Source organism: Sceloporus undulatus, chromosome 8 (genome assembly GCF_019175285.1).
Source record: "Sceloporus undulatus isolate JIND9_A2432 ecotype Alabama chromosome 8, SceUnd_v1.1, whole genome shotgun sequence".
In the NCBI taxonomy this organism is placed as follows: Eukaryota; Metazoa; Chordata; class Lepidosauria; order Squamata; family Phrynosomatidae; genus Sceloporus; species Sceloporus undulatus.
The window spans coordinates 36,638,960-36,743,804 of record NC_056529.1 but is presented as its reverse complement, the minus strand read 5'-3'; the positions used below and the strand labels follow the sequence as shown (position 1 = coordinate 36,743,804).

At 43.0% G+C, this 104,845-nt stretch overlaps 5 protein-coding genes across 10 annotated transcripts; 3 read left to right on the top strand and 2 right to left on the bottom strand.

Moving 5' to 3' along the window:
- Nucleotides 1–9,797: 9,797 nt before the first annotated feature.
- TMEM114 (transmembrane protein 114) lies at nucleotides 9,798–18,438 on the bottom strand. Its single transcript, XM_042438299.1, has 4 exons — nucleotides 17,824–18,438; nucleotides 17,174–17,254; nucleotides 13,306–13,443; nucleotides 9,798–11,482 (listed from the first exon to the last, which is right to left on the bottom strand). The coding sequence occupies exons 1-4, from the start codon at nucleotides 18,005–18,007 to the stop codon at nucleotides 11,250–11,252; spliced, it is 636 nt and encodes a 211-aa protein (XP_042294233.1). The 5' UTR covers nucleotides 18,008–18,438; the 3' UTR covers nucleotides 9,798–11,249.
- A 7,240-nt stretch (nucleotides 18,439–25,678) lies between these two features.
- Nucleotides 25,679–51,715, top strand: METTL22 (methyltransferase 22, Kin17 lysine). Of its 3 annotated transcripts, XR_006100560.1 has the most exons (14): nucleotides 25,680–25,968; nucleotides 27,723–27,772; nucleotides 31,774–31,928; nucleotides 32,697–33,062; nucleotides 34,146–34,186; nucleotides 34,272–34,416; nucleotides 34,599–34,670; nucleotides 36,963–37,016; nucleotides 40,679–40,759; nucleotides 41,968–42,070; nucleotides 44,045–44,213; nucleotides 47,124–47,276; nucleotides 47,387–47,563; nucleotides 51,571–51,715. XR_006100560.1 is itself a non-coding variant. In XM_042438297.1 (13 exons), the coding sequence occupies exons 4-13, from the start codon at nucleotides 31,823–31,825 to the stop codon at nucleotides 47,172–47,174; spliced, it is 1,188 nt and encodes a 395-aa protein (XP_042294231.1). In that variant the 5' UTR covers nucleotides 25,679–25,968; nucleotides 27,723–27,772; nucleotides 28,641–28,657; nucleotides 31,774–31,822; the 3' UTR covers nucleotides 47,175–47,318. The 3 variants fall into 3 exon arrangements, 2 of the variants coding, with proteins under 2 accessions (XP_042294231.1, XP_042294230.1); XM_042438297.1 differs by lacking the exons at nucleotides 47,387–47,563; nucleotides 51,571–51,715 and adding an exon at nucleotides 28,641–28,657 and having other exon boundaries at nucleotides 25,679–25,968; nucleotides 47,124–47,318; XM_042438296.1 differs by lacking the exons at nucleotides 47,387–47,563; nucleotides 51,571–51,715 and having other exon boundaries at nucleotides 47,124–47,318.
- A 1,314-nt stretch (nucleotides 51,716–53,029) lies between these two features.
- Nucleotides 53,030–94,351, top strand: ABAT (4-aminobutyrate aminotransferase). Of its 3 annotated transcripts, XM_042438293.1 has the most exons (17): nucleotides 53,033–53,168; nucleotides 64,648–64,805; nucleotides 71,825–71,960; nucleotides 75,117–75,214; nucleotides 76,811–76,840; nucleotides 78,617–78,734; nucleotides 81,807–81,856; nucleotides 83,330–83,410; nucleotides 84,048–84,140; nucleotides 84,473–84,535; nucleotides 85,440–85,503; nucleotides 85,664–85,812; nucleotides 87,353–87,490; nucleotides 88,602–88,769; nucleotides 89,700–89,846; nucleotides 90,643–90,754; nucleotides 91,717–94,351. In XM_042438293.1, the coding sequence occupies exons 3-17, from the start codon at nucleotides 71,891–71,893 to the stop codon at nucleotides 91,836–91,838; spliced, it is 1,503 nt and encodes a 500-aa protein (XP_042294227.1). In that variant the 5' UTR covers nucleotides 53,033–53,168; nucleotides 64,648–64,805; nucleotides 71,825–71,890; the 3' UTR covers nucleotides 91,839–94,351. The 3 variants fall into 3 exon arrangements, with proteins under 3 accessions (XP_042294226.1, XP_042294227.1, XP_042294228.1); XM_042438292.1 differs by lacking the exon at nucleotides 64,648–64,805 and having other exon boundaries at nucleotides 53,030–53,168; XM_042438294.1 differs by lacking the exons at nucleotides 53,033–53,168; nucleotides 64,648–64,805 and adding an exon at nucleotides 67,910–68,043.
- A 1,455-nt stretch (nucleotides 94,352–95,806) lies between these two features.
- Nucleotides 95,807–98,425, bottom strand: TMEM186 (transmembrane protein 186). The gene is made up of 2 exons (XM_042438298.1): nucleotides 98,251–98,425; nucleotides 95,807–96,899 (listed from the first exon to the last, which is right to left on the bottom strand). The coding sequence occupies exon 2, from the start codon at nucleotides 96,891–96,893 to the stop codon at nucleotides 96,189–96,191; it is 705 nt and encodes a 234-aa protein (XP_042294232.1). The 5' UTR covers nucleotides 96,894–96,899; nucleotides 98,251–98,425; the 3' UTR covers nucleotides 95,807–96,188.
- Nucleotides 98,426–100,345: 1,920 nt separating this feature from the next.
- PMM2 (phosphomannomutase 2) lies at nucleotides 100,346–104,118 on the top strand. Of its 2 annotated transcripts, none has more exons than XM_042438301.1 (4): nucleotides 100,346–100,448; nucleotides 101,193–101,304; nucleotides 102,396–102,472; nucleotides 103,858–104,118. In XM_042438301.1, exons 2-4 carry the CDS (start codon nucleotides 101,208–101,210, stop codon nucleotides 104,101–104,103), a joined length of 420 nt encoding a protein of 139 aa, XP_042294235.1. In that variant the 5' UTR covers nucleotides 100,346–100,448; nucleotides 101,193–101,207; the 3' UTR covers nucleotides 104,104–104,118. The 2 variants fall into 2 exon arrangements, with proteins under 2 accessions (XP_042294235.1, XP_042294234.1); XM_042438300.1 differs by having other exon boundaries at nucleotides 100,346–100,500.
- The last annotated feature ends 727 nt before the right edge of the window (nucleotides 104,119–104,845 follow it).

The following is a 104,845-nucleotide window of genomic DNA, read 5'->3' as shown; positions in this document are numbered from 1 at the left end:
CTATCAGAGCAGCTTACAAATTGTTAGACATTTACCTGCCCTCTCTCTCTGCACCTCTCCCATGGTGATGCTAAGGTCATGCAATAATAATAATAATAATAATTGGCAAGGAGAGTGCACATTCTCTCAGCCTCAGAGGCAGGGCATGACAAACCTCTCTCTCCCGCTCTCTCAAGGTGATGCTAAGGCAAAATATATATTTTGCTATATATATATATATATATAGAGAGAGAGAGAGAGAGAGAGGGAGAGAGCAAGGAGAGTTCAAAATATCCATGCATAAGAGAATGTGATGTATCCAAAAATGGGGTTGGATGAGATGATCCAATGCTAAAATTTCACCCTTTTTCTCTTCTGTGAGAATTTGAATGGCAGAGCAAGGCATAAAGGGCAGAAGGCCTCCCCTTTTGTTCTCTTTTGTTTTTCAAAGCAAAGCTGTAAGTGAGCAAAGTTATGGGGGGAATCACCCTAACAAAGGAAATAGCCTCTGGTAAAACCCAGGATGGATGGTAGCTTTTTTTACGCAAAACACCCAAATCCTGGCCATCCGATTGTCAGCTGAAAGTTTCGTCTCTTCCCTTCATTTCGAAATGATTAAAAATCAAAATTCTTACTCATGATCGAGAAGTGATCAGAATTTCTTCTCTATAAAATGCTTTTGAAATTTTCGAATTAGACATATTTCTCTAATTTTTGAATTTTGGAGAATATTCTTTACATCCCTACATGCGAGCAACAGATTAATGTCACATCCTAATCCCACAACTGTGTTGCCGTCGCAGATGTCCCCACCAGTGGACTCCAGAGGTCTCCCAAGCCCTTTCCTCCAACAATATCCTTATCAGCTCTTTGCCACAAGAAGGACTTTCAACCCCCTCTGCTGCTGCTGCTGCCTCCACCGCTGCTTCCTTTCCAAATCCAGCTCGTCGCTTTGCAAAGATCCTAAAATGCAAAGGTATACAAATGAACACAAAATTTAATATCACACAAGGCATGGTATTCCCTGTTAGCATACTGTATATGGATGTGAAAGCTGGACATTTAAGAAAGAAAATAGGAAAAAATTAATTCATTGGAGATGTGGTGCTGGAGAAAAGTATTGAGGATCCCATGGATGGCCAAAAGGACAAACAAATGGGTCCTAGAACAGATCGAGCCAGACATCTCCCAGGAAGCCAAGATAAAAAAAAGTGAGGATGTATATATATGTGTGTGTGTTTATATGTATATATGTAATTTCAAGTTATGCCATTATCTTTATCCAAAAGACTTAATTGTCTTTCCCGAGCCCAAACGGACCTTAAATCCTCTCAATTTTGAGAGGTATGATCCCATCTTGCAAAAGCCACCCTCATGAAAACATGTAAGAAAGTAGTACTTAATGAGCATCTTTACTGATGTTCCAAGGATGAAATTTTAGCTTTTCCAAATACGCGCTCTAGTGTTACTGTGGTGGAATCGCATGTGAATATAGTCAATAAACATGCGCATCCTACAGCAACTTGTCTTTCAACCGCACTTGAACTTGTTGAAAGTAACTTATTTAAATTAAAAAGGACCGCCCATATATATTTATTAAATATCAGTAGACTGTATTCTTGAAAGACTCCATATCAAAGGTTCTCAAGTTGGGACCAGGATAAACCTTATCTGTCATGTCATTCATTTGGAACAATGCAAACACAGCACACAGGCTGATTTACACACAGAGAGACTTAACATACCGAAATTTGTGCAACATGTTTCCAATTAACATTTAACAAGATAACCTTATACTACGTTAATGGGTTCCACTAATTTAAAAAAGAAAAACATGCCCAAATTAATATGGGCACTTTTTCAAAGTCAGTTGCATTCCTGCATAAGGAAAAACCAGGAGCGCTGGAAATTATAATTTTCTCATTGTTATTGGGTGTTTTATTTGGGTAAAATTTAGCCTAGTACTTACATTGATTCATGAATAAGTCAACTCAGGTTTTTTGGGGTCAATTTTTTAACCTAAATTTCTAGACTTACGTATATATGAGTATATATAGTATTTAAAATGTGTCGACAAGCCCATAGTTAGCATGTATAGTGTGCCCTTCTATGTAATATCTCATTTGATTCATTAATTTATATTCTCCCTTTCTCCTGGTATGGGACCCATGGTGGTTTACAAAGCTATTATCATTATTATTATTATTATTATTATTATTAATAATTACCTGCCTCTCCCTACTACAGAGCAACAACAAATAACCCCACACACACAAAACAATACACACGATTTGGTAAATTTAAACATATCCAAAATCATATAAAACCAATATGCGTTAACATCCATCAATAAATATTTTAAAAATGTAATTTAAAAATAATCTGGGTAAGCCTTCCAGGAGAAATTGGTCTTTACTGCCAATTGAAACTCAGACTGTCTTCCGGCGGGTCATTCCACAATCTGCGGGTGGCTGCAGAAAATGTCCTCTGGGTTAGTCTACAGATAAAATCTTGTGATACAAATTTTAAAAGGAAACAACTATGGAGATTATCGCACTGCGTTCTGAGAACGTTCTGATCACGTGATGAGAACGGAACGCATTTGAGTATACCGCACGTATGTGTTCCAATCGGGTTCTCAGAACGCTTAAATGTGTTCCAAATGTGTTCCAGGAGGGAACGGATTTGAATGTGTTCTGAATGTGTTCCCAGAGAGCTGAAACGTGATGAAAACGTTCCAAGAGAAGTGTGTGCGGTATTCTTATCCGTTCTCAAATCCGTTCCCTCATTCCTCCGTCTCCTGATTGGCTGAAAGAATGACAGGCAGGGAGGCAGGGAGACAGGGAGGCGAGCGACTGCAGTGAGGGAAGGTGTGTGTGTGTGAGGGGGGAAAGAAGGAGGGAGGGAAGGGAGGAAAAAGGGAGGAAAGGTGGGACAAGGAAGAGAAGAGGAAAGCAGGGAAAGAGAGGGAAAGAAGAGACCAGAGCAGAGAGCAAAAGAGAGAGGGTCTGGCTGCTTCTCCGGGGGTCTCTAGTGTCATGTCCAGTGGGTCTCCTGTGCTGTCACAATGCAGGAGGCAGGGATGCCCAGGACCTTCTCCTCCTTCCCTCCAGGAGGGAACCCACAAAAGCTCCTCTGTTTGGAGCACCACACAAAAGCAAGCAAAAAACTCCCAGAATTCCATAGCAAAGAGCCAGACAAGAGTTAAAGCGGGGAGGGGAGCTCACAACCTGAAGGCACACATTACATGCACACACACAGGAGCAAAAGGGTGTCAAGCTGCCAAAAAGGGGAAATGGGATGACAGCAGAGGACTCTTCTTTTCTAACCGGTTTAAAGAGCTGCTATGGCTGCCGGGGCTCTGCCCTTGGCCCAGTCCCCTCCCTGGCAACTTGCTTTCCTTCGGCTTGAAGGGACCTCCATGGAGCTCCTCCTTCCCTCAAGGAAGAGGGGACCAGGGCAGAGAGCAAGAGGGAGAGGGTCTGGCTGCTTCTGCGGGGGGCCTCTGGTGTCATATCCAGCGGGGCTCCTGTGCTTGCAGCCTGCAGGAGGCAGGGATGGCAGGGATGCCCAGGACCTTCTCCTCCTTCCCTCAAAGAGGGAACCCACAAAAGCTCCTCTGTTTGGAGCACCACAGAAAAGCAAGCAAACAACTCCCAGAATTCCATAGCAAAGAGCCAGACAAGAGTTAAAGCGGGGAGGGAAGCTCACAACCTGAAGGCACACATTACATGCACACACACAGGAGCAAAAGGGTGTCAAGCTGCCAAAAAGGGGAAATGGGATGACAGCAGAGGACTCTTCTTTTCTAACCGGTTTAAAGAGCTGCTACGGCTGCTGGGGCTCTGCCCTTGGCCCAGTCCCCTCCCTTTCCCTCCGCTTGAAGGGACCTCCGTGGAGCTCCCTTAATGCCCAGGCTACCAAGGAGGGGACTCTGCCCTTGGCCCATCAAGTTACATAGGTTTTATCCTATTTTCTTCAAACATATGCCAGCATATGAAGCCCCAGCGTTTTATAGGGGCTTGCCTTCTTTCCCTCCCAAGAGAATCTTCGGAGGGAAGACTTCTCAGTGAGGCTGAGAAGCACTCTCCCGGCCAGAGTCCCTAGGCTTACTGAAATCCCCCACCTCCCTTCCCCATAGAAATCAATCCAAAAACTGAGTTTAAAAGGAGCAGAGGAGAGCCCTTTGGGTCTGCATCTGGGAGAGATTTTAACCTCCGTTTTTGGATTCTTTCCTATGGGGAAAGAGGAGAGAGGGAGAGATGGCAGGACAACCCCATAGCAAGCATCCTCTGCTCCCCCCAGATGAAGACCCATAGGGCTCACTGCTTTTTTAAAACTCCGTTTTTGGGTTGATTCCTATGGGGAAGGGAGGTGAGGGATTTCAGTAAGCCAAGGGACTCAGGAGAGGCGAGCTCCATGGCCCAAGCCTCCCTTTCCCCTCTTTCCTGGGGGCAGCGCCTCTCCCGAGCCGTCCAACCACTGAGTGGCGACGTCATCAGAAGACAGCCCACAAAACTTAATACAGCAAACCGTTCTGAGAACGGTTTCAAGAAAAAGGAATCGCAGTGCGGTAAACTGCCGTTCTGATCACGTTTTGATTTCTAATGCGGTAAAATCCGTTCCAGGAACGTTCTCATCACATGATGAGATGGAACGTTCTCAGAACGCAGTGCGATAATCTCCTATATAAACAATTCTGTTTAAAGCATGGTTAAAACAACCTAAGCGATAATTCTACCAGCCTGACCCCAGTCTTGTGTGCCCATGATCTAATCATTATACCTAACTAGTCCTCTGTATTCAACTTAGTAAATTACTCTCTCTTTTTGCCAGCAAAATAAATGCAAGAAGCACAGATTCGACCTAATAGGTGCAATGCAAAAAAAGCACAAACTTGCAACAACTCTTGATGATACCGGGCAAAATGCACACTCTCTATGGAGGATGAATGCATTTTTATTGCAAATGCATCATTCCTTCACAAACCTGCCTGGACTGTGAGAACTCGGGCTTCCTCTTTATTGGAAACTGCTGACAATGGTTGTGCAGAGAATAAATAATAATTTTTCTCCCCTCCAGAGCCCCTGTCATTTTCTTCACAGCCTGCCACGTCACCTCCTGCCTTTCCTAAGGGCCCTGTCACACTTCATCACACTTTCTTCCGTGATGTGAACCCAGAAGTACAGCAGTGCAAGGCAGGGAGAAGAGAGGACAAGACAGATTCCAGATTGCCCACCCCAGAGTCCCCATCACCTCCTTCTCCCCAGAGGATAAGGCAGCAGAGCAGAGGATAAACGCAGGTGACCTGAACATGACAACAGTGTCTAGGAGTGACAACTGGGAGCAAATCTGCTGTCAGATCTGGTATGGCGCGATTTGTGTCTCAATGGTGATGGGACGCAATAGATAGAAAATGAAGTCAGTGTTGGAAATTAAAGCATCAGCACTAGCCTCAGCCATTTGGGATTGGATGGGGGGCAGGAATAAACAGATAAATGCCCACTGATATTTTCCCCATTTTGTTGACTAGGGCTCACTCCCTTCCTCTTTTCTGCGAGGTCTAGTCCTGTTTCTTCTTCTCCCGCCTGAAGAGTGGTCAGCATCACAGGGAGGGTGCACCAACACTGTGGAAATAATGCGACATCACTTTGGCTGCATCCGCACTGCAGACTTAATCCAGTTTGACACCACTTTGCCATGGCTGAATGGTATGGAATTCCAGATGGCATCATTTGTTGTGTCACCAGAGCTCTCTGACAAAGAAGGCTAAGGCTGGGTCTCACAAAACCACAATGCCTAGAATTCCATGACTCAGCCGTGGCAGTTAAAATGGGGTCAGGCAGTACGGATGCAGCCCATAAGTGCAGTAATTCCATTTTATGGGATTTGTAGTTTCGTGAGGTACCAGCCGTCTTTGGCAGAGAAGGCTATAATGTGAGGATGGCTGCTCTCAAACTGGCATGTTTCCTGACAGATGTGATCTGATTAAAATATGAGGAAATAAACCGCCCATATAGTATACGCAAGACATTGGAGAACTGAAATTATACCAACTATAGATGAATGGATAGCAAAATTAAATTAATTAGTAGTTATAGATAGTCTATCCATGTATGTTAATGGAAAGACAATCCAATAATATGAGGAGAAATGGAAGGAAGTGACAACCCTGTGAATGAGAGACCTCTAAGTCTCTTTTCATCAAGAGTCCTGCCCAGGTTTTACAGACTCAGGGCCACTGTGGCTTCCTTGAATGAGTCCATCCATCCACTACCTTCTGCTTACAATGACATCACTAGGGCCCACCTTCAGAGATATCACAACGAATCATCCCAAAGTCTCAGGTTTTCACCCTGAAAATCTCAGCTCAGCCATGAAACTCCCTGGATGGCGTAGGGCACGTCACATGCTCTCAGCTGCAGGGAAAGGCAATGGCAAACCTTTCCAAACAAATCTTACCAAGAAAACTCCATGATAGGTTTGCCTTAGGGTCACCATATGTCACAAACTACTTGAAGGCACATAACAACTACTGCCTTTTTGAATGCTTGGACAGGAAAATAGAACCATTCTTTGGCATCATTTTTCTTTTCCTTCATTCTTTATATCTTTTGTTGCATGCCCTTAAGTTTTACCCTCGACTTATACATGAGTCATATCAAAATTTGTAATTTTGGCTCCAAAACCTGCTCTCGACTTATACATGAGGTCGACTTATATATAGTCCAAGAAGATAGTTTGGACTTGGCAACCATGGCCCCAAAAGCCAGTTTTGCTGGGCTTCCAAGGCATAAGAAGCCTGTCCTATTAGTTGCACAGCTTTTCCATCTTTTCCTGCTGCAGAACTGGAGTTTTCAAATCCGCCCGTGAGATGCGTGCATAGCATACACAACAAGCATTGTTGCCTTACAACTTTGGCTGCCTCTCTCCGCTTCCTCCTCCTCCTCCACGCAGGCCTAAAATATTATTGTGATGCCTTTCTCTTCTCATAATTAAGTTTCCTCTTAGCACGACACAAGCCGAGCCGCGGAGCGTGGCAATAAAAAGACCATTATGCAAACGCTTTCCCACCATGATGCTGCAGCTGATTCCAAGGTGCTCAGGAAGATGTAACGGCTCTGCAGTGCAGTGCCATTTATTTGCTCTGCACCCTGCTTGCGTGCGAGACAATATTACCTTTTAAATATTTGAGGAGGCCAGGTTGCCTGGGGAAAGGAAAGCAATCCTTCACCAACCAGATGTGGGTGTCCCAGGGTTGCTGTCGTTGGCAGAGTTATGCCATGCTTCTGGGAGCTGCTACTGATGCTCAAAAATCATTACTGAAAGTCAAGTGTGGCATCTTTTTCCTATATGTACACCTATGCTGCAGTAAAAGAAGAAGAATTTTCTTTAAAAGAAGCAGACAAACACAGAGATATTTCCTATCATTAATTGCATGTGTACCATTTAAAATTCAAAATGCACATTCATTGTTCTTTTTATTAGGCCAACCAGGACACATATAAAAATTACACTAGTGCAGAAATTGTCAAAATGCAGCACCTGGACCACCTGGAAGCCACTGTTGTGGTCCCTGAAGGTCCTCATCGGTCCCCAAAAGCCCCCAACCTCACCCCCAAAAATATTTAAACATTTCACCAAACTTTTAGGCCCCTTCTTGCCCCTAAAATATATAGAAAGCCCCCTTGAGATGTGAAACAAGCCCAACCCACCTCAAAAAGCACCACAAAAACCCTGTAATACTCCCTGGACCTCAATGTCCCTCTGCATTCCTTCTCAAAATGGTGACAGAAAGTGACAGGACATCATTTCATGTTGCCATTTTGAGAGGGGCTGCAGGGGGAAATGGTAATATTTGTGTTTGCTGGGGAGGACTGGGGGAAACTGGCTACCCTTGAAGAGTGCCCAGGAGCATCATTTGGAGCAAAAGGTAGTTGCTAAACTTCTAACGCTGTGTAAACTTACAGCGCTTTATAAATAAAGGTTAATAATAATAATAATAATAACTGGTATCAAGATCTTATTATTTCAAAACTGAAAGATCTGCCCTGGTTGCCACCGTTGGTTTTAACTTTCACAGCCCTAAACAGTTCAGGGTCCGGCTATGTAAGAGACCACCTGTCTCTTTAGAAACTTATCCAGATATTAAGCTTTTCAGGAAAGGCAAAGTTTGGGAAGAAGCAACGATCAGGGAAAAGTAAATGACAGAGAACTAAATACAGTATGACTCCCGCTATCAGTGGGACTGGCACTCACAGTTTCACTTACCCATGTCAAAAAAATCTATGGTCTGCCTAGGCTTCTGGAGGTCCTTCAGCATGACTCTATGGTCAACTCCAGTGGAATAGGTTTTGCTGTTATTTACGATTTTCACTATCTGCAAAAGGTCTGAGAATGGATCCCTCACAGATATGGGGTTGTATTGCACAGGCCACTAATCACATTCAAGTACAGTATATAAAGCTTATATAGAATCAAACCGCTCACTGACCTTCCCCAAAAATGTCTACTCTATGAAGACTGCTGGTCTCAGGTTGATATCTTTATTAGCCAGGGATCGAACCTGAGACCTTATGTAATGCATGGTATATGTTCTACAAACCGAACCAAGGACCTGGAAATGACCCTAGGAACAAGCACAGTTGCTGCAATAAAAAAGCCCTGCTTTCACACTACACTGTTACAGCATATTGACGCTACTTTAACTGTCATGGTTCTGTCTTATTTGCATTTTAGGGGGAGATATTTAAGAATTGCCTCCAGAGTGAGGTATGTGTAAGAAGCAGTCATGGCAGTTAAAATGGTATCAAAGGTGCTATAACTGTGGGGAGTGAATGCAACCAAAGGCTCCACTGTGTCTTTATATGAGCCATCTCCATCTCAGGACACCATTGTGAGAATTGTGTATTCTAACCAGACCTTAACAACAACTATTGTAAGAAACAAAAAAATTATTATAAGGAAAGTAGAAATACACTGGATCACGTTTTTGCTAAATCTGAAGAACTCCCAATAGAAACCACATTTTAAAAACCCAGACCCCCTCCCCTTTCCTCCTGTTACGCCCAAATAGCCAACCCCCCTTTCCCCCCTTCATCCCAGAGAAAGGAATTCTACATCAAAGCTGCCCTAGTGAACGCGCCATTTGAAGGTAGATTCTGACAACCACTGGGCATTTAGTCCAAAAACATTGTTGGACTAAACCTCCATCACCTCTCATCCATGTTGTCTCGGGACTGAGATTTGTAATAAAAGATGTCTGGACAAGGAAGCTGGCTTTATACCATAGTGATTGTCATAGCTCTATCCCACCACAAAGCACAGCAAAAGCACTTGCAGGAACAATATTTCAAATTGAAGCTACAAGTGGACTCAAACCATGCACCTTCTCTTTCCCAGAAGGAAGGACCTTGAGGAGAATGAATTCTCTTTCATCATTGATATTCTGATTCACACACCTTTTTCAGGAATAGGTAAAGTGTGGTGGTCCTCAGTCCCTCCAGACACCCAGAGATATTTTTCCCTCCTTAAAATGGATGAATTCCCTGTCCTTCAAGCCCCCAGAAGATATGATGCACCTTTCAAAGAGGTTACAGAGCTTCTGTCCTGGTTAACATCAAAAGGAACTCCACTTACCAAAACCAAAAAAAAAAAAAAAGGTCTTCCAGCACCTAGGATCCCATAGGATGGACAAAGCGGTGTCAAACTGCATTAATTCTGCAGTGTGGTAGCAGCCCTAGGTTACTTAATAAAATGATTTGAAAGAGAAGGTGGGGAAGAAACCCACTAGACAGAAAGAGTACTTAACAATTGAAATCAATTTTATTTAAGGGAATTACAGTTGACAGACTATCAAAAATGTTGCTCTTGGGGAAGAAAACTTCCCTGCAACTGGAAATGAAATGAAAACACGTAACACAGAATTCCTTAGGCATTTCTTTCACTCTCTAAAGAAGTGTTCCTCTAGGATCCCTTAAATGCAGTTGATTCCAGAAACTTTCCCCCAACGCTTTCCTGCTAATTCCCTGGCTTTATGATTCTTCTTACCCAACATTCCCTGTTCTCTGTTCCAAATTGTTGGCTTTCTCACTCCTACCACGAGATGCCAGCAAAGACCACAGATCTTCTTTCGGGACGCTTCCTGGTGCTGCAACTGCGTAAAAATATTTTCCCACCATTTCTCAACACTGCGCACAATGTGTTTCATATAATTTCTTCATAACAAACACTAGGACTTGAATGAATGAACACACACACCTCTTTCGAAAGAACAAGCACTTTTGTCAAGCTGAGCTGTTAACATCTTATTATATAACTCTTTACTCTTTGCACAAGTAGGACGTTTAGGAATGTTCAATGAGTTCTCATTCCAAAGATAGTTGTAAATATCAGGATGCTGTGGTTCCTGGACATGTTCGTTGGGAGAGTTGTCAACAGTTTGGGGTTGTTGGGTTGTGTTATTTTTCATGTGCATACAACTTCAGGCCTTAGGGGTTTCTGAAAATGTGCTGATAACTTTGCTTATATTTTCCCATGGCTGCTAGTGTGGCTAGGAAACCTTTGTAATTTCATTTTTTTAAAAAGCAACCTGTATGTTGGCTGTTGAGTGTTCTGCATAGACATTTGTGCCCTGTTTTCCTGCTCTGGGACTAACATTGCCAAAATAAAATCATGCAGAACAGCAAAAATGGGACGATATAAAGTCAGCCCTCTGCATCCATGGATGCTTTATCCATGTATTCAGCCATCCATGGCCTGAAAATATTGTTTAAATTCCATAAAGCAAAGCTTGATTTTTCCATGTTATATAAGAGATACTATTTTCCTGTGCCATTGTATTTAGTGGTACTTGAGCATCCGTGGATTTTGGTATCCATGGGAGGTCCTAGAACCAGACCCCAGCAGATACCAAGGGCCCACAATATTATGCAAAAGGAGAGACATTATGCAAGTCTGCTCAACCTACATGCTTTTCTCTTTAGGATGTAGAATCCAATTTTCCTAGTGGAGAATTTTGATCTGTTTATCTTGTCGCCCCGCAGAGCTTCAAACCAAACCTCTTTACCAGAAGGCCTCTCAGGTCAAAAGTTTCAGCAAACCTAAGCAGTAAAAGAAAATTACATCAGGCAAGGGAGATTATATGGCTATCTCAAATGACTTAGTTTTCTCTATCAGTCATTAGCTCACACCATAAGGTTGGAAAAGATGGATGGGTCTACATGGACCAAATCTGTTGAACCAGGAGATCCCTGTTGTGAAAGAGATTGTCATATCGAGTAATTCCGTCTTTGTTCCATGCCAACTATTCTGGACATCAGGAGAAAGGCTAGCCCAGTAAGAACCTCAGCAGCAAAGGAGAACCAGGCAAAGGCTAGCGACCAGCTAAACTGGATATCGATATGTTCAAGGAGCTTCCTCTCTTCCAGAAGATAGCTGACTTCCTTGAAAGCTGCGGCGGAGTAAGCAATGTAGACACTAAGCCCAGCCAGAGTGATGATGGCTAAAGAAGACACAAACGGAAAACACATATATTGGCTCCACAGAGGGTACCCCTATATTGTAGAAATAATGCAGTTTGGCACCACTTAAGCTGCCATGGCTCCGGCCTACAGAATCATGGGATTTGTAGTTTGGGGAGGCACCATTACTCATTGGCAAGGAAGGTTAAACTCCATGTAAAACTACCCATGCCAGGATTCCATAGGGTGGCACTACAGCACTTAAAGTGGTGTCAAAATTGCATTCTTTCTACAGTGTTGATGTACCCAGAATTATGGTTGGCAACAGTTTTCCATGTTTTTTCCCATCAACAAAGAAAGGCGGATGCTGTGTTCTGTTTCGCTACTATTGTTAAACATTAACTCTGCCACTGAATGAAAACTTGTAATCTTTAATTGTACTTTTTACCCAAGTGGAAAATGTAAAACGGCAATTAATGGCTAGCATCCTGTTGGTTACTAAAATTAGACCCATTCATTCTGTGGTTGAATGGTGAGTCAACAGGTAGACAATGGGTCTATTCTCACTAAGCCTAACTAAAGGAGTTAGACCAATGAGTGAAACTGGTATCCTCCCAACATAAACAGGTTAAACTTGCTTTTGATGGAGCTTTTCTGATCCTTGAATGTGTTTTCCTGTCAGACAGACAATAGGGAGAAGGGTAGTCCAACCTCCCCTGAAATGAAGCTCCATAATCTTGGAGTAGCCATTAAGAAGACCGTCTCTCACATCTGCACCAGACATATCTCTGTAGTATCAAGAAAAGGCCTTCTCCCGTAAGCCATGGCATATAAGCGAGAATACAGCCTTCTAGATAGCCTGGAACCAAGCCACATCGGGCTTTATACAAGGTGACCAGATGTCATAACCACAAAGGGGGGCAAGGCACTGCAAAATGTAAGCCATTCAAGATGAATGTAGGACATTACCAAATACAAGCAGAAAATATTCATATAGATTCATCTTGGTCAGGCTCAAAATGGAGAAGATTTTGGAATTGCTCCAGGACAGAAGGCTGAAATGCAGGACATGTCCTGGAAAAGGAAGACATCTGGTCACCCTGGATTTATACGGCATAAGAAGCACTTTGAACTGAGTCCAGAAAGAGGCCAGCAAAGCTGTTGTAACAGAGGACTTATATGTTCCATGTAAGAAGCCCTGGTCAAACATCTGGCCACACCTTTTTGGACCTACTGAAGTGTCCAAACATTTTCCAAAGGCAGTCCCACATAGAGCACATTACAGCAGTCTAACTGGGATCTGACTAAAGTACAGGTTGAGTCTTCCTTATCCAAAATGCTTGGGACCAGAAGTGTTTGGGATTTCAGATTTTGGGGGGATTTCAGAATACCTATATTTGCATATACGTACACAATGAGATATCTTGGAGATAGGACCCAAGTCTAAACACAAAATTCACGTATGTTTTGAATACATCTTTTACACATAGCTTGAAAGTAATTTTATAAGACGTTCGTAATAATTTTGTGCACGAACCATCAGAAAGCAAAGGTCTTACTATCTCAGGCACTCACAACAGAAGTTTAGGATTTTGGAATATTTTGAATTTTGGAATTCCGAATAAGGGAAACTCAATCTGTATCTGTCACAATGGCCAGACTGGACATTTCCAGGAATGGACACAGTACACTAGCTTAAATTGTGCAAATGTGCCATAGCCCTTAACCAAACCCTGGTCATCCAAGTTGAGGATTGCATCCAATACAGTATACTCAAACTGTGAGCCTGCCTGTTCAGGGGGAATGTAACAAACATCAGCGGATAACCAGATGTTATTATTAAAGCATCAGATCAATAACGAACCTCCAAAGAGAAAGAGCAGGCCGGTGAAGATCAGGAGAAAATAAGCCTGTGAGAGGGTAGCGATGAAGCCTGTCATTCCTCCAAAGGTCATCAAGACGAGGCTGAGAGGCAGCAGAATCACAAAAGTGCCATGCATATCTGGAAGTAAAGAAAAGCCATCCTTTGAATTTCATGAGCCAAGCATGCCTCTGCTCTGGCAACTAAGGTTGCATCTACACTGAAGTAATCATGCAGTTTGACACTACTTTGGAATAGCTCAATGCTATAGGACTCTGGGGTTTGTCATTTGAGTGACACCAAATGGAGAAGGCATACGACCTTATCACACATGGTCCAAATGTCATCCAAACATGGCAGAAACATTGCAGAAACACCAAGAATGTGATCATCCATGGCGCTTCTAAAGTGTAATTGAGGCTTCCCACTATGTTCCTGTCATGGAATCGTTCGTGGAGAAGCCATAATGGATCCTCCTGGCTTCCCCGCAAACGATTCCATGACGGGAACATAGTAGGAAGCCTCAATTACACTTTGGAAGTGCCACAGATGATCACATTCCTGGCGCTTCCACGACATTTCTGCCACGTTTGAATAATGTTTGCATGACGTTTCACCCTGCGTGTGATAAGGTCCTTTCTCACAAAACTACAGAGCCGAGAATTCCATACCAAGGCCATTCAAGCTGTGTCAAACTGCATACATTCTGCAGAGCAGATGAGGGTTAGGATTCAATGGATTCAAACTACAGGAAAAGAGATTCCACCCAAAAGCTCTTTGACCATGGAATACACTTCCTTGGAGTCTGGTGGAGTCTTCTCCATTGGAGATTTTTAAACAGAGCTGGATGGCCATCTGTCAGGAGTGCTTTTATTGTGTATTCCTGCATGACAGAAGAGGATTAGACTGGATAGCCCTTGGGAAGGGTCTCTTCCAGCTATCAGATCGATTATGGCAAAGAGGATTCATATGGAAGAGCCCAACTTCAATAGATTCAGCCAAGGCTCTAGAAGTTCATCATCATTCATGCAACAAATATTCCATCATCAAAGTAGCTAGGACAAAATAACTTTTAATGGACTGCAGCATGTCTGGATGAGAGATTCTGGGCATTGCAGTCCCAAAAAGATAACTTGGCCAAGCTCTGCAATGAGATTACATGTTATGATAAGTAACACAGCAGCCGCAGGTCTTGCCTCCCACTGCTTTTCCTTCAGGATAAACATGTTGTTGCTGTTGTTATTTATTTATATCCCACTTTCTCCCCCAAAGTTGGAGATGTTGGGCATCTCACAACCCAGTTATGCTGGTTTGCGCTTTCTCCTTGTTTGGAAAAAAAAAGAAGAACAAAAGATCTAATGGGTAACTTGAAATTCCTTGCAGCTCCCTGGTGCTTCCCAGAAGCCTTGAAGCAGAACCAGATGTTACTGCTAGGTTTTGTTCCTCTAAGCAACTGCTTTGCCATTTGTCTTTGCTGACCCTTCCCAGAAGGGTTATCTTCAACAGCCAGCTGCACAAACAGGGTTGCCAGGTGCCTTTGTGGTTTCTTTTTTCTTCGCTTCCATGGTGGGCAACCTGGGCCTGGACCTCAACAGGCTTTCATTCCTTCTGCACCCATGGCCATGAATCACCCAGATGTGACCATGAATCCCCGTTCCCATCTGCCTCTGAACAGCTGGGGGGAAGTGTTGGTAGGTTTCCCTTTTGCATCTGTTTACCAAGAACCACCATGTGACAACCGGCAAGCAAAGGAAAGGCGCAATCCCTTTTGTGCACCTGCAGATATATAGTATATAGCAAATCTGCCTTTTTCCTCTTAAATTGCAAAATTAATTCTGCAAGTGCTATTATTTCTCACAGTGCTTTTGTGGGCAGAAGGACTAGACGTTTCCAGTTTTTTTGCTTCTTTTTAAAAACTGGACCCTGGTGTGTGTGTGTATATGTGTGTGTGTGTGTATTTCTGAGCAAATGGCTGGATTTGGGGCTACGTAACAAATATGCTTGATAGCCACTTCAGTCCAATTCAATGCAAATTGCTATGGCTTGGGAAAGTTGGCTGCCTTCTGATCCTTTTCATGCTACTATGGGAACCGATCAGTGATCCAAACTCCGGTCTTAACAACCCATGCTATTGTGTCATTATCTTCATTTGCCAAGCTGCCAGAAACATTTTGCTTTATATATTGACATATGCTGCCAAAACAAGAGGTTCTGCCGCGATTCCTTCCTTTTCCACAGCAAATGAAAACCATTACACATTCCATGAGGACGGGGAGATGTGGAGATTGAAAATAGAAAGAGACAGCATTGGAAAATTTAATCTTGAATAATTTCCATCTTATTGAGCCAGTGTACTGAGCCGTTGGAAGTGTAGGTGGGATGTTGCACATCTTCTCAGATGTGAATTTGAAACTTCACAGCCAACCTACAAACCTGGAATACTGTTGTTGTCTTTCACAAATGTTAATTCCATCACAGAAGTGGGTGGACATTTTTCTCCAGAGTAGAACAACTGCATTCGGTTCAAGGTTGCAGAAGCAGAATTGTGTATTCAGTGCCGCTGTCCATATAGATGAGGAGCATGTTTGCATTATATATTATTTTACTGTATATACTCGACTATAAGTCGACTTCACGTATAAGTCGAGGGCAAGTTTTGGGGCCAAAATTATGCCTTTTGCTATGACCCGAGGATAAGTCAAGGATAAAACTTAGGGCAATATAGCAAAGGATCTAATGGATGAAGCAAAGCAAAACAATGTCAAAGAACTTACAAAATTCCAGCAGACATAACTCTTTGTGCTCATTCTTAAGGCTGGATGGATAGGAGAGTAGAGAGGGTTGGTGCTTCCAGGACAGATTATACTCGTGCTTTTCACCAGGGGATGGTTCCTTCTTTAACATAAGAGTTAAGATACAGTACTTACATTCACCTGTGGATAAGTTGACTCAGGATTTGTTGGTCAATTTTTAACCTAAAGTCCTAGACTTATACATGAGTGTGTATACACACACACACACACACACACAATGGTTGCAGATTAAGGACTTTATCACACCAGCTTTTCTCTGTCTTGCAACAATCACATTAGTGATGCAAAGAGGAACATACCGGTTCGAAAACATTCAGTATCACACTTCTTCCCAATTGTGTGATTGTGCTGCTTTGACAATCCACGGTCCCTTCTACACCGGCTTTGTAACCATGCTTTTCGGCACTTGCTTGCCTTTGCAGAGGTTATTTTTACTCTGTTCCTTTCAGTTTTTAAAATTATTTTATTTTTGCTGCAATTGCAGGAAAATCACAGCAAAAATAAAAATAAAGAAAACTGAAAGGCGTAGAGTAAAAACCACCTCGGTCTGCTTGGGAATAGTGAGGGGGAATGGAGAGAAGGGGAAAATCTTGTCCCTTCAAGCCACATGGTTGCCGTCAATCATTACTGCCACAGTAATGGCAGTATTGCACCAGGGAGCAATATTAGGAACCTATTGAGGAGTTTTCCCCATCAATGAAAAGGCGCAGTACCGAAACAAAGGAAATGCAAACCAGCAACTGATATGACGTTGTGTGGTAAGCACTGGCCAAATATGCTAACATCTTGCTTTAATTCTCAATTACTGCCTTTTGAGAGAAGGCCCCAAGACGTGCATTTGGTTGGGAAACATTGCCATTCAGGATAAAGTCTGCATAGCATGATCAATGCGTAAATACACATGCGGAGATTTACACTATGCAACTCCACTGCGGGAGTCATAGCATATGTGCATTTGTGTGTGTATCTCTGTATTCAATGCCGCTGAATGCAAAGCTGAAAAAAAGAATATCTCCCAATTAATGGGTAGTAGAAATACAACCTCAAAAGCTACTTACTTAATAGTTGCTGATGGGATGTGGTGATGTTTTTTGTTTCAGGCTTAAAGGGATTCACGAAAGGGAGGCAGGTGGTTTTAACTGGAAGGAAAAGGGGAAAAACTCATAAGCTGGAGGAAACGTCTATTATAAATAGATCAGAGTCTTATGTTTGGGAATTTAACTGAAGGGCACAAAGGTTGGATCCCACATGCCTTTGGCCCAGTACAGACCACTGGTTTGCGGCGGCCTGGGACCGATTTTAGGGCTTGGGATTGCAAAGCAATTGCACACTCCCAAGCCCTAGTGCAGGGCAGCGGCACCATCATGGTGCAGCCCCATCCACATGGGGGCCGCCATGAAGACGCAGGTGCGGCACAGCATCCGCATGTTACAGCACCACACTTGCATTATCGACACACAACAATGTGCCAATGGCGCACTCATGGCATCCGCCGTGTGCAACAAAAAGAACCCAGAGGGAGGCCGCACAGTTTGGCTGCTGCGGCGTCCCTCACGAGGAAAAAGAACCTGCTAAAAGTGGGTCCTTTTTGCTGTGCACGGCAGATGCCATGAGTGCGCCATTGACTCCCTTTCCAAAGGCTACTTGCCAAGATCTCCGATAGTTGCCCACCAACACTAGGATCTTGGGGAAATGTCAAGTTACTTACACTGGCAGGTCCTCCAGAGTCCTGAATGAGAGCTGAGGTTGTTTGTGCTGTTGGTCAACTTCTCCAGCTTCGAAGCATCAATGAGATACCAAAAGTCAGTGCCGATGGCTGCCACCAGGAAGATGAAACTCAAAATGCCAACCAAGGCCGCAAAGAAGGAAACCATGTTCAGAGTCAACTTCATAATGGTGTCCTCCTTCTCGGTTGCTCAAGCCTTCACAGTGAGAAAGCTCTTACTCTTCTCACCTCATCTTTTAAGCCACTCTTCTGTCCGGAGTTCTTTTCTTTTCTTAAGATTTCCGAAGTTCCTATATCTTTTGTTTCCTGAATGCCATGGATTTGTAATCCTGAATTGGAAACAGACAGTGGAAGCAACCCAGAGATCACAAAATTAAATTCTGGATTCAGTCAGCTCTAGTCTCTTTATATTTGCGTCTCCCTCTGTTCTCCTTGTTGGAAAGCCATGGTATAACCTCTTGGGAACAAAATATGTAATTGACATAGTCCTCTGTTTCACACTTCACCCAGTCGCCCTCCGAATAAGTAAACATGTGTGACGCTTACGGGATAAGTCTGATTCCACTTCATCAGAGAGCCAAACAGTTTCTTCTCCAGCAATGAGAGGAAAAGGAGGAGGAGAAGAACATTCAAATCTTAGAGAAACAATTGCTTGAGAGGGATGAGTCCACCTCTTTTAAGCTCTCAGGAGGTGGGAGGAAAGAATTTGCAAGAGGATGAGTGATCTGCAAAACACTGGTCAGGGTGCTTTCACATGATAATAAAATAATTCCTCTTTTCTTTTCTCTTTTGGCATTTCCTATACAATCAAATGTTTCAAACTGGCATAGCATACAAAGCACTTTTCATTCAATGAGGTTGCTCTTCTCATAGAAACCTTAGAGTTGGAAGAGGCCGCAAAGGCCATCCAATCCGACCCTGTAGCATTCAGGAACACACAACTAAACTATTCCTGAAAAATGCTCATCCAATCTCTGTTTAAAGACCTCCAGCGAAGGAGAGTTCATCCCCATCCGCTGTGGCAGACTAATCCACTCTCAAGCAGCTCTTACAGTAAAGAGGTTCTTCCTAATGTTTAAGTTGAATATCTTTTCTTGTCGTTTGAATCCATCAGTTCATGTTCTAGTCTCTGGAGCAGAAGGAAACAAGTTGATTCCATCTTTGTATGACATCTCTTTAGATATTTAAAGATGGCTTTCGTGTTACCTCCCTTGTTACTCCACCACTGCGGCTTGAGTAGAACCCGCTTTTTGGGGGTACTTCTTCCACCAGCGGGAAACCGCACGGTTTGGCAGCTGCAGCTTCCCTCCAGTGTTAAAAAGGCCACCGCCAGGCCGGACCAGAAGAGAAGGTATGTACTAGGCCTTAGATAGCTTTTGTTCAAAGCATGTGCACCTAATAATAGAGAGCAGCGTGGCATAGTGGTTTGAGTGTCGGACTACAACTCTGGAGATGAGGGTTCGATTCCCGGCTCAGCCATGAAACCCACTCGTGACCTTAGGTAACTCACACTCTCTCAGCCTCAGAGGATGGCAATGACAAGCCCTTTCTGATCAAATCTTGCCAAAACAAAACAAAACCCTATGATAGGTTTGCCTTAGGGTTGACCTAGGTTGATAATGATTTGAAGGCACACAGCAACAAAACAAGCACCTAATAACAGAGAAGCAGCTTGGTGTAGTAGTTTGAGCTGTGGTTCCACAACAAACCATTATGCCAAGCTGTTTCTCTATTATTAGATGTTTGTTTTGTTGCTGTGTGACTTCAAATCATTTCCAATTGAGGTCAACCCTAAGGCGAAGCTATCATAGGAGTTTATCACACTAGGGCTAATTTTGGCATTAAAGAGAGATTAAACACATTTAAAACATCATGCAAATAAAGCAAAAATGGCAAGTAAATGCATGAATGTTTATCGCATGCAATTGCACAGATAAAGTGATATCGGAAATGCATTGTCGCTGAAATCCCAAAAGTACAAAGATGCGCGTTAATGCTTCTTTGTGACCACTTTAATGGTGGGTTTTGTGCAACGTCATGTGAAATTGTTTCGCATACTTATGCAATTTTTCCAGGATATTCACGGGATAATCTCCCAATCTCCCTCATGTGATAAACTCAATGGGCTTCATGGCCGGGCCGGGAATCGAACCCTCATCTCCAGAGTTTGTATGCCATAGAAGCCATGACACCTAAAGCTGTGTCAAACTGCATCAATTCTGCAATGGGGTAGCAGCCTGCAACGGTTTGAGGAAGTGCAAAAAGGTTCATGAAATTAAACTGTATTTTTCCCCAGCTCCTTCAATAACATTAGTCACAGAAAAATGACATCCATCTTGACCTTAAAGCGCCTCCCAACCCTATTATTTCCAGCAATTAGGGTGACAAATAAAACTTTTGGTAAGTCCTTTGAAACACGCTTTCTTTTTGTGACGGCTACAATATTACAGGAAGTTTGCTGCAATTATTGGCATCATTTTATTTAAGTTATTATTGCGACTTTATTTAAAGTTGCCTTTTACACTACTGTTACACCACCACACAAGGGCAAATAATAAAAGCAAACGTGGTGATTTCTCCAAAGAATTTTGAAGGAGCCCATTGAAAGAGAAAGAAGAAGAAGAAAGAAAGAGACAAACAGTAAAAGAGGGAGATATGAGTGGAGAAGGGCAGAAGTCTAAAATCACTTACTGATTTAAAACAGTTAGATAGCTGTTCTACAATAATGCATTTTGACACGACTTTAATAATAATAATAATAATAATTAAGAACCGCTATTTCCAAATGATCAACAGCCGGCGGTGTAACATAAAATTACAATACAATACAAAAATTTGCAAGGCCCTCATCCCCCTCAAAATGGTGGTCGGGGGAGGGCTCTTATCTTTCCAGGCCAGGCCTCGTCTCTCCCCCTCAGATGGTGGTCGGGGGAGGGCGTCTTGTCCTTCCAGGCAGGCCTCGGTCATTAAATAATTTCTTAAGTGCCAAGTGCTATAGTATATCCTGGGATGTGTTTGTAAATGTATGCAATGGCACAGGTGTTTGAGTGCTGGATTATGACTCTGGGACCAGAGTTTGATTCTCTGCGAACGCCATCAGAATGAATGCAGTTTGACAAGCTTGAAGCTGGCCATGGCTCCTATGGCATCCAATCTGGAGATGAGGGTTTCGATTCGCTGCTGGGCCATGAAACCCACGGGTGACCTTGGGCAAGGCACACGCTCTCAATGGCAAACTTACTCTGAATAAATCTTGCCAGAAAACGTCAGATATGAGTAATATTCGGTCTCCATAAGTCAGAAAGGTACCTGATGGCTCACAATGACAACAATGTAGTGGCACTTCCCACGCTTCCCTTTCCTGGTATCCCTTGTAGGCATACATTTGGTCCTACAGGAAAGGGAACAGCAATTATTGTGTGTGGATAATTCAATAATTATACAGAGACATGTCTCATATATTAAAACAATACACATCTGTATTAACAATATTGAATTGTCATACCAAACATTAGAACAATTGTATATACATCTATGACATGGTTAAACTGCTCAATAAATCTTGCCAAGAAAACGCAGATAGAGTAATATCGAGCTCCATAAGTCACAAAGTACCTGACGGCTCACAATGAAACAATGTAGTGGCACTTCCCCACTCGCTTCCTTCTCTCTCTGGTACCCTTGTAGGCATACATTTGGTCCTGCCATTAGGTAGAATGAGGCAACTGCTCCAAGGACAGACACCTGGGGTAGAGCACTAAGGTGCAGAGTTGCTTTGTACCTGCAACTTGAGCTATACTCTCTATGGAGTTTATCTCGGGACTATCCTGGAAAAATTGCATCATTACGCGTAACGATTCCCTGGCGTTTCCCACAAACCCCACTATAAAGTGGTCACAAAGAAACATTAATGTGCATCTTTTACTTCGGGATTTCAGCGACAGTGCATTTCCGACATCACTTTTCTTGCACAATTGAGTGTGGAAAACATTTGCGCAATTCCTCACCATTTCCACTTCATTGCAGGATGCTTTAAATGCGCTTTAATCTCTCTTTAATACCAAAATCAGCACTAGTGTGATAAACTCCTAAGGCTTCAAGGGTTCCACAGTCTCCTTGATATTTTAACAAGGCATCTCTTTGTATCTAAACATGGGGATGAAATAAAGTCAGTCTATATGCCACTTGTATTTTAGCTGATTTTACTAGGTGTGCCAGCATATTTGTAAGTTTGTTTTTTAACTGGTTAATGCTAATATTTTTTGCGATACTTTGGTCCAAGACCATAAAAATTGATCGAACTAAAGTCAGGTGCAAGAAAACTAACTTTCCCTGGCAAACAGGACTTCCGAAGTGTTAGCATAACTTGGGGAAGAAGAGTCCGAATTTCAAATTGCCACGCTCTCTGAAACACTAATAAAATATATTTTTAATAAATAATAAATGAGGATGATAATAATAATAATAATATAAAAAACTTTATTTATACCCGCTTTCTGTTGCCCAACAATCAAAGCGGCTTACATCTAAAAATCATTCCAATATACAATACATTCTACATATAATATTAAAAGATATCCTAAAAAACGTGTAGGTAGAGAAGATAGAAAAAAGGGGGTCTGTCTCGGAAATTGGAACAACGGGATCATCTGCAGGGAGCCACATAAACAGAGGCAGAGAATAAGGCACTAGAGCCATGAAAAGCATTTTAACTATAATTGCCCCAATCTTGTCGGGTTTTTTCTTTCTGAACGGATAATGGACAGTAATATCAAAAGCAATTGCAAGCAGTATTTATAAGGCTGCCTTGTAATAGCTGAGAAGCAGAATCTAGCAGGACAAGTGATGCAGAGAGATAAATTTTTTATAGGAAGGGGAATGAGCATATTTCTTTGGGACAATGAGGAAATTAAAGCAATGGTCGGAGAATGGATCTGTCTGCTAACCAAATGCAGACAGGCAGAGTAACAATCTAAAGCCCAAGTAAGAAAAAAGGAGCTCTCTGTGAACAATTGAAAAACAGGGATATGAGAACATGCATTCAGTTCATGATAAGCAGCATTCTGTTCTCAGAAGATGCGGGTGCCTGTCGATCAAGTACTTCTTCCGACAGCTATAATAATTTAATAGCAATTCAGCGCATCACACCAAAGCCCCACTAAGTACAGCATCTTGATCCAAACCCGCAAACCGAATTATCATGCAAGAGAGAAAGCAGCCATTTTGTGTCTATTATATTATATTTATATAGTGGGAAGGGATCTATTCATTACTTAGATATGTTTGTTTTTTATAATCAATGTAGGATGCCAAACCCGTGGCCCCCGTGACAAACCCGTTTTGGGGGGGCCGTCACAGTCACGGTCCGGTTTGGCCCCCTGCCCCCGGCTTGGGGCCCACGCGGCGCCAACCCACCTTCCCCTGCCTCCCCGCGTGTCGCGCCACCCACCTCCTCCTCCTCCTCCTTGGGAAGCACGAGGAGGCGTGCGTGGGGGGAGAGTGGCGGGAGGTGGGGAGGGGGAGCGGGTGTGCGCAGGATGCGCACCTCCTTCTCCTCCTCCTCCGTTCCAACCCCTCCCTTCCTCCCTCCCTCCTTCCTCCTCTCCTCGCCTCCCAGCCAGGCCAAGCGGAGGAGGAGGCAGAGGTGCCTGCCTGGCTTGGTGCTCCCTCGCACGTGCGCGCGCCAAGGCAGCAGGCACTGGCAGGCAGCCACCCACGCCCTCCGCCTGGCGCGCCCTCCGCCTGGGCACTTCCTTGGGCCTGGGAGGCGGAGGCAGAGAGGAGGCTGAGCGGAGGTGGCTGGCTGCCTGCTTCCTGCCTTGGCGCGGGGGGGGGAGCGCGCCAAGGCAGCCACCCACCTCCTCCTCCATTGGGCCTGGCTGGGGCAAGGAGGAGGAAAGGGAAGAAGAAGGGAGGAGGGGAGGAGGGAGGGAGGAGAAGAAGGAGAAAGGGAGGAAGGAGGGAGGAGGAGGAAGAAGGGAGAGGGATGAGGGAGGGAGGGAAGTGGGGAAAAGGAGGAGGAGGAAGGAAGGAGATGAGGAATAGAGGAAGAGGGATGAGAAAGGGAAGGATGAGTAGAATAGTTAATTGCGAGACTAGTGGGACTACAATGAGTATAAACTAGATAGTAAGAGACATTATTTTGATGAAGTAGACCGCTTCTTATGCAAACCATATTACTCTTTTTACAAATCATCATCACGTTAAAAAACCCAAAGTCCCTACCAGTACACACCTTCGAGAGTACATGAATCCGAGGGCAACCCACTTCTTGTTAAATCACCTTGACATATTCAGTTGTGAAACCCAAAGAGTTTGGTTAGGAAATAAGCCTCTGAAATATGCAAGAGATTGCCATGTTAAGTAAAGCCATGTTCAATGCCCAATGTGCTGTTTGGAAGGGGGGGGGGGGGGGGTTGGCCAGAAAGGTAAAGTCCATTTCTGTCATCTGTCTAGGAATAAGCCCAAATGTCCCCTTTGATAATGCCTAGAAACAGGTATTTATATTAACATTTTTTTTAAAACCATCAAATTTTTTCGTGTGTCCTCCATTTTTTAAAAAAAGTGCCCTCCAATTTGAAAATTTTGTCCTACAGTTGTCCTACATTTGTCCCGGTTTGGAGGTCCAGACTTATGGCAACCCTAAGGCTATGAAATGATGAAACAAATGTGTTCATTTATTCTAATATATTATATATTTTCATTTGCATTTGTGTGTGCGTGTGTATGATTTAGTATATGTGTTTATTTATATAATATCAGTGCTATGGAAATGAAGCAAATGTGTTCATTTGTTTATCTATATATATTTATAATTTCATTGTACGTGTAATGTGTGTATTTAGATATATATGTGTGTGTGTGTGTCTATATATATAATATTATACACATATGAATGTGGTGTGTATATATATATATAGATTAATATCAATACATCATATATTGGGGGAATGTGTTCATTTGTTTATATATCATTGTTGATCTATATGATCAATGCATGCAAATGAAACAATTTCTATATATATTTATATATTTCATCTGTGTGTGTATAATATATATGTATATATATATATATATATTAAACTATATGTGTGTGTGTGTAATTGTGTGTGTCTGTATATATATATATATACCACACCACATATATATTGGGGTTGTGTTCATGTTTTTATAATCTATTTGTGATCTAATGTATCAATGCTATGGAATGAACAAATTTCTATATGAATTTTTATTTCGTCTGTGTGGTGTGTGTGTGTGCGTATAGGGATCCGTTCATTTGTTTATTTATATTTATATTTATTTATTTATTTATATCAATGCTAATGAAAGGAACAAATGTTTATGTATTTTTATATATTTCATTTGTATATGTGTATGTGTATGTATATATGTATGTATATGTATATATTCGTGTGCATACACACACACACACACATATATAGGGGGGATCCGTTCATTTGTTTATATATTATGATTGTTGATCTATATGTATCAATGCAATTGAATTAAACAAATGTATATATATTTATATATTTCATTTCTCTCTCTCTCTCTGTGTGTGTGTGTGTGTGTGTGTGTATATATATATATATTGGGGATCCGTTCATTTGTTTATTTATATACATTTATTTGTAAACCGCTCTGATAGCCTTTTTGGCTGAAGAGCGGGGTATAAATAAATAATAATAATTATTATTATTATAAATATATCATTGCTAAGGAATGAAACCAATGTGTTCATTTGTTTATTTATATCTTTATATATTTCATTTGTACGTGTGTATATATGTATATAATTATTTATATAATTTATATGTGTGTGTGTTAATCTAAATCTAAACCAGGCTTTGCCTTGAGGCTTAGGCCTCAGTACGTCGCCATGGCAACCGGTGGAACGCGGAAGTCGGTTTGCGCCGCCCTGATTGGCAGTGAGTCAAGAGAGGGCGGGGCGCTACTGGCAACCGGTGGAATGCGGAAGTGGGTTTGCGCCGCCCTGATTGGCCAGAGAGCCAAGGGAGGACGGGGCGCCGCTGGCAAGCGACGGTCCGAAGCCTAAAGAGGGCGGACACCGGAAGTCGGGGAAGGAAAATGCAAAATGGTGGCGCCAGCATCAGGCGCGGGAAGGTGAGGGTTGCTATTGCCTTCCTGCCTCTGTCTTAGAAAAAGCCTGAAAGGGACCCTCTCCTATCTTTTAGCATCATTTTCCAGCATCATGATCCAGTTTTAACTGCCCTGGCTCAGTACTAGGGGATTCTGGGAACTGTAGTTTATTGCATTCTGCAGATGGATAGCAATACTTGACGTTTGATGGTAGACATCAATTCTAGTTCTTGTTTTAGCAATAATTGTATTCTTATCTTTATACTGGTCAGTGGCCGAAAGGAATTGTTGCTTGCTGGTTTAACTGTGGCAACACCAGAGCTCTGTTTGACAGAGAAGGCGAAATGTCTCCCAAAACTACAGTTCCCAGAATCCCCTAGCATTGAGCCAGGAAAGTTAAAGCAGTCTCAAAGTGGATTATCTCTGGAGTGTGTGTTTTGGACCCCAGCGGGTTTCATGGCTGAGCTGGGAATCAAACCCTAGTCTCCAGAGTCATAGGTCCAAAATGCACTGCAGAAATAATCCATTTTGGACCATTTTAGCTGCCCTGGCTCAGTACTAGGGCATTCGAGGAACTACAGTATTGTGAGACATTTAGCCTTCTCTGTGAGAGAGCTCTGATGCCACAACAAAATACAGTTCCCAGGATTCCCCGGCACTGAACCAGGGCAGTTCTCAAAATGGTCTTGAACTGGATTATCAGTCATGGAAACCCCCAGGTGACCTTGATCCAGTCACTCTTTCTCAGCCTCAGGGGAACACAATGACAAATCTGAATGAATGGCCCAGAAAACCCTAGGAATGGAGTTGGTATAAGTCAGAACCAACCTGAAGGCACATAACAGCATCTTTACAGACAACAGAATGATGTGGGAGCATAGCTAAAACCGTAAAATAGAGTAGTTAACTTTGCCAGAACATGTCACTGAAACAAACAAAAAGCACATGACAAATAACGCACGCCAGATCAATAAAAAGCTTTGGCAAAAGAAGTTGGTTTTGAACCTGCCCAAAGGGATGCAATGCTGGCCTTGCAGGAAACATTCCATGATGAGGCGCCACTTTTAAAATGGTTTTCTCTAGTAGTGATAGAAGTGTCCAGGTTTATTGGAGAAGAGTACTGTATATACCCACCTATAAGTTTAGAAATGTTAGTCAAAAAATGGACCCCAAAAACCCAGGGTCAATGTAAGTGATGTACCTTAACTCATATATATGGACCCATTCCCTGGTGAAAGACAAGAGACAAAAGACATAATCTGTCCTAGAAGCACCAGCCTTTAGGGTGAGCAAAAACAGTTACTCCTGCTGGAATTTGGCTCTGTTTTCCTTTGCTTCATCCTTTACCTCCTTTGTTACATGCTCCTATGTTTTACCCTCGACTGATCCATGGGTCATATTGTATCATATCATTTTGCCCCCAAAACCTGCCCTTGACTTATACATGAGGTCAACTTATAGTCGAGTATATATGGTAATAAGAAAATGGCTTGTTGAGATGAGGAGAAAATGTATGCTGTTGTGTGTTAGGCTGACCCTGAAAGAATGAGTCTTGCACCTGGGAACTTGAAGGACAAATTTCAGTAGTACTCCTGTGTGTAGCAAAAGAGTTTTACATGTACTCTTGTCCATTGAGAGCTAAGAAACATTAGTCGCAATTTGGAAATGAATGGCTGCCTTAATTCAGTCAAGCTAAAACCTGCTTCAAGACAAATCTCTTTTGATGAGCACTCACCTTTTCCCCCTTCTTCAGTAAATTGGTTTCATTTCAATTACAGATCCATTGAAAGCCTGCTTATGAATTAGGGCTAAACAGAAGAATTGAAAGGTAGGTGGAATAAATTTTTCCATGACGATTCCACTGGAAAACACAAAAGAAACATCTCATCTTTGTATAGTGTGCAACAAAGAGATTTTAATTGTACATTTAGAAATGGGAACAGTATTCTGTACCATTCTGCTCTTCCTGTAATAAATTTAACAAGCAATTAGATCTTTGTGAAGTCGAAGTCTTTCATGGCCGGCATCCATAGTTTTTGTGGGTTTTTCAGGCTATGTGGCCATGTTCTAGAAGAGTTTATTCCTGACGTTTCGCCAGCATCTGCGGCTGGCATCTTCAGAGAATATCCAGAGAATATATCCAGCTCCCTTCCATGCCAGCATTCTCTGAAGACGCCAGCCACAGATGCTGGTGAAACATCAGGAATAAACTCTTCTAGAACATGGCCACAGAGCCTGAAAAACCTACAAAAATCTACGATTAGATCTTTGCCCTCATTTTTCAATCATTCAAACATAACCTTAGAACTGTCCGCTCAAAGTAAATCCCACTGAATTCCATGCGCTTCACTTCCAGGTAAGTATGTATAGGGTTAATGTGATTAAAATGTATTTTGTTCCAAAGTATTTTCCCAGTTTCAAAGCAACTTTTATGCAGGATGTCTTCCTTACTTTTATTATTGATAAACATGCTCCAAACGGATTGTGTTTATACAGCATATGTCCATTTCTTTAAGCAATATAATTAATAAAAGGAAATAGTTCAGAGTAGAAACAGTGAAGAGTGAATCAATATCTATATACAAATTGTTAAGGAAAGGGTTCTGTTATATGACTTGGCCCAATACTGGGCAAAGTAGTTTTTGTTGTTTTAAGTTGAAGAGAAATGTTGCCAATTTTGCTTGTTTTCCTTTCAGAATTACAGATACCTTATGTAAGTGGCAAAAAAGTTTCACATTTTCAACTGCATTTTTCTAAAATCCCTTCACCTACCAGTGTTTTGCTTGCTGCTAAGAAATATATCTTAACCCTTAATGCGTATGAAATAATGGCATTTGAAAAGGAGTCTTACTAGTGAGTACCTTTTAGAACACAAAGGCAATCAGATCCTTTTTCCCCAATGTTCTCCTTCTGTTCTTTAAAAACAGACTGACACAGAAATTGAGCAGCTGATCCTTTTCCCACTAGTTTATCTCCTTGTCATTAAGATTACCTGCTTCTGTGCATCAGGCTGCTATCAAAGATAAGGGAACAAGGACATTTTTTAAAAAACTACAAAATCTAGCCACAGATCATTTCCAGAAGGCACATGTCCTTCTGCATACTGACATGGATTACAGTAACCGCACAGTGTTGCGCTACACCAGATACCAAGAATCAACCATATGTTAGTGGCTACAACAGAAAGAGTTCTGGGGAAGAAGAAACAAATGACAGTTGCTCCCAGCCAAGGTGGAGTCAGCATCAGTATCTACAGAAAATACATTTCTGTTGGCTGTTGGCTACATCTCCACCTCTCTAGAGTGTTTTTTCAGTGTGTAAGAAAAAGCAGCCCAAGACAACCAGCAGAAAAACTGGTTGTAAAAATTAATGTGTAAGTCAGTACATATTCTGCAGCAGCATGCAACCAAGGTCTTAGAGCAGGGAAGGGGAATCATGCTGTTCTCCAGATAGAATCATAGAGTTGGAAGAGACTGCAACCCCTGCCATGCAGGAACTCTCAGTCAAAACATCCCTGACAGATGGCCATTCAGCCTCTAAGTTAAAGACCTGTAAGGAAGGAGAGCCCTTACTGTCAGGAAGTTCCTCCTAATGTTGAGGTGGAATCTCTTTTCCTGCAGTTTGCATCCATGGTTCTGGGGCCTGTTCTCTGGAGCAGCAGAAAACAAGCTTGCTCCCTCCTCAATATGACATCCCTTCAAGTATTTAAACAGGGCTATCATATCACCTCTTAACCTTCTCTTCTCCAGGCTAAATATCCCCAGCTCCCTAAGTCATTCCTCATAGGGATTCATAATTTACAGACCTGTCACCATTTTAGTCGCCCTCCTTTGGACATGCTCCAGTTTCTCAATGTCCTTTTTGAATTGTGGTGCCCAAAACTGGACACAGTATTACAGAGGATGTTGGACTCCAACTCCCAGCAGCCCTTGTCCATGTGGCTGATGGTGAGGAATATTGAGAATTGCAGTGCAGCAACATACAGCGGGCTGTACTTTGTCCATTCTTGTCTCACTACTGTATCTGACAGGAGACATTTAAAATTGTCCGTCTCTGTGTACTCAAAGAATCTATCAAACTCAGATTTCTGGTCCAGGGATTTAAAGAAAAAAAGGCAATTGATTTTCCACAGTGATGCTTATTAAAAAGCTGTGAGTTTTAACTATATGTAGATCAGAATTTCCCCATGCCATTACAGAATATATGTTGCTGTGTCACTAATGAAGAAGCCTCTCTCATAGTTGCATTCATTGATTGCATGGGCAGAGGCTGTATGGATGTGGAGTTCATGTGAAAAGAAAAATCTGCTTTGCATTGCCAGGCACATTACATTTTATATGCATTCCTTGCAAGGTGATAGTCTGATAGAATATTTCATGTGTCTCTGTCCTGAGATTGCTCACCTGCGCTATATGTAGCATGTGTGTAATATATCTTGAAATGGTTGGCTGTGTTGGCTATGAAAACACCCTTTGTCACCAGCTGATCTTGTGGTGTGATAGAAATAAATATTCTAACATCTGAGAGGGAGGGGGGAAATGGTTCCATAATGTTGAAATGGAAAGGAAAGAGTATCTGGACAAAGTCAGAGGAAGCCTTTCATAGCAAGGATGAAGTGGATCATGAAGGCAGAGGGCTGGGAAGCTGCATCTAAGGAAGCTGTGTGTCTTAGGCGCGTTACAGACCGCCCAGAAGGGGCAGTCTCACGTCGCTGCTGGTTGCTGCGTCCGGGAACCGCAGCATCCAAACTGCGCGGTTCCTGGATGCAGCAAAGAAGAAGCGCCAAAATGGCACTGCTTCTTCCGCCCCGGATGAGATGCCGCGAGGCGCTACTCGCGCACTTGCGGCATCACATCCGGTGCACAACGTGCGTATGCTATGCATCCAGCACGTAAAGATGGCGGTGCCCATGTGTATAGGGCACCGCCATCTTTACGCCCTCATCACATGCTAGGGGTGAGGCCGGTGTGGACGCTAGGTCCTTGGCCAACCCCTAGCACGTGACGGGGGCGCCGGAAGAGCCCGTCTGTAACGGGCCTTAATTTACAGAAAATGGTGTCTGCTTGAAGGGATGTCAGAGAATAGTTTTTTCCCCATGGCATCTTGAACTTTAAGGTCTGTCCAGTCAAAGCCTGATTTAATAAAAATCATGCCAGAAGGGATTGACGGGGAGCTTGAACAAGCAGCAACTGGATAGCAGACAGTTGGCACACCAGTCAATGAGTCACAGTCTCTTATTAGGAATGTAAGTTTAAACAGCTTTTCCTAATAGGGAGAGGTGTACTGTACTATATTTCAGTTTCAATTCTAGGAAGTAATTCTGAATGTGTACAATGCATGTCCTGGAAAAGGAAGATGTCTGGTCACCCTGGTCAGAGAGAATCTTTCATAAATAAATTCAATAAATAAATTGGTGTGTGTGTGTGTGTGTGTGTGTGTGTGTGTGATTAACTGCATCTGACCAGGATCCAAAAGAAACTTCTAAGAAGTGCTGTTTGTTTGCTTAGAAATCACCTACTTATAAAATAATACATACATAATGAACTTCATCCCCCTGCCAATAAGAGGTTACACTCTTAGATTTCTACCTATTGTGCAGCTGATACAAGCACAGGAGTGTTGCCATTTCACAAGGTTAGCAGCCGTTTGTGGAAGAAGTAGAAAGGGTTCTGTTACGCCAAAGAGGCAAGTGGCAGAGGGTAGGCAGTGGCTGAGGAGATACAGGAGGAAAGGAAAGCCATCCTAGTGTGTTGGATTTTGCATAGAGAGATGAAATGATTCCATCTTTGTAAAGTATGAATAGCAACATTTTGTGCCTTGTAATTGCAGATGCTTCCACCAAGAGTGCACCCTACTAGGTACAGGGGAGAGAGAGACTATGGATGACGTGATGTTTCAAAGTGATACTGTACTGTCTGATGTCCATCTGCACACACCAAGGAAAAGGCAGCTTATGATCAGATTGAATGCTGTTGGCCAGCCAGGTAATTTAACATGGAGTTAGGCAGTGTGAGTAGAACTTGCCAGGATCTTGTGTCACCTCCTGCATATGACATCAGTCCATCATCACAAATGGTGATAACTTTCTGCTAGTCTCTGGCATACAGTATAATGTAGTAAAATGCAAATATCAGAACACAATTGAAATATAGAGTGTACACTGGATTGTGGAATAAAAAGAAAAATAGTGTCCATAACAGGACATTTTTTTTTCTTAGTCAAGGCTCAAATCCTAATGGTGGCTGGTGTTATATGACTTTTGTTTAGTGCCACATGTGGATACTGTGTTTTGCACAGGGTGTACAAATGACAACATCACTTCCCAAAGGGCACATAATATGATAAAATTTGAAACTGAAGACTCAAGGGCCAAGTCTGTTTCTTGTGCAGAAGCAAGGGAAGGGGGTGAAGGAAGCAGATGTTCTAGCAGCAGGGCAATGGCAACTCGCTTCTGAAGAAACTTGCCAAGAACCCCCCCGTGATAGGTTTGCCTTAGGGCTGCCATAAATTGAAAATGACTTGAAGGCACACAACAACTACAACCAAGAATAGGTACACTAAAATCAGTGGGAACTACATGAGCGATGACTTACAAGACTAATTCATTTCAATGGGGCTGCTCTAATTGGATTAAAGTAGGACTTAGACCTCAGAAAGCGTTCATGTGTACTGTTGAGAAGTTTGAGGATTCGCAATGACTGGTCTCACTGCAGGGTTTTTTGTTTTTTTAACCTCTAATTCTTCTCTTTCAGTATTTCTCTCACAGTTCAAACTCCTTTTGAATGAAAGCAACAGGAACTCTGAGAAGGGAAAGAGAAACCTTAAGGAAAAAACTCTCAGATGCCAGAACAGCAACGCAGAGGAAGAAAATGTGCAGGAGAGTACCAGTGATCCAAGTTCCCCAAGCAGCACTGAAAAGGAAGGAAGCTCTTTAAAAGGAATTGAAGCTTTATTGGATGAAGATGGGGATCTGGAGGTTGTCCGAAAGCCCTGTTTTTCTTATGCAGAAGATGAGAATCTTTCAAGGGACAAGGTGTGTCCCATCATTTTGACGAAAGGTGGAGTTGTCTTGGAAGAGCATGAGCAAGAAGACAGTTCCTGTGACATTATTAAAATAGGTCGGTAATGTAACACCCGGATATGGCATAACACAAAACTCATAGCTTGAGCTAGAGATATTTGTGAGCATAGAGGTGGAAACCTGACTATAGAGAGTTACTGCCACATGTCTTCCCCCAGTCTAGTTATATGTGTAATAGCCTGTAGTGTTAGCTGGAACGTGCATGACCCATTTACTTAGCACCATGCCATTGCTTGCTAGCCTTTCTGACACTAAATTCCTACTTTCATTCTTTATCCATTGCAGCAGACCATATGATGAGGCATTGCTGTGCTCTGTTATTGGAGCACAAACTATTTCTCCTTCTGATGTGTAAGTCAGTCATGCATCTGTTTTCACAATCAAATCATTGTAACTGGGCAAGGGCTGAGCACAACCTATTCTTGAGCATGTACCGATCAATGTACTGCCTCAGTCGCAGACTTTCCTGCCACATCTTGGTTAGCTCCTCCTGAGCTTCTGGTGAAGAATTTCCAGTCATTGGACTGAATGTGGACTTCCTGTCCTCTCAGTCTAGGTCACATCATTGCATTCACTCTGCTCTAGTGTATTCTGTCCCTCAACTATAAAGTGGATTGGGAGAACTTTGCACAAACTGAGAAAGGAGAATGGTGTTGTGTGCTGCTTGAAGTGTCGAACTGAGACTGAGGTGATCCAGATTCAAATCCAGATGCCTAAAGCTCAGTGAGTAACCTTGGGCCAAATCATTATGCTTAATTCACCTCATTCTGTTCCTGTAAAGATACAGTAGGAAATATGCTGCTTTAAAATGCTTGGAAGAAAGGTGGAACGCAAAGGCAAATATATGATCCTTTTCAAAAATGTTGAGGGGTATGTGTACTAAACAGAGCAAGTAAGTTACAGCAAAGCATTAAAACTAGATATATTTTTGACTCCAGCTCTGATCAACCCCAAGCCTTCATGGCCAGAGATTATGGGGCTAGTAATCACCAGATTTCTTACCCTGGGTTTCAGTTCCTCTGCTTGGTTTTGCACAGAAGAAATATATAGTTAAGAAAAAATTAAGAAAAAAATTACTACTGTGGTGGAAATGCTTCACTAATTTGTTTTACTGTTCCAGAGCACACCATGGCAACTCCATTAGAAGATGTTGGCAAACAGGTGGGTAGCTTTTTTGCCACCTTGTCTTTTTATTTCCTGTCCTGTATAAAGCATCCTATGGTATCTTTTGCCTCTGGTTTTGAAGGTCTGGCGTGGAGCCTTACTCCTTGGTGACTTCATCCTCTGCAACCAAGATTTGTTCAAAGATCACACCGTTCTGGAACTTGGGGGAGGCACTGGGATTGTCAGCATTATCATGGCTAAGGCTGCCAAAACCATTTATTGTACAGGTATCTATTTAGACCAATTATCTTTGATATGTGCTTTTAAAGATCTCAGCTGAGCTGACTCAAGCTGACATTTTAAACGCGGAGGACATTTTAGAGAAAAGTGCTTTCTTTTCTTTTTTGTTCTTACATTTTCTTCATTCCTCCTCAATTATTGCTGTATTTGTTTCTCAAATATTTTAAAGATATTGGTGGAGATCTTCTGGACATGTGTGAACGAAATATTGCATTAAACAAACGCTTCACTGAGCCAGCAGGTAAAGTTCTATTTGTGTTTATTAAAATTATTTTTGTAATGTACCATTAACATCCAAAATACTGCCTTGTTTGCTCCATGGAGTGGAGACCTTATATTGTGTCAGACTAGTACTAGCCCACTACTTGCAGCACTGACTGACAGCATCTTTCTAGAGTTTCAGACAGGAGCAGAGATTCTGGGGATTTTACCTGGGACCATTTGCCTGCTAAACAAGTTCTCCAGCACTGAGCTATGTTCCGCTGTAAAGTCATATCCCAAAGCAGCTTCTGTTTTGAGCATTTCCTTCAGCCATTTCTCTGCTCTGAGCCTCAGGCTGCAATCCTAAGCACACTGGGTAAGGAATAACCACCACTGAACTCAGCAGGGCCTACTTCTGAATAAATACATAGAGTTGCACTGCAAACCATTTCAGATGGTACCTGCTTTCTCCTTTTCTTTCCATTCACACATGCTCAGTGAACTGGAGGCAGCTGCTGTTTATTTTGCTTGTGTAGGCAGGCACACACAGCAAGGGTACAATTGGGTAGAGCAGAATCTCATTCTTTTCAGCTCATGCATTTCATTGTTTACTGCAAACACACTCGTGCAAACTGACACAGAAAGTGTGCTTCTCCAGCTTTACTTTATCATCCTCTCAGTACTGATACTGCTAAAAAAACCTTCCAGCTAGACACAGGACAAGAAGGAAAACAGAGCCTGAGGCCCTTGTGAATGAAAAGGGATGAATGGGGGACAGGGCAGCCATGGGTTGAAGGAATTACTGTGCGGTCAGTATCGCTAAAGCCACTTCCATCCCAGTGTTCCCATGGTTTAAAAACAGCATGCAGTAATGTCCTGAAAGTTTGTTCTGTCTTTGTATTGGATTCTTGGAGGAATTTCCTTGCCTGTCTGCCATCCTTTTTTTTTAATAATAATAAGTTTTATTTATATACCGCCCAATCACTGGGAATCCGAGCGGTTTACAACAGAGGGGATAATAGACGGTTCCCTGCCCTCAGGCTTACAATCTAAAAGACACGACACAAAAGGAGAAGGGAATGGTGAGGGGGGGAGGGAATCAGGTCCAGTATTCTTCTCTCCCTCTGAGGCCTGGACCAAAGCAGATGGACCGGAGGGAGGGCTCTTCTTCTTCAGGCTAGCCCTGATGGAGCTGGGCCAGCCTACTCTCTCCCTCAGAGGCCAAAAGATGATAGTTATGGAGGGAGGGGCCTCTATCTTCAGGCTAGCCCCGATGGAACTGGGCCAGCCAATTTTCTCCCTTACAGGCCGAAAGATGACAGTTAGGGAGGGAGGAGCCTCTTTCTTCAGGCTAGCCCCTGATGGAACTGGGCCAGCCTTCTCTCTCCCTCAGAGGCCGAACGATGACAGTTAGGGAGGGAGGAGCCTCCTTCTTCAGGCTAGCCCCTGATGGTACTGGGCCAGCCTTCTCTCTCCCTCAGAGGCCGAACGATGACAGTTAGGGAGGGAGGAGGATCTTTTTAAGGCTAGCCCCTGATGGTACTGGGCCAGCCTTCTCTCTCCCTAGAGGCGAACGATGACAGTTAGGGAGGGAGGAGCCTCTTTCTTCAGGCTAGCCCTGATGGTACTGGGCCAGCCTTCTCTCTCCTCAGAGGCCGAACGATGCACAGTTAGGGGGGGAGGGCCTTTTCTTCAGGCTAGCCCCTGATGGTCTGGGCCAGCCTTCTCTCTCCCTCAGAGGCCGAACGATGACCGTTAGGGAGGGAGGAGCCTCTTTCTTCAGGCTGCCCCTGATGTTACTGGGCCAGCCTTCTCTCTCCCTCAGAGGCCGAACGATGACCGTTAGGGAGGGAGGAGCCTCTTTCTTCAGGCTAGCCCTGATGGAACTGGGCCAGCCTTCTCTCTCCCTCGAGGCCAAACGATGACAGTTACGGGGGGGAGGAGCCTCTTTCTTCAGGCTAGCCCCTGATGGTACTGGGCCCGCTTCTCTCTCCCTCAGGGCCGAAACGATGACAGTTAGCGGGGAGGAGCCTCTTTCTTCTAGGCTAGCCCCTGATGGAACTGGGCAGCCTTCCTCTCTCCCCAGAGGCCGAACGCTGACGTTAGCGGATGCTCTTTCTTCAGGCAAGCCCCTGATGGAACTGGGCCAGCATTCTCTCTCCCCCAGAGGCCGAAAGATGACAATTATAAACACTCATAACAGATGTTTTAAAACTGGGTTTAGTCTGGGATGTAGTGCTAATTTACAGTATTTCTTTATTTTTCTTTATCTGTTGCCTGGCCTTGAAATAATGTTTTCCACTTATTCATTTATCATCTTACTGATTTACAGAAAGTAAAGTAACGGTCAGAGTACTGGACTGGTTGCAAAATGATTTCTGTACAGGTAAGTATCAGCTGCTTAACAGATGAATTTGACAGGTTTTCTCTCCAACTTACTAAGCTACTGCTTTCATTTTATATCCAAGTTACAATTTAAGCCTTGTCTAATATGTGAATTTGTTAAGGAACTTAGCTCTGAGTGTGGGAAAAGTATATAAATGAGAAAGGATATTATTTCTCATTTTCCACATCATATTGAGTTATAGATAATGAAATAGAGATCATAGAATCATAGAGTTGGAAGAGACCCCAAGGGCTATCCCAGGGGTCGGCAAACTACGGCCCACCTTGGGACCGGCCCCTGCCTGGTCCTGCCGCTGCCCCCGCCGCAACTGCGTGGCCTGGGGGGGAGGGGGTGGAAAAGGAGGCCGTGTGCCGCCCTCTCCGCCCTTCCCCGCCCTCTCAGTGCAGCCCCGCGCTGCCTCCTCCTCCTCCCCCTCGTGGAGGAGGAAGAGGAGGCAGCGCTTGGGCCGCTCTGAGGGCGGAGGAGGAAGAGCAGGGCGCTGGGGCCTGGGGCGGAGAGAGGAAAGGGCAGGCCACGCGTGGCCTCCCCTTTCCCCGCCCTCAGAGCGTGGCCCTGCCTCCTCTGCCTTCTCCGCCCCGCCCCCAGGGGGGAGGAGGAGGAGGAGGGAAAAGGAAGAAGAGGAGGGAACAGGAGAAGGAGGAGGAGGTGAGTGGCCAGAGAGGCCTCAAGGGTTTTTTTGGGGGGGTGCTTTTAATGCTAACAAGTCTCCCTTGTTTTGATGATGATGATGATGATGATATGAGTCAGCTTGAGAGGCATTCAGGCCGAGAGAGTGTGACTTTCCAAAGTGCCTTTTCTGTGTGTTTTTGGTTCTGAGGCATGGCCAGTGTAAATTGCTGTGATTTTTACAAACTCATGCGCAGTGAAGAAAAACCAAAGTCCCTTGACCAAGTACACACTTCTGAGAAGTATAGTTGGTGCAAGAAACCTGAAACAGCAAATCCGCTTCTTGTGAAACCACCTGGACATGTTCAATATATGCATAGCCATGTTAACCCATGTTCAGTGTGAAACCCAGAGTTTGGTTCTGCAATAAGCCTCTGATTAAATATGCAAGAAATTGCCTTGTTAAGTAAAGCCATGTGAAATGCCCAAATGTGCTTAGTGTGTGTTTTGAAATTGTGTGTGTGTGTGTATGGGGGGGGGGTGTTTGGCCAGAAAGGGAAGTCCATTTCTGCCATCTGTCTAGGAATAATGCCCAAATGTCCTCCATTTTGATCATGCCTAAGAAATATGCATTTATATTAACATTTTTAAAAAATCATCAAATTTTTCACATGTCCTCCATTTTGTTAAAAATTGTCCTACATTTGAAAATGTTGTCCTATATTATTTAATTATTTATTTCTTCCCCCCCCCCCCCATTGTCTGGGGGACACCAACCTGGCCCCCGGCTCAAAAAGGTTGCCTACCCCTGGGCTATCCAATCCAGCTCCCTGCCATATAGGAATACACAATCAAAGCACACCTGGCAGATAGCTGTCCAGCCTCTGTTTAAAATCCTCCAAAGAATGAGATTCCAGAGACAGCACATTCCACTGTTGAACAGCTCTTCCCATCAGGACGAATCTTTACATGAAATTTTAGGTGGGGATTTTTCAAGTCTGAAGATTAATCTTATTATTTAGTGCCATCAACATACCTGACACTTGAGAAGCACCTTTAATTGAGGCTGAGAGTGGGATGAATCGTTGTTCTCTGCCTATAATTTTGAAATGTCGACAATGTGTGAGAACAGAAGGAGAGGAGAGGCATGTAAAGCAGATTAATGCAAACAAATATAACTGGGAATAAGCCAAAGCTAAAGTGGCTGAAAGTAAACTGGGATCTATTGGGTTATTTGCAACAGAGTCTTCAACTCAAAGTTTTGAAGTCTAATAAACTCTTAGTAACTCTGACATAGATTTGTATATGAAGGCCATCCCAGTATATAGCTGCAGCATTCAGTAAATACCAGGCTCTGCCATCTGAGATACCAGTTCTCATCCAGCCCCAGTTTATAGATGCCCTATGAGGAACGACTGAGGGAGCTGGGGATGTTTAGCCTGGGGAAGAGGAGGTTAAGAGATGATATGATAGCCCTGTTTAAATATTTGAAGGGGTGTCATATTGAGGAGGGAGCAAGCTTGTTTTCTGCTGCTCCAGAGAACAGGACCTGGAACAATAGAGGAAAAGAGATTCCAGCTGAACATTAGAAGGAACTTCCTGAGAGTAAGGGCTGTTCGACAGTGGAACAAACTCCCTCGGAGTGTGGTGGAGTCTGTCTTTGGAGGTCTTTAAGCAGAGGCTGGATAGCCATCTGTCGGGGATGCTTTGATTTGGATTTCCTGCATGGCAGAATGGGGTTGGACTGGATGGCCCTTGTGGTCTCTTCCAACTCTATGATTCTAAGGTTCTGTTGAATCTATGAGGTAGATTCTGTAATTCTGAAGTCTGCTTGTTAAGCCAGAAGTTTCACATAATAGACGACTTATTGCTGCATATCAAACGCAGTACATGCCATGTGAAAATACTCAAAAATACAGATTTGGAAAAGTTCAGACTCTCTCCATTGGCCAGACCTTGTGCTTTAAAGGCAAAATTGTAAAATAAGCATCAGCTGCCCTTTTGGAACAATAGGGAAGATTGGGACCCAGCTGCCATTTTGCTTCCCTCAGAACTGTTTCTTCTTTTGATGCTTTGATTGGGAGTTCTTGCATGGCAGGGGGTTGGACTGGATGGTCCTTGTGGTTTCTTCCAACTCTATGATTCTATGATTGTTGGCAAGTTTTCTATCTGCCTGCAGCAAAGACAGCAGTGCCCACCCCATCGAAACCAGGGTTGCCACTACAGGACCATCTCATATCCTGAGGTTTCCATGCCAAAACTGGAGAGCTAGGGATGGCTCCTGGTGAAGTCATTAAGCCTTTTGCATTAAGTACCAACCATGGTTGCTCACTGCTTGTTATTCAAACATGTACACACAATAGAGGTGGTGGTGGTCATATTTTCCTGTTTGGAAGTTAAGATAAAAATCTTAGTAAAGGGTGGATTATTCCTTCTCATTTAGGGAGACAGGATAAGGATAATTTAATCTAGTTTATTTGCTTCTAGCCAAAAGGTGGATGCAGAACAGTGTGAAGAGTAAGCTCTAGGTTACACAAGGACTAGGAGAAAAGGAAGAAGTTAACCTAGTAAATACACAGACCTCCTTGGAGAGTCTGTGCAAATTGCAGCAACCTGCTGGAGATTTACATACAGCTTTTTTGTCTTGCCTGGAGTTGAGCCCACCAAAACTGGAGAATTTACACCCTTGTCTCCTACCTGGAGATGACCTCTGAAAACTGGAGACTCAGGGTCAGGCCCTGATATCTAGCAACCCTAATGAGAAAGGGCTAGAGCCAACTGCTATGTCCCAGAACTGTCTCTTTCACCATTATTTCTTTCAACCATAACACACAGTTATTTACATACAAAGTGTTGCTATCTGAGCTTGTTTTCCTCTTGCCTTTTTTTATTTTGTATCTTGTCTTTTATCTTTTAGAATTGTGGGTAGGACCTGCATATTTTTTAAAAAACAAAAACAAAATAATCTTAGTGCAGCATTTGGAAGCAATTAGGTTGCTTTATTAATAAATGCATTTATTTTTATTTTGTTGTAGACCCTGATAATGCCTACAGCTGGTCTGAAAAAGAGATTGCTGAACTGCACAATCTCACCACTGTGATAGTAGCAGCTGATGGTAAGATACCACTGGACAGCTTACAGAAGAATGAAGGATTGGGTAGCCTTTGTTAAAGCCCGTTCTCTCTGTGTGTGATTCAATATTCTGAGTAACCTGTCCAAGCCATTGTTTCAAGAATTCAGTGAATTATCTTGTGGTCCTGAAAGTGTAATGAGAAAATTCATTCAAAACATGCCGCCTATTCTAAAAGATGAAAATTAGCTATCACTGGAGAACAATTACAGACGTGGTTGTTGAAGTGAAACAAAGGAGCCTTTCTCTGGGTTTAACATGATGGCTGGAAAGCTTCATTGCTATCACAGCCAGGAAGAATCATGTAGAGAGAAACACAATGCATTTTTCCTTTACAAACCCCCTTAAAATAAACAAGAGTTATGGAAGAGGCTGTTCTTTCCATGTACAATATATAAGTGAAGACTTCAGCATTTCACAGATGAATATCAGGACATATGTGGCCAGACAACATCAGAATGTGGTCAAGGTGGCAAAAATTATTTAGAGAGAAAGGTCAAGCTAAGAGAGGCTGCATTAGTTTGCTTTTGCCAGAGCCTACTAGGGAAAGAAAGATCCCACACCTTGCTGCCCCCCCCCCCCCCCGTTAAGTTAATTCAGTGCAAACTACTTTTGCATTTTGAACACATTTTGCAGCAGTTGAAGTAAGCTGAGGACAAACAGGCAAAATGGGAGGAGAAAGAAAGTGGGACATTTTAAAAGCAACTGAAAAAGTGGGATGGCAGAGGATTAATTGGGGCTGTCCCTAGGGTATGTAACAAGCCTCCAGTGAATTTTGCAATGTTTCAAAAGCTAAGAATATTTACAGATAGAAGTCAGTTTCATTGGGCAAAAAAAAATAATAAAGTTTGAGCTGTTCAGTGCAAACCAGCATGTGAAATAAAACTTCCCCACCAACTTCACAGTTTCAAACTCCCGTTCCTTTAAAAACTTTTCTGTCAACTGCAAAGAAAGACTATTCTGTTGCTTTAGCTGCAAGAAATTGAGATATAGTTGACTGAGGACTTGCCCAAGGTAACAAAGGCATAGATTGAAGTCCACAAAGGTTTGTATTAAAATTAATCAGTCTTAAAGGTGCTGCTAGATTCCTTCCCTCCCTCTTTTTCTTCTTATCGAAAAGGCTTGTTAAAAATCATTAAGGCAGAATTATGTGCAGGCTCAAAATCATCCACTTTCTTTTCTTCTTATTGCAGTGTTCTATGATGATGATCTAACAGATGCCTTTTTTAAAATGCTTTATCGAATCACTAGCGACTTGAAACACCCTTGCAGCGTCTACTTGTCAATAGAGAAAAGGTGAATGATGCCTTTTGTTCTTTAGTGGAAAATACACAGAAATATGGTTTGTTCGTTTTGAATGTGGTGAATGTAGGAATTCTTTATAGTTCATGAGTGGATAGGGGGTTTTGATTCTCAAAAAGTTTCTGGAATATCTTTCAAGGACGCAGATTACAATATTAATGAAAGAAAACCATTCTAAAGAGAATGCAGTAAATAATAATGCTCACCAATTAATGTTTAGTGAGTCTTATAGATCATGACACATCTGAAAGGCTCCAGGATACTGAAGTTCTGTTGAAAACCACTCAGAATGCACAGAGAAATGAGAATGCACATAACTATGCATCTTCTTAAGGCTTACCTTTGGAAATTTTCCCTTGACCCATCAGAAGAGACAGTTGTATACTGACGAGTAGCACTTTGTAGGCGAACACTTCTCCTGTTCTAATAGATTGATCTCAAGCACTTTGATTCAAGAGTAAGTCCTGTTGAATTTGATGGCTCTTCGTTCTCAGGGAATTGTTTAAGCCTGGGGACAAAGAAGAGCTGTAGCACACTGGTATCGGATAGACTTTGCAGTGTACTGTTGTCTCCCTTTCATGTCAGTAGGGTCAAGGGTAGCAGGAAGGAAATGTCTTTGAATTGTTTTTTCCCACTGATTTCTGAGGTTTTCTGAGGTAGAGTACCATTGAGATCAATATTCATGAGAGAAACCCATTCTGAGGAGGATGCAGTAAATGGTCACGTTCACCAGTTAACATTTGGGGATTGTCATTAACGTTTGGTCATGAAGTGAACAAAGGGGGGTTAGTTCACAAAAGATTGAGGCTGTGTGTGCATTACAGCAATAATCCAGGTTGACACCACTTTTAACTACCATGGCTCAATGCAGTGGGATTCTGGAATTTGTAATTCATTGTGGCACCAATGCTATGGAGTTCTGAAATTGTTGTGGCACCACAGCTCTGTCAGAGAAGGCTAAATATCTCACAAAACTACAGTTCCATAGCATTGAGCCATGATACTTAAACTGGTGTCAACCTAGATCATTTCTACAGTGTGGATTCAGCCTTACAAATAAAGCCTTCTCTAAATAGTGGCAATACCTTCCCATGACAGCCTACAGCCAAAACGGCCATGCTCCAGAGCCAAGAGGAAGCACCAGCTATGTTTTTGCTCCATGAGAGGGCTGCCTTCACTCTGTTGCAGAAGCCATTTTGGAACCAGAAAAGGCTGTGCTACTTTGTGTTGTCTTTTCAGCAATGGGTTTTCCCCCATATTTCACAGTGGGGGACTCCCCAAAACAGTGTATTTGGTTTTTCATAACACTTTAAAGAATGGTTTCAACTAAAGAAAATTTCAAAGGAGGTTGGGAAAAGTGACTAGTTATTGGGGATCCCAGAGGCTACACTAGACTACCCGCTCTAGGTTTCATGCAGCCTATAGGCAACGTGATTCTCAACCCTGACCCACAGATTGTTCTACCACTGGCATCACTGCTCCTAAGCACCAGATTACTTGTTAAGTCTTCTTTAAAATGGTTATCATCTTATAGGCCAGCTTGTACTATCAAGATGATGTTTGCTATCATCTTGGGAAGTGCCTTAGGTCTTAATAATAGAGCTAGAAGGCACTCCAAAGATATCATCTATTTCAACTCCCAACAAATGTAAGGCTCCACAGCTGAAGCACTCCTGAGAGGTGGCTGTTGAGTCTCTGTTTAAAAAACCTGAAAACAAAGACAATTTAGTACCTACAGAGGTAGTCTGTTCTACTGTCAAACAGTTTTTACTGTCAGGACATTTTTTTCCTAATACTTGGGCAGAATCTCCATTCTTGTAATCTGAATTAACTGTTTGGGCCTTGCCCTTTTGAATGGCAGAAAACAAGCACACTATTTTCCATAGTCTATTTGTTGTTGTTGTTTTAAGTTAAAAATAAATATTATAAAATGTTTCAAGATGTTTCCAACTGATCTCCTTTCACCAGGCTTAACTTCACCTTGAGACACATGGATGTTGTGTGTGAAGCATACAGTCACTTTCGAAGTGCCTTGAACGACCTGCAGAAAATCAGAGATGACAAAATGAGATACACCATTGAGCTAGTTCAGCTCTCCTTTCCACAATGTATTGTTTATGAACGAGTAGAGCAGTTGGTGGGTACCACTTTCTGACAAACTAAATAACAACAGACAAAACCTCTGAGTAGTTCTCAATTTAATCATCGCGGAGAGACAAAATCGAAGAATTGATATTGCCTTGTAATTCTCCGCTTGGCTGAATTCAGCCACAGTAAATGGTGCACATCGTTTTTAACTCCACAGGCTGCTAATTTCCTATGCGTATAAGTGGGGAATGGAGGCTGAGGGTGAAAACTGGCCTTGGAGTTCAAGATGGGGACACACTGAAGGGAGATGCCAAGACTACTGGAAGATCTCTGCATGACTTGAAGTAGATTGGCAAGGATTTCTGACTCCCAATTGTTTAATGATAGTCATTGAAGATATAGCAAATTTAGTAGAAAAGGACTAATAAGCCAAAAAGAGTCTAATTCACTTATATCTGCAAAGTGGTGGAAAGTTAACTGTTACGTTTATGTTTAATTGCCGTTGAAGTTAAAATCCTTACTAGTTCCCTTTTGTTATTTTTGTGGTAGTGGTAGTGGTGTGCCTTCAAATAATTATGGCGACCCTGGCAAACCTACTATGGGATTTTCTTGGCATGATTTGTTCAGAAGAGGTTTGCCATTGCTTTCCCCTGAGGCTGAGAGAGTGTGACTTGCTCAAAGTCACCCAACGGCTTTCATGGCCAAGTAGGAAATTGAACCCAGGTCTCCAGAATCGTAGTCCAACGCTCAAACCATTTTACCATACTGGCTGTCTAGTTTCTTTCTGTGCTAGAAGGAAACGGCTACATCAATTTTTGCAAACCTCATTTCTCATTCACCCCACCAAAAATTCCTCTCTCTCTCTCCTTTTTCTCTGAATCCTTCCCCATGTGGATCTCACAAAAAGTCCCAGGAGTAAGAGCTTCAGAATTCAGTTTCCAGGGACAGATAAGGAGTCTCTATGCCAGGGGTAGGCAACCTTTTGGAGCCGGGGGCCGGGTTGGTGTCCCCCAGACAAGTCGGGGGGCCGAAGCTGGGGGGTGGAGCTTCCACCCTCCGGGGCGGGGCTGTATGCTGGGGGTGGAGCTTCCACCCTCCGGGGCGGAGCCACCCTCCAGGGCGGAGCCACCCTCCAGGGCGGAGCCTCCACCAAATCCCTCCAAGGAGGAGGAGGCGTGTGCCCGCCCTCTCCTCCTCGGTCCCTTTCTGGACAAACACCCCCAACCTGCATTCCAAAACACACACAACAGCACAGTTGTGCATTTCACATGGCTTTACTTAACATGGCCTCTTGCATATTTCAGAGGCTTATTCCATAATCAAACCCCTTGGGTTTAATACTTAGCATGGTTTAACATGGCTATGCATATTGAACATGTCAAGGTGGTTTCACCGTTCTTGGACCAAGTGTACTTCTCAGAAATATGTACTTGGTCAAGGGACTTTGGTTTTTCTTCACTGCGCATGGGTTTGTAAAAATCACAGCAATTTACATTGGCCTTGCCTCAGAGGCTTTCTGATATAAATATCACCATTAAAGAACCAAAAACACACAGAAAAGGCACTTTGGAAAGTCACACTCTCTCAGCTTCTGAAACAGTAGTTGCATGCTTCTCAAGCTGACTCATCATCATCACCACCACACTATCATTGTCAAAGCAAGGGAGACTTGTTAGCATTAAAAGCACACAAAACACACTTTGCAAGGTCACACTCTCTTGGCTTCAGAAACAGTGCCTCCATGCTGGCTTATATCATCATTGTCATCATCATCATCACACTATCATTGTCAAGGCAGGGAGACTTGTTAGCAATTAAAAAGAATGCAAAATAAAACAATGCAAAATAAAACAAAAAAACCCATGTGGCCTCTGGCCACTCACCACCTTCTCCTCTTCCTCCTCCTGCTGCCCCCATCTCCTCTTCCTCTCTCCTCTTCCTCCTCCTGCTCTTCCTCCTCTTCCTCCTCCTGCTGCCCCATCTCCTCTTCCTCCTGCTGCTGCCTCCTCCTGCTCTTCCTCTCTCCTCTTCCTCCTCCTCCTCTTCTTTCTTCTCCTACCCCTCCTCCATGTGCCGCGCGGCCTGGGGACAGGACGGAGGAGACAGAGGAGGAGATGGGCAGCGCGGCGTCGCGCGGAGCCCCGTGGGGAGACGGGGATGGCCGCGCGGAGCCCCGCGGGGAGGCGGGGAGGGCTGCGCGGAGCCCCGCGGAGCCCCGCGGGGAGGGCCGCACAGAGCCCGGTGGGGAGGCAGGGGAGGGCCGCGCCGGTCTTCAGCCTTTGCCTCCTCCACCCCAGGCCGTGCAGCCCTCCTCTTCCTCCTCTGCCGCTATTTTGTTTTTCAAAGTGGCGGTGAAGTCTCGTGCGACCTTTCCCATCCTGGGAAAGGTCGCGCGAGACTTTGGCCGCCATTTTGGAAAATAAAATGGCGCCCGGAGTGGCGCGGAAACGGCGGCAATCGGTGGCAGGACTGCGCGGGGGCCGGCAGAAAAGCCTCGACGGGCCGGATCCGGCCCACGGGCCGTAGGTTGCCGACCCCTGCTCTATGCCATATGCAGCATAGAACATAGGAGCACTGCCTCTTTCAAAACTGCCATTACTAATAGGTTTTTGTGGGTTTTTCGGGTTGTATGGCGATATTCTAGAAAAGTTTATTCCTGATGTTTCACCAGCATCTGTGGCTGGCATGGAAGAGAATGCTGGCATGGAAGAGAGTTGGATATATACGTATGTACTGTGTGACCCTGGGTAGGAAGGAGTGATTTCCATGTTCCATGTCTTTGAACAATAATAATAATAACAATCACACCAATAACATTGCTTTGGTCATTACTATAATATAATGCAGTCCTAAATTGTAATGATCAAGGAGGGAGATCCCCTCTTTTAAAAAATAGTGCGTTCTGATGAAAAGTCTTCTAACATTAGTCATTTTTGATTACTTTCTCTTTGCTTAACAGGAATTATGGAAAATTACTGCTGACAAGACCTCTGAAAGAAGCACCCAGTGAGAGACTGGAAGAGGAAATGCTGACTTTTGCACAGAAACATCTCCCTATCAACTTCTGTCCAAAATAAACATCTGAAAGGAAGGGGAAGGAAATTATTCTCTGGTGTGTGTTTTAAAAAGCAGATTAAAGATATACGTTGCAACAGTTGCACCTTCAGCGTGATTTGTGAGCAGCAACAGCCACTAAATGCTTTGATTTGTGTTCCAACGCAGCATATGCTTGCTCCAGGAGACGGCTGTTTGGCATACGCGGCTTTAATGACGGCCAGGAAAATGGGTTCCTAGGGAGCATCACAGATTACTGAATGTTTCACACCCATTATGTCAATCACATTATTATAAAGAGGCTCACGACACCTTAGAAGCTGGGATACATTTTCTGCCGCCCAGGTAAGTTTCCATGGACTGGAGCCCAATGGAACAAGGGTTATCGTCTGCATTCATAGAATCATAGAGTTGGAAGAGACTGAAAGGGCCATCCAGTCCAACCCCTGCCAGGCAGAAAATCTAAATCAAAGCATCCCTGACAGATGTCCATTCAGTCTCTGAAGACCTCTAAGGAGTCTTGGGAAGTGAGATTTGGCCCAAACATTTTGACATAATCAGTTGGCATCTCCTACTTGAACTGGCTGTCATTTCAGGCCTCTCCAAGGGGTCTTTTAATGCCAAGCACTGACAAGCGTTACTGCTCTAAGATAGGTTTTATTGGTTGTAAATAATGTTGTAGATGGTGTGCAGCAAGGAAGTGTTTCAGACCTTTTGCCATAAGGGTCCAGCATCCTTTCAAAGCAAATGGCAGGATTGGACCCCCAGACAAATTTTACCCAGACTATCCTTCAGCTAGTGAGTAAATTTCTCACTGTTGGATATATGTGGAGCTTGATATCCTGAATGTCTCTGTGGTACCCTCTTCAGGGAAATCATGCTGAATTTCCCTGCCTTTTGTTGAGAGAGTGGGCCTGGGAATGTGAGCTGGGCCTCTGCCGCCAGGGTTTTGGAGTCCTTGTTAGCATCATGATCAAACACTACAACGTCGTGAAAGGGATAATTTGTATTAATGACTTGGTTGAATATTTTTTGCATTCGCTTTGTGCTGAGAACAGACTAGTGGGTCTGTGAATTTTTCTGTTGCTAACCTGCTTTCACAATTCCCATTGCTGTTAACAGGAGATGGGTCAGGCTTGTGAACTGTTACTGATGGATTGATTGTTTGCTTCTGTACTATGTATCCCTTGGAAACCCATCTTATATTGGCCTCGCCTTGTGGGGGTGCAAACACTGTCCCAACCCTAAAGTTAGAATCGCCCAAGCCATTGTATTCCCCATCACTGTGTACAGATATGCGAGAGCTGGACAGTGAAGAAAGCAGACAGGAAGAAAATGTATTCATTCAGGATGGAGAAGAGTGCTGGGGATACCATGGACAGCCAAAAGGACAAACAAATGGGTCATTTGATCAAGACTGAAATCTCTCTGGAAGCCAAGATGACTAAACCGAGGCTATCGTACTTTGACCACATCATGAGAAGGTACCACTCATTAGAAAAGAATGATGCTGAGGAAAGTGGAGGGCAGTAAGAGAAGAAGACAGCATGCCAAATGGATAGTCTCTAATCGGGGAGAACCTGGGCCTGAGCCTAGAGGATCTGAGCAGAGAGGTAGAGAATACTGGCCTTGGAGACGTCTCATTCACACGGTCACCATAAGTCAAGGTTGACTTGAAGGCAGCTAACAACAACCACAACTATAGGGCTCCCTATAGATTCCAGAATTGCAGAATTTGATCACCCGCCAAGGGATAATCTGGGAAGAATTTGGAAGCCCAGTACTAGTATTCTCTGCAAGGGTATGCTAGACCCTATCAGTGCAAGAGCTGGGATGTTTCTCTGCTGTGTGCCATCTGCTGCTTCACTGACCACCAATAAAGTTTATGCGAAACAGTAACGTTCAGTGTTTGGCACTGAAATAACTTTAGGGGAGGCCTATACCCAGTTCTGGAGAAAGACAGGTAGCTTTGAAGGTCCCCCAGGCAGCCCTGTTACCTTTCCCACAAACAGGCTTGCATAGCCACGCCACTGAAAATCATTTATTATATGTTCTCTCCTCTATCTGCAAAGGTATCTCCTTGGCATTGTTGATACAGCATGAGTCTCCCTTATCCAAAATGCTTGGAACTAGAAGTGTTTTGGATTTCAAGAGTTTTTCAGATTTTGGAATATCTGAGATATCTTGGAAATGGAACCTGAGTCTAAATATGAAATTTATTTGTTTCATTTGTGCCTTATATATTTAACCTGAAGGTAATTTTATACACAATATTTTTTGACAATTTTGTACCTGAAACAAAATCTGTATACAACTAACCATCAGAAAGCAAAGGTGTCACTATCTCAGCCACAAATATGGATGATTTCGGATTTCAGATAAAGGAGACTCAACCTGTACGAATATTTAAGCTCTGGGTCTGTTATTTTTTACCACATTCTAGTTTCAGAATGTTTCTACTATGGAAACTTGCTGCTCTTTGTCACAGTGACCTGACTGAAGACTAAACAGTAACATGAAATAAGTAACTAATTTTGTTATAGAACTTAGGTCTTCACAACAAAAAAGGTTATATAAGTATGCAAAATCTTTGCATAAAATACATCAGTTTTAACCAGTCAGTCAATAGCTGGTAAAATCTCCATAACTAGTGATCTCCACAAGCCACTGCAGATACCTTTTTACAGTTAGATCAGATCTTTCTGGACTTCCAAGGCATTGGCAGTGGCTGTATTTGTGACCAATTTGATCTAATCTGCCAGTTCACAAATAATGTCAGTAAAATGCAGGTGTCTTGTTTTTGAATAGGTTTCCAGCCAGGCTTCTCTCAGAAGAGATTTGATTCCATGGCCATTTTCAAAGAACAAAGCATAGTTGTTCGATCCAACCCTATAAGAATTTCGAATACAAAAGAGAGATTGTTAAGGCGTAGAGAATTACAGAAAAGCAGGGAAAAACTACATAGCAGTGTAGCCTATATGCGAAAACAAAAGGAGCAATCCAAATCCCTTTAGGATTAGACTTGAAAAACAGGATTAAATGTTACTTTTTTTGCTAGGCTCTGCCAGCATCTTTTGTTTTCTGGAGTGTATCCATTAAGTTCCAATTCTCTTCCCATTTGCCTTAATTTATTAAAGTAATAGGTATTTTGCTGAGGGTGAAACTCACAAAGGTCTGTGGAGTCTCATACTGGGAACAAGGTGGGATGCTAATGAAATTGTTCTTTCGGCAACACATCCATAGCCTGTTGGTCGTGAAGTATGATCACATCCACAATCCATAAAACATTGATACCTTTATTGGCCAACCAAAGTGTGCAAAATACATGTTGCAAGCTTCGAAAGCCAACCAAAACGCACAAAATACATATTGCAAGCTTCGGAAGCCAACCGAAATGCACAAAATGGACTTTATTGCTTGGACAATAATGATATCACTGTTTTGTGGATTTGGGATGCTATTATTCTTTAGGCAGACTTAGCTGAAAGACTTGGAAGTACTGTAGAAGAATAATGGGATATTCCAATGCAAATCAGGTTTCATTTTTCAAGGCCCTGCCTGTCATTACCAAACAGTGACAGTAAGAAACAGTAGTGACAGTCTTTACTTTCTGATAGTTTGACAATCTGATAAAGCTAGTTTGCTACATGCAGGGAAAACACTGGCGGGTTACAAACCGCCATAAAGTACGCGCTCTGCGCGTACTAGGGTTAGGAAGGGCCGTATTAGGGTTAGGAAGGTTCTTACCTTCCTGACAGCCCTTCTTCCCAGTACGCGCGGAGCGCGTACTTTTTTGCGGTGCCCATCCACATGGGCGCCACCATGTTGACGTACTGGACGCTGTGCGTCCAGACGTGTCGCGGCGGAAGTGATGTCGCGAGGACGCACTCCACCCCTCGCGGCGCCACTTCCGCATTCCAAAAAGGAGCAGCATTTCGCCGCTCCTTTTTTGCTGCGCAGGGAAGCCTCGCAGTCTGGCAGCTGGGGCTTCCCTACGCAGCGAATGGCGGCGGCGGGAAAACGGCCCCTTGAGGGCCATTTGTAACCCGCCACTGTATAAAAACCTCAATCTGCACTGCAGAAACGATGCAGTTTGACACCGCTTTAACTGTCATATTTCCATCCCAGGATTCTGGGATCTGCAGTTTGTTGCCGCACCAGAGCTCTCCCGACAGAGAAGGCCAAATATCTCACAAAACTATAAACCCTATAATTCGATAGCATTGAGCTGTGGCAGTTAAAGCAATGTCACATTCCAATGTTAAATTCCCGAAGCTTTAATCTCATGCCGTCGATGCACCTGAAGAAGAGGATTCTGTATTAACAGAGGTGATTTCTTCTTTAAAATGTAGAACAGAGTCAAATTTGGGAATATCCTGATACAAGACGACAAGGCAGCCTCCTTTTCCAGGACCAGTCCTCCATTTCCACCTGCCATCCAGGAGGAATTTCAAGATGTCCTCCGTTTTGAACATGGCTAAGAAGCACAAATTGACATTTATTTCTGTGAGTGTTTTTAGCTTTTGCTTGGCCACGTCCTCCATTTTGAGCATGGCTAAGGAGCGCGTATTTACATTTCTGTGAATGTTGTTAGCTTTTACTTGGTTGCATCTTTCCTTTTTCTGCAATGCCCTACATATCTGCGGTGCCTTGTCCTCCTTTGGACTTGGGACCTGCAAGTGTCACTCAGTCCTGATGCAACTTTCTTTGACCATGACCCTAGAAGAAAATGCCCTCTTTTATAAAAAGCATTGTCTGAATAATGCAGAAGTGGGGCATGCCTTCTTGAATAAACCCTGCAGGGTTTCCATTTTGGACAGAGTCACATTGGCCAAGAGGGACCCTGTCTCCACTGCAAGGGCTATGGCTTTCTAGGTCACTCTTTGTTTCTCAAGCTGACTAGCCAGGCAGCTCCTGCTGGGCCTTTCTCAGGCCCTGTCAGCCTCCCTGGCTGCGTCCGCACTGCAGGAGCAATCTGGTGTGACACCACTTCAACCGCCAGGGCTATCGAATCCTGGGATTTGTAGTTTGTTACGGCACCAGAGTATTGTTTCCTTGGGCTGACAAGCCAAAAAAGCTCCTTCTGCTTCACATCACCCTCTGCATCTATTACTATTAATATTATTGATTTTAGTACTGATTTTAATATGACTATTATTACTATTATTATTATTATCATTATTATTGTTGTTGTTGATTATATTATTGATTTTAGTATTACTACTATTTAGTACTGGTCATCTGTTACTATTACTGTTGTTATTGCAGTTGATTTTAGTATTGATTTTAGTCTTACTATTATTCTCATTCTCATTATTTGTTATTGTTTGATTTTATTGATTTTTAGTATTAATACTATTGATTTTAGTATTTAGTCTTACTATTATTATGATCATTATCATTATCTGTTATTGTTTGATTTTATTATTGATTTTAGTACTGGTTTTAGTACTACTGTTATTGATATCATCATCTGTTACTATTATTATTATTATCGATTTTGGTATTGATTTTAGTATTGATTTAGTATTACTACTATAGGAGCTACTACTATTGGTAGTATCATGTTTATTATTATTATTATTATTATTATTATTGATATTTAAATCCTCCTCTGAGAGCCAACACTGCTATAGAAAAAGAGGGGCTTCCCATTATTTACTCCCAATGTCCCCTTTTTAGAAGATCGCCTCCTCCTCCTCCTCCTCCTGGCTCTCTTGCTGAGCTGAAGGGGTGTGTCTTCCCCGGTCGCTCCCATTGGCCAGCGCCATAGCGGAGCGGCCAGAGCGCCCCTCTGATTGGCTACGGCGCATTCGGAGAACCAGCCAGCTGTGCTCGTCCTCCTGGGCGCCCCAGTCACAGCTCAGCGGGAAGACTCCGGCGGCGAAGGCGGTGGAAGCCTTTGGGGGCCCCTCGGAGGCGAACGGGGCTCGGTTCCGCGGAGGAAGCGGTGAGTGGAGCCGGAGGGAGCCCTGGTGGTTCCCCTCCCTGCCAGGCTGAGCCGCAGCCACCTTCTTGCTGCCTCTGGAATGAGGGCAAACATCGCATGTAATTCATATTCTAGCTCGGAATCTCTCATTTCTCCTCCCCATTTATTATTATTATCATTCCTGCTTTCATCATCTTTTTTTAGGAAAGGTTGGATCCATCTGTCCTCGTAACCCGTTGGTGCCCTAAAAAGCCCATTGGTATCCTTAGAAACCCAGTGGTACCCTAAAAAACACAATGGTACCCTAAAAGCTCATTGGTATCCTAAAAAACCCAATGGTATCCTAGAAAGACCATTGGTACCCTAAAGAGCTCATTGATAGCCAGAAAGCCCATTGGTACCTTTAAAAAAAACCAATGGCACGCTAAAAAGCCCATCGGTACCCTAAAGAGCCCATTGGTACCATTGGGTCACCAGGGAGGCCAAGTAACCAGGGTTGGTGGTCCACTTGAGGAGGCCAGGAGAGGGTCACCTGTGGAGTCAGCGTACCTGGAGAGGCTAGGACAAGGAGTGCCTGTTTGGAGGTTGATCTGGGAAAGCCAGGAGAGGGATGCTTGGTTGATGGTTTACCTGAGGAGACCAGGACACAAGCAGCAGTTTGGTGGTTCACTTGGGGAGGTCAAGAAAGACCACTGAGCATAGTCAGAAGAATGGAGAATCATAGAATCCTAGAGTTGGAAAAGACTGCAAGGGCCATCCAGTCCAATCCTATTCTGCCATGCAGGAATTCTCAATCAAAGCATCCCGACAGATAACCATCCAGCCTCTGTTTAAAGACCTCCAAGGAGGGACACTCCACTACACTCCAAGGGAGTTTGTTCCACTGTCGAACAGCCTTTACTGTCAGGAAGTTCCTCCTAATGTTGAGGTGGAATCTCTTTTCCTGGAGCTTGCATCCATTGCTCCGGGTCCTAGTCTCTGTAGCAGCAGAAAACAAGCTTGCTCCCTCCTCAATATGACATCCCTTCAAGTATTTAAACAGGGCTATCATATCACCTCTTAACCTTCTCTTCTCCAGGCTAAACATCCCCAGCTCCCTAAGTCTTTCCTCATAGGGCTTCATGGTTTCCAGACCCTTCACCATTTTAGTCGCCCTCATTTGGACACGCTCCAGTTTCTCAGTGTCCTTTTTGAATTGTGATGCCCAGAACTGGACACTGTATTCTAGGTGGTGCCTGACCAGAGCAGAATATAGTGGCACTATTACTTCCCTTGATCTAGACCTGGGGTCAGCAACCCCCGGCCCACAGTCCGAATCTGGCCCCGTGAGGCCTTGGGACTGGCCCGAGCCCAGTCCTGCCACCGATTGCCGCCAGTGCGGGGCCCTCAGCTGGCGGACAGGCAGGGCCAAGGATCCTAGCTTCAGCGAGGCTTCTTCGCCCTGCCTGGCCCCCTCCGAGCAGGAAGGAGGAGGAGGAGGAAGAAGAAGAAGACTCTTTCTGAAGGTGAGACAGTGGCCTGTTACAGACAGCCAAAATAAAGCTGCTTCGAGTCACAGTGGAGGTATGGTGTTTCAATGATGCATGCGTCCTAAGAGTCCAGAAGTCGCACCAAAGCCACACTCCATCTCTAAGGACTGGAGCGTGGCTTTGGTATGGCTTCTGGACTCTTGACGATGCATCCTTGAAACACCCTACCTCCACTGTGACTCGAAGCGCTTTTTTGGCTGTCTGTAACGGCCAGTGTGACTTTCCAAAGTGCATTTCTGTGTATTTTCGGTACTTTTAATGCTAAAAGGTCTGCTTTAACAATGATAGTGATGATGATGGTGGTGATGGTGATGGTGATATTGATATCAGCCAGCTTCTGAGGCCCAAATGTCCTCCATTTTGATCATGCCTAAGAAACATGCATTTATATTAACATTTTTTAAAAATCATCAAATTTTTTGCATGTCCTCCATTTTTAAAAAATGTGTCCTACATTTGAAAATGTTGCCCTATATTATTTATTTACTTATTTATTTTTTGGCTTCGGCCACCCAGTTGTCTGAGGGACAGCAACCCGGCCCCCGGCTCAAAAAGGTTGCCTACCCCTGATCTAGACACTATACTTTTATTGATGCAGCCTAAAATAGTATTGGCCTTTTTAGCTGCTGCATCACACTGTTGACTCATGTTCAACTTGTGGTCTACTTGGATTCCCAGATCCCTTTCATATGTAGTTTCATTCAGCCAGGTGTCACCCATCCTATATCTGTGCATTTCATTTTTCTGCCCTAAGTGCAGTACCTTAGATTTCTCCATGTTCAATTTCATTTTGTTAGCTTTGGCCCAGCTTTCTAGTCTATTTAGGTCATTTTGAATTTTGATCCTGTCCTCTGGGGTATTAGCTATTCCTCCTAATTTGAGATCATCTGCAAATTTGATAAGTATGCCCCCGATTCTGTCATCTAAGTCATTGATAAAGATGTTGAATAGCACTGGGCCCAGGAAAGACCCCTGTGGGACTAGGGTTGCCATAAGTGAGGACCTCCAAACCGGGACAAATGTAGGGCAACATTTTCAAATGTAGGACACATTTTTATAAAAATGGAGGACGCGCAAAAAATTGAGGCTTTTTTTAAAATGTTAATATAAATGCATGTTTTTAGGCATGATCAAAATGGAGGACATTTTGGCATTATTCCTAGACAGAGGGCAGAAATGGACTTGCCCTCGGGTTCAACTTTACTTCTCAGAAGTGTGTACTTGGGCAAGGGACTGTGGTTTTTCTTCACTGCGCATGAGTTTGTAAAAATCACAGCAAGTTACATTGGCCGTGCCTCAGAGGCTTGTTGATATCAATATCATCATCATCATCATCATCACTATAATTGGCCAAGAAAGGCAGACTTGTTAGCATTCAAAGCACCATAAATACACAAAAAATGCATTTGCATATATTTAATAATAAAAAATAATGAAAAAATAAATAAAAAACAAGGCAGGGGTGTATATATTTGATAATAAAAATTAATGTAATAAAATAAAAACAAGCAATAATAAAAATTAATGAAATAAAATAAAATAAAACAAGCAATAATAAAAATTAATTACATAAAATAAGTATTATATTTTAAAATAAATTTAAAGCCCCCAAATAGCAAGGCAGACCTAATGGCCACTGACTCAGCTTTCCTCTGCCTCCTCCTCCTCCTTCTGTGGCCCAATTCTGCCCTGGCCTTCAGGCACCCTTCCTCTGGCTCCTTCCTCCTCCTCCTCCTCCTCTCCCCCTTCCTCCTCCTTAGGATAGCTGGCACGGGAGGAAGGGAAGCGGAGTGAGCAGGCGCGCGCGCAGAGGGAATGGAGCAGGCGCGCGTGCGGAGGGAATGGGGAAGGCGCGCACACTGCCACTGGCCCCTACTGAGGCCTGGGCAGCGCGCAAGCCCTCCCAGTGGGGGCGCGGTGGCAGCGGCGCTTCTGCCGCCGGCCCGCCGAGGAAGAGGAGGAAGGTGGAGCCGGAGGAGGAGGTGGGTCGGCGCCGCAGCAGCCGCATTAGCAGCAGCGGCAATGGCCGGAGCGGGCCCCCCAAACCGGGAACAAGGCACGGGTGGGGGCCCAAACCGGACCGTGACCGGGAGGGGCCCCCCGAAACCGTGAATGGCACGGGGTCTGCCGGGTTATGGCAAGCCTATGTGGGACCCCACTGGTCACTTCTCTCCAGGATGAAAAGGAGCCATTGCTGAGCACCCTTTGGCTTTGGTCAGTCAACCAATGACAAATCCATGTAACAGTTTCCTTGTCTAGCCCACATTTTACAAGCTTGTTTGCAAGAATGTAATGGGGAACTTTGTCAAAGGCCTTACTGAAATCAAGATATACTATATTCACAGCATTCCCTTCATCTAACAAGCTGGTAATTTTATCAAAGAAAGAGATTAGATTTGTCTGGCATGACTTCTTTCTCTGAAACACATGTTGACTTTTTGTGATTATGACTTTGCTTTCTAGATGTTCACAGACTCTCTGTTTAATTATCTGCTCTAGAATCTTTCCTGGTATTGATGTCAGACTAACTGGGCAGTAATTGTTTGGATCTTCTTTTTCCCCCGTTTTGAAGATGGGGACAACATTTGCCCTCCTACAGTCTACTGGGACTTCTCCTGTTCTCCAGGAGTTTTCAAAGTTTTCAGAGAGCCAATGGCTCTGATATTACATTTGCCAGTTCTTTTAATACCCTTGGATGTAGTTCATTTGGTCCGGGAGACTTAAATTCATTTAGATTAACCAGGTAATCCTGTACATATTCTGGGCTGAAATTCTCCTATTCTGTCCTCTGTTCATTTTCTTCAGGCTGAGCACTCTTTGCCTTTTCTGAGAAGACTGATGCAAAGAAGGTGTTGAGTAATTCTGCCTTTTCTCTGTCTTCTGTTAGCATTTTGCCATCTTCTCCACGCAGTGGTCCTACCATTTCCTCCTTCTTCCTTTTGCTGCGAACATATCCCAAAATTCATCTTTTATTGTTCTTAACCTCTCTAGCAAGCCTGAGTTCATTTTGCACTTTAGCTTTTCTGACTTTACCCCTACATGTGCTTGCTATTTGTTTGAATTTCTCTTTGGTGATTTCCCCATTTTTCCATTTCTTATACATGTTCCATTTAAAACTTAGCTCTGTTGAAAGTTCCTTAGTCATCCATCCTGGTTTCATGAAACATCTCCCATTTTTCTTCCTCATTGGAACTGTTTTGACATTGTGCCTTCAGTATCTCCCTTTTGAGAAACTCCCATCTTTCCTGAACTCCCTTCTCTTTTAGTATTGTTGACCATGGGATCACACTCAGTATTTCTTTAAGTTTACTAAAATCGGCTTTCCTAAAGTCTAGAATGCGTGTTTGACTATGCCTGGCTTCTCCTTTCCATTGTATAACAAACTGTATGAGAACATGGTCACTTCCACCTAAGGATCCCACCACTTGCACTCCATTAACTAGGTCATCCCTGTTGGTTAGGATCAGATCTAAAACAGCTGATCCCCTTGTTGCCTCTTCCACCTTTTGGACAATGAAATTGTCTTCAAGGCAAGTGAGGAATTTGCTAGACCTTGAGGATTTGGCTGAGTTTGAATTTCAGCAAATATCAGGATAGTTGAAGTCCCCCATCACTACTACATCTCTCCTTTCTGAGTGTGTGGTCATCTGTTCTAGAAAGATATCATCCAATTCCTCCGTCTGACTTGGGGGTCTGTAGTAGACTCCCACCATAACATCAGGCACAGATTCCTCTGTAGATCACCCTCTTTGAACCCCTTTGCCACCTTTCAGAGGACCTCACTCCCAGAAGCCTTAAAGTTCAGGTACATGGCAAACCTGCTACGCACCCCAACAGGTATACACTGAAGCATGAGCACTGGGTTTTAGTCAGCTTTAGTAGTAAACAAAAGGGTTGGATTGAACAGCCAGTGCTCAAGTTGACCCCCTGGCAGAGACCAGATTCAACATGTGAAGACAAATCATAATTGAGGGTTAAAGGTTGCCTTGTGCTGCAGGCATTTCTGGTTCTATTTTATTCTCCTTTGGAACAGAATAAAATTAAACTCATTCCTCTATCCTATTCATTAAAAAAGAAACTTCTCTTGAATGGTGGAGTCAACATGGGTCTTCTCTCATTAGGACTGACCATAGGATTTGGGCCATAAACCAGGGCTGGGTGTCATGTGGTCCTCCAGATATTATCGGAGTGTAAAACTCAGCAGCCCTAGCCAGTATAGCCAGTAATGAAGCATTCTGGGAATTGCAGTCCAGCAACATTTGGAAAGCCACATGATTCCCACCCATGGCTTAGAGATAATTCCTCTTTTTATTAAATAGAGTGGGTGCATCTGCACTGTAGAAATGAAAATGGGCTTCATGCATTGCAAGGGAGGGACTAAGTGTTGGATTTATTCTGGATTTGACATCGGATTTATGCCAAAAGGGGTGTTTGGAGCCCAATTTTTATCTGTGTTACTTTGGGGTATCCCCCATCTTTGCTTCACTTTGTTGAGTTTTTCTTCTCCAATGGTGTGGGGTGGCAGAAAGACCTTGCATTGCAGGTGTTGTGTTATAAAACCAGTTATCAATTGCCGTAATATAACATAAGTTATAAAAACCGACAGTTGTACTTTAGTCCTTGCACTTAACTTAGTCATGGCACAGACAAAGAAGAAAGACTTTTAAGACTGCCATTTCAGCGAAGGGTGGGACATTTTCCTTTGGGGATTACAACTTCCAGATTCCCCCACCAGCATGACCACATTCTGGGAACTGTAATCCGAAAAGTTAACTTTTCCTAGCTGTAATCTGAATCATAGAACAACTTCACACTGCGCTCTAACAAATGTTACTTGAGGCCTCTTTCCCCTGCAGTCTTAATGTCAAAGACTCCATGGATTTAAGAGACTCCACAAAGTTTCCTACAGTTCTTTAAGGCACCTGTGAGATAGGTGTGACCTTCCGTGTCTTGTTAGACTCTAGTTCCCATCACCCAAGACTATTGCCCACATTGATGGGGCTGATGGGAGTTGAGCATCAGGAGGGTCACACATTCCCCACCCTTGCTTCAGAGGTAAACATGGAAGTGGGATGCAACCAGAAACTTTGCAACTGAAGGACTGTTGTAAGAGGCATCAGATGTATTTACCCAGGAGGTTCCAGGGAGACATCATGCAAATAGATTTTCAGCCAAATCAAGTAATCTGTTGCAAGCAGCTGCCTCTCTCAAAGGGAGGATGCAAAACACCAGGAAGCCTTTCACTGGCAACTGTTTGCCAGGAGTTGAAGTTGCTTTGCTTGATGTACAGTGGAGCCTTGTTATACGCTGGGGTTTGGTTCCAAGATCCCCTATGTATAACAAAATCCGTGTATGCTCAAGTCCCATTAAATATAATGACATAGCAAAATGGTGTCCCTTATAAAAAATGGAAAATCAAGGTTTGATATTTGAAATTTATACTTTTTTTGAACATTTTCAAACCGTGTACGCTTGAATCCGTGTATAAAAAATCCGTGTATAAGAAGGGCCGACTGTATTGGGGTTAGTGAGGCTTGGTGTGACAGATTTGTCATTGCTAACTTCAGAGGAATGGTGGTGGTGGCTGCAGTAATGGTTGGAATAAGAGTTTGTCAGGTAACCTATGGGGCCTAAATTCCCTAAAGGCATCAGATCCTCGTTGATATTGGAAGATAAGCAGGGTCATCCCTGGTTAGAACTTGGATGGAAGACTGCCAATGAATACAAGTTGCTGTGGGCTATATTTCAGAGGAAGGAACTGCCAAAACCACCTTTGAGTATTCCTTGCCTAAGAAAAACTAAGAAATTCATGGGGTCATTCTAAATCAACAGGCGATGTGAAGGTATAGACACCCACCCACCAAATGGCCTCCTTTGAAATAGGGTTGCTTTAGTGAAATCTGGAGAGAGTTCCTTTACCTTTAATGGTTGTACAGCAGAAGACATTTCATCAAGAGTTCCTGGTTTTTCCCTCATTTAAAAGTACAGATGTTTTCATTGTGGCAACCCTATTTGGAAGAGATGAACACCAATAATAATAATAATAATAATAATAATAATAATAATTTATTTATAGCCCGCCCAATCACAAGGAATCCAGGTGGGTTACAACAGTAAAAATAAAGATAATAAAATAAAATACAATAAATAAATAAAATACAGTATAAAAACCAATGTTTATATCTCTGCTTGGGTACCTAAATTGTCTGACAGGACACTTCTCGGGATAAGTAAATGCCTCAAGGAAGCAGAATCAGTGGGATTCCCATACATTCATTTACTAGGAAAATGTCTGTTGTGATATCAGGTAAGAGGTGGTACTTAGATGATGGGATTGGCTAGAAGTGGATGGAACGCAGTGGAATAAACTGCCTTGGAAGGTGGTAGCTTCTTCTTTTTTTGGAATCTGAAGCAGAGGTTGATCACGTCTCAGAAACGCTTCGTCGGTAGATTTCTGTGCTATCAAGAGTCTGGACTTGGTGGGACTTGGAGTCCTTAGACCAGGTGGAATTTTTCACCAAACTACAATTCCCAGAATTCTGTTGGATGAATTTACATCTTACAGTTAAAGTGGTGTCAGGATGCTTTCATTCTGCAGTGTGGATACACCCTAAGTGTTGACTCACCATTGAAAAATTGATTCATTGGAGTTTAACTCCAGTTGAAAGTGACCAGTGGGAGTCCAGCCAATGTCTCACTACAGACAGATCCTTACCTATCATTATTTTTTAAAAATCAATATTCTGCTTAAACAATTGAGCTTTGCAGGCCCATTCTGTAAACTCACTATGGAAACCTCTGATTAACTGCACTGTTGGCCGCAGGGGGAAAAGAGAGGAGAACACATCACTGATTTGATCACTGAATCAGTCTATGAAACGTAGCGCTCAATAAAGATTTGCTGCAGAGGGAACTTGCAGCAGCATACAGAGTGTTCCCTAGGTTTTAGACTGTGATTTCCTTGCAATGATTTTGCAATGATACCCTAGAAAGGCTGCATCTGTGAACAGAACCAAATCTGTCATCTTAAAACCTGCTCAGATTGAAATCTAAAGCAATGGTTGCCAGACTTTGGTACTTTTAAAGCTTGGGTAGACAGTTTGCTTTGTATCCTTTAAAGCATTGTTTCCCAAACTTTGGTCCTCCGGGTGTTTTGAGCTTCAGTTCCCAGAAGCCCTATCCAGTTGAGCCAACCATCAGTGATTTTGGGAGCAGGAGTCCAAAACATCTGGAGGACCAAAGTTTGGGTAACACTGCTTTAAAGGAAAAACATGTGGAAAGTTCATGGAGAGTTTGTCATTTGGAAGTGTATAGAATTTGAAGATTCCCTTAGGGAATTGCACCTGAATGAACGCAAATATGCTGCTGTTGGATTCAAGAATTTGACTGTGTTGTCTGGAATTGGTTGGGAAGAATGGTAAATTTACTTATGAAAAATATAAATCTAAACAAAAAGGCTTGCTATGCTTTGGGGTCATGCATCTGGCTGTCATAGTAGGGATAATCTCAGAACAGCATCCCTCTTTCTTTCTTTGTAGCTTCCCCATAAAACACATGCTTTGCCAACATTAAAAGACAACTCCAAAGACATTAAAAGACTGTTCTTAGAAAAGCCACTGAGAAAACATGTCTCTCTTGTTTCCTTGTCCCTACTATGACAGATGCATGACTCCAAAGCATAGCCAGCCTTTTTGTTAAGATTTATATTTTAAAGCAATTGTTTCTCAAATTTTGGTCCACCAGTTGTTTTGGACTTCAACTCCCCAAATCCCTGGTTTTTGGCTCAACTGGATATGGCTTCTGGGAACAGAAGCCCAAAACACCTGGGAGACCAAAGTTTGGAAAACACTTCTTTAAAGGATGAACTTATCTACCCAAGTCTTAAAGGTACCAAAGTCTGGCAAACTTTGCTTTAGAACAGGGGTAGGCAACCTGCGGCCCGCGGGCCAGATGTGGCCTGGCAAGGCCTTGGGACCAGCCCCAGCCCGGTCCTGCCACCGATTGCCGCCAGGGCCTTTGGGGGGCAATTGTCTGTAGAAGCCTCAGAAAAATGCATTTATATTAACATTTTTTTAAAAATCAGCAAATTTTTTCGCGTGTCCTCCATTTTTAAAAAAAAGTGTCTTCCATTTGAAAATTTTGTCCTACATTTGTCCTGGTTTATTTATATATTTAATTTTTTTAAAAAATATTTAATTATTTATTTTTTGGCTTCAGTCCCCCAGTTGTCTGAGGGACAGCAACCCGGCCCCCGGCTCAAAAAGGTTGCCTACCCCTGCTTTAGAATTTAACCTGAGCAGGATTTTAAGATTACAGATCTGGTACCAAACATCTCAGGGAAGGTAGCGAGACAGAGATAGGGGCATTCAGACCCCTGAGAGTTGTAGCCTCTGGAAGTCAAAATTTTGCCTGAATCTACTTCAGTAGTCTGTTACATCATAGGCACTGGAGGTATTTTACATTGGGAGCTAGAACTTGAATCACTTCAGGTCAGGTTTATTTAAAAGTTGGCTGGTTTGAGAGCGTCTGCCTCTGAAATGATGAACTAGATGCGGCAGCGATTGTCCTGTTTGGTTTGCCTTCTCCTTTGTGACGCTCATGTGGCCTAGTTTGCTTTCTTGCAGGCATAACTGACATGGCTGGGTCTGACATTTCCATCTCTTGTCTCAAGAAACTGCAGTTTAAGGGAAGCAAGGTGGGGGCCGAGAGCAATGCAAACAGGAGAAGTCCCGTCGTCTTTTGCATTCGCTTTGGTTTTTCATCACAAGAGTGTCCAACACACTGTTTCTGATGTGGGGTATCCCAATGGTGTACCTAGCATATTTGACACCAGGTGTGAATCATTTTTAAACACCCCCCCCCCAAAGAAAAATTATTTTCATGCTGCAGTGGTTTGAGCGTTCAACCAAGACACTGGGAGATCAGGGTTCAAATCTCAGCTTGGCCATGGAAGCCCACTAGGTGACTTTGGACAAGTCATACTCTCTCAGCCTCAGAGGATTTTGGCGTTGGCAAACCATCAGAAGAAACGTGCCAAGAAAAACTGACGATAGGGTCGCCTTGGGGGTCATCCATACATCATTTTTTTAGTGCAAGGATGAGAATCATCTCATGCGTTACGAATTTGTTATTCACACTGGAATTGCATCGATCCACATTGATGTGCATCTTTGCGAGTTTGGTTGTTCACAAGTGCAAACATTCGAATAAAGACGATGTAAATGCATTCGGGACCCCTTTTTGAAATGGACAAGATGTCTCTGAATGTTTGTCATGGTCTGGAGGATATTATAGTTGTGTCCCAAGTGGGGTGAAATTAATTAGTGATGGAAATCAGGGCCAGCAACTGTCAAAACACCCAACAGTTCAACAGGACCAACCTCAGATATTTGCCCTTAGCGCCAATTAAAATATATGTATATTTATTCCTGGCATGGTTGCATGGCTAGTGTTGTGTGATGGTTTGTGCGCTAGATGATGACTCTGGAGACCAGGGTTCGATTCCCAGCACAGTCATGAAACCCACTGGGTGATCTTGGGCGGGTCACACTCTCTCAGCCTCAGAGGATGACAAAAACAAACCTTCTCTGAACAAACCTTGCCAAGAAAACCCCATGATAGATCGCCTTAGAGTTGCCGCAAGTCAGAAATGACTTGAAGGCGCACAACAACAGAACCACAACATTTGGACAAAAGGGTTCAAAGACCTGGCCCACAAAACTACAAATCCCAGAGAATTTCATCGCATTGAGCCATGGCAGCTAAAACAGTGCCAAACTGCGTTAATTCTGCAGTGTGGATGCAGTCTGTATTAAAAAGGAAATTGTATACATTCCCCCAATTTTCCTCACTTTCTTCCTCTCCAAAAAAAGGTCTAAACCTGCGGCTTGCTGGTTATTGGACTGACTGAGGATCTTGTGTCTAATAATTATATATCTCCTGGCTAGTTTTTCTCTCATTGGTTTCTACAGCAACCCTGTAATAGCTCAACCTCCGGGTGATTTATTGCACAAAGGACCCCCCTCCCTTTCCCCTTCATTGGCTGATCCCCATGTGCTTTGCATCCCTCTCCATCATGGGTACCATGACAACTCATCAGGGCACATGAGGCAGCGGCTGTTTTCTCTGGGTAAGTAAGAAAAAGGCTGCAGCCGCTCACATTGTGTTACTATGGCTTTGCATTGTGCGCCTCCGTGTTTGTGTGTGCATGCAAGGATGTGAGTGCATGAGCCGGGTGTGCGTGCATGCAAATATTATTTCAAAACATAATGGTGCATGCAAGCATTATTTCAAAAAACAATGGTGCAAACATTGGGGCCATGAACTTATGGGGAACGCCTATGCAAGAATACCGGGAAATGGCTGGTTTGTACATGGCATAATTTTCTGTGGTCATGCAGCATTTCAGGAGCAAAGAATTACAGCAAGATCCCGAGGTTCCTGTTCTTTCTGGCTCATTGGTTGGAAGGAAGAAAACATATTAAGAGAATTTCGCTTTTTGCACACACTTTCCCTGACTGCATTGTGAAGCCGTGACTTGCAGGTTGGATGGCTGGTCGGTTGTCTTGCTTTGAGCCATTTGCAAAACAGGCCAGGCAACCCATAATAAATGGATCGCAGTCCACAAATACAGCATGCAAATGTCAAACCTGATTTATCACAGGACCCTTCCTTGCTGTGCCTAGTCCCAGGTGATTCAAAAAGAATGGTAGAAAACCGAATAAGAACAGCTTTACTTTTGCACCGTTTTCCCCCCTGCATGGCTGCATCATCCTCCAGGCCAAAACAAAATGACCTCAACTTTGGTCATTTTAAAACCAACCAAAGTCTAACCGACCAACTAAATGGGGTACAATCCAAAAATACAACATGCAAACGTTAAACCTGATTTATCACACTCCCATTCTTCGCTGCTCCCTTGTATAGGCCAGAACGAAAATGACTTTGACTTTTGTCATTTAAAAACCAGCCAAACACAACAGCCGCTATCTGCTAAGAAGCTTCTCCTATTATTATTATTATTATTACTACTACTACTACTACTACTATGGGGTACATGTTTACAGGTAATGCAATAATCCCTATCTATTAAGATTTTTTTTTCAACTTCCAATGGGCTTGGCAAAGAAAGCAATTCTTCATCAAGGGTAGAAGAAGGGTAGCTGGTGTATAAATTCATCAAATACAAGAAGGAAATGCTGTGAAGGTTTATTGTCTCAGAGTGGGCAAGAAATGTAACTGGTTCAAGATGCTCAGACTCAGGGCAACCCACAATATGGAAACTGTAGAAAAATAATGCCTTCTCTCTTACTAAATATTTTTTAATTTAGTATATTATTTATTCTAGTATATTATTTACTGCATTATTATTTTTTGCTTCTGCCACCATGCCCCACTTTATCCCTACAATCACCTTATAAAGGAAAGTGTGCTGAGAGATATTGGCTGGCGCAAGGTGACTTGAATTTATTTATCAATAGTTTGGATGATGGAACCGGGAGCTTGCTTATCAAATTTGCAGATGACACTAAGCTAAGATATAGGATGGGTTACATCCGGCTTGATGGCAGGGCATGTGAAAGGGAGCTGGGAGTCTTAGTAGACCATAAGCTATGCATGAGTCAACAGTGTAATGCAGCAGCTAAAGACACCAATACAATCCTAGGCTGCATCAATAGAAGTGTAGTGTCCAAATGGAGAGAACCAATAGTGCCACTGTATTCTGCTTTGTTCAGGCCTCACCTGGGATAATCCTGTGTCCAGTTCTAGCCACCACAAATCAAAAAAGATGTTGACAAGCTGGAAAGTATCCAGAGGAGGGTCACTACAATAGTGAAGGGTCTGAAAACTGTGCCTTATGAAGAATGACTTAGGGAGCTGGGTATGTTTAGCCTGGAGAAGAGACGGTTATGATAGCCCTGTTTAAGTATTTGAAAGAATGTCATATTTAGGATGGAGCAAACTTGTTTTCTGTTGCTTCAGAGATTAGGACACAGAGCAATGGATGCTACAGGAAAAGAGATTCCAGCTCAACATTAGGAAGAAGTTCCTGACAGTAAGATAGTGGAAGATGCTGCCTCTGAGAGTGGTGGAATCTCTTTTTTTGGAGGTTTTTAAACAGACAGAAGCCGACCATATTTCGAGTGCTTTGATTGTGTGTTGCTGCATGGCGGAATTGGGTTTGACTGCATAGCCCTTGGGGTCTCTTCCATCTCTATGATTGTATTTAAGGATTTATTTAGGGATAAGTGTTGGATAGCTTTAAAGGCCCTATCCAAAGTACTGAATCTATGTAAAGTCAAAGGCTTTCATGGCCAGCATCCATAGTTTTTTGTGGGGTTTTCAGGCTATGTGGTCATGCTCTAGAACAATTTCTTCCTGATGTTTCGCCAGTATATGTGGCTGGCATCTTCAGAGAATCTATGAATCTATGTTGGGGAGTTGGATGAGCACTAGGGTTGCCAGATTTAAAACTTGAGATGCCACTTGTACCTTTAGCAGTTGTGTAGAATAAGAAATCTCAGCATGTGTCGTTTGTGGCACAGGCAGGTACCACGCAATGCCTGTTGAAATTCCTTGTTCTCCACAAACATTAAAGGTACAAGAACTGGCTCCAATTTTCACTCTGTTTCAGCACTTTGGATAAATACCTGCAGATCTGCCGTAAACCTGGGAATGGATCCACTGCCCACTGACATGGAGGCCACCAACCATCACTGTTGGAAGGCTTCTGAATTGAGAAGGATTGCCCTTCTCCATAATTTGGCAACATCCTAGGATTAGGCCAGTGTGTATGTATATATGTATGTGTGTCTTCTGTTATAAACTACTCCCTTCCCCATTGGGGCTGCATCCGCACTGCAGAAATAATCTAGTTTGAGACCACTTTAACTGCCATGTCTCAATGCTGTGGATTACTGCAAATTGTAATTTGTGAGATGTTTGGCCTTCTCTGTTAAAACAAGCTACAATCCTCAGAATTCCATAGCATGGAAACTCCAATGCAAGTCACAGCCAAGATTTGCAATTTGTGTTAAGCAAGGATCATAGAATCCAGCCATTGAAGTAAGCTGAAGACAAGGCTTGAAAGCAGAGAAAGAGAGATCGAGTGACCCTGGTGCGATTTGTGAGTCAGCACCATTGCTGAACTGGATTTGACCTGCTTTCCCAGCTGTGATGCATACCAAGATTTGGAGAGATTCGGCTCCGAGACCGGAAATTCTGCCTCGTCAATTGCAAAATTGGATTAAACTTTTACAGATTCCTTGCCTGTATGTGGGTAGTATTCCACACGGATGGGATCCCCCTCCCTGGTTGTTCATTAATAATAAGAAGAAGAAACAGTTGTTTCAGTGGAAATAAACCAGGTGACACGGCTTGGGGTGTTGTATCATTTTAAGCATTTTAAATTACTTTAACTTTTTAACTGCATTCTGATTCTTTTAATAAGCAATCTATTTTAATACTGCAACAATTTTAATTCTGTTTTAATGTACCACTTTTCTATATTTTTATTGGTATTGTTCTTTTAACATTGTGAGCAGTTCTGGGAAAAGAGCAGGATACAAATAGATATAATAATAATAATCATTATCATCTTTATAAATTATCTATTATCATCTACATGATGATGATGATGATGATGATGATGTCTCAGGGCTCCCATGTGGCATTTTGTAGTATTAGGGACTTCTTGAAAGTGTAGAAGATAAGCCTAGAAACTGTGTGGTAAATCTGACCATGTGAAGAATATCGTGGTTGTTGTTGTTGCATGCCTTCAAGACCTTTGCAACCCTAAGGCAAACTCATCTCTGGCTTTTCTGGGGCTGAGAGTGTGTGACTTGCCCAGGGATCTTTTAAATGCAAGCAGTGTTCTTTAGTTGAGGATTAAGGCCCAGTTCCGAAAAGTTTGTTGTGCAAAGTTGCGCCTTTGAGATTATGCAAAAGATATCGTCACATAAACTTGTGTCGACTTGTCTGCTTCCTCAGATGCAATTTGTCATGTTGTTTTGATTTTTAGATGGCTTTGAATACTGTTCCGGGATTATTAGTTGCATGCATTCAGTGGAGGAAAAGCAAAAAGAGAAAGTGAAGTGGGGGAGGAAGAAGCAACGGGATGGAACGCTACTGGCATTTTAATGAGATTTTGCAAATTCCTCTGTGAGCCCTGATGTTAATCCAGCAACTGAGAAGTTTCAAAGAGGAGCAGAAAGGAAGATTTGCCAAATCTGGAAAGAAAGAAAGAAAGAAAGATCCGTAGCTCTAGTAAAGAAGTTACGCTTAGATATTAATCCCATGCTGACTGAAATGCAACTCCTTGTCTCAGCTAGAGTAGACCCATTGGATCCATGCGATTTGTATTGGTCTGTCATTCAGTGTGTACCATCCCAACATTTCTCAAATTGGGACAAATGTGGCCAAGCAACATCAGAGTGTGGCCAAAAGTTATTAAAGAGGATGAGTAGACAAGTTAGGAAAGGCTGCAGCAGTTTGCTTTTGCCTGAGTCTACTGGGAAAGAGATGTTTCTGCACACATTTCTGTCTTTCTCTCCTTTCCCCAAATTAATTGAGTGCAAATTGAGTTAATTGGGTGCATCCTGAACTCAGTTTGCAGCAACTGAAGTAAGCTGTGTACAAAGGGAGAAAGTGAAAGGAAAGGAGAGAATCTGGGACATTTTAAAAGCAGCTGAGAAAGTGGGAAGATATAGAGGACTAGTTTAGGACTGTCCCTGCAAAACTGGGAGAGTTGGAGAGTATACAGTATCAGTGCTTGTGTTCTAGTCCGAACTAGCAATTGAATTCAGATCTAAGCACAATTTTGTGCGCTGACTCTGAGATGGCATATATTCAAAGCTTTGGATATAACTCCTAGGTCTGTTTTACCTTCAGAATGAATGTAGTTTGACACCGCTTTAACTGCCAGTGCTCAATGCAATGGGATTCTGGGGTTTTTAGTTTGATGAGATAGTTCATCTCCTCTGTGAGAGAGCTCTGGTGCCACTACAAACTACAAATCCCAGGATTCCATAGGATGGAGCCAGGCAGCTAAAGTGGTGTCAAACTGCATTATTTTTGCAGTGTAGAGGTATCCTCCATCTTTCCCATTTTCCTATTAGACCTTACAAAACCGAGCACAATTTATTTATCTATTTAGACGATTCATATCCCTTTCTCCCAAAATGGAATTCAAATTACGTCAAAGTAACAATAAGCTTTATAGTGGAATACCTGTAAGAGCAAGTGTGTGGAAGTCGTATAATCTTTTTTAGTTGGTGGCATTCTAGATATCTTAAATGCTATTTATACTCCAAATTTATGTCCCTTTTTTCGCCATTGTGACTTTCGTTTGATGGGTCCGTTCTTTGATGAAGGTATAAAGAATGCTGGGTTTCCAAGGTTCTCTGTGGGGAAGGAATGGCTTGTTTCAGCACATGTTCCATCCTGTGTGCCATAGATAAGCTTTTGTTTTTCCTCTGAGATGTTTGGCTGAGCAAAGTATCCTGGCCATATCCCTTTCAAATCTTGACTCTTTACTGTGTCATTTGGGACAGCAAAAGGAAAGTGTGCATTGTCAGAATCCACCTTCAATTAAGTATTCAGGGTGTCTTCTGCCAGATAGATCGATAGCTCGATAGATAGCAGAGACCGGACAGACCGACAGACAGACAGACAGACAGACAGACAGACAGACAGACAGCTAGATAGAGATAGATAGATAGATAGTAGATAGATAGATAGATAGATAGATAGATAGTTAGACAGAACAGACAGACAGACAGACAGACGACAGGACAGACAGATAGATGGAAAGACAGCTAGTAGAGGGAATGGATAGTTAGAGAGATGAATAGATAAACTGTCAGACAGTCAGACAAGCAGACAGACAGATAGAGGGATAGATGAACAGACAGATGCATAGCTAGATAGATAGATACATAACCAAATAGGCAGCAACTTTGAAATGAGTGGGGAAGGGTTCCATGGGGAACGAGCCGGATGGTCACGTAGGACATGGCAGCAGGTAAATTATGAGGGGCAATTGGGAATCTGAGCCCAATCCGATATACAGGAACCAAATGGTCAAACCCCCACCTCCATTTTACAAATCAAAGGAAAGGTTCCTACATCAAAGGGAAAGGCGCTGGGAAACAACTCAATGGGAGGGGTTGGAGGGAATCTTAAGGTTCTGATTTCATTCTGGGTCTTCAGTTTTGGCAAAGACGTGGCAAGGATACTTTGTTCCAGTTCTATCAATAAATTTTCTGCTTCATCTGAAGTTTGTTGTGGATTTTTGGCCAGAGTATTCCCAAAGTCTCACATGCATAACACTTGGCACTCTCTAAATCAGTGGTTCCCGGTCTTTGGTCCTCCAGATGTTTGCATTTCATCACCCATCATCCTTGGCCATTGGCCAAGCAGGCTGGGACCTTTGGGAGTTGGAGTACAAAACCTTTGAGTGACACTCATTGTTCTGCATGGTTGTTTGGTTGGTTTTTAATTTGCATTTTCATCCTACTCCTTTCCTCAACAAATTTTAGGGAGGTATGCTTCTTCTTGTTGTGTGCCTTCAAGTTGTTTCCGACTTATGGCAACACTATCATGGGGTTTCTTGGTAGGATTTATTCAGAGGAGGTTTGCCATTGCCTTCTCCTGATGCTGAGAGTGTGTGTCTTGTCTAAGGTCCCCCATTGGGTTTCATGGCCAAGCTGGGAATCGAATCCTGGTCTCCAGAGTCATAGTCCAACATTCAAACCACTACGCCACTCACATTTCCCTTTTCCTCATTCATTCTCCCACAACAACCTTGTGCTAAAAGTGGTCTAAATCCAAAGTTTATTTTAAATCAGATTTACAGTTGTAGGTTGTGTGTGGCCCCACTATTTTGGGGTGTGTTGTTTTTGCTTGTAGCATTCTGATACAAGGGAGTATTTAAGCGAGTGAAGCAATTGTTTCCATTATGGTTGAATGAAGAAAAGGTAACTAGTTACTGATAAGAATTGCAAGGAACCATTTTGGGGGGATGTGTAATTCTAATTAATTACATTTGAAAGTCTCAAAACTTGTTTTTAAGAAAAGAAAGGGACAGAATCTATACAGGCATGTGAGAATGACCTGGGTTGTGTTGTATTCCTTCCCTGTCTCTCCCAGGTTGTCATCTGGAAAGGGGTGAAGAAGAGATCTTTCGGATCGCTCTTTTTCTTAAGAGAAGACAAAATGGCATTGATGCTGCTGAGCCGACATTTATCCCCTTCGCTGCAGCAGAACTCTAGGATATTTGCAGCAGGTAGGTGGTTAAAAACATGCAGGTTTGCTTTTTGGAATGTGTATATACTTTTTAATATTTTCGAGCCATGGATGCTTGAATCTGTGGATAAAGAGTCCGTGGATAAGGAAGCTAAGGACTTACAATAGTAGTACTAGCCTGAGAGTAGTACGCTAGATTATCTTATGTGTTTTGCATGCATTGACTCAGAAATCCTTACCGCAGTGTTGTGTTCCTTGTGTTGCAGGTGGCAGAGTGGGTGCTGAGGTTGAGAACTGTTGGGAAATGTAGTTCTTTCTTGAGGATCGTTAGAAACTCAGGAAAGTAAGCAAGATTGTTTAATCTTACTAGCAGAGTTTACATAGCGGAATATGAGGCAAGCAGGAAAACTCAATTAGCTCCACTCCTCTCCCAACCACATGTCCCCAATACAGTCACTTGGTTAAAAGTGAAAAGAAAATAAGTTTACTTACAAAATCTTGTGTATGAAGAGATACACAGGTCTAGCTGCATGTTGCAAGAAAAATGATGTAGAAAACATGCATCCCAGAAAGGTGCTACCCCAGCATCCTTTCAGCTCCGGACATAGGCATGCAGATTAGTAGGTAAGCAAGTTTAGTACTATAGTGGACCCTTGTTATACGCTGGGGTTTGGTTCCAAGATCCCCCATGTATAACAAAATCCGTGTATGCTCAAGTCCCATTCAATATAATGACAAAACAAAGTGGTGTCCCTTATAAAAAAAATGGAAAATCAAGGTTTGATATTTGAAATTTATACTTTTTTTGAACATTTTCAAACCATGTATGCTTGAATCCGTGTATAAAAAATCCGTGTATAAGAAAGGCCAACTGTAATGGCGTCTCATCATTGCCTTCTTCTTCTTGAGACAAAAGGTTAGGTGTGCCCTCATGGGTAAACAGGAAATGAGGAGGGGCAATGAGGAGGGGTTGTTAGTGGGCATTAAATACCATAGACATGCATTACTGGAAGGTCTCCGCATGCGAAGTTGCTATATCCCAACAAGAACAGCTGCCCTCAGCCACCCCTTGAAGTCATAACTAAGAGTGAATTCGGAAACCAGACACACCTTCCTGGGCCATAGTTCAGCCAGGGTGCCATGGTAGCATTGAACCTCAGTAACGTTATCGGCAAGGCTGAATGCCCTCTTGACCTCCTTCCAATGTTTGGAGTCCATCCATGCCACTGACCTCTGGTCCGCACTGTAACGTTTCTCCCATGTGCTCAAGAAATGTGCCCAGCTTGTGAGACTCCTTCTTTAAGTGCATATAACACTGTTCTGTGAGCAAAATCTGACTTTGAGGAGATCTGAAATCCTCCCTTTGGGTTTGTGATCCTTGAGGGAGAGGCGCTGGAATTCCTTGTGGTGTGGAGGGGTTCACCGAGTACAAACTCCCTCCGTTCTGTTGCTCACTCATCCTCAGGAGCCTCTTATATTACCCATTAAGTGTCTAAGAAATCAATCTCTGCTTCCAGGAGATTGCATAAGAGATGTTTACTTGCTCAGCAGATCCCGGTATCTTGGCCTCTTGAGAACATTTGGTCAATTGACCTTCTTGGAAAAATTGTCATCCCAGCCAATGTTCTGCGGGTGTCGTTGCAGCTTTTTTAAGAAGGACATCTCTGTTACTTCTGTGTATCCATAAAATCCTTATTTGAAATGGCTCTTGTTAGTATTTATCCCTTTATGATTACTAGCATACTAACAGTGGGCACCCTTCTTGCTCCCTGTTATTCTGTGCATCCATAAAGTTCTTACTTGAAACAGCTGTTGTTAGCATTTATCCCTTTATGATTGCTAATATATTAATAGTGGGCACCTTTCTTGCTATCTTTCCACAAGCAGGTAAAATCTTTTTTCATTCTGGCAGGCCTTTGAGAATTGATTTTGAAGGCTTTGTATAATGTGCTGGACTTTAGTCGTTGTTTTAATCTTTTTTTCTACAACTGGTTTCAGATTTTATGATGGTTTAATGGCCTTTTCACTTTTGTAGGCTGTTAATTTTTAACTATGTTTTCACTGTTGCGAGCCACTTTGAGCCCCAAACTGAGAAAGGTGGGAAATAATAATAAATTGTCCTTCTGCCAAGGGTCAGAACGGCACACATGGGTTATCCAATTTTATCCCCATTATAGCTAGGACTGTGAAAGAAAGAACATCTGGCCCAAGGACATCCATTGTACTAACTAGCCAAAAATGGGGCCTGCTCACACTACACCGTTATAGCGCTATGATTCCACTTTAACTGCTATGATCCCATCCTGTGCAATCCTAGCATTTGCAGTTTGTAAAGCAGCGTTTAGAATTGCCATTGACCACCGTGGCTGGCAGGTTCTGAGATTTGTAATTCAAAAGTAGCTTTTCCAAACTCTGGCTGTCGTATTTTGTAGGTCTGGCATGCCTTAGGCTTACTCCGTCAATTCATTAACTAAAGCCATAGCTGACTAATCCACGAGGATCAGATTTTATCCCTGGAGGCATGCATTGATTTTGAAGAGAAGTCTATTTCAGTTCTAGTATGTTTGCTCAATTTGATATGAGGGGCTGTGGCCTTCTAGCAGATTTGCTTGATTAAGTAACAGATTATGTCAGAGTACTGTCAGAAAAGCCATGCGTACTGTGGTTTTCTAATAGGCAGATCTATTTAAATTTAATGGGTCACCCTATATAGCCAGTTTACAGCATCTCAGTGTGTGCTTTCCCAGATGCAAGTCCAGTTGTGCCAAAGGAATCTATTTTATTATTTGTTTTGTTAGTTATATTTATGTCATACTTGGCTCCTTTACCTGCACAACAGTCCTGTGAGGTAGGTTAGGCAAAAGAGAGAGGTCCTGACCTAAGGTGACTCAGTGGGTTTAATGGCCTAGTGGAGACTAGATCCTGGATCTCCCAGGTCACCCAAATCTCTAATCCAGTGATTCCCAAACTTTGGTCCTCCAGATGTTTTTATACTTCAGCTTCCAGAATTCCTGTTAGCCAAGCTGGCTGTGGTTTTTGGGAGTTGAAGTCCAAAACAGTGAGAGGACCAAAGTTTGGGAACCACTTGTCTAACTATTATACCCCAGTCTGCTTAATGGGGCTTCCTCCTTATGTTTAAAATTGTATTTCAATCAACTAAAATGCCCTTAATTGCTTGATTTCTTATTCTTTGCAGGTCACAGAGGAATCAGTCAAGCTGCAGCTAAAATTGATGTGGAGTTTGACTACGACGGGCCTCTTATGAAGACGGAAGTCCCTGGTCCGAAATCTCGGGTAAACTTATAAACTGACCTACTCTCAAATCTGCTCTCCTCCCCTTATAATTTTAGTCTTAAGAAATATACACTGTAACAGCCTTCCCTGAACTGGAAAGCCTTCAGATGTGTTGAAAAACCATGTTGGGAAGAAGAATTTTTGCAGTTTGCTCCTGGTATTCAGATGTCTTGAAGCATTCCTATGGGATTATTCTGAATGCATGGGCTTTTTGGACTCACACAAATGTTGCCTGTGCAGAATAGTTTCCTGTACACACACATACAAAAGTATATTTCTCTGTAGAATAATCCCCCTGGAACACTTTGCGACATTCGCATACAGGAAAATAATCATTTTCTCCCACAGTGGGGAGAAAATGACCGTAATTATCCATCCTTGCATGCAAGGTTGAAATAGTGGAAGATTTACATTCCTATTGCCTTCAGAGGAACAAAGCAAACCTACAGAATGTGTGGTATCGAGTGCAGAATTAACCTTCCATTTTCTTTGGTGATACACTCTAAATCAAATAGGCTGTGACGCCTGATGAAACATGAGGAAAGTGGATTGTTACAGCCCACTTCTTGCATCTCCCCTGTAGTGTGCATAATCAGAATCAAGTTACACAAAACAGCCACAAAAAGCCAGCTAAATCCTGTGGAAGAGGCAGAATCCTGCAGATTGGGTCAGGTTGCCTGCAGGTGCCAAAATCAAACTATATTTGCAGTCCTGATCTATTGGCTCTGCCAGCTAAGGCCGATGTGGGCATACATTCACCCAGCCTTGCTTTTTGGTTTGTGTTGCAGTTATAGGAGCAGTGTGAGTGTGGGAGGGGGGCTGGCCACACTTCTGGCCGTGCGGGCTGGAGGATTATGAGAGTTGTAGTCCAAAAAAGTAACATTCCCATACTCTGAGAATGAGGAGCCAGGTTCCCATCACTTGTGCATAATATGATGCCCCATATAAAGAGGGACCATTGGTCCATCTGACCTAGGGCTTGTCTACATGGATTATTTACTTCAAATCCCCTCCTGGTTTGCTGCATTCTGTTTACATGACACAGAGCCAAATTGGATGTGGACTGTCTTCACAACATCTGCACTCAATTCGGCCTTTCCTCCCCTTAACTTGAATTTTAAAACCTTACCTTTTACTCTGGGTTTTTACCTCTCTCTGCAGCAACGATGTGAGCTGCCAGGTGCCAGCGCTGTGGACACGGGTCTCCCTGAGGTCAAAATGAGGTGCCCAGTGTCGATAATATGACTGGGCACCTTATTGTGACCTAAGTGGGGATGCTGGGAGATGAACAGGGATTGTGTGAGAAGGCAGCCACTCATTGTTGCTGAGGATTAAGCACAGGTAATGGGGGGGATTTCGGGGCAGAATACCTGTCTGGTATTCTAGCCAGTGAAGACAAGCCCTTATTGCTGTCTGCCCTGATTTGATCCATCTAATTTAGTTGTTTCACAGGAGGACTTTCCAGTCAATCTGTAATCTGAATCTTTTTGCAGACAAAGCAGATGATCCAGACAGTTGCATGCTAAAGATCAGTTTACTGAAGCCAGAATGTCAACTAGTTAGGATCCTAATACTCTTTCTTTTCTATTCTTTCAGGAATTATTGAAACAGTTGAATGGAATTCAGGTAATTTCTCCCATTTCAAGTGTCTTCTGCTATTTTACTCCCAAATCTTTCCCTGTGGATCCTTAAACAACTTGTGCAAGGCAACTGCATAATAAAAGCCTGGTCTGGAAGCACTCCAAGGGTAGATCCATACTACATGGTTATAGTACTTCAATACCAATGTGTCACAGCTCCTTCTTGCAGAATCATGGGATCTGTAGTTCGGCAAGGTGCTTGGAATTCTCTGTGAGAGAGGTCTAATCCATTTCCCTCAACTAAAACATTTGAGCTGCGACAGTTGTACGTTCCTCACCAAACTACAAATCTTAAGTGTGTCAAAATGACATAACTGCATAGTATAGATGCACCCCAGGTCTCTGTTCAGTTTTGCCAACCAGTTTGGGAGTGAGAATCTGTGATTTATGACACCTGCAGCTACTTTTATGGTTGTCATTGTGTGTTTTATGGGGTGGAACAGAAAATTAGCTCTGCTAATTGACACATAGAATTTGTACATGAGGAGCATCTTCCAAAGGCCGAAGGGTGGGACCAAAAAAAAAAAAAGCTAGCACATTTATTTTAAAGCTGTTATTGCCAGTAATTAAGCTTTAAGGTACCTTAAGTATCTGCCATCAACATTCCCACCTCCTACGGACAACCCAAATTGGGGAAAGTGTCAGAGATCTGCCTGCCCTCTTTAACCAACTCTGGCTTTGCACAGAATCCTTTCCCTTCCTCCAGTGAGAGGCAGGAAATCCCACATGTGCATCGATTGAACAGGACACAAATGAAGATGGAAAGGAGGATTTTATAAGGGGAAGTCTTTGTGCTAAAGAAGGATAATTACATCAGATTAGCAAAACATCATACAGTTTGGAGTGCTGCTCTACATAATTAACATAGGAAGATGTAGATTCCAAAAACAAGTTATATCGTAACACATTGGAAACAAGAACCAGCTAGTAATCATTCTCTGACTCCCCTAACTAAGGTATACGTAGGTTGAGTCTTCCTTATCTGGAATTCTGAAATTTGAAATACACCGAAACCATCCACATGGGTAACGGAGATAGTAATATTTTTGCTTTCTGATGGTTCAGGATACACAAACCTTGTTTCATAATTATTAAAACCATGGTGTGTAAAATTACCTGCCGGTTATGTGTAAGATGTAGATGTAAGATGTAAATATAAAGGAATTTCATGTTTAGGCTTGGGTCCCATCCCCAAGATAACTCATTATGTATATGCAGTTATTGCAAAATCCCAAACACTTCTGGTCCCAAGCATTCTGGATCAGGGAGACTCAACCTGAAGTCCCTTGCTCCATACTTAAAAACATACAGACACACAAATCAAGTCTGGTTTAGTTTAATCCATGACTGGAAGGTAGTGCAACAGGGAAACAGAAGAAGGATAGCTGTGGCTCAGTGGAGAAGTAAAACAAGGCCATTGCAGTTCCTTCCTTGGATCCTGGCAGGGCTGGCCCAAGATATTTTGCTACCTGAGGCAGAGAAGAAGATGACACCTCCCCACTTTCTATGCCATTTTATGTACAAAAGCCATCAGGTTCAGCCAATGAATCTTTCTTCAGCACTATCAGTGGGGAAAATGTCCATTGTGAAGGCATCCGAAATGAATTAGGGGGCTGAGAAGCAGGCTATGGAGTGCCTAACTCTCTCTTCCAAGACCTTCCTAGAAAATGCAACCTGAGGCAACTGCCTCGCTTTCCCTGCTACTAGGCTAGCCTTGCTTGGGGTGTAGGTGGGATGAACTGTTTTCCTCTGTTTCTTCAAGCACGCCGAAGCCGTGCACTTTTTCTGCAACTATGAGGAAAGCCGAGGGAATTACCTTGTCGATGCTGATGGGAACCGTATGTTGGATCTCTACTCTCAGATTTCTTCCATTCCGATAGGTAAGGCTGGCTCATGTGAATTGGTTAGAGATGTTTCTGTATCAGAAGGTGTACAAATATTATAAATCACAGTTGACGGGGTACAGTCTCCAGGCCAAATCTGGACCTCCAAAGTGCACTATTCACCTCTGATCCTCCAAAAAACCTTACCAGCAAAATAGCTGAAGGTGCAGTTGAGATTCATAGGTCAGCAGACTGAGGTTATTGTCTCCTGAGGTTTTGCACGGTCTGTTGTGATGTCACAGAATACACATAGGTGATGTAGCTGCTTAGTTTAAGGGCATCGTTACAGTGGTACCCCGGGTTACGAATTTAATTCGTTCCGCCGCCGCGTTCGTAACCCGAAATCCTTCGTAAGCCGAAAAAGCCATAGGCGCTAATAGCGAAAGCCGAGATTTCGTGCGAAAAAGCGCCGAAAAGCACCAAAAAAATTTTCGTAACCCGAAATAACCTTCGTAACCCGGAACAGTTTTTTTCTATGGATTTTTTTCGTAACCCGGAAATTTCGTAAGGCGGCGCATTCGTATCCCGGGGTACCACTGTAATTGAATATGTGATTGAAAGTGATGCAAGGAAAGGGCATTATGAAGTTGGCCAAGGGACAGTCAATGCACTCAGGGACAGGAAAGACTGTGTTCCATGGACAGGAAACAAGCTTTGGATGGCAAGTGCAGAAAAGACATTTTTCTGGATTACAACTCTCAAGACTGTCCAGCCAGCACTACTGGGAGTTGTAGTCAAAAAAGGTAACATTTCCAAGCCTTGTGGGCAGGCATCTGTAGGAAAAAGCACCTAAATGCAGCAGCAAAAGGGGCAGGAAAAATACCAATAAGATAAGAAGCAGCTATCTGAAGGAATAACAAATGGGGAGGAAACAGAGATTGGGGTGGGAAAGAGAAGTGAGATGAAGAAAACTGATGCTAGGCAGCAGTTTGCAAGCTTGGACCATTCCATCCCTCCTTAAGGGGCCAGATCCATCTGATTCTTCCTGTTCTTAACACTTTAAAATGGAGCATATGCAAGAATTGCTACTTAATTTTTAAGAACTGGTGCATGAGTTTCTTTGCTTCCTTGTTTTCCCTCCTCATCCTTTTTCCTTCAGTGCCAGACCTTTTGAACTGTAAATTTACGAGCTGAGACTATTTTGTATATTATTGATCTGTGAGCCTTTTTAACTGAACAGTGTGTTAGGGAGGGAGAATCCTTTAAATAAATAAGTAGTACCAGAAGCCTGTTAGGATGGCTAGCGTAGAGCCCAGAGAGAAGTATATCTTTTCCTTGGCAATGAGAAGCAAAGCAGAGAGCAGGGCGTGATTTGAACCAACATACTGGACTAGATTTTGTTGTGCAGCCTTGACTTCAAGAAAACAGGTTTCCCCAACCAGACAGCTTCCAGATACATTGAACTACAGCTCCCATCGTCTAGGCCAGACTATTTGGAGACAGTCATAGTTGTAATTCAACACATGGGGTGGCTGTCAGTCATGAAAGGTTGCAGTATAATTTCAAAGCAGTGAGGGTGTTTATAGCGCTTTGCAAGAAGCAGGAAAGGAACTTCACAAACTCTGGAGAAAGTAGGTTAGCCTTTATGTAACCCTTTAAGAAGTGGAAATGGGCATGCATCCAAGCCCCCAAAGGGAAGGAATGCAGATTAATGACCATGGCGTTATGCTGTTATTTTGCTGGCTGCTGGCTTCCATGTTGTGTCTAAAATCGTTCCGGAGACGATGCTGGAGCACCACTGACTAAGCAGCTGATTTGTTGTCAACAAAACAGAAATATCACAAGTTGTTGCACAGTGGTTCCTACCCTGAAATTGCAAGCTCTGTTTACACAGGAGCTAAATGGTGTTGTTGGCTGAGCTGTGAAAATGCCATTGAATGTTCAAAACATTCAAGCTGGGCAGGATGAATGTGCAACTAGTAAAGACAATCCAGTCAAATTCAGCATTTTATCTTGTAAGGACAATCTTACCCACCCCTCTGCACATTAATATTGGTATCCTTCCTTTCCTTGAATTTTTTACTCCTGACGTTTGGATGGCATCTGTGGCTGACATCTTCAGAGAATCCATCTGCAGGAAGAAACTCTTATAGAATACGGCCACATACCCTGAAAAACCCACAAAAAACTATGGATGCCAGCCATGAAACCTTCAACTTAATAAAATACTCTTTTTACAAACTCCTAAAACCAGTCTAAAAATAATCCTAGAATCCTATTTTAAAACAGTAGAGCCAAACCTTTCAGATAGCCTGGTCCTTCCAAGTGAATTTATTTGGGGCATGTAGTTTCCCCCCCCCCAGGCTTTTGTAAACTCAATATATATGTTCCAGAGTTTCTCTGCTTAAAATAGTAGTTACATAGTCTTCATCATTAATAGCTTTTTTTCTCTTGTTGTCTGGCCGCATCTTTCTGAGTATACTCTGTTTTTGCTCAGCTACACTGGAGGATATGAATTCACCACCACCAACAGGCCATTCCATCTTTTCCTCTTTAATACATTTTCTTTGGTGCAAAATAAAACATTAATATAAAACAGAACACCCAGAAGAAGCTGCAGGGAGGATCGGAAGATAATGACATCACTGTAAAATTCTGCGCATGTTTCAGGGCAATTGCATGCTGGAAACCTTGTCTGGGTGCCCAGAGTTAAATAATCAAACAATTAACATCAAAGCTATTATGATTTGTGTCACTTCTCTGGGGTTTCTGTGTTCCTTGTGGTTTCTAGCTCAACTCATTTGCACTAATGAGGGATAGAGAAAGAGCCAGCCGGTGGATGGTGTGTTACAGATCACAGACTGCATTCGAAATTGATGCAGTTGAAATTGATGAAATTTATCTTCTTCTCCCCCAGAAACTGATTTCTGAAGCATATGCCTTTTCCTCCTCTAAAACACGTTTTTGGAAAGCCAGCTGCCCATAATTCTCCAACTTCTCTTGAAAAGTGTTAAATGAGCGGGGTGCATTTCAATGCACCATAAAACTACTGTGTTTTTCTAGGTTGCAAGTTGCTGAAATTTGAATGTTGGGGGGAAATTTCTAATAATTGTCTCTGTTTATTTCTAGGTTACAACCATCCAGCTCTGCTAAAAGTCCTCCAACAGCCCCAGAATCTGGTAGGAATCCTCTTCCAAAAGATACAGTCACTTAAGCATGTACCACCCGCCTACATTTGACATTGATCTGTTTGTTGATTTCTCTCTGAAAAAAATACCTAAGCATAAATTTGATAACAAAGTAGGGATACAACAGCTGCTCTGTGATGCTCAAATTTGCAGCATTATATTTGCATTGGGAGACAAAAGAATTTCCAGAAACTGAAAGAAATACAGTCGTTCATCTTGCAATGCAAATGACAACAGCACGGGTTATTCTGGCTTTTCAATTGCTTTTGCTCACCCTAATGATCATTACATTCTCCAAATGAAAAGCTGCCCCTTGAACTCAGCACAATGGATCAAGCCGACTCCAGTGAAAATCCAATAGCATTTTGCTAAGAAAAAGAAATGCTATTCGCAGATAATAAACATGCCATATGTTTCCAGGCATTGCATGACTATTATTTTCTATTTGACGTTTTTTATTTGTTGCCTGTTTTATTGAACCCTTTCCTGTATTGTTATGTATTATTTATATGTGTTAACGCTATTATTTCTTAGATTGTACGCCATGGGCAGGTTTACTCTTATCTATTTTACTGTTTGTATGTACAGCACTGTGAAAATCTACAGCGCTATATAAATAAAGCATAATAATAATAATTGGCTGTGAAGTACCCTAGACTCCAGGTTTCTGCTCCTCTTTCCTATCACCACTTTTTGGCACAGGTGATAGCCGCCTGCCTGACCTTTTAGGGGCTAGAACCCAACTGTTTAACCTCCTTTTTTCCCCCTGGGTATGCCATTCCATGGAAGAAGCCTCTTTTCTGTTAGCTGCATCCACACTGCAGAAATAATCCAGTTTAACTTGCATGGCTCAGTGCTGTGGATTTCTGGGGGTTGTCGTTGTGTGAGACATTTAGCCTTCTCCATTGGAGAGCTCTGGTGCTACAACAAACTACTGTTCCCAGAATACCATAGCATTGAGCCATGACAGTTAAAGCAGTGCCAGACTGGATTATTTCTGCAGTGTTGATGCAGCCAGTGAGAAAAGTTGGGAAAGAAATAGGAGAGACCAAGTGTGCATCTACTACGCTGTAGAAACAATGCAGTTTGACACCACTTTAAGTGCTCTAGCTCCATCCTATGGAATCCTGGGATGTGTATATTTACAAGCCTTCTCTACCAAAGAGTACTGGTGCCTCACAAAACTACAAATCCCAGGATTTTGTCAGATGGAGCCATGGCAGTTAAAGTGGTGTCAAACTGTAGTGTAGATGTGCCCAAAGAGTAAGAAGAGGCAAATGAAGATGGTGAAAAACCAAGTAGGTTTCTCATAGGTTGGCACTGGTTCAGGGTTTGGGGAGAAAATAATTCAGGTGGTGCAGCTCTTTGGGGTCTCTTCGTGGGGGACAGTACAGCCCTCTAACCCCTGATAGTTGCCCGTTCTTCTGCAAAATGCTCCCTCAAACATTTCCCATTGTTTTTCAGAGCACCTTTGTGAACAGGCCTGCCTTGGGGATTTTGCCTCCAGGAAACCATGCTGAAACTCTAAAGGAATCGTTGCTCTCTGTAAGTTTTCAACAGGGTAGAGGGAACCAGTGTACCTAATCTGTGATCAGATTGTTATTGCTTTACATTCCCTGTTGCTGCTTGCGATGTGAATGGCAGATAGACGATGGGGAGCAGGCATGCGGCAGAATTAGTGGGAAGGTTGTCTGTCACCCAGGGCTACCCCATTGTGATAGATCACCTGGATCAGGTTGTTGGGCCTCTAGGTGATCCCTGTATGGACCAGTCAGTGGATGACTTGTTTTGGGGTTCATCGGGGGAAGTGTGACCAGACTCCCTGTCAAAACTTAACAGGAGCTGCCAGACACTGCTGTAAAAAAGAATAAAGAAGTAGAAGTTCATTAACGCAGGTTGAATCTCCCTTATCCGGAATTCCAAAACCAGAAATACTCCAAAACCCAAACCTTTTTTCATGGGTGGCTGAGATAGGGACACTTTTGCTTTGTGATGGTTCAAAGTACACATATTTTGTTTCATGCACAAAGTTCTTTAAGATATTATGTATAAAATGACCTTCAGGCTATTGTGTATGAGGTGTGTATGAAGCATACATGAATTTATCGCTTAGACTTGGATCCCACATCCAAGATACCTCCTTTTGTATCTGTTCCTTCTCTTTTATTCCCTCCATTAACAGGTGGCTCCTAAGGGTCTGTCTCAGGTGGTAACCATGTCTTGTGGCTCTTGCTCCAACGAAAATGCCTTTAAAACCATCTTCATGTGGTACAGGGTGAGTAAAATACATATGGACCATTCCACCCATATTGCCCTAGAAATGTAATCCTTCTGCTTCCAGCACTTGGAGGAGGGAGAAGGACTGTGACAGAAAATGCTGTTCAGTGGGAGATAATGGGCTTTGCAGTCATTCTTCAGCCTCCACAGTTAGGGCAGGTGAGGTATACCTGGCTTTGGCTAGTTCCAACTTTGGGAGAAGTGATCCTTCCTTCCCTCTAGCGGCTTAGTAAATGTTAGGTTTTGTGTCTTATTTCCCCAGATTTGCCTGTTGCACCATTTCCTCCTCCTCTTCTCTCTTAGCCTCTTTCTACTAATTCTTTTTTCCAGAGCAAAGAAAGGGGCCATAACAGCGTGACCAAGGAAGAGCTGGAAACCTGCATGATCAACCAGGTATGAGCAGTTCACCTAGCAGGGTTTTGGAATGCTAAAGATGGGTAGAAAAAGAATGTGGAACCTCAAATGCCAGTGTTTTCAACGGAGCCTTTTTCTTGTGCACAGACTTTGTCTGAACCTTTCCTTCTGGACTTTGGTGCACCAAGGTCAACCCTACAAGCCTTCAGTGTTATAAGCCTCTTGGATGTTGAGTTCTGATTTTGAAGAAAAAACAACTGTAAATCAAATTGAAAATACAATCAGCCCTCCACATTTATGGCTTTGCCTTTTGCACATTTAATTATTCCCAGATTTGACGAATACATTCTCTCTAGGTCCTCCAATGCAACTCTGCTGGAAGGAGAACTTAGAGACTCCTAGAGAAAACACTTCTCTAGGGATTTGTAGGTCCTCCAGTATGATTCTGTGGTCAGTGTCCAGCAGATGGTGATCATAGACTTGTGCTGGAGGACCTAGAATAGATATTCTTAGAGAAGTGTTCTTTCAATCTTTTAAAATAAAAACAGTGCTTTTTTAATTGGGGTTTTTCCACTTTCATGTCGGTCTTGCTCCCCAAACCCAGCAAATGTGGAGGGCCTGCTGTAATGATATCATCATCATCTGGTTATTTTGTTGTCGTGTGCCTTCAAATCATTTCTGACTTATGGCAACCCTAAGGCAAACCTATTGTGAGGTTTTCCTGGCAGGATTTAGTCAGAGGGGGATTGCCAAGGCCATCTTCTGAGGCTGAGAAACTATGACTTGCCCTTATACATGCTGAAAATAAAGTATAAAATCAATAACTTCCTTATCCAGCCCAGCCAGTTGCACAATCCTTTCCTAGAGTTCTTCAGGAAATGATGCTATTACCTAACAGGCAGATTGAACAGTGTCATGATGTTAACCTTTTGTTTGGTTTCAGCCGCCAGGTTGCCCAGAATACAGCATGCTTTCCTTTATGGGTGGATTTCATGGGAGAACCATGGGTAAGAAAATGTTGATATTTTTGCTTTCTGTTAGGCTAGTTGGCAGAGAGAAAAAGGGAGAAAGAGTTAATTTGACCACTGCAGCATACATATTCTTGTATGGGTGAAGTTGATTGGGATGCTCTCTTCCATTTTGTATCTTTTTTGCTCCTTGGTTTAGGTTGTTTAGCTGCCACACATTCTAAAGCCATCCACAAACTAGACATCCCTTCCTTCGACTGGCCCATTGCTCCCTTTCCAAGACTGAAGTACCCGCTGGAGGAATTTGTGAAGGAAAATGAACAGGAAGAAGCCCGATGTTTAGAAGAGGTGAGCATCTTGATAGCAATATTTTCATTGCAGAGGCTAGGCCCACAAGTAGGTGGTGCAAGAGTGGCGCACCAGGCAGCAGATACTGAGATGGTGAGAGACGATGGGGGGCATTGAAGGGCAGGACTTGGGTGCCATGAATCTTTTCCTGCTTGGAAATACTTTCTTTTGGTCATAAATTCCCAGGAAACCCCACTCCCCATCAGCTTAGTCCCTGGCCATGCTGGCAGGGGATGCTGGGAGTTGTAGTCCATAAAGTAACTTTCCCAAGATCCACTGCACCCCCAAGAGAGGGTGGGCAACTCCAGTTTTATTTTCAGATTATTTTTGGCCATTTTTTGGAGGGGGAGATTAGAACATTTTTTGGAGGGGGAGATTAGAACATGGAGGCTAAAATGGTGCATTCTACAGTAGTTTTGAGATAGTGCCCAAAAACATATTATGGGGGGGGGGGGGTTGATCTACCTGGAGACAGAATGAGGCTCTGTGGGTGGGACACTTTCCCCACCCCTTAAGATATATCTGTTGTCAGTCTGATCAGCTTCTGTACATGGAAGGTGAGGTGAAGAGGAAGGAGAGCTGGATCTTATCCTTTGCCACGGGTGTCAAAATGTCTTGGGCATGCCCTGTTGAATTGTCAGGCCTCCAGCAGCTGGCCTGGTCCTGGGTCAAGACTGACTTGGAAGCCAGAATCCTCATGAGTCCCAGGGCTTTGGGCTAATTCTAGGTGTGGTGTAACTACTTTGGGTCTACTCAGAGACCCTGCTGCCATGTTTCTCCTAAATACTGCCTTGGATTTGAAAGCAAGCCTAAAGCCTGCCTCGGTTACCCTGATCTCTTTAGGATGGGTGGTTTGGTATAGTAGAGGAAAGAGACTGGTAAGCTTTCTTTATGACTGGAGGCTGGAGTTCATCACAGATCACACAAGGACTCAGAAATCTTTAGATTAACCCAATTTTTGAGAAGGTGTTTGAGTGGATCTAGACAAAAGCTAAATTGAAAGCCAATAAAGAGAAGAGGAATTTTCAACTGAAAGGCTCAGCTTATTATTGGAACAGGTGCTTTGGGTGAAACAATAGCCCTGTTTGGGTTTTTTTTGCTCTATGTTGGTGCCATGTTGGGAGGGCTGGGGGTTCTGGGGCTTTTAATTGTATTTCTTAAATTGTATGTTATTTTATTGCTGTAATCCACTTTGATTCATTTGAGACAAAGTGGAGTATAAATAAATACTATTATTATTATTCATGCATTTTTCATTGGATATGTCTCACGTACTTACATCAAGGAAATCAAATGATTGGTGTGTTTGTGTGTATCCATCCATCTATCCATTCATCCCTCCATCCCACTATAGCCTCACATTGACCAGACCCACAATATTTACACCATATGGCATTTATTGAGTACAAAAATTTCCAAAGTTTTCCATTTCATTTTTCCCCTTTAAAATGTTTATTAGCTGCCATATTTAATAGCGACAAAAGGGAAATATAAACCACAGTACTAACTGTAAAACCTCACCCAATTTTTCAATCTGCAGGTGGAAGATTTAATTGTAAAATACAGAAAAAAGAAGAAAGTGGTTGCAGGGATCATCGTGGAGCCAATTCAGTCAGAAGGGGGAGACAACCATGCTTCAGATAATTTTTTCAGAAAGCTGAGAGACATCGCCAGAAAGGTGGGTTCAATCCAGGGATTTTATTACCTTTTCCATCTCTGGCCAGTAAAGAACTATCTGAAGGCTTATGAGAGAAGAAACGTTATACATCAGTGTGGCAGGCTAGACCAAAAAAAGTCATGCACTGCCTGGATGCCAGCCTGACACAAAGATGATGTGCCTCTACTATTTGGATCTGTGTTGCAAAAAAATAGCATGTGGGCATTTCCAGATACATGTGGCTTTTGCTGGTGGGGGCATGTGTGTACCTTTTGCATAAGGAGCCAGTTGTCTTAGATATTTGGAGGATTGGTAATTATGCACCTTCTTTTTAGTGATTATTTGTTGACAATAGCAGGGTTTAAGAACGGTTTCCTGAGCTCTGTCTCCATGTGACATTTAAATAGTCAACCCCATGACTTGACTATTGACTATGGAATTGACTATTTAAATGTCAATTCCATGTTGGGTTCTTTCCCAAAGGACTTGAGAAAGCCAAGTCAGTATCCAAATGAGCCTGGCTTGACCTTCTGTGCACTGTGCTGGATTTTATCAGGTGCCTCAATAGCAATCCTCACTTGGTTGCTCTATCACATGAGGATACAGGGAGAAAACCTGTAAACAGCAAGGTCACATAGCTGTGAAATGTAAGAAGGAGATACAATTTGTGCCTATTCTGTATTAAAAACTATAGGAAGGCTGGACAACTGTGGCTTTCTAGATGTTATTGGACTTCAGCTCTCATCATCCCTCACCAATACCTATGCTGACTTAAGGTGATAGGAGATACAGACAGAGAACATCTGGAGAGCCACAGTTACAGGGCCTTGGTTTACATGTAAACAGGATAAAGAAAGTGGCCATTTATATATACTATAACTGATAAAAACACAGTCGTAACACTATACAGTACACTCTTTTTCTTTCATTTTATAATCTGGTATGAAAGATGACGACATCCCCCCCCAGGGATTGCACTGAGTCTGGTGGCAGGACTTGAATCCAAGCCTCCCACATTCTTTGCACTTTTGGACAACATGGCTCACTCATTCATTACAGGGGGAAGATAGCTGAGCTGCCTTCCAGTTCCTTCCTCAAAGTTGACCTAACATTGTCCCATTTCTTTGAACAGCATGGGTGCGGTTTCTTGGTGGACGAGGTGCAGACGGGAGGTGGAGCCACAGGCAAATTTTGGGCCCACGAACACTGGGGCCTCGATGACCCCATGGACGTCCTAACCTTCAGCAAGAAGATGATGACCGGCGGGTTTTTCCACAAAGAGGAATTCCGGCCCAATGCTGTAAGTTCTTTTCTGGAAGGCTCTAAAGAGCTAATACTTGAACACAGTTCCCATGACAAGGGCTGGATGCATTCTCAAAACTGTGCCCCAGATTTGACATCCTGAAAGGGAGAGCTCTTTCTAAAATCTAAAAACTAGGGTTTCTCATCCATTAGATGTAACTAAACTCTGCTAAACTACCTTGAAGTATGTGGTGTGTTTAATTGTTATTGTCTTGGTGCAAGAGTCTCTTTCATTTGTCCTATCAGATAAAGGAGAGAATACATGCAAGGCATTCTCAGCTTGTATGGTTGTTAATTTAATGCAACAGAGAGAGCCAATATGAGGTACTGGTTAAGAGTGTTAGATTAGGACTTGGAAGATCCACATTCTAGTTAATGCTGAGCCTTAGGAACTCAGTGGGTGACTTTGGAACAGTCACTTGCTCTGTACCTGATCTACATCACAGAGTAGTTGTTGTGAAGATGAGGAGGAAAATAGGAAGGGAGCCTTGCATGCTGCCCTGATCTCTTTGGAGGAAAGAGTACAGTTAACTCTCCACATTTGCGGATTTGACTTTTGTGGATTTGATTATTTGTGGATTTGATTAATATGTTCTCTCTGGGAATCTCTACATCTTCCAACGCAACTGCCAGAATTAACCATAGAGTCATGCTAGAGGACCTAGAGATTCCTAGAGAGGACACCTCTCTAGGCATTGTTAGTTCCTCCAGCACAATTATACGGTCAGCTTCTGATGGAAGTTGACCACAGAGTTGCACTGGAGGACCTAGAGATTCCTAGAGATTCCCTTTCGGGCTTTCCACTTTCACACAGGTCCTGCGCTCTAATCATAGTGAATGTGGAGAGCCCACTGAAATTAATGGGAAAACAGGTAGTCTGAACAATTCTCACTTCCTGTTCTCCTGCTTTTCACCTGTCCTCTTGCAGCCGTATCGGATTTTCAACACATGGCTTGGGGACCCTTCCAAGACCCTCCTTCTTGCAGAAGCCATTAATGTTATCAAAAGAGAGGACCTTTTGAGCAATGCAGCTCATGCGGGGAAGGTTTTACTGACGGGGCTGCTGGATTTACAGGTAAGACTTGCAGGAGAGGGAGAAGGCTTAATTCAGAGTTTTTCTCTAGGACAAAAGAACAAAATCCATCTTCAGTTGGGAACTCAAGAACTTTTGATAGAAAGTAAAATTAGCTGCTCACCTGATGTATCCAAATAGACCCGGTAAGCTTGACTTCAGAGGTAGGAATCCAAGACTCCATATTTGAGGCTTGTATGTGAAACGGTTTATGTACATGGAACCAACAGAAAGCAAAGATGTCACTATCTCATCTGCTCACATGAACAATCTGGTAGAAGCTGACCATAGAAATTATACTGGAGAACTTAGAGATTCCTAGCGAGAACACTTCTCTAGGCATTTGTAGGTCCTCCATCACAATTCTATGGTCAACATCTGGTGGAAGGTGACTGTAGAGTTGCGCTAGAGGACCTAGAAATGCCTAGAGAGATGTTCTCAGAGGTAAAACAAAATTAATGGTTTTTTATTTGCAGTTTTTCCACTTTCTTGAGAGTCCTGCACCCCAACCCCAGGGAATATGGAGAGCCCACTTTACACTGCTTTCTCATCACATCATGCGCGTAGCCTGGGAGGACGCTGGAGCAATGGCTCCAACTGAACCATTGCTAATCCAGCCCCGGCCTCTGATAGCTGCACAATGAAATGAATAGCCATCTCCTCCAAAAGATTCCTCCTTCCTTAAAGTTACCTGCTCCAGTCATCACACTACTAACCAAGTGGCTTAGCAGTGTGCAGATCCCTCAACACAGTGAGGGAGAGTTCAAATAAGCTTTAAAATTCTCATTCCCTCTTTTAGAGTCGCTACCCACATCTGGTCAGCAGGGCACGGGGACGAGGGACGTTCTGTTCATTTGACGCCCCAAACGATGCTACTAGGAACAAGCTCATTGCAATAGCCAGAAACAAAGGTAAGTCTCTACGGTTTATAGCAATGCACCAGAGCTGCTGAAACTGTACAGTCAACCCTCTGTATCCACGGATATATTTTTTATCCACGGATTCAAACATCCACAGCTTGAAAATTTTCAAAAATATAAATTCCAAAAAGGAACCCTAGATCTTGGCCTTTTATACAAGGAACACCATTTTGCTATGCTGTTGTGTTTAATGGGAATTGAACATCCACGGATTTTTGGTATCCACATGGGGTCCTGGAACCCAATCCTAGTGAATACAAAGGGACTACTGTATTTTCAGTCAAAAACATGGTGGTTTTAGTTGAAACAGTTAGGGACAAAGCCTGGGAGGGTCAGTGGGGGATCCACAGGGGCTACATTGGGCTTGATATACAGTCATCCCTCCATATTTGCGGCCTTGATATTTGCGGGCTTGATTATTCACAGATTTCATTAATATGTTCTCTCTAGGACTGTCTAGGTCCTCCAGTGCAACTCTGTGGTCAACTTTAACTAAAAGCTGCACTGAAAGACCATTTGTAGCTACTCCAAGTGCCATTCTATGGTCAGTGTATGTTGGACATTGACCACAGAGTTGCACTGGAGGACCTAGAGAGTCCTAGAGAGGTGTCCTCTCAGGTAAAAACAGTGTTTTTGTTATTTGCGGTTTTTCCATATTCACAGGGGTCTTGTTCCCCTAACCCTAGCGAATATGGAGGGACAACTGTATACAGTATATGATTCCCATCCTTTATTTAGATTGCAGTAAATAGAAGGAGCAGACGTTTTTGTGGGTAGTTAGTTGTTACAGATTTTTTTGGACTAAGAAATGGCGCTTCTCATTTCTCAGTGACCCTGTTTTGAGTTTCATTAGCAGACACCACCCGCTTTCATGATTTAGGACAAACCCAGAACTGCTTTGCTTATAGACTGCGTGTGATTCAAACGGCTAACATGGATTTTCCTGCCTGCAGGTGTGGTGTTGGGAGGCAGTGGCGACCGATCCATCCGTTTCCGGCCCACCCTGGTCTTCCGAGACCATCATGCGCATCTCTTCCTGAACATCTTCAGCGACATTTTGGCTGACTTCAAGTAGCCAAGCCTTACCTTGCACTGAGAAAACCAACACACCCAAATCCTATAAGAGTCTAAGAATAGTTTATTTAAAAATCATATTCATATATATATATATTCACTAATAGAAAAGAACTGAATTCATGAAGGCGGCTTTGTTTTTAAATATTGGTTTTCTTCTCCCATGCTTGCCACCAGTTCAAGCTGCTTCAGCTGAAATGTTCAGACACCTGTGGTGCTTTTGGATAGTTTTGCAAGTATTCGGAGTTCCAGGTATCAAACCTCTAGGGATGGGATCCACAGCCGTTCATCTCCTTCCAGCCAGTGCATGCCAAATTTTGGGTTTGGTTTTTCTGACTCTGATCTTGAATTCCCAAGAATCTTTTCCTGTCAAGTTTCTAGCCCTGGTGACACTTCGGAAAGTGGGCACACATACTGCCAGTGAGCTGGAATAATTGTGGTGTATTTAACCAGTGCACGTGTCAAAGGTGGAAGCAACTCTTTCCCACATCTCTGCACATACACCTAACCCACACCCACAAGTGACCATGGGCTTGATACTATCTGCATTTAAGCAGCCGCCTCTCCCTTGAGTTTCTCTATTTATTTCCCTTCTGAGGGTTGTATCTGCATCAGAAAATGAAACTTAATTTTTCTTTTCTACGTAGTTTTTGGAGCCACTGTGGTTCCCCTACCCAGTGGCCATGCTGAGCCAGGGACGATGGAAGCTGTAGTCCAAAACTGCTAGAAAGCACTGAACATGGGCAGAAATTTTTCAATGCACCATGAACAGTCCTGCTACAACTCACCTTAGGAACTGTAACGGTGACCCCCCCCCCTTCACTTCTTTTTGAGAACCAGAATACTAGTTTTTCAAGCCAGTTCCCAGCTTTGGGGAGTTGGAAATAAAAATAGGTCTGCAAAACTGGCAAACCTGCCATGGAGGTGCTAACCTTCTTCGGAAAATTCTCCCCCTTTTTTGGACAAAAATCCCCAGAATATCCAAGCCAGCAAAGGATTCTGGAAACTGTAGTCCAAAAAGAGAGAGAACCACATTCTCCAGGTCATCCATGCCTGGCGTTGTCACTTCCACAGACCTGACCTCACTCCCATTTTGTGCCAAAGTAAAGCAGAAGTTTTAACCTCTGTCGGTATCTGGTGTCCAAATGGAGGAAACAGCAGCCCAGTTTGTGAGTGTGGATTTTTGAAGGGTCCCCCCCTCTCCTTCCCTCAATACATTGTCTGCTAAGCAGAAAGTGTTGACTTTCGTAGGTACTGGGAAGAAAAAGATTAGGGAAACTTCCTTCCAAACTTGCACTCTGCTCTATAGTTCTCCCCACTCCCCATAAAATGGCTTTCCCAGCTTGCTATGCCAGACTGGACCAAACGTAGCATATTTCTCTTGTATATTGTGCCTTTTATTACCCCATCCAACTCCCTGAAGGCTGGAGCGAGCCAGAGGTTGCTGCCACCCCTACTGTCTGTCATTACCTTTTAGAGACTTAAATATGAAAAGAGTTCGCTATAGTTTGGGGGGGGGGCATTACTTTTGGACTACAGTTCCCAAAATCCCCATTAGCATGGCCATACTGGCTGAGAGTTGTAGTCCAAAATAGAAGCTTTCCCAGGTTTTGCAACAGACGTGGTAAACTAACCTTCAGATGTGAATGCTTCCATTTATTAGCTAAACAAGCAAATTATTCCTCCTCCTCATTTCATGTCAGATCTCATTTGATGCTGTCCAGAATGTCCAAAAGTCTCTCTTGCACATTGGGCAAGGTATGTATTTATGTATGGAATAACATACCCAAAGGTATGTCTAGACTTCTCAATTCAGCCACTGGTCTCACTTCTAACTCCATTCTCTCTCAATATTTCATCATTATTTGTCCTATAAGCTGCACTTGAAAACTGTTATTTTCCTAAAATTTTTTGAAGTATCGCTCATACAAGACGATGGATTTAACATCTATCCTTGCTCAACCCTTTCCAGCAAGTATCTCTTGCGCATCGAAGTCTTGCCTCTGATAGCTCTAGCAGGCAAAAAACCTTCAGTAAAGGATCCAGTTTTTTTAATACTGATGGGCAAAGAATAGGGATTTAGTACAATTGCCATATCGGTGCCGTCGAAGTTACAAATATCTCTCGCAAGCCTTGCATTCTTATCCTACCCCAAAATCCCGTTAACCAAAACTTTGACCACATTCTTGTTTTACTGACGATAAAATCCTCTGCAGTGTGCCTCAGGGGTTCCCCGACACCCATTTAAAACGATTTCTATGGGACACCCTTTAACTGTGGACTTGTATGCACAACCTAATAACGGTCAGACCATAGTAGATGCTTTAATCTACAGTGTAAACTGACATCTTTTAGGAAAGTAATAATTTGTTTACAGCCTCTCTGTCGACTGTGCCAAATCCATGTGTAAACCAGTACCTAATCGCACCTCTTGACGTTAACTAGTAGCCATGACAGACAGGTCCATGAAATGCATTTCCTCAGTATTCTTAAAATAAAATATTTATAATTGAATTTTTCCATTTTTTTTCCTCATGTTAGAACAGTGTGAATAAAGTCGGTGTGGCATTGTGGTTTGAGTGCTGGACTAGGATTGTGGGAAACCAGAATTCAAATCCCTGTTTGGTGAAAGAAATCTACAGTGACTCTCAGAAGGGCAATGGGAAACCTCATCTGAAGAACTCTGGCCAAGAAAACCCTATAACAGAGCTGCCTAAGTCAGAGTTAACTTGAAGTTACAGCATTATTATTCCAGTTTAACTGTCATGGCACCATCCTGTGGCCTCCCAGAAGCCCTATTGAGTCTGGTCAGTGAGGAGGGATGATGAAACTTGCTTTCCAAAAACTCTGGAGTTGAAGTGAGAATTGTCTGGCCGTCCAAAGGTTGGTCTGCAACTTCCAATATTCCTCACCATATTGGTTACAGCTGCTGGGAGCTGCCGTCCAGAAACATCTGGAGAGCTGCAGAAAATCTCAGCCTTGATCTGGAGATCCTACCTTTTGGGGGGGCCACTATGGACCCAACCTAATAATGGTCCAACTAGACAACCACATCTTCCCTTCAAGCCGTTGCCAGAGTGGCTGAGACCTCAGCACAGCTGCTTTCCTATTATTATTTTCTTATATCCCACCTCTCTCTCAACACAAGGACTCAAGGCTGTGCCTAAGTGATGAAGAACTGAATTTCCAAAAAGGTTTCCCCACAACACGTAAACCAGGATGCACTGTCAAGAGACGATGCCAACGTAATACCTTAAAGCCTGGGATCTTCTACAAGTTGGAACCATACAAGGACAAATACGGTACTTGATGGTGACGCAGAATGGCTCACTGATGTCTCTATAACCCTCCTGCTCTTTGCTGTTTGGCTTGGCCTGTAAGAACAGCACAGAGGCCAAAACAGACAACCAGATGGAGCTGTAATTTGCTGGGTAGTCACAAGTTGTGAAGGCTTCTGTTGATTATATATTAGGCCAGATGCAGGGAACCAGTTTGGATCTCCTTCCTCTGCCAATTTCTACAGGCTGTATATGGCTGCATAGACCCTGATATCAGTGGCTCTCTGGTCAAAACTCGACAAGATTTGCTCCCCTATCCTTTATAGGAAGGTGGTGGGCAAAACTAGGCACATTCAGCTAACATTTTGAGAGCTGTCTGACTGTTTTCTGCTCATCTTCCTTGTGTGAAGATACAAAGTCAGGTCAATGGATCCCTTCTGAGTTGATGAGATCTGATCTCATTAGATACCTCCAGCAGAGAGAATTCCAAGTCCCTCGCCAAATTACAAATCCCAGGATCCCATGGTATCAAATTGTGTAGTGTAGGTGCACCTCAGGAATCCTTCATAGACTACACAACCCATGGTGATTGTGTCTTCAGAGGTTTCCATTTCCCTCTTGGACCTTTGCATCTATACAGGGGCAAAGAAATCATTGTGTCTTCCAGTGAGAACAATAACTCATAAGAAACTGAAGAGGCTCTGCAAATGGTTTATTTAGCACACTTTTATGTTTGCCTCATTTTCCCCCCTTTGGTCTAGGACAACAAATCCCAGCCTCACAAAGAGTCTGTCTCACAATTCAACACTATCCTAAGTACGCAAGAGTGCATCCTGACTCAAAGGTCATATAGGCTGCATCTACACTGCAGAATTAATGTATTTTGACACCGGTGTCATAGCTCAATGATGTGGAATTCTGAGATATTTAGCTTTCTCTTAAGAGAGAGATCTGGTTCCACAGCAAACTACAAATCCCAGGATTCCATGATGGTTCAAGCAATGTCAAACTGCGTTAATTCTGCACTGCAGCAGGAGTCATAGTGAACTTCCAAAAACCGTTCCAAAACCTCATTACTCAGTTTGCCCAAACACTTTTGCAAATCCTTCTGGGTCCACAATCTTCCCCAGGCGGAGGGAAAAATACAAAAAGGACTCTCTGTTGTATTGCTGGAACCTGAGCAGCAGGTCGTTCCCATCTTCGCCAACGTCCCCCAAAGTCATCACGGTTTCCACTGGGCAATAGATGTCTTTCCTCTTGCCCCAAAAGGTCAGGTGTGAGACTTTTAACAGCGTGCCGTCCTTGCTCAGGTACATCAAGCCAATGATCCGCCGGAGGTAGAAGCTCATCCCGTAGAGCATGGCGGCAGCAAAGCAAGCAATGCCTGTGCAGTAAAGGCAAAGGCTGGGAGGAACTTGGTTCTGCCAGTAGAGAACCCAAACCGGGGGGAGAATCAATAGGGTGAGAGCCGTTTGCAGCAATTTCAGCCTTGAAAGAGCCCTGCAGTACCGGATTCCTGGGAACCTGTAAATCAGTCTAAAGTGCTTCATACCTTCAAGGCTAGACTTCTGCTCCTGGGAATGAGCTAAAGTACCCAGCCACCGGGGATGGGCTGCACAAACACTCAGAGTCCATGGATCACAGGGCTGCCGCATTTTCAATACTCCAGAGGGATAATGCAGAGCCAGGCCTCCCTTGCAGCGATGTAGAGGAAATCTGGTTTGGAAACATCTGCCATGTGGTGGGATGGAGAGCAGCCGAAAGGGAATGGCGAACATCCCAGCCTGGAATAAAACAGGCATTTCCATGTGAAACAATACATTCTGAGGGACTAGGGTCATAGTTAGAAGAGACCCCGAGGTCTCTACCATCAAGGCATCTCTGACAGATGGCCATCCAACCTCTGTTTAAAGACCTCCAAAGGAGAGTCTACCATCCTCCAAGGGAATGTGTTCCACTGCCAAACAGCCCTTACTGTTAGGAAGGGCCACACAGTCCAACCTGTTCTGCCATGCAGGAACTCACAATCGATGCACTCTCAGTTGGGACAGTTGGTCATCCAGCCTCTGTTTAAAAACCTCCAAAAAAAGAGACTTCATCACTCTCAGAGGCAGCATCTTCCACTATCTTACTGTTAGGAAGTTCCTCCTAATGTTGAGGTGGAATCTCTTTTCCTGGAGCTTGCATCCATTGCTCCATTGGGTCCTGTTCTCCCTCCTCAGTATGACATCCCTTCAAGTATTTAAACAGGGCTATCATAACACACCTTAACCTTCTCTTCTCAAGGCTAAACATCCCCAGCTCCCTGAGTTGTTCTTCATAGGGCTTGGTTTCCAGACCCTTCACCATTTTAGTCACCCTCCTTTGGACACACTCCACTTTCTTGACATCCTTTTTTAATTGTGGGGCCCAGAACAGGACACAGTATTCCATGTGGGGCCTGACCAGTGCAGAATAGAGTGGCACTATTACTTCCCTTGATGTAGACACTATACTTCTATTGATGCAGCCTAAAATCACATTGCCCTTGTTAGCTGCCGCATCGCACTGTTGACTTGTGGTCTACTTGGACTCCCAGATCCCTTTCACACACACAAATCTCCTTAAGCCAGGTGTCTCCCATAATCCTATATCTACGCATTTCTTTTCTTTTCTCTGCCTAAGCGTAGTTACATTTCTCTCTGTTGAAATTCATTTTGTAAGTTTTGGCCCAGCTTTCTAATCTATTAATGAGTTTATTAATATAACACATTGCCTTACATACCAACCAATTACTATTCACATCCTATCTCAAAAGTGTCAACTATTCACTAATCCTTCACATACAAACATACATAGGCGGGATTAGTGAATAGTGTGTGTGTGTGTGTATATATATATATATAGTTTTTTCATATTTATTTACTTGACACTTTTGAGATAGGATGTGAATAATTAGTATGTAAGGCAATAGAGAGAGAGAGAGAGATAAAGTATAGATAGATAGATTGATAGACTAGATAGACAGATTAGATAGATAGATAGAATAGAATGGATAGATTCCTGGACTACAACTCCCATAACCCGTTCAATGTCGATGCTGCCTGGGGCTGATGGGAACTATAGTCCCCCAAAATATCCGGAGGGTCGCCTTACCCCTGAAGCTGATATTCTGGAACCGCAGGATCCTTCACCATGAAGGAGGCGCCGCTCAGCGGGTTACTTTGCTTACTTTCCGCGTTGCACCCTGGGAATTCCGACACCCCGCTCTCTTTAGAAAGGCGGAAGGACGTGCGTCGCGCTGCCTACCGGGAATGGTAGTTCGGAAGGGAATGACATCAGCCTCCGCGGTGGAACGTTGCGGCGAAAGCCTTCTTTCCTTAGCTGTCCTCTAGATATAAGATACTTAGAGTGCCATACGCGACCGCGACTTCCTGGTTCCTTTACTACAGTGACCCCCAACTCTGCCCTTTAAGAGATTTTGGACTTCATCTCCCAGAAGCCTCAGCCTTGTCGGTCAATAGCCTGGGATTCTGGGAGCTGAAGTCCAACAATCCGTTCAAGAGTTCAGAGACCACTGCTTTAGAACTTCTTGGGCACCTACACGTTGCAGAATTAACCCAGTTCGACACTGCTTTAACTACCATGGCTCAGTGCTATGGGATTGAGGCTTCTCTGTCAGAGCAATGGTGTCACGGGGGTGGAGCCTCTAAATTTAATTATTGTTAGCCCCAGACAACAGAGCCATTTGTGGGGGCATTATGGGAGTTGTAGTCCAGAACTACAAATCCCAGACTCCCACAGGATGGAGCCAGGGCAGTCAAAGCTGTGTCGAAGTGCTTTGATTTTACAAGGAGCCACTTATTTATTATACGCAACAAAGGCAGCAGGAGAAAAAAGGCCCCAAAAAAGGCCCTCTCCGCCATTTTGTTTTTAACTTTATTTGCCTCAGTATCGAATGACAACCGCAATTGACAATTACCAGCTTGTTAGATGAAGGGAATGCTGTGGATATAGTATATCTTGATTTCAGTAAGGCCTTTGACAAACTTCCCCATGACATTCTTGCAAACAAGTTGTAAAATGTGGGTTAGACAAGGCAACTGTTACATGGATTTGTCATTGGTTGACTGACCAAAGCCAAAGGGTGCTCAGCAATGGCTCCTTTTCATCCTGGAGAGAAGTGACCAGTGGGGTCCCACAAGGCTCTGTCCTGGGGCCACTACTGTTCAACATCTTTATCAATGACTTGGAGGAAAAAATTGGGGGCATACTTATCAAATTTGCAGATGACACCAAATTAGGGGGAATAGCTAATACCCCAGAGGACAGGATCAAAATTCAAAATGACCTGAATAGACTAGAAAGCTGGACCACAGCTAACAAAATGAAATCCAACAGGGAGAAACGTAAGGCACTTAGGGCAGAAAAATAAAATGCACAGATATAGGATGGGTGACACCTGGCTGAATGAAACTACGTGTGAAAGGGATCTAGGAGTCCAAGTAGACCACAAGTTGAACATGAGCGAACAGTGCGATGCGGCAGCTAAAAAGGCCAATGCAATTTTAGGCTGCATCAATAAAAGTATAGTGTCGAGATCAAGAGAAGTAATAGTGCCACTGTATTCTGCTCTGGTCAGGCCCCACCTGGAATATTGTGTCCAGTTCTGGGCACCACAATTCAAAAAGGACATTGAGAAACTGGAGCGTGTCCAAAGGAGGGCGACTAAAATGGTGAAGGGTCTGGAAACTATGTCCTATGAGGAATGACTTAGGGAGCTGGGGATGTTTAATCTGGAGAAAAGAAGGTTAAGAGGTGATATGATAGTCCTGTTTAAATATTTGAAGGGATGTCATATTGAGGAGGGAGCAAGCTTGTTTTCTGCTGCTCCAGAGAACAGGACCCGGAGCAATGGATGCAAGCTCCAGGAAAAGAGATTCCACCTCAACATTAGAACTTCCTGAGAGTAAGGGCTGTCCGACAGTGGAAGATACTCCCTCGGAGTGTAGTGGAGTCTCCTTCCTTGGAGGTCTTTAAGCAGAGGCTGGATGGCCATCTGTCAGGGATGCTTTGATTGGATTTCCTGCATGGCAGAATGGGGCTGGACTGGATCAGGGCCCTTACAGTCTCTTCCAACTCTAGGATTCTATGATTCTATGATAACCGGAAGCGCAAGGCTGCGCGGGACGTCCCTGGTCCCCTTTGGCTTCCCTCTTTCAGGCGCAAGAGGCGGTGCGTGCGTAACGACGCTCCTCCTTCCCTTGGCATGCTGGGAGTCGTAGTTTTCGGGAGGCGGAAACGGAGCCTCTTGCCACCTCACTCAGAGCCATGGAAGGCGAGGGAGGAAGAAGGCAGGTGCTTTGCCTCTTCGACGTGGACGGCACCCTCACGGGGCCCAGGCAGGTGGGTGGGAAAGAGTGCCTCTGGGCATGGGCAGAGGGCTTCCCAGGTTCCAATCCGGTTTAGCCCTTAAAGGAGGCTGCTTATTTCCTCTACAAGGAGGAACTAAAATATAGGCATTTTAACAATTTAAACCGATTTATTTGCCTGAATGTTTCAATGAAACAACTTGTATTACATTAATATTAATACTACTAATAATGATACTATTAATAGTATTGAGTCCCTATATTGGGAGAAAGGTGGGATATAAGTAAACATAATAGTAATAATAATATTAAGAAGAAAATGGGTTAAAAAAAGGAGACCCCCCCCCTTAAACTGGGCATTTTAAAAAGTAAACCCATTTATTTGACTTAATGTACAGTATTAATGAACACCATGTATTACATTAATATTAATGTAATATATCATAATATATTAATATTAATGTTACTACTACTAATAATAATATTGAGGCCCTATATTGAGAGAAAGGCAGGCAATAAGTAAAGATAATAGTAGTAGTAATAATAAGGAACCAGGGTGACCTTGTCCAAGTCACACTCTCTCAGCCTCAGAGAAAGGCCATGGCAGTCCTCTCCTGAACAAATCCCACCAAGAGAAGCATCAGAGAAGGCGCTGGCACTGATCTATGAGCAACAAATGTCATGATGGAAAACACATGAGTTCTCCTTCTTTCTCTTTCCTTCCAGAAAGTGACCCCAGAGATGGCTGCCTTCCTGCAGGCCTTGAGGAAAAGGGTGACGGTCGGAGTGGTCGGGGGCTCCGACTTCGGGAAGATCCAAGAGCAACTCGGGGAAGACGGTACGCTTCGTGCCTCCAGAGAACGCCAAGGATTGAAGGATAAAAGCAAGCGGGGCTTTAAAAGTGGCAAGAAAGCAAAGGAATAAAATAGTCCTGGATGACATTTTTACATGGCAGCCACATCGCTTTCTAAAAAACATGCAGGACTGGTTTTATTGGGGGGGGGGTTGGGGGGTTGGTTTGGATGATTTTCAACCTTGTGTGTTTTACAATTTCTAAGTTGTAATTTTTAAAAACTTTTTATTGTTTTAATTCAACCGTTTTAATTGATTTTATAAAGCGTTTTAACGTGTGTGTGCGTGTGTGCGCGCGCGTATATATTGTGTTTATATATATATATATTGTGTATGTGCATGGTACAGTGATGTGTGTGTATATATATAGAGAGAGAGAGAGCGTATATATATACTTATGTACGTGTGTGTATATATATATATACTGTATATGTATATGTATGTGTATATATATATATATATTGTGTATATCTATATACTGTATATATTATGCATGGTGCAGTGGTATATATGTATGTACTCTGTGTGTGTGTGTATACATATATATATTGTGTATTTATTGTGTATATATTGTGTATGTACACGGTGCAGTGGTATGTGTTTGTGTGTGTGTGTGTGTGTGTGTAGTGAGCTGCCTTGGGTCCCAACTTGGGAGAAAGGCGGGATAAAAAAATAAAACAATTAAATAAATAATATTTTTAAAATTTGAAAATAAACAAGAGTCTATTTATTTGTTTGTTTGTTTATTTATTATCCCATCTTTCTCCCAAAGTGAGACTCAAGGCAGCTCACAGATAAAATATTTATAAAATCTCAATAAAATTAAGATTTTAACAATTAAAATCATCTACAGTAATGTAAACCCTTAAATGCATTGGGATAAAATATCAGAATGGAAGCAGCAATGCTATGGGTTTGAATTCCCTCCATTTTAAGCCACAAAGGCTTGTCAGGAAACTAAACTCTATGGAGAAGCACCAGAAGGTTTCCTGGTTTGGTGGAGGCTGCTATATCTTTATTTTTATGGGGCCTGAAAATGACCGACAGAAATAACCTTGTTGTTTTTTTCCCCCATAGTTGTCGAAAAATTTGACTATGTCTTTCCAGAAAATGGCCTAGTGGCTTACAAAGATGGGAAATTTGTCAGTAAGCAGGTGAGTCTGTAACATGGGATTAACTAATACACTTGAGATGAATTAATACAGGCTGTTTTAACAGGTTTTGCGTCAGTTTATGTGAAAATCACAATTTCATTTGGGTAATTCCATTCTCTTCTAACCTACTGACAATAAGAATTTCCAGACCTGGATCAATTTAGCTGCCAGTTGGCATTGCCACTTCCATTGTGATACTTTATTCTTCTACTGAATGTAAGTCAGAAGTGTAAGCAAGGCCTTCTGGAATATATATAACTATATCTATATCCAAACAAAAATCCATCGGTGATACCTTTATTGGCCAATTGAAATGCACAATATACTTGTGACAAGCTTTTGATGGTATATTGTGCATTTCAGTTGAGCAATAAAGGTATCACTGATGGATTTTTGTTTGGATTTGCTGAATGACCAACACAGCTGCGTGTTTTATACATCTATCTATATAGATAGATATGAATATTAAGTTGTGGATGGTTGAATCCCTGGATAAGAATCTGTGAATACCGAGGTCTGACTCTATATCATCTGCATGGTGTGTTATCCATGATTTCAAATAGAGATACAGGACAGATATTTAGGCAACTGGACTTCTGGACAGTGTGGTCAGAGGACAATGAAATGTAATCAACACTTATAGTGTAATAAGACATTACTAAACTATTTAACGCTCTCAACTATAGACTGAAACTTCCTAATGAAGGGTGAAAACCAGAATTTACCATCAAAGATAACTCAATCTGACGCCTTCCAGATGTTGTAGACTACAGTTCCCACCATCCCCAGATAGCATGGAGTTTGTAGTCCAGCACTGCTAGAGGCACACAGATTGAGGAAGGCTGGTTCGGTGAGAAAGCATGATAATTTTTTTCGAGGGGACTTTCAGTTTAAATGGACATGGTTGAGGCTTATAAAATTATATATATTGTAGAGGAAGGGGTTTTTTTTTATCTCCCCCCCTCTTTTAACATTAAAACCCAGGAACATGCCATGAAATTGATGGGCAGTACCTCCAAAAGAGAGAAATTTCTTCACCCACGTGAAAGTAGGCACCACAAGTTGTAATGCCGAGTAAAGACAGCTTGGCAAAAGTGACTTTTGGGGGGGGATATATTTATTGATATTTAACACACACACACACACACACACACACATATAGCTGTAATATATAGCTTCTACTTACCCATAATACCAAGTTCCAGGTAAAACGGACAGGTAGGATTTCTTCAGGTTTTAGAAAATCCAACAAGGATCCAGCAGTAATCCTTAGAAAAGCAAAAGCATGCCTCCATCCTTCCTTGCAGAGAAGGAGAGATAATGTCTATTGGAGAGATACTTTTTCCTGATATGTTTGATCACGTTTTTGTATGTTTCTTGTCTAGAGCATTCAAGGCCATTTGGGTGAAGAGCTGCTCCAAGACTTGATCAACTATTGCCTGAGTTACATTGCCAAAATTAAACTGCCCAGGAAAAGGTATGGGTGCAACACTAGCGTTTCTTCCTTTTATCTGGGTTGGACAGAAAGGGCCTTTTCGTGCTACACAGTTATAGTTATAACACCATGTTTCTACTTTTACTGCCATTGTTTGTGTAAAATGCTCCCAAACTCCCTGCATGTAATAAGCTAGCGTGTGAGGGAGACCACACGTTATATGTCACCAGTGTGCTAGTTTTCTATGTGGAGGGACTTCATATGTAGAAAGCATTAACATTTTAATTGTTGTGGCACCAGAGTGCTCTAACAGAGAAGGCAAAATATCTAATAAAACTAGAAATCCGTAATTCCGTAACATTGAGCCATGGCAGTTAAAACAGTGTCAAAACTGCATTATTAATGAAATGTAGATGCAGCCCATATTTCAGTCAAATGCTGTAACCACTGAACCCCATTGGATCTGCTACTTTAAAAGCTTGGTGAGCCTCTGGAAACATCACTGTTGTGCCTTTCCCTCACCATGGTTCAGGATAGAAAAGAGGAAAAACCTCTCCACAGGAGTTTAAGCGAGAGTCAATGGCGGGATACAGACGGGCAAAAAGGGGTGTGTTCATGACGTCATGAAGGTATAGCCTTCAGACGGCCCTTACCTGAATGGCGCCATGAACATGCCGCCCGCATGCCCCAAGCGGGAAGAAGCTGCATTAAAAAGGTGCTGCTTTTCTCCACTTCTTTTCTCTATAGTGCGCAGCTGTGCATCTCCGTCTGTAAGCTGCTGCACCGGTACGCCAGAATTGCTACGCCACTAATTTAAGTTGCCCATTTAAAAGCTCCGTGTCTGCTGCGTCGCATAATGAGTCGGGGTCCTGGAACATGCGCAGTTTGCAGTCAGGCTTTAATTGCAGCGTCAGCTGCCATGCAGGTGTGGAAGCTGC

Bases quoted from the DNA above. Each gene is read 5' to 3' on its own strand.
- TMEM114 (XM_042438299.1), bottom strand. From the start codon at position 18,007: ATGAAGTTGACTCTGAACATGGTTTCCTTCTTTGCGGCCTTGGTTGGC. The intron at 17,255-17,823 runs GTAAGTAACTTG...TTTTCCTTCCAG, and splicing joins ACTCTGGAGGACCTGCCAGT to TTAAAACCACCTGCCTCCCT. The intron at 13,444-17,173 runs GTAAGTAGCTTT...CTTTACTTCCAG, and splicing joins ATCCCATCAGCAACTATTAA to ATATGCATGGCACTTTTGTG.
- METTL22 (XM_042438297.1), top strand. From the start codon at position 31,823: ATGGATGACGTGATGTTTCAAAGTGATACTGTACTGTCTGATGTCCAT. The intron at 34,671-36,962 runs GTAAAGTTCTAT...ACTGATTTACAG, and splicing joins ACGCTTCACTGAGCCAGCAG to AAAGTAAAGTAACGGTCAGA. The intron at 37,017-40,678 runs GTAAGTATCAGC...ATTTTGTTGTAG, and splicing joins GCAAAATGATTTCTGTACAG to ACCCTGATAATGCCTACAGC.
- ABAT (XM_042438292.1), top strand. From the start codon at position 71,891: ATGGCATTGATGCTGCTGAGCCGACATTTATCCCCTTCGCTGCAGCAG. The intron at 71,961-75,116 runs GTAGGTGGTTAA...TATTCTTTGCAG, and splicing joins CTCTAGGATATTTGCAGCAG to GTCACAGAGGAATCAGTCAA. The intron at 89,847-90,642 runs GTAAGACTTGCA...TCCCTCTTTTAG, and splicing joins CGGGGCTGCTGGATTTACAG to AGTCGCTACCCACATCTGGT.
- TMEM186 (XM_042438298.1), bottom strand. From the start codon at position 96,893: ATGTTCGCCATTCCCTTTCGGCTGCTCTCCATCCCACCACATGGCAGA.
- PMM2 (XM_042438300.1), top strand. From the start codon at position 100,426: ATGGAAGGCGAGGGAGGAAGAAGGCAGGTGCTTTGCCTCTTCGACGTG. The intron at 101,305-102,395 runs GTACGCTTCGTG...TTTCCCCCATAG, and splicing joins AGAGCAACTCGGGGAAGACG to TTGTCGAAAAATTTGACTAT. The intron at 102,473-103,857 runs GTGAGTCTGTAA...TTTCTTGTCTAG, and splicing joins GGAAATTTGTCAGTAAGCAG to AGCATTCAAGGCCATTTGGG.